At 40.1% G+C, this 144,179-nt stretch overlaps 2 protein-coding genes across 6 annotated transcripts; one reads left to right on the forward strand and one right to left on the reverse strand.

Moving 5' to 3' along the window:
• Window positions 1–16,445: 16,445 nt before the first annotated feature.
• On the reverse strand, window positions 16,446–120,957 carry NETO1 (neuropilin and tolloid like 1). 5 transcript variants are annotated; one of them, XR_008331519.1, is made up of 11 exons: window positions 118,928–120,946; window positions 111,981–112,034; window positions 110,093–110,230; window positions 101,230–101,478; window positions 53,297–53,338; window positions 53,020–53,147; window positions 42,286–42,514; window positions 26,819–26,932; window positions 22,272–22,830; window positions 20,064–20,152; window positions 16,446–17,038 (listed from the first exon to the last, which is right to left on the reverse strand). XR_008331519.1 is itself a non-coding variant. In XM_053396630.1 (11 exons), exons 1-10 carry the CDS (start codon window positions 118,953–118,955, stop codon window positions 20,078–20,080), a joined length of 1,602 nt encoding a protein of 533 aa, XP_053252605.1. In that variant the 5' UTR covers window positions 118,956–120,944; the 3' UTR covers window positions 16,446–18,762; window positions 20,064–20,077. The 5 variants fall into 5 exon arrangements, 3 of the variants coding, with proteins under 3 accessions (XP_053252605.1, XP_053252604.1, XP_053252607.1); XR_008331520.1 differs by having other exon boundaries at window positions 16,446–18,762; XM_053396630.1 differs by having other exon boundaries at window positions 16,446–18,762; window positions 20,064–20,138; window positions 118,928–120,944.
• Window positions 28,585–29,528, forward strand: LOC128417660 (tigger transposable element-derived protein 1-like). Its single transcript, XM_053396633.1, has 2 exons — window positions 28,585–29,139; window positions 29,170–29,528. Exons 1-2 carry the CDS (start codon window positions 28,618–28,620, stop codon window positions 29,413–29,415), a joined length of 768 nt encoding a protein of 255 aa, XP_053252608.1. The 5' UTR covers window positions 28,585–28,617; the 3' UTR covers window positions 29,416–29,528.
• Window positions 120,958–144,179: the final 23,222 nt, after the last annotated feature.

A 144,179-nucleotide genomic window follows, 5' to 3' on the forward strand; every position in this document is an offset into this window, starting at 1 on the left:
CCATGACCTCCCCATTTAGTCTCTGTAAGGCTGCCGGCATGAATTTCACAACCTGATTCCAGCCTCCCTAATCCATTGTTTAATTTGTTCAAAGTCTTGCTTTGAAATGGAAATCATTGGAGCCAATTGCTGTAGAAGAAAGAAGCCATTTTGAAAGCTTCACCTTTCATGGCTCTGCACTTCTGTGGTTGGCTGTTATTTGCTCCAGGTTGAAGGGAGGGAAAACAAGTGTCAAGCATGCCATCTGCTCCTTTTTAGAAAGCAAATGAGCAACATGAACTGTAGTTAATGCTGTTGGTGTAAAAGAGAAGAGGGGTGTTATAAAACTATTCACTGACAGATATAACACACTTTAAAACATGAATGAGCCCAATCAGTACAAGATGTATCTTTTACTCACCATCTGTTCTTGAAAGATGAGACCACAGCAAGTTAATAAAATTCGTGCCAGCAAAATATTGGTTCTGTACACTGAGATAACAGATTGGCATCAGGCTGGGCTGATATTGGAGACAAGCAAATATAGAGGCAGGAGGAGAGGGGAGTTAGAGTAGAACATATGGCCAGTGGTACATCAAGCCAGTGCCCTTGACCACAACTCAGGATGAATTTTGATGCACATTAACGACTCCTCTATGGGTACTGATTTCATGATTGAGAAGCTTGTTCAAGAATGCTGGGTCAGGCATAGGCAAACTCCAGCCCTCCAGATGTTTGGGACAATTCCCATCATCCCTAGCTAACAGGACCAGCAGTCAGGGATGATGGGAATTGTAGTCCCAAACATCTGGAGGGCCAAAGTTTGCCTATGCCTGTCCTTCAATCATAAGAAACAGTCATGGTTTAATTTGTCTGGTGGAAGGTGGGGCGGAGCCAGAGGTGGGTGGGACAAGTTGGTAGGACTGAAGAGAAAAGAATGTAATTGACATCCCAAATAGACAAAATAGGCGGGGGGTTTTCTTGCAGACTATCAAGCCTGAGACGGTAGCATCCTTTGAAAAATCTGTTAAGGTTGCCAATGTGAAATGTCATATGTTCTATCTTTTGCCTCAGTTAGATTGTTAAAGAAAAAGTGTTTTAGATGCATTGTCTATGCATTATAACACTGTGACATCAGATGGTGGTGTGGAGTTTCGGTTTCGCCAACGCGATTTCTCATACAAAGTTACAACGCATTTTCCTGAAATGCTTCTTTGATGTGTCTAGATCCAGCCTTTGTCCCGAAAAGTTCAATGGTAGACCAAGGGGTAGCAAAGGAGAGCCAGCAGTGCAACCCATTTAATCCATAGATGAAAAGCAAATTTAGTGAGCCGTTTAATCAACCAATGCAATGAGTGCTTTTGAAAAGGGTACGTTTAAAGGAAAATCATCTTGCAGTGTAGATGCCAAAATTACCCAGGGTTTGCTATCATTAGCCACAGTAATAGGAATGAGATGTCTCAGCTGACAAAAACCAACTTCCCCACTGTGAAGGTTGGCATAGTTAAGCTCTTCTATATGGGTGTTTGCATTGAAAAATGAAAGCATTCAGCTTTCTCTGCCAATTATTTTAATGTGACATAAGGAATTATACTGGCAACATTTGAAATAAAAATATAAGGAGTGGAAGGGTTATCATTTTAACTGCTGTTACTCTACTCATTACTCTATAAATTAAGCTCATTCCACATTAACAGGTCTTTATTGATTGCCCTCCAAATGCTTCCATAATTTACTGCATACTGTCTATTTAGGTTCTTTGTCACTTGAACACCCAAATATCTAAAATTTACTGTGTGCTGTTGGAACATTAGATACCTTGGAAAACTCTGAATTTTTGGGATCCACACTGTAGAATATCACTTCGTATTTAGAGTAGTTAACTTTTGGCCCTAATAATAAGCAAAAATTACTTAGTTCCTCCCTTAAAGCAATAAAAATGCTAATGGGTTTTGTCGTAAAAGCAGCCTTATCATCCATATAAAGCCTTTTGTCACTGATGTTAATCCTAGCTGACTGCACAGCCAATTCAATTCTTGCTGTTAGGGGTTCCATAACAAGGGTGAATAATAACAGAGAAGGAGGCAGCCCAGCTTCATAACTCATTGGATTTCAATTTGTCTTGATTCCAAATTATTGATGCATATATTAGCCTAAGAACTAGAATACATTTGTTGCAATATTGATACAAATTTAGACCTGAGTCCAAATTTGTTTATTACTCTAGAACTGAGGTGAAAATATTGGAGTCCATGATCAAGAAAAAAATCTGCCTGTAAGTGTTCATTTTTGACAGATCCTTAAAAGGTTTGGGGATAACCACAATCCTAGATTGTCACCATGTTTAGGATAGAGGGATTCCTTCTAAAATATAATTTAACAAGCTTGTTAGATGGGATAGCAAGGATTCCTTGAAAGCTTAAAAAAAAGGGATTAGTATACCCATTGGGTCCATGGTCTTTCCCAGATTTAAGATTTTTAATGGCATCAGCAATGTCTTCTGTAGAGATATGCTTATCCAAAGATGCCCTGTCCACCTTTCCCAGCAAAGGAAGATGCCATTTTGAAATGGTGAATTTGTTCTAGGGAAGGTGAGCAGAATTTTGTGATCAGGTTGCTCACTGGGGCAAGATGGTTTGAGCATTATTGATCCTGGCCCAATTGCACTGACTGCCAGTTAGTTAATGGGCCCAGATTTGGTGCTGTTTTGACCTATAAAGCCTTAAATGGCTCAGGACCACAATACTTCAAGGACCACCACTCTTCCATATGAACCAATCCAGACCTTGCAATCATCATCTGGGGTCCTTCTTCATGTGCCTCCTCCATGAGAGGTCCAGAGGGTGGCAACACAAGAACGAGCCTTTTCTGTGGTGGCCCCCATTTGTGAATTGCTCTCCCTAGGGAGGTTCACCTGGAGCCTTAATTACATATCTTTAGACACCAGGCGAAAACATTTCTCTTCAACCAGGCCCTTGACTGATTAACATGTTATGGCCTTTTAAATGTGTCTGTATGACACTGGGTTGTTGCTTTGCTTTGCTTTGTTTTGCTTTTGCTTTATTATGTATTTTGTGTTTTCATTTAGTATTTTTATGTTGTGAACCATCCTGTGATCTTCGGATGAAGGGCCGTATACAAATGTAATAAATAGTGGTAATAAATGATAATAATAACAGAAGTCATATAGAGAACTACAGAAATCCACAAACCTCTGGCAGATCTGTGATGATGAATAAAGTTTTGTACCAGTTGTCCTATGGTGCCATCCATTCTAGGATGGTCCCCCCCCCAATCTATTAGCCATAAGCTTGGAACCTTTATCCATCTTCAGAAAATTTCTTTCAAAAACAACACTAAAGCTAAAGCTTTCAACTCCTTCCATTTTTTATTTGCTTATGTATATTACATGATCCAGTGACAATATAAATTTGTAATAAAAACTTATGGATTGCTCCAAGAATCTTACTTGTTCATTTGTCTTTTTCTTCATTAGAAACCTTTTTTTGAAGCATGTACCCCATTCTACCACGTTCATAGACTCCCATACCTCTGGTGTATTGTTTTCTATAAAGTGTAGAGTTAGGACTGCTGTATGGACTGATGTGTGATTTGGTCAGTAACCCAAAGCAGATTAAAGGACTCTGTTGGGGTTGACCATTCATGAGGTGTAAGAGAAAATGTAGTTTCCACAGGGGGATATCATATACCAGTTTGGGCAGAGATGACTGTATGAGTTAAAGAGATCAGGAGAAAATCATTGCAGGGCTGTGGCCCACGTTTGAGGGAACTATATGTCAAGTTTGGTCCCAGGGTGCAGCTCACCCCATATGCCACAATCATCCCAGGCCTCCAGAATTTTCAACAACTTCAATTGTCCTCTCCTCTTTTTTCTGTCTTCTGACCTTCTTCCCTTGTGCTGGGCTGCCCTCATCCATGTGAAATTTGGCTGAGACTTTGGGCTGCAGGTTCTTCACCCATGTTTTTAAAGAACAAGGTATACAATGCATTTCTAATTTAATTCAACAGAAACAAAGAAATAGTTGAGGCTTGAATAACCCAGCTAAAAGTTTCCTTTTAAAAATTGCATACCAGTCATACATTGTGCTTGAAGTGCATTGCCTTCAAGAAATATGAAAGCAATCACTGATCACTCAGCAAAATTTATTCTCAATGAAATTCATCAGAATAAACAAACCATGAGAAGTTTTCTCTAAGGAGTGACTAAAAAAATATGTGGACTCTCAAGGTTGGTTACTTCTGCTTACATTCTAAGGACTTGTGGACCACTGCTTTTACTTGCTGCTTTCTAAGTGAGCATAGAAGGAATGGCACAGGGAAAAAACCTTCTGGTCACTACTGTCTGGTCAGCTATGCCTGGCCGCAATAAGGTTTCTCTTCTTCATCAGCAGTTTCCTCAGCTGAACATACTTTACTGTATTAGGTTATTGGGACATAGCCAATAAGAAGACACAATGGGCCATTTGGCTGATCTCCTGTCCTGCAAACTGCCCAGCAAGCAGATATCTGGCTCTTCAGCTACCACCTTGAGAAAATAAATACAATTCATGCCAAATTAAAAAGAAAACATTACATAATTCAACATTTTAACAGTTTGTCATGCCCATTTCAACCCCTTGCTCCAAGTTGTGACTGGGGAAGGAATCTCCTTCCCTTCTGCTACCCCTCCCCCTGCCAAAGTGATGCCACTGTTCCAGAGGACACATTAGGGTGACATTCAGGACATCTGTGAATGAATGTCTCTGTCACAACCTCTTTCCTTTGAAACTAGAAAACAGACAAGAGTGATTATAGTGAATAAATTCCTCTCTCTTTATGCAGAGGGATTTGACAAAAAGCATATGGCATGAAGGATAAAATATTTAAAATGATATCTTTTTGTTCACAGAGAAATATAACAACATGCAGAACAAGTACATGAATCAATTTCATTTTCCACACACAGTCAGGATACCTCACTGAAAAGTTTGCCTTTTAAGAGCTTGCACACAGATCATATAAAATGTTCCTTTTTATATTGAACTCACTTCCCTAAGGCTGCTTTCATACTGTATCCCTTTATATGCCTGATTATACCTTTGATTGTTGTCTCCAGGGAACTTCAATGATAACCATTTCATGTCTGTCTTTCCTCTGGGTTAGTGTTGAGAGCAGTTCCCTCCCGCACTCTGACACTTCCTCTAAAGCCATTGCCTTGTCCTTCAGATGTGTCGAGTCTGACTGTGGGATCATGACAATCCTTCCTCCCACTTTAGAAATGCCATTGTCCCTTCCAATAAAGAGGGAAGTATGAAGGGATCTGAATTTGAAAAAGGTTGCTCTCACATCTATCTTTATATCGGAAGACTGAAGAAGTTCATCTAAAGCAGATGTGGGGACTCTTTGGCCCTCCGGTTGTTGCTGAACTACAACTCACATCAGCCCCAACAAACATGGTCTCCTTCCTCTAAGCCAGTGTGGTGTAGTGGTTAAAAGCAGTGGAGTCGTAATCTGGTGAACTGGGTTTGCTTCCCCGCTCCTGCTTTGAGACTCCTTAGGGTAGTGATAAAGCGGGATATCAAATCCAAACTCTTCTTCTTCTTCTACACCCCCCCCCCCAATTCCACTTCTCTTCCATTGTGTGGCTCACCTTTCTTACCATTGAATCTTAGGACAGAAACTGTGTCTCATTATTTCATTGACATGAGCCACTTTGGGACACAAAATTTTTGACTGCAAAGCAGGATAGAAATAGAAATTAAATGAATATGTTTTCCAACTTGAGAACAAGACAAATGAGCTATAGAATTTTACGTCTTTGTCCTACAGAAGACATACCAGCAGTTCCAGGTAGGTATGCTGTTTGTTAATGAGTAAGGTTGGAATGAAAGGAATTAACTTTTGAGCATGAGCCAAATCAAGAATTGATGCAACTGAGATATTAAACGCATGGTCTGTCAGGATAAAACTAGTAATAAATTGACATAAGGAACCATCCATTCTATTTACTGCTACTTGTTCTTTGTATCTTATTATATCAATCCTTTATGAGTATTAATTTTGGCTGTTTTATATTGAGGATGAGATATTGAAGAAAGTACAGGAGAGAAATAAATCTAAAAACAGAACTGGCAGGGTTATGTGAATCTATCATTGGGATTACTTTACAAGAGTTCCAATGCAGAATTCTCTGAACACTTTTGTTATGCACAAATTAAGTTACCTTGGCTTGTATTCAATGCAGTGCTAAGGCTAAAGTTCCATCAGTGGAGACTAAGGGCAAAACTAGATGTTCCATAAAGGCAAGCAATGTTCATGCTTTGGTTATGTAAATAAGTACAGTATTGCAAGCAGCTGCCTTGCTAATTCGAAATGATCTGGCACCACTGTATCCAGAGACCAAAGAATTTCCCAGAAAAAATCCCCACCCCAAAGCTGCCATATGGATTTAAAGGAAAGCTCTTATTTTCTCCAAGTTCCTATCATAGCAGAGAGTTCCTCAAAAGGCAAATAACAACTTCAGAGAGGAGTTTTCCTTTTTTAAAATTGGGGCCATGTCAGGGAATGAAAGAGTTAATCTTTTCCCTCCCCATCCTTGTGGTCCAGAGGCTGCTCAGGCTTCCCCTTGGTTGCTTTTGGCATAGCATAACCAAAACCATACATGTACATTAGTTGCATTCCATCTCATCAAGCTCAGCCCCAAATTTACCTCTTTGGAATTTTGAAATAGTATCAGCCATGCTGACAAAATTTTCTATATGAAACAGTAGAAGGCAAAGAACTATCACTATAATACACCAGCTCTCTAATTTTGATTTTCATATTAGGGTGCTAACAGAATAGCAATTCTCTTATTTATTGATTTATCATTTATTATATTATTTTAAATCCACACTCTCATAGAAGTGTATCGATGAAAGTATAGGAACATCAGGACCCACAGAACTGGAAAACCGGGACCTATCAGTGTTCTGAGTGAAAAGAATGTGACTGTTATTTTTTTTCCCCTACGCAGTATGAAATCAAAGAACTTCCTTCTAATTGGGTTAGGTACATGCTACAGCCATTTAAATGGAAATGAGACTGGAGTTATTTGTCAGCAGTGAAGAATGGTCTTGCAGGCAACTACCTTGCTAATTAGAAACCATCTGGCTCCACAAGAGAACACCAGCACTTCCAAGGTATCCACAGGCAAAAAGGATGTGTTTTATCTGTTAAGATAATACAAACACCTAACACCATATGTTAGGGCTTAGGTAATTAATATGCTAAATTAGCTGGATCCTAACATATTTCTTCTAGGCTTTCTCAGGAAGTGGTTTCAGTTTATATGATTGAAAACAAAATAATGCCATCCGAAAGAAACAGTAAAAGAATGCCAACATGGCAACATCAAGCTTATACTTTCAAGGTACACCAGGGATATCCTCCATTTGCGAAGCTTCCCAGAGCTAAGAGAAGGGGTCAGCAACCTTTTTCAGCCATGGGCCAGTCCACCGTCCCTCAGACCATGTGGTAGGCAGGACTATATTTTTTTTTGGGGGGGGGATGAACTAATTCCTATGCCCCACAAATAACCCATAGACGCATTTTAAATAAAAGCACACATTCTACTCATGTAAAAACATGCTGATTCCCCAACCTTCCGTGGGCTGGATTGAGAAGGCAATTGGGCCGCACCCAGCCCCCGGGCCTTAGGTTGCCTACCCCTGGCTAAGAGCATTGGGAGGGGAAGGGAAAAGGATTTAGCTTACTAATGATGGGTTAAACCACTTCTGCAAATATATGTTCTAAAGGTAGTTCAAAGTAGACTGAATTATATAGTTTATTGGACCAATACAGGCCACTGCAGACACATGCAAGCTCTAAACTTTCTTTGTTGGGTAGAATGATGAGTTCTGCCATTCTGCCTAATTCAAATGCTAAACTATTTCTGCTCAACCTAAACATCCACAATTAAATATTGCCTGGATCCAAAAAACACATGATTACTTCTGCACACCCAAGGGAGCTTTGACGCTGGGCTTCTCCATGATGCACAGAGGAGGATTTTAAAAATAATTTGGACTATGGAATGTGGGTTTGCAATTATGGGGCACAGAAAATACATTGGATGTCTCCAAGAATTGTATTATATGTTTGTACATCACTGAAAAAGCCAGCTAATATAGGTTATTATACACAATTCTTTTTACTTAGAGGGTGTACTGTATTATTTTAAAAACTTTTACTTTTCCAAATTTTGAATCCTGCACAAATAGGTGGCAAAGCCCCAATGCTTAAACCTGTGCATATGAATTTAATCTATCTACATGCTATGCAAGAATGTAAAAAATAGAGATTTAGATAAGGTGCCAATGTGCCTGTTAGATTTTAAATCAGCAGCTGAACAAACTAGGCAAAATTGATGGTGTCTTGCCTGCTATTTACATGCTGGGTTTTATAGTATTGTATTTGTTCTGTTCAGTAAATTTAAGAAATTGATGTCTTGTTCATTAGTCTGTAAACCTTTATTAACCGCAAAGGATGCAACTCATAGATATAACACTGACATTAGTTATATTTGTTCATAGAAGCAAAAACAAGAAGAGTCTTTTGGTGACTTATGACCAGCACATTTATTGTAACAATGAGGCTTACTTTCACAGCACATATCCTTTCTGAGGTAAGAAAATTGCCTGGAAAATGCTGTGGTTCTAACAATCAAGTTACAAAACAGTTACTGTTAACTACTGAAAGTAAAAATCAAAGCAAAATAAATAGTTATTAATTTCCCAGTCTTCCTATAAGAAACCCAGGGGATGGGATCTCCTCATGATGTATTACCCCATTTTAGCTCCTCCACAACATTTTCTAGTAAGTGGGAGAAGCGCTGAGCAAAGGTCCCCTCTGACATTTGTCAGATATTTTTTTCTCCACGATGGTTGGGAAGGAAATACTAGGTGTTGGGGGGGGGGCTACCAGCTGTTCAGCTGTGAGTGGCAGTAATGCTTACATGTTAAATAATTAGGTGTTCTTAATTCCAACATTTATTTTTCTAATCCACGGGTTTCAAACACAAGGCCCGCGGGCTGAATCCGGCCCGCCAGACCTCGTCATGTGGCCCGTGTAGCCGCCGCCAGCCGCCAGCCTTCACCTTTTATTCTCGCTTTTTTTTGACACAAGAAAGCCACCTCTTCAGCGCATGCGCGGCAGCCTACAAGCCAGAGAACGTCTGCCCTCTAGCGGCGCCGGCCGTTCTACACAGGAAACCTCCACTTTGCATGCGTTCAGGAAACCTCCACTTGTTTTTATATTGAGCGCATGCCATCCTGTGATGTGACAGATCCAATGGCTGCCTGAACCCTTCTCTCCTGTACTGTAAGTCCTACAGATACAACCAGCCCTTTGAGGGTGACCAAACTGATGTGGCCCCCGATGAATTTGAGTTTGACACCCCTGTTCTAATCTATAGAAGTTATGCCACAGCTCATCAGAGCACCTACTTGCCCTTCAGCTTCTGGGGTCTGAAAATGCCTCCAGGAAGATATTCCATGATGACCCTGTGTTGATCCGAGTGTTGAATATGAGGAAAAGATAGCTGTCCCCTGCTCTGTTCTCTGAGCTCAAGGCTCACAGGAGACTCAGCAGTTTCTCATTCAGAGGCAAAGTCAGTAGTTGAAGTCAATGATCTAATGTGAGGCAAGAATCCAAGATACCTCAACAATCAAGGGCCTTTGCTGAAGGAGCTGTATGCATTGTCAGTACAAACACCTAGATTCTTATATATCATGATTTGGCCTACAGTATAGAAAGCCCATTCTCTATCAATGATTGAGAAAAGCATACCCTCCAACATTTCTCCAATGAAAATAGGGGTGTCCCATTCCATAATGATAATTTTACTATTTATACCCCACACATCTTACTGGGTTGCCACAGCCACTCTGGGCAGCTTCCAACATATCTAAAAACATAATAAAACATTATTTTTTTAAAAAAAAACCACACCCAAAAACCTTCCCTATACAGGATCTCATTCAGATAGCTCAGGGGTCGGATAACTCCATATCCTCCAACATTTCTGCAATGAAAATAGAGACATCCTAAGGAAAAGTAGGACATTCTGAGATCAAATCAGAACTGGAATGGCTTCTCTAAATCAGGGATGTCCCTGGAAAATAGGAACACTTGGAGGGTCTGGAAAAGAAATTGGTTTTGAAAAAAATATCAAAGGGAAATGGAAATATTAATTAATATCTAATGCTTACTTTTGAAGCAGTTTATAAGCGTCCTTTTTTCATTCTACAAATGTTCTCATCAGTAATCTATGCTGGGCAGCCTTCCTGGGTGCCCATGATTTTCATTTAAAGCCCAGGCAAAGGCAACATTGTTCCAGTGGGGCTTTTTAAGATCAGGAAGTGGAGGCAGCCAGGGAGGCTACAAAATGCTGGAGCAATGTTCACAGGAAAAGAAATCCTCATGTTCCCTCAGAATGAGGCAGAGAAATGAAAGCCTCTTCATAGAACAAAGCTTTCTAGAAATGAAAGGAGTTGGATGACTGTTAAGAGTCCTCACATAATATTGTAGTCCTTAGCTCTTGGGGAGTGGAGAAGAATGTGAAAGACTCTTACTCCTGAATTGGAGGACCCAGGAGGCTCCTAGCAGCTCTTCCCCCAAGGACAAATCCTTCTCTGAGTCCTCTCTCTTAAGCTCCTTTGGGAAGGTTTTCCCCAGCATAAACACACACTTGTATAGGGAAGAAATCAGGGAGATAAAATCTGATGAGCCCAAGTTTGTAGCTAGTATCTTAGGCATGCCTCTGTTTCACTGGAGGGCTCATCATTTTCCTCACAGATCTATTGAAGATTGCTCCCATATTTCACACAAATGTCTTAATTCTGTATTATATCATTTTAAAAAATGGGGGAGGAGAGATCATTGAAAGCACTTTTGGTGTTTAACTTTCTATGCGAAACTATCACACTTTCATTTACTTTCATATTTGTTCTCGGCACTTTCTTTTTTCTGTTGCAGGTTTTAGGAAAGGTTTTGGCACAGCACTAATTAAAGGACTCTCTCTAAGCTCCCTTACTGCGCACTAATGTACATAAATGCCTTGCTTTAAAAACAGTTGTGGAATTAAAGCACTCTTAAGTCCATTATTGCATGTTAATGAGTATGCTAAATCTCTTCCTTAAAGTGCTGTTGCTGGGCGCTGGTGTGCATAATTGCCTGAGTTGTAACTCAATCTTTTAAAATTGTTTTTAGTGTGTATCACAAAAAAAATAGCCCTGTTTAAAAGTGTGATGATTTTGTAAAGGTCAGCTCACCAGGTTGAAACAGCAGGAGTAGAAAAAAATGCACTTAAGGATTAGAGTGATGCCTGTACATTATGGGTTTTTAAAAATAAGGATATTGGATTATTTCACATAGAATTGGGAAGAAAGAAACCAGGAAATAACTTTGTGTACACCTTCAGTTTTTAAAGCAAGAGGTTAGGAGCAACATGCAGTAGCATTTCTGGGAAAATTAGAATTCTGGAAAGAGGAAAAGAAAGTGGCAAAAACCACAGCTGCCAGTAACAGCAGACTTCTTAGTGGGTTGGTTACTGCTGCTTAGTGGGATGGAGAGTTGGAGGGGCAAAGTTGTGTGGTGTTGTGTTTGCAAACACACTGACAGGAGGGCAACATTCAATTATATATCAGCAAATTCAGAAAAGAAATACACTGGCAAATGTAGGATAATAATTGATTGATGCAACATATACAACCTCTTCACAGACATAGAATCATAGACTCATACAGTTGGAAGGGACCCCAAGGGTCCTGTAGTCCATCCCCCTGCAATGCAGGAACCTCAGTTAAAGCATCCAAGACAGATGACCATCCAACATCTGCTTAAAAACCTGCAAGGAAGGAGTCCATAACCTCCCGAAGGAGTCTGTTCCAGATAAGAATGGGTGTTCAACAAACAAAGGACATTGTGTAGCTTCCTCATAAACTTTATGCAAAAAAAAATCAGGATTAATGCTCAATAAACAAGTCATTTAGAAGTATCCAGGGTCTTAGACTGACTATCTCTTCTACTGCTATATGTCTCCATCTGGATGAAACACAGTTTATTTCCATACTCCAGTCTCTTTCACTCTTCTCTTGAAGGTGTTTGCACTGCACTGTACAGGAAGAACTGATGAGCAGTCTAGACCTGCATTAAAATAGGTGATGAACAAGCCTCTCTCTCTCTCTCTGGACTCTATTAAAGAAAAGTTAAAAGTACATTAGCTCAAATAACCAGGAGCCTCCTCAAAGCTTTGGAAATGTCACTGTTTGAATGCTTGTTTTGAGCAGATACGATGCTGGCAGTGGGATATGCTTGTCAACTGTTCTATAATTTGCAGACAGTTGAATAAAAAGAAATTAAGAACAAAGGAAAATTAATGCTGACTTTTCTTTTTATCATGTGTTTGTATAATAGATGCTTTCTGAACATTGAGTCATGGTAACTGAATGTATTTTCTGTCTGGATAAAACAGGGCTGATAGTTTCAGCAAATGGACCGGAGAATCCTTTTAAGTCATTTTCCTTCATCATGGCAGATGAAACACACTTTGCTATGTGTAGCATGAAATACCTGGAAACAGATGAAAGCTGCCTCTGTTCCAACCTCTCCAGTTAGTAGAAAGCTTCTTGCCAGAAGTCCTGGCACACATAGGCATTTTGAAGATCTGATGAGGGTTCATTGCGTTTTGGAGTAATGCAAATCCATAAGAAATCCAGGTATCCTAGTGCTGTGATCTCTCTCTCTCTCTCTCTCTCTCTCTCTCTCTCTCTCTCTCTCTGTGTGTGTGTGTGTGTGTGTGTTGCTATTCCATATACAATTTGTAGTTTTAAAAACTTTGTAACACATTACATTTGCTGCAACAGTTATGTGTTAGCACATTTGCAGAAGATTTTAAAGTATTTCTAACAAATCACGCTGCCACATTTATAAATCTCCTGGAAAATGGGGACAACAGAAGGTTAGTTATTTTTAGGAGACTTTAAAAATGTCTGTGAAACTCACATTTATTTGACACTTGCCCAGTAATTCAGCAATGTTACCCACAGATGGAGCATACATTTCAAAATGTCATTGAATGGTAAAACAGAGCTGGCGGAAAGTTGGCATTTTATACTTTATAACTTTGAAATGTTTTCAGTCGTGTATCTTATCCAACTGCATGCTTGAAACTTTCAAGTTTCAGTTTTGAAATCTGCTCTGAGAATGCTCAACAAATCTGACTTCAAATCTTCAAATCCGAGGCACCCTCTTTAGCAGATGTACGGTGGGCAGGGCAGGGGGAGGAGAGGAAACAGAAGTCCTGGTGCTCAGGTGAAACCTCACTGGGTAGCTTTAGATACAGCCCTTTGATTTTGTCTGAGCTCTAAGTACCCATCATAATGGATTTTCCTCTGCTTGATGGGACACAAACTCACATGTGGACTTTGAATTCACCCATCAACTGTGACTCTTACATTTAGTAAATATGATTCCACAGTAAAACAAACAAACAAACAAACATCACCTCATTCATATATCTATAACTTTTGAATCTGTTGCCTTCCATGGTTCTAGATTCAGGTAGGTAGCTGTGTTGGTCTGATGCAGTCAAAACATACCATATATATATATATATATATATATATATATATATATATATATATATTGTCCAGCAGCACCTTAGAGACCAACTAAGTTTGTTCTTGGTATAAGCTTTCGTGTGCATGCCCGCTGAGTCAATCACCCATCTCCTACTACCCTCCTGAGAAAAGTCCCTCCCCACCCTCCCACTATATATAAGGGTCTGGTAACTTCTGTTTCAGTGTATCTGAAGAAGTGTGCATGCACACAAAAGCTTATACCAAGAACAAACTTAGTTGGTCTCTAAGGTGCTACTGGACAATTTTTTATTATATATATATATATATATATATATATATATATATAAAATCTGTGATAGTCTTAAATACCCCAATACAAACTTCTGGAGTACTGAAATTTGTCCCATTCCTAGCCTTTCAGAGACAAGCTAGATTGCTGTATATGATTCAGGATATCTCCAACAATGTTTAGCTGAATATTTTGGAGGCTCACGAACATGTGCTATATGTTTGAAACATCAATTGTAACATTTTATAAGACTGTGTGCAAACAGGCATGAGAATGAATTAAACAACTTACCACAATTTGCTATCTTCTTTGGGGTTGACATATCTTCTTTGATTCATGGTCTTCATTAGGCTATGCTGCTGTCTTATCCTGCAGTCCAAGAGAACGTTGGAAATACTTTCTCTGTCTCTAATCAATCAGAGGATAATTTGGTTCCTTTTTAAGAAGTATCCTTACTAGTGTGCCTTCACAGTGTCTTCAATGCTGTTCATGTTCCTCGGGGCTGTTTGAGATGTTAACATTTGTTTTGCAAGTTCTGATCATATGGGTTAGGTTCTTGCTATTATTAGAGTGATAGCTTGGGCTCACCAAATAAAATACAAGGTTCGTGGCCTGTCCTTCATAGCAATCTTTCATCCTGTGTCATGAAGTTGCAAGAACCAGAAATTGTGTCTAGTGAAGCTGTAAAGCTTAAATATTAAAGATGTGCAAGGCTCATGTCATATTAGAAGGTGTGAAGTGGACATTAGTGTTGTACCTTGACTTCCTGTATTGCACTAATTCAAATATTTCCTAAAGAGACACTCTGTGAAATTAAAATGGAGATTACAAAGCTTATGGTTTTCAATATGTTAATGTAGTTGCAGTAAAGGCAACGCTACTGCCCATAACATCCATTATATAACCTCTGTTGAGGATTTCTTCTATTTATCTCAACCCCTTGCCATCACAACTTGTGCTGTGGAAAGAAAGGATAGGAAAGAGAGGTAGACAGCAATAGGGTTTTTATAGCACAATGGCATCTAAATCCTCTGGTTCCTGATGAATTCCAAGTTCTATCTTCCCCAACTATTGCCCATGTTGACAGGTTGTTTATGGGTGTTGGAATCTAACAATGTCTGGAGGGCCACAGTTTCCCCACCTCAGAGATACACAAACTAAAATAGCAGCAAACCGTAAGGGAAGACTTAGGTCAGGCACCCCCAACCTTCAGCCCTCCAGATGTTTTGGACTACAATTCCCACCATCCCTGACCACTGGTCCTGTTAACTAGGAATCATGGGAATTGTAGGCGAAAACATCTGGAGGGCTGCAGGTTGGGGATGCCTGACTTAGGCTTTATAAAACTTGCTGCTTAGAGATTTGACGCACTTTGGGCTCCACTCTTGACTCCCTTTAACAGCAGCAGGACATGCAGAAATGAAAGCAAGCAATGCTTTTACTATCACTTTCATCTTCCTTGCCAGAACCAGTTTCTCTGTAAAAAAAAAAAATTAAATGTTTTTGATGTTGTATCCCACCCTGGAATAATAGGGTGAAGGGTATAATAATAATAATAATAATAATAATAATAATAATAATAATAATAATAATAATATGTTGTTGATGTGTCAAGCTGCTGTTAAAACACAAAAAGCAGGGCTAAATAAAAAGGTGGAAATTATCTAGATATTTAATCTTACCCTTTTCATTTTCCATCGGTGAGCTGAAGAGGAGAGCTATTTGATCAAAGTTAAGACTTAGCCAGCTTCTTTCAAAAAACCCAGCAATAATAAATTAAAAGTGAAAAAGTGTCCTGCTCTATGAGTCCATTATAATAATCACAATTTACTCAACTGATTTATTTATAAAGGCAGACATTAATAATGACTACTAAAATGCAGTTAGAAAGTTAAACAAATATGCCCACCCCCCAAAAAAAAATTCTTAAAACTCTGCTCTTGAATTTTCCATATATTATTTGGATACCACATATTTACAGAATATTCCATAAATATATGATATCTGCATATAGCACCCAATGGATATTTGCTTTCAATATTTTGGTAGATGTTATTTGAGAATAAATAAATAAATGATAATTAACAATGGACTACATTTAGTACCTGACGACATTTTGTAATTATCATGCAGTAGTATGTAGAACATTATAGCTTATCAGAGTTCCTATCTGAAGCCTGTCAAAATCAAACCACCAAGAGTTACCAACAAATCTAAACTTAATTGCTCCAGTATCAAATTTTGAGTTAAAATTACGTGTTCAAAAATTTGATTAATTTTTTTTTTCATTAGCGAGATGGCAAATATCATTTCAGCTCTATATGCTGTTGCCCCAGTTCATTTGGGAGTCTAATGTACACAATGAAGCAGTCTAGTTTGAGGGGGAATCACACCTAATTCCTAGTGCACATAGCCCTGTACACAGCTGACATATCACCAATCAGCTGTTTGAGAGGAGAAGCATGAGGTATATTCAATTGGAAAGCTCACTGGCCATTTTGAATACGTTGCTGAAAGCTTATTTGTTTCAGTAAAAGAAAAGAGTACTACAAAACTCAGTGTAAGAAATTATTATACATTGTTTTATGTATCTTTATATAAAAAGTTACAATTAGCAAGCATATGACACAAAGAAATGGATAGGAACAGCAGTAAGTACGGATGCATGCTTTTTACAATGTATCTCATCAAAGGGATTTTTGTTGTTGTTTGCCAACTCAAATATTCAGCAACATACATGCAAACCAGTTCCTCGTTGTTGAGTTCAGTCATATTGTTAGATTTTTATCCAACAAATATATCTACTGAAGTGATTGTGAATGGATAAATAGTACCTGATTTAATCATTTTATTCCTGAAACTGGGTTATCTTTTCTTTGTAACAAAACAGAACAAAATAAATATAAAGAAATAAAGAAAACAGATGATGACAATAATAAGAATAAATGATAGCAATGATAGTAATTAGAGTCTTATTGCCATCCATTAATTTTACTCATTACTGACTGATGTGTGGGGTTTTTTTCATGAAATTGGAATAGCTGGTCAGAGTCCAGAACATCTCTAGCTTGCAGTTCCACGGTCGATATTTTCACAATTCACTGTAGTATATTCAAAAGCACCCAGGATCGCACTATTCCCAAGCAGTCTACATAATGAAAACAATGTACATATAACAAGTTCAATGTGAATAATTGTCTTTGACAGGACATATAATATACAAGTACACAATGAATGACATTATTTTGGTGCCTTTAATTCCCTTTCTTTTTCTAAAAAACCAATTTGTACTCATGTAAGCCCCTTTCATACAAATGTCTGCATATTCCAAGTATTTGTGGTGGTGGCAGTGAGAGGCTCACTGCACATGTAGAATATCCACACTTGGGCTGTTTGTAAACTGCTCTATATTGCAAAATAAATGTGCTCTTAATTAAGATGAATGACTAGAACCTTGAAGACAGCTAGGCATATAAGTGCTTCATTGACTTCATTGTCCACAAGACTGCAGGCAGCCTGATTGTATGACCTGCTTTTAAATAGACAAAAGGGAAATGTTGTAGACAGAAATGTGGCACCAGGACACAAAGTCATTTAGGGTGTTGTTTTGGTATGCCAGTAATTGGAAAAAGTGTGATCGCAGTAGTACAACGGTAGTCTGACCTCCAAAATCCAAAGCACAGGTAAGTGATTGTGACCAGCAACTCGACTGGCTGGTAGGGCAGTGCAAAAGTTCTTCAGTTTCAGGTCAAAATAGATCTCAGACTAAAGCACATGTAATTCCATCTGAGCCAAATTCCAGAATAAAAAAATAGCTGTCAAATAGAACTATCTATAAGAAGGTAAGAAGAAATATTTGAAATTTTTTGGTGTGAATAAAAATAGTTGACTCAAAGTGAGAATTCTGTCTCTCCACCACCACCACATTCACTCAAGGCCTGAAAATACTGGCTAAGTGTCAAAATGTTTGTATGTATAAAGCAAAGAATGACTTACGACTTCTCCCTTCTCCTGAAAAATCAAAAGCTTGTATATCTTACTAATAGTTATACATTTTGTTTCTATGTGTTTCACTACATAGAATACACATCCATCTGAAAAAACACACCCAAACTGCAGCTCAGATACTTATAGTGACTATTTGGTGCTCTTATGTGTGGGATAACCAGCCTCATATAATCAACATGCTTAAGTCTAATTAATATATGAAGGAGTTAATATCATAGAGTAAACTGTCCTGCCAGACTCAGCTATATCCACTTCCCTTACCTTGGGAGAAAATGGGTAATCAAGCCTATTGTTCAACCCCCAGTCTACCTGAGAAGTTCAGAGTGCAAAGAGGTTTGAGCTGGTGGCTCCAGCTCACACTGGATGGCTTTCATGAGTCACTCTTGAGTTCCTATACCAATAATTTAGGAACTTTCACCACTCTATAACTAAGTCAAGTGTTACTGCCTGTGCAACTTTTTACGAATGCTATATGGAAAAGAATATGAATCTGACCTTTGGAGAGTTTGTAAGTAAACCATTTTTAACTTACCAAACATGGTCATTTTCAATGCTAGGGAAGTGGGAAACTTTGGAACTCACTTTAAAGGGCATATTTTAAAGGTCTAATAGCCTATAATTCCATTCTTCACTTTGCTGTATGTTTTGTGATTTTTAAACCTCTTCTGGGGTTCTCTCACCAAGGAATACTTGCCCAAAGTTGAATCCTGGCATCTAGGAATTATCCTTTTATGCCTATTTTTCTTCCCCATGTACCAACATTATGTTTCCTTTCAATAAGAGGAAAGGTCAGTGTGCTCAACAGGAATAAACATGGGGAGTTTTCCCTAGCATAAAAGTTGTTGTTTTTGTGTCAGTCCACACCTACAACAGAATAATATGAAGCCTTAGGTTGTGGCAGTAATAGTTTTGTATAGAAAACTGTCAACTAGATGCTGACTGTAGGGATGTTAAGGGGGAAATAAAAAAAATAAAATCATGTGTCCAAACCCTCCAGAAAACTGTAATTAGTACTAGCAAAATGAAAGTGCACATCAATATAAAAGGAACAAGTAGATTAAATTCTTACAAGCTGTTAACCAAGCCCTTTTCCAACATCATAAATTCTAAATGACAATACAGTGAGATAGCAGATGTCTTCATATCTTAATTTAACTAAGCATTTAAGTGGCATCAAACAAACAGCCTGATTCACAGCTGTTGGCAGCAGAGTGTGACCTGATACCAGTGCTGCTCTCACAGCAGGGACAAAGCACTGTGCATGATCCCCAGCTGGGAGTTACAAATTTATCCCCTGGCAGTTCCTTTCTGGTTGGTTATTCAAGGTAGAAAATTGTTGTTTAGACTGGAGATCCAGTGAAAATTTTGCTGCTTCCTACATATTCCTAATAGCTGGGGGCCATGCATATAGCACATCCAAAACAGTAATGCAGGGAAGAGACAATTCAGGGCATTAGACAGTTGTTGATCTCACTGCAACAACATTGCAAATATATGCTTTGTCATGGTCAGACAGCCAGTGTGGTGAAATGCATAAAGCACTGAGCTTGAAAAGGAAATACTCTGGTTTAAATCCACACACAGTCCATGAAATTTGCTAGCCAGTCCTGAGTAGGACATCACCGGTCTTATTTCCTTATGGGGCTGCTATGAGGATAAAATTCTCCATACATTCCTCAGGAAGCATTGGGTACAACTATGGTAGATATACTGACAGATCTAAATTCAGAGCTCCCTAAATTTAGTACTCCCACAGCGTGGATCAGGCTGGAAGTTATTACCTATTGAAACACTTTACACAATCATTTTCTTAAATAAAGGGGGATGTTCATGCCAAACACTTGTTTAGAATTCAAGCTTGAGATGCAGATTATACTTAGCAAGGATGGTCTAATGCAACTGAGGGTACCAATTTAATTTATTGTATGCATTGTTTAAGTTATAGCAGCTTCCTGCCTATAATTTTAAATTCTTTGTATGCCGAAAGCTTAGCACCATTTTCAAGCAAAGCAAAAGAAAATGAAGGAAAAAACATCAACCCCACACACAGGCACACACACACAGGCACACACACAGCAAATGATATACAACTACTAGACATTTTCAAAGAAAACAAATGGAATGCAAGAGATGATGAATTGGGAACTATATATTTGTTCACTTACCTTCAGTTTGCCTTTTACACCCTAGTTGTGTTGTACTCAGATTCATGTTTGTTTAGAGACCCAATGAGGCAGAACCTGGAATGTTATGGCTATTTCATTCAACATAATAATGTTTGCATAGAAAAAAAAGAAATATATGCATATACATTCTTAAATGAAGAATACTTTACAAACCCTGATCAAATTGATCCAAGACACTTAAAACTGGCATGCAGATTGACAAAAGTAATGATCTCATAAACAAGGTCAACCCTCAAAGTGCCCCATCAACTCATCCCATTTCAGGTTGGCAGGGCTGAAGTTGACAAGATGCTTTGAGGTTTTCGGATACCCCATGGCCTAGACGTACAAAATGAAACATTGTGGAACACATGAACAGAACATTAAAACACAGAGAAATAAAGCATGCATATGAAACACAAATCTATTTTTTAAAGTTCTGGCTGTTTCCAAATAAGTTGTAACATAAGTATTTTTCTTTTTGCATTTACTTGCAAATTTTTAATCATTCTTATTTACAAGCATTCAAGGTGCAATACACAGTAAAAGAATCTCCGTGCTAGTCATTAAAACAGAAATCATGCCAGACTTGAATCAGAAAACTCTTCTCCACTACATTTTTTTCCATAAGCAAATCTAAAAGAATATCAAGCTGAAGCGATAAAAATTACCCTGTGGTCTAAATGCCAAATAAATATGACAAGCAGTGGTACTATGGTCAGCTACAGAAATCATACTGTATTACTTTGAAATATTGTCATTTATTACATAGAAAACCATGTTTCATGGAAAAGGAGTTTCTCCTCATCAAACTATCCAATTCAGGTTTTCTTGAATATAACTGAAAAACTGTAGTGGTTAGTGTTATACTAGGAACTGAGAGACTAGGGTTCAAATTCCCACACAGCCATGAAACTGACTGGGTGACCTTGTACTAGTCACTAACTTTCATCCTAACCTACCCCACAGGATTATTGTGAGGATAAAATAGGGGGGGGGGAGAGACTTTTGTACACCACCTTGAGCTCCTTGAAGAAAAAATAGGATACAAATGCAATAAGAAATAAACAAAAGTAATCATGTGCATACTGATTTTTAAAAAGAAATCCCAACTAATTTTAGCAAAGGAAAAGTCTTTGGTATGGTCCAAGTACCTGCATTTTCTTCTAGTTTTGTATTTAAATAAAATTAAAACATGAAAAAATATTGACATCAGTATGGAGATTGAGTTATTTATCATGAACTGAAAGAAGGGGTAGAAACAGATGACCAAACTTGTGTGACCTGAGAGATCCATAATTAGGAGAAGGCTTAACCCTTTCCTCCCTTTCCCCCCACTCAAATGGCAGCTTTTAGATCTGGATGTGGAGAGACAGATACAAATGCCCCCCATTCCTGTCATCACAGAGCTCATAGCTGCTTTAGGATAGGAGGGAAAGGTCATCAGGAAAAGATGAAGGAAGGAAAGGAGTAAACTTCCTTTCCTGGATTGCCACTCCCCTGGTTGTCAAACCAGAAGTGTGGGGCTGCTGATTAGGAAAACAAAACAAAACAAAAGCTAAGGGTTGAATCCAGTGCTGAGTACAATGGGACTTCCCCATCCTTTCCTCTCCCTGTGGACCCTCAAAACCTGCTCTGGAGTGTCCCCAATCCATTCGGAGGAGATTTTGAGGGTGTAGCAGACAGGAGAGAAAAGTTTCATAGCAGAAGCCTCATGCGCTAGCAGAACAGCAGCACTAGGTGTGATCCCAAAGCTGCAACTGCATAGGCAATCCTTCACATGGGTTTCTTGTTTCACATCTAATTTGGCCCGGAAGTGAAAACAAGCAGAGCGAGAAAGAGTCCAAGAAGCACATTCACACAGCATGTTTTGATCTGGTTCTCAACTATGGCTGTGAAGGGGTTCCCATGCAAAACTGTCATGGATCAGAGTGACAACCGCTAGTCGGTGTCTGAGGATATAAACGTTTGCCAGGACAGCTTTGAATTCTCTGCCATTGCTGTTTCCATGCAGTGTTTGCATGATAACTCCCAGCACTCCTTTTAGAGCAATTGCTACGGATAAGCTCATCACAAGCTATGTGAATGGATCTTAGAAAGTAAAAGAAAGTAAAGAACCAATATAAATTAGAGAAATAAAGAGGGAAGAGTTAGGCTTGAACCCAGTCCTCATACAATAGTCTTCATCAAAAATCTATTGATACTGACCGCTGGACAGCTTTATCATGTCTGGATAGCCTGTGACTCGTGGTTGGTACCTCTTCGATTTCATCTATCTCGCACGCATCTGCAGCATCTTGTGAGTAGCTATGCTTCATTACGAGGATATTTCTTCTGTTCATGGGCTGTATGAGAGGCTTTACAGGCTGGGGTTGAATTTCTGTCAAGATAGGCGTATCTCTTGTGCTGAGGTTACTACGGCTGCCCTTAGTGCTAGATAACTGTGATCCACAGTGGTGGTCATGAATGCATTTTGAAGATGATCTCCGCAGTTTATGATAATTTTCAAAGTCATCTGCAACGTCTGCAAGGTCCGCTGAAGCTCCTGTCCCTCTAAGAGTGCATAACTCATAGTGAGGAGGCTCAAACACCTCCTGGAATACTGTTTGATCAAAGTCTGCTTTCCTCTGGACATATTTTTTACGAGGCTGCTTGATTTGTACTATAACAGAGATAATGATAAGGAGGACCACAATACAAGAGGTCACCCCAATTATTGTCCCACTGGTATTAGTAAGCTGGTCCAGTATGTTGGCTTTTCTTTTTTCTGTTTGATGGGGAAACATAAAAACAAAGAAAGAAAGAATTAATATTCTTTGTAAATAAACAAATGGTTGCCACATTGCTTTTGGCAATTATCACCATGATTCTTTGTAAGCTAATATAAGAATGGCTAACTGGAACAGAAAGCTGAATAGGCAGGACAGTCCTTTATCTTGATGGTGAGGTGATTCACAGTGCCAAATTCCTTCATGCAGTTGGAAAATTGATCTACCTCTATAGTGGGATTCACATGAAACCGTGCAGTTACAGGAAGGAACCTTTCGATTTTTCTGTCTCAAGTATTTCTGCCCTGCTTTTCTTTACAAAAATGTTCAAAGGACCCAACAAAAATAACTAAGGGTGCTTCCAGACAAGTGTTTTTTGGAGAGTGTGGGTGGATTTGGTGTTTTCCAAGCATGGAAATTTCTTGCAGCGTCCAAATGATGCTGTCATCAAAATTTCAGCAAGGATCCTCCCAATTTAATCCAGATTTACCCTTTCCATTGAGAATCTAAGAAGTTAAAAAAAAAGCCATCTCAGTGATCCATTTACACTATTAAGCCCCTGTCTGGAAGCACCCTAAGTTTGACAATATAATCTGGTTATAGCTGTAACTTTGCTGTCTAGTGTGAGTTGCTTATTAGCAATATTCTTAGATGTATGATGACAACCTTCAGTATGCGAACTAGCAGCAGCTTACGGTGATTTAAATAGGAATGCTTCCTTATCCTTGAAAACCACCTCAGCTACTAACATTGATATATATGAAATCACTGGTATTAGTTAACACTCACCTGTCTCAGGTGGAAAAGCAAGAATTATTACAAATAAGATTTCAAGTAAAGGGGGTGGGGAATCTTTTACTATGAGCCGTTGCATACCTTTTTGTTATATCATACATTCCAAGCTTCATAAATATAGATCTTCATAGCATCACTGCTCTAGACCCAAAGGATAATCTTCACAGGCTTCTTGTCTCAGCCTGTTCATTCTGGTAGCATAAATTGCACTTGCTCTGCTCCACTGGCTATGTGATTATCACTATATGCTGAACTGTCTTCCAAATACTGCCAAGTTTTATTATAAGAAAAACAGAGGTTTTGCCCACAAAACTGAGAAGTCTACTAGACTGAATGACTCATTGACACATTTCTGTTGACACTACCATTGCAGGTGCCTCTCAATGGGAAGAGGAACCACTGGTGTGAAGATATGGGGAGCACTAGAAGTGCAGTCCAAGAGGAATGCTGGCCAGGAAAAAGCAGTGAACTTTCAAGTCTACCTCATAGCTCTATGTGAAAGGTTGAACCCAGAGACTATAACTAGTGTAAGTCCTCCTTAAAAGGGCATTTTTGGAGGGTGGGGAACAGGACCATATAGGGAGGACTTGAGGAGGAGCCTAACTCAGTTCAGCTCAGTCACGTGACCTGGCTGAAAGGGTAGTGCAAGTCAAACTACTGTATATTTTAAAGGCTGGCTCTGCTGTCAATATCCTTGCTCCAGAACAGGGTTTGGATCTGGTTCAACTTTACATTGGCTCAACTTGTGCCAGCTTGCTTTATGCCAGCTTCTTGTGCTCCCTAAGCTACAGTTTCCAATTGATAGCGAAATTTCTTCCCTGAATCAGTGTCATGTATTGACCAATCTTAATCAATGACTGGATTCAAATCAAATGTGAAAAATATAAGTCACATCCCATGAATGACATAACAGCTCTCTCTCTATATTTTTTTTAAAAATTCCCGGCAAAGGAATATATTTTTTGCCCAGAAGGTTGAATGCTATGTTTAAGATCAGTTCTTTGCACAGCAAACTAAAATGGTGAAGGATTTCTATTCATTCAGAGTGATATCATATACCATTAAAAATGACTTCAATTTAAAATAAGTAGCAATGCTTAAAGTGGCAGGATGCTTTCTTCTCCCTGCAGGAAGGAAAAAAATCAATATTTGGCCCTTACTATAATTTATTTATTACTAGAATGCCTAAGGAAAATGAGTCAATGCAACCCTAAGTTCTGTGAACAGAGATAAATCAAGTCTCTTAATGTGCTTAGCATATTAGAAAACAAAACACACAGAAACAAGTAGAAAAGTATGTGGAAATTAAATTACTTCCTTGGGGAAAGTTAAGGCATGTACTGATAGGAGATGCAGAAAGATAGGAGATGAGGGTGCAAAGTTGGTTTACAACTAGCTCTTTAGAAAAATTGTGAAGTACTCCTGAATGGCTTTTAAACAACGGAAACTGAAAGGTTTATCAGGAGCTCTGTGATAATTTGAACATAGGCATTGGTGTGTTTATCTGTGGTCCCTGCCTCTGTTGCATTTTTTTACTTATTTGACTATGCACTTTTATATCCTATTGTGATTTTAAATTGTTGTAAGATGTCCTGAACCGTGCAAAGGCACTATGAAGACAGGACTGAAAAACTTACATACATACACTTTGGCTTAGCAGACAGTAAGAACAGTATGCCATGAAACCCTTTTCATTGAAGGAAGCCATTTTAACAGCCAGGTATGCGATTCCCTGTTTGATCTGTCCTTTATATCCCTTCTCACACTCAGTGAAAATATCAGGCCAGCACATAAGGTTCACGCAGACATTTATCTCCATGTACAGACTAAATGCTTGGAGATGGATAAATGCTTGGAGATGGTTTCCTCAGCCACTCTGGGTGGCTTCCAACAAAAGATTAAAAATACATTAAAACATCATTCATTAAAAACTTCCCTAAACAGGGCTGCCTTCAGATGTTAGATAGTTGTTTGACATCTGATGGGAGGGCGTTCCATGGGAGGGCCATGTTCCTGATGCCAACAACTATGCATGTGGCACCACATCCGAAAAGATGTAGGCTTTCACATGTCCAGGACCTGCACACAATGAGTTCCTAATCACACCTGACTGCTAATTCCTCTTAAACCCAGTCCTAAGAGCTACCAGTTACAGAGCAAATATATCTGAAGGGGAAATAAAAACAGGATACAGAATTCATACGTTCCCTAATGGGGTAGTTAACCTCCCCGCCTCCGTACTATACTTCCTAATTAAAGAAGAAATAAGCTGGTGATGTTTGCCACTTTTCAAGAACAAGGCATGCATTTACACAGCATTTCATGGCATGCTGTGAATATGTTTCAACTTTTAATTCAGCTTGATATCCCTAGGAGACACGTCTCTGAAATGAAATGCATTTTTAGAGCAAATATTGATAGCTGCTGACTTGCTGGCAGGCACCTTTACTTGTGATCAGCATGATATTTGAAAATGTATCTCCATGACACAGTAGGCTGCTGCTGCTATTGCTGCAGCTACAGATTAGTTTCAGGGTCTTAGAACCATTTCATGAAGGTTTGGTAACATCATCAGCACCACTTTTCAAAAGGAGAAGGCAATTTATGCGACAAGTCTGTTTAGTCCATGTCACGTGTGAATTGTGTGGAGGGGTTCTACATGTTGAAAGGGACAGATACCATGGACTCAGCTACATTAGGAAGAAAAAGCATTTTATATGCGTTATTACACTGTGACACCAGATGGTGCTGTGAAGTCCCATCTTTCTCCAACATGATTTCCCACTTTGATGTTTACAACACGCTTTTCTGAAACACTTTTTTTAAGTGTCTAGGTCCAGCCCATGATAGGAAATGTGTATCTGAAATACATGAACTCATTCAGACAGAATGGAAAGAAGATGCATGAAGCATATAATTGTGCATCTTTTCTGTCACTACTGTATTAAAGCTTCCCCGCTGCTCTACATTTATCAAATCCCTGTTCTGGCTTTGTTTTATATAGCTATACAATCTTTATATATCAACTGTTTACCTGCATCCCATCACTATCATGAGTTTGATTGGCAGGACCCATTTAATAGTGGCATACATTCATCACAGTCAACTTCCACTTGATAGCAAAGAAAACATGGCACTAATGAGCATAAAGTAGCATCTTTCTAATTCCATGTCCCTATACTTATGCATTACCTTTGCAGTGGTTTTCATCCCATGGATACACACAGTTCTGGAGTCCATTGCAGACCAATGTATTATTAATACACATGTTACTATGGCAAAAGAATGTGTTGGCTTCACAGGGGGCTAAAAAAAAGGAAGAAAAAGATGCATCAGTAGGACTCATAGAGTACTTCCAGCCTCCCATTCAATACCAATAAAGATATCATATAATCCAATACACCGTATAGCAGAACCTGGATTTTCCAACTCTTTTTTAAAGGTGTTTAGCCCATGTAATTGTAAATAGAGGCTTGAAAGTGTGTAGACAATTCTAGTGTAATCCCACAGAACATAAAGGGTCCCAAATAGAGAGAGAGTTCAAATATAGTGGCTTCACTCTGCCCTCTGTAACTCTTTACAAATCAAGTCCTTTATTATGGTCATAGACCAGCATAAGCAAAGCATCTACATAAAAAACTCTTTACCATGATTAGCAGAAACAGAAAATATGAAAAAACAAGTAATGCAAATTTACTTACTTTGTATCATTTATATAGACTTCAGCATTTCTCAGCACAAAATTCATTTCATAATATATAGTTCATGGCCCTAACAACTCACATTAAATGCCAAAATGAATTGCAAAGGTTCACCACTTCTTAAACTGTAGTTCTTATAATGGCCAGCTGGCATTATGAATATGTGTGTATGGGAGAGAAGGGGTAATAATAAGGCTTTTCTGGAATTCAAAGCAGTAAGTTTCGCCACTGACCTCAGTAGGATGCAATGCTTGTAGGAGAAAATTGGGGTCAATGAACTAACAGAGTTGAATAGCTCGTCATAAGGAGTCCTTTAGTGGCATGTTCAAGCACATATATTTTATAATAAGTACAGCTACAATAAATGTTTGCCCTTCTGATATTGCAGGAACAAAGAGTTTCACAGTCCCTGAGCAGAAGGTAAAGCATAGTTGCCTAAGGCTCACAAACTGGTAGAATCAAGTTGCTAATATTACTAAAGCCCCAAGATGAAAGTGTTACTGGAGGCCATATACTTCATTTCAGTCTTCACAGGGAAATCCAATGTCCTCAATGAGAATTTTACAACCCAGTGGAGATTGTTCAGCAATAGAAAATTCCCAGATCTAAGTTAAGGTTATACCTTCAGAATGACAATCCATTTTTCTCTTCACAGAGTTAGATTGTACAGTAATACTGGCTATCATTTCCACAGACAGCACAAGGACAAATACTTAGAATCTTTTTTTATAAAAAAAATGTAATTGAATGCTTTTATCCAAAATTTGGGATGCAGTTATCTAACCAACCAATGTTTACAAAAATTCCTATATTGGTGGGAAATGTGCATAAGATTAATACAGTGGTACCTTGCAAGACGAATGCCTCGGAAGACGAAAAATTCGCAAGACGAAAGAGTTTTTCGTTTTTTGAGTTGCTTCGCAAGACGAATTTCCCTATGGGCTTGCTTCGCAAGACGAAAACGTCTTGCAAGTTTGTTTCCTTTTTCTTAAAACCGTTAATACCCAGGGTGCATTGCTTGAAGAGGTGCAGTTGTGACTTGACTTCAAGGAGCAACTCATAGCACGTGGTGTGGTAGCCTTTTTTGAGGTTTTTGAAGACTTTGGTGATTTTTGAAGCTTTTCCAAAACTTCTTTTGCAGCCATTTGGTAAGTTAAACTTTTAAAACTTTTTTTGGGGGGGTTGGATTTTGGGTTGGGGTGTTTTCTAGGAGGTTTGGTGCTTTTGAATTTTTTGGATGTGAAGCACTGATTTTTTGGGGGGGGTTGCGAAGGTAGGAGCTGTGCTGCCATGGGGCCCAAGAAGACTGGTGCTGCGGAGGCCGGCGAGAGGAAGAAGGAGAAGGTTACGCTGGAAATGAAGAAGGAGATCATCCGGAAGCACGACGGTGGAATGCGTGTGACAGACCTCGCCAGGGAGTACGGGAGGAATCCATCAACCATCGGGACCATCCTGAAGATGAGGGAGAATATCCTTGTGACTGATGTAGCCAAGGGAGTCACCAGGATCGTGAAGAACCGCCCAGCTGTTCTGGAGGAGGTGGAGAAGTTGCTGCTCATCTGGTTAGAAGAGAAGCAGCGTGCAGGGGACACAGTGACTGAGGCCGTCATTTGTGAGAAGGCCAAGGCCTTGCACGCAGATCTCGTCCGGCAACAGCCAGGAACCTCAGGCGAGCCAGAAGTCTTCAAGGCAAGCAGAGGCTGGTTTGACCGGTTCAAGACGAGATCTGGAATCCACAGCGTGGTCAGGCATGGAGAGGCTGCCAGTTCTGATGTTCCTGCGGCTGAAGACTTTGCAGCGGAGTTCCTGGAGGTTGTGACGACGGAGGTCTACGTTCCACAGCGGCTGTCCTCCAAAGAACTGAGGGACATTTGCCAGAAGTGGAAAGATGTGCAGGCTTTTGCACAGCGGCACCACCCTGACAAGGACCTGACACGTGACCTTGCGAACACTTTTGATACAAGGGTCATGTCGTCTTTCAGGGAGGTGCTGAAAAGGCAGATGAAGCAGCAGACCGTGGACAGGTTCTTCAGCAAGAAGCAAAGAGTGGAAGAGGAACCTTCTTCGAGTTGTCCCCCAGAGTCTTAGAAAATGTATGTACAGTACTGTACACTTTGGTGATTTTTAAACTTTTTTTGACCATAGGAACGCATTAATTGATTTTCAATGCATTCCTATGGGAATCCGTGCTTCGCAAGACAAAAAATTCGCAAGACAAAAAAACTCGCAGAATGAATTAATTTCGTCGTGCGAGGTACCACTGTATATTCATGGCAGGAATAGGGGGGGAAATGCATTATATTAAGAGAAATTGTTTGCAAATATGTGTACACTAGTCAAAACTGCATCTGAAAGGGTTTATTAGAAGAAATTCACATTACAATGCAGAAAATTAATGAAGTTTTTAAAATTCATCATCATCATCATCATCATCATCATCACCACCACAAATTCCTGCAGAAAAGTGGAGAACTGAATTTAAGATTGGAAAAATGAGAAACTGAAATAATTTTTTAAAAGTTTTCCCATTCTCAACTAAGACCAAACCCCTACTTTCACATATTTGCTATTGGGACTAAATTTACTTGTGATGATGTACAACAAAGATATTGCAACCATAATCAGTATCATGTTTTCATGCTTTCATGTTTTGTGAAATCGCTCACATTTTGCACCATTCCTCAATGTTAATTAAATTTATGTACCATGTGATTGTATATAATGTATAGTTCAGGCAAATCATTTTTTTATTGGACAGAGAAAGCCTCTGCAATAAATTATGGCGTGATCATGCAGTTCCTGTGCATAAGTAGCTTCAATTTTGTTTTATCTACTTATAAAATAAATTTGCCATAGTTTACATTGTTCAATTGTGTACTTTAATGTGGTTTGCTTATTTGCTTTGTGAGCTGGCTAGAGAACCTCCGTTATGGAACTTCTATGTAGTTGTAATAAACAAACTAAATAGAAATAAATAATGGGAAGGATGCTGAAAAGGCAATTCCTTTTTTTCTTTTTTTCCCAATCCCTAAATTTTGATTCAGCACTAGGAGTTATTAGGAAAGGAATTTAGGTATCATTATAGAGAATGAACTTTTTTTCTAAATAAAAGCTAAAGAGTGGAAGCTTTTCAATTAGGTGATAAAGGCAAGCAAATGGGAATTAGAGGGTTATGTTCAGAGGCGGGATAGCTTTGATTAGCAGATGTTGGCTACAAACCACAGATGATGGTTTGTGAGTTTCCCAGGGGCTTCTTGCTCAACACTACTAGAGAGAAAAGAGTAGATTAGACATTACTGCGGTTTAATCCAGTACAGTAGTTCTTATTATGTTCTGTTGCAAACATCAGACACAAGGTGGCAAACTTACTCTAGAGGATCCAAAATTGTAATTTAGCCCTTAGGATACGAATTAATCTGATCATCCCGTTGAAAGAAAAACAGCAGTCTTTGCCCACAGCTGTTTCTTTTTAAATCTCTCCCTATGGACAGTGATTAAAAATATGAGTGGTGCTCCAGGTCTGGATCCTGTTAACCACTGCTTAGCCACCTTGATGACCTATTTGTGTTTTTCCCCATCAGTTACAAATACACTGTTGAGATCAGTTTCGCGCGCGCACACGCACACACACACACACACACACACAAATTTTTATTACTGCTAACTTCCACTTTTAAAAATAATACATTTACTTTTCAATTTTTATATTTCCCTCCTCATTTTTTCTCCACAGTATACAATTCAAAAGCCTTATATTTTCACTCAGTTACTATTACTCTGAACCACAGCACTGCATAATAGTGTTACTGTCCCTATTAGACGGTAGCTATGCACAATTACAATTTCACCCCCTAACCAAGTCCTTGCTAATCACCCTATCACTCTCCTTCCCCAGGAAACATACAAGTCACGAAACTAGGAGAACTTGGTATGTATTATTCAACTTCACTCGGAAGTCCTTCAGGCTTCTCTCAAGGTGCAGCCATGATTTTCAAACTGGTCCAGCGACAACTATTGCCTCAGGTTCCCAACAACCAGCTGCACAGAGCCTTGCTCACTACTTGACCATGTCGTTCAGCTCTTTGCGCCAGTTTTATCAGATCCTATGTTGGATCTTCAGCTTCCCTTCAGCTATCAACCTCTACTCTTTCTCCTGATTCCCTTGAGGCTTCTGCCTAAGTCCTTCAGTGTTCCACACTAATAAACTTCAGCTCCAAAGCTGCTACCCTTTTTGACCAGTACTGAAACTGCCCTTATATTTACACCAGATTTAAAAAACCCCACATTTAAAATGTACAATGAAACAAGCCCATTAAAAAGCATAAAAACCAAACACTTAAAAAGTAATTAAAACAGTTGGATCAAGAAGCTGAAGGGAATGCTGTGCCTTTCAAAAGCCAGCAGAATGCCAATATGGACGAACCCTTTAATATCTCAGCAGAGAGGGCATTTCACAACACTGGCACCACCAGCCTGCCTCCATGTTGCCACAAACAGATAACTATCAGGGCACAGCAAAACTAAGTGGGCCTCACTTAATGAAGTGGAAAGGGAAAGGGAAATTTTTCAAGTAACATGTTATGAAGCCAACACTGGAAATGTAGGAGAAGAGTAGGGGAATGGTGGTAGGTGGCAGTGGCAGACCTTGGGGTCTCAAATTTCAGTGATGTCTTGTGCAATGCCAATATACACCTTCCATTGTATATTGTTGAAGCACCCCCTGCAGCATCCCCAGGGCTCTGCACCAAGTGCAACCAAACCAGTTGCACTCTCCTAAATCCACCTCTGTAGGTGGTTGACTATTTAGGGAAATAAAGAGCAGCTACAGGTGAAGAGATGTCTCGTTTCTCCTCCATAACATGAATACCTGTATCTTTTATACTCCCTTGATTGTTATCTACACCACATTCTTTAACAAAGATTCTGGTTTGTTCTTATAATTTGACTTGGAGAGAATAACAATCATCAATAGTATCAAACGGAGTAATGGGAGGTTCAGATTTAGGTCATCCTTATAGGGGTGCTAGGGCTTATACTTTTATACATTTCCTTCCTAGTATGTAGTCATTTATACTTGTCTTCCTTGAATTATTATTTCATTTTCTGCCCAGCCTTCTAATTTATCTAGGTGCTTCTGAATTTCAATCTTGTTCCCTGTGCAGAAGAAATCTTTTCATAGAACGGAATAATGTTATAAAATGTAAGTTAATGCAGTGAAATTCCAATTTAATAAAGGTGTTTCCTGGAACCTATTCAATTCATATAGTACAATACAGCAAACAATGAACCGTAATTCTGTTTTCAGAAGTTATATCGAAGCCTAATCAAAATCAGCATTATATCTGCACGAAGTCACTCTTTGAAGAGCATGCCCTACTGCAACTTTCCCCAAACTGGTGCTCCAGTTGGCTGGGGGCTGATGGAAGCTGTAGTCCAAAATATATGGGAGGGGCACTATACAGGGAAAGGGTGTCCAAATACTGATTTCTGAGTTTCTACCGTATGTCCCCCTCGCTACAATAATTCATTACCAAATATTTTTCAATTAGCATGCATAAAATACATTGTTGTATTTGATCCAAAATTGGATCAAGATACATCTTGCAAGATCAGAACGGCACTTCTACTCCAGTTTCTCTGCTCCAGTGCAGCTCCCCACCACTCACTTTTCCAGCAGTTCCCTTGACCCTTGGGAATGTTTTTTGACAATGCAGGAAAATGAAGTAGACAGAGGAGCCAGGAAAGTCCACTGCACAAGTTCACTGGAGTTTCCCTCTCTTTCTATTTCTGGTTTCAGCCCTATGAGTATGTAATAGCCTTCAAATATTTGCAGGGCTTTATTTCTGACAACATACCAAATACATGAGCAAACAAAGAACTTCCTCCCAAACTGCTGGACCAAGACAGATTGGCAGTAAATCAGACTGCCACAGAAGGTAGTGGTTTTGTTAGAGGCTTTTAAGCACATAGACACCTATCAGGGATACAGTGGTGGTGGATTTCCTGCATCAGCAATTGGTTGGACTAAATGACTTCAAATGTGACCTCATAATTTGAATGGACTTCAAATTTCTTTTTTCTCTTTCTCACAAATAGTTTGTTTGTGTGTGTGTGTGAAAATGGTGATGTCCTTGAGATGGTATTCTTAGAATAAATTAGTGTTAATTGTACTCATGGAGTTGCTGCTTTAGCAATGAATGCTTTGGATGATCCTTTCCACAACATGATCATAACTGAAGAATTTATGCTGCTGAAGAATAAAGGTAAAGGGACCCCTGACCATTAGGTCCAGTCGTGACTGACTCTGGGGTTGCGGCGCTCATCTCGCTTTATTGGCCGAGCGAGCCGGCGTACAGCTTCTGGGTCATGTGGCCAGCATGACTAAGCTGCTTCTAGAGAACCAGAGCAGCGAATGGAAACACCGTTTACCTTCCCACCAGAGCGGTACTATTTATCTACTTGCACTTTGACGTGCTTTTGAACTGCTAGATTGGCAGGAGCAGGGACCGAGCAATGGGAGCTCACCCCGTCGCGGGGATTTGAACTGCCGACCTTCTGATTCGCAAGTCCTAGGCTCTGTGGTTTAACCCACAGCGCCACCCGCTGGAGAATAAAAGGGGTATAAAAGAGTTCTAGAGCCATATAAAACAAGAACCCTCAATAGTTCATAGTAGGAACTTGATCAAATTCCTTCTTGGGATTTCACATTATGCAGATGATGTGCACATGAGTTGTGCTACGCATTTTCCTTCCACACTTCTGTGGTCCCTGTGTGAAGTGGAAGCTCAGGCATCATTCTCCACAGAAGAGATTAACAAGTTCCTCTTCCTATGATATTATGGAAGGATGCAAATAAAGTATACCCAAAGAGGCCCTGAAACATTCTTTGTTCCTGGTAATTATCCAATTTTGATGTGCTCAGCTCAAAAAAGTTCATCATTATTTTGTTTTTCCTTTAACATCAAGAACAAGAATTAACGGCATCCTCTGTTTATGAAGTTGCTTCTTCCAAAATGAATAGTACACTGGAAACAAAGGACACAGAAGCTAACCATGTTCCAAGTTCAGCATGCATTGGATTTTCTTAGTGATAGCAAAACTGTGAGAACTTAAGAGTTACGCTATATATATATATATATATATATATATATATATATATGGCTGAAGAAATTAGGCTTCCAGATAAGAGTGAGCTTAAGGCAATTCTTCTAAGTGGCAAGAAGGTCAAATACTTTTCGAATGATAGGTATCAAGAGACTGACTACTGCTAACCAACTGTCAAAGGTAATAGAATGGATGTCTGTTCTGTGGTGCTAATAAAGGGATTTCCTCTGATCCCCATGCCACCAATGTAATAATTTTCCTTTAGATTTAAGTGTAGGTGTTTGTGCTCAGAAGTTAAGCGCTTTGGGGGAGCTGTGGATGTAGCATGTCTGTCATTAATCAGACTGAAAAACAGACAAAGGGAAGAAGAAAGTGGGGGTGGTGGAAACAACTATAATATTTTTGAGAACAATTTCAAAGTGTCATAATTTAAAGAGGCATGTCACCTCATTCCTTCCCTCTTTACTTCTCATAGGTTTCAATCAGGGATGTGGGTGGTATTGTCGTCTAAACCACTCAGCCTCTTGGGCTTGCTGATCAGAAAGTTGGCTGTTTGAATCCCTGTGACAGGGTGAGCTCGCATTGCTCTGTCCCAGCTTCTATCAACCTAGCAGTTCGAAAGCAGGCCACTGAAAGTTGATAAATAGGTATACCACAGCGGCAGGAAGGTAAATGGTGTTTCCATGCACTCCGGCACTTGTCACAGTCCTCCATGCGCCAGTAGCAGTTTAGTCATGCTGTCCACATGACCTGGAAATCTGTCTGTGTACAAATGCCGGCTCCCTTGGCCTGAAGCAAGATGGGCGTCGCACCCCATAGTTGCCTTTGACTGGACTTAACTGTCCAGGGGTCCTTTACCTTTTTACCTTTTACCATAGGTTTTGATTTCAGGTAGTGGGAACAAATGTTTCAAATAATGCATCAAAGCTTTTCACATGTAGAACTTCCTAAGTGCATGGAAATGGTAAGTTTAGTTAAATGGATTAGATAGTGCTTGGAACATTAAAACTGGGGACAGAAACTGATGTTACGTAGTATCATCAACAGGAGCTATATGAGTGAACTCTGCATCCTCTGGCAATGCTTCCTTTATAATGTATGAAAGGAGAATTCACACTGAACTAGATGGTCTTCTAGGTCCCCTTCCAACTCTACAGTTCTATGATTCAATAATTCTAAGTCTCTTTCCAAACACACATGGAATCCATGCATTTCACCACAAGATAAACAATTTTGCAGTTTGCAGACTGTGTTATTATTTGCACAACATGCAGACCGATGATTTTACCAATCGTCCATATACCCCGCTTCCTCCTCTTGCTTTGTTTACCACCCAGCCTGATGGAGAATTTAAGAGAACTTGTAAGCTTGCACCCTATTTTGTGACATTCTGGTCGACCTAATAAAGATACTGCCCTACTTTGGATTTTGGAATGTTTCTTATGCCTCATCATAGCTATCTTTACATTTTTATGTATTGTGTTAAAGGGTACTGTTGGTTGGAGCCAGATTTTATATAGCCAGTGCTTTTTTTCTAAAAAAGAAATGTTTAGGGGTACTCTCATTTTCCTACTCATATTGAAATACTGCCCCTCAATGAGGCCAAACTTAGATTCACAAAATGTTTAGCGGTATGTGTACCCCCGCGTACCCGCATAAAAAAAACACTGGATATAGCTGGTTATACTTGTGAAATAAGGACTGGTGATGGGGCTCTTGCCCAATTACAAAACCATTTTGTCCTTTAACACTCATTTGCAGACACTTATCAAAGCAGATATTCCTTTTTACCATTCCCATTCACAAATGTCAACAGCAGTTCAAAAATACAGGCATTCATCCATAGACACAGATGTCCATTCAGACAGGAGGATATGAATTCTAAAACCATCTGGGCTGACATGTATCCTTTAGGTTTTAAGCTCCCCCCCCCCTTTTTTTCTTTTTTCTTGAAATATTTATAGCCAACCCTACATTTCTACAGACACCAGAGCGGAGTTCAGAGCATGAGATAAGCATCATATGATGACCAGCTATTAAACAAATAATCAAAGACAAATAAAGGCAGTTAAAGCAGCACCATGAGCTAAACTATCACCAACTTAAAAGCCCTTTGAATGCACAGGAAAACAGATTTTAACTTGGTGTCAAAATGATAACAATATCAGCACCAGTCATACTCCTAAGGGAGCTACTGTGACTGGAGCATTTTTATCCCTTCTCCTCGCATGGCATCCCACCCACAAACAAACCCTGCTGCTAGCAACACTTTAGTGAGTATTTTTGAGTCCTGATTCAACTTTTGGTAAACAGTTCTTCAGGCCATTTGGATAACAAATGTTGCACTGAGCATTAAAGAGTATCTGGGGCTTATTTCTCCAGATGTAACTACAGTTTTGGGGTGTTACTAAAAGAAAGAGTGTTAAATGTGTTTTGAAATAGCAGCTAAGACAGCCTTCCCCTGCCATCCGCTCCCTCTGCGTCTATTTGAGCTCTATCAAACTGCAACAGTTAATGAAGACAATTGATAGAACAGTGAAATGCCATCTGCCACTACTGTTGCTCTCAATGGTCCAAACCTTCTCTCTCTCTTTCCCCCCTGAAGTCCCCTGAAGAATGGTGTGTGCCTACGGAAGCAGAAATTCCCACACTTTTGCTCTCATTAATACAGCAAGCCTCCCTGGTGGCATATCAGTCATCTGCTTTATTTTCTAGCACACATCATTTGCAATTAATATTCAGTACAACTGACACAGAAACAACTAATGGTGTCATTAAGTCCTTCAGACCAGATCTGCCAAAATACACATACAGATTTCACTGTGGTCTGAGGAAACTGAATGCTGTAGGTTTATCACAAAGCACAGCCAAGCAGGTAACAATATGGCTCCATAATACAAGTGACTTGTAAACCTTTGCTAAGATGGTCATATGCCCTGAAAAGAGCATGTGCCTACTGGACTAGTAACCAGCAAAATAATACATAATACATGGTGACAAGTATTTATATAAAGAAAATGTTATTTGTTTCAAAACATACAGCTGAGGTGGGAGCAATCCCTTAGAGGATCTCTCAAGAGCAGAAAACAAGAAGATTCCTGTGCTCTTTTTTTGAAATTGAAAGCCCTGTAAAAATATTCTCACTTACATCCCAAGCATGAACTGGTGACCGTGTGCTTACGCTTCAGTTTTTCATAAGTACTGAATCCCCCAATGCCGTCAGGGTTGTTTCTAAGGTAACAGAATATGATGCCTTTGATTTAAATGAATCAGATTCTGGATATTCAGGACTGCTTCAAACACAGAAATAAACAAACAGCAATGGCGTCAGAGTAATACAGAGTATTATTTCTGAAGCCAGCTTGATTTATGAATAGCAGCTTAAATTACTTTTCAATCTGCACCATACAAGAACAGGAAGAAACACAATTCCTGTGCAACAGGATGCATCAGATTCAAAAATAAATAAATATCCAGTCCAAATCTAGTGAATATGATGCTCTAAAACAGGTGTCTTCAGAGACTTGCTCTCAGTCACATACAAAATGCCAGAGAAGATTTCATGTCAAATGATTATGCATTTATTTAAACACAGGTAGGCTTCATGCTAGTCAGTTTGCTGGTATTTGCACCTTGGGACTACCACTTCTCATTCAGAGAACCCTCAGTTGGATAAATATTGATTCAAAATACTAACATCAATTTGCATGGGACTCCCCTTCCCAAGGAACCAAATCATATTATCTGTTCACAACTGGGTCAATATCTTTTGCTCAATGACTGCATCCTTTCAGTCTCATTTACACTAATTATTTAAAGTTGAATTGCTTCATTCCAGACATGGCAACTCTTTCCCTTTGGTTATTTGACTTCTAACTGCCTGAAGACAGTTTTTCCTAAGTTTGAACAGTATGTGAATTTCCCCACTAGAGGAAAGAATATTTTGGATCATGTGTATTCCAACCTGAAGCAGGCATATAGGACAAATTCCCTCCCCCACTTAGGTTCATCTGACCATTCTTCACTTTTTTATGTCTGAAGTATATCCCCCTTAGGAGAAGAATTCAGCCAGTTATAAAAACAGTTAGAATCTGACCAGCTTAAGGTGGAGAATTGCCTAGCTGATAACAACACGAAACAAGTGTGGCAGGGACTGCAGTATCTAACCAACTACAAGGGCAATATGAGGAACACGGTTAAGGTTGATGATTTGTTGGCAGAGGAGCTGAACATTTTCTTCGCCCACTATGAGGTAAAAAGATCAGGTATCATAGCACCTGCCTGCCAGCCTACAAACTCTCAGCCCCTTATTCTATATGACCATCAAGTGAAAGCTGCATTGAGGGTGGTGAATCCCAGTAAAGCTGCTGGTCCAGATGGGGTGCTGGGGATAGCGGTAAAAAACTGTGCCAATCAACTAGCAGGGGTCCTGACAAGGATTTTTAACATCTCTCTGCAAACGGCTTGTGTTCCATCATGTTTGAAAGCAGCCAAAGAAAACAGCAACTAACTGCCTAAAGGACCACAGACCTGCTGCATTAACATCTGTAGCAATGAAATGCTTCAAGAGATTGGTCCTTCAAAACCTTAGGACATGTTTTCCTCCAGATTTTGATAAACATCAGTTCGCCCATAGGAGAAATAGGTCAACAGATGATGCCATAGCTACAGCCTTTCACCTTGCAGCGAGTCATCTGGAGAGACCGGGGAATTATGTTAGAATGCTGTTTATTGATTATAGCTCGGCTTTTAATACCATTCTTCCGGACATTCTTATCAAAAAGCTGATGGAACTAGACCTTTCTTCTACCATCTGTGAATGGATTAAAGACTTTCTGAGGGATCGGACACAAACAGTTAGGATTGGGCCTGTTACATCTACGTCCCTGAAGCACAGCACTAGCACCCCACAGGGATGTGTGCTGAGTCCCTACCTGTACTCATTGTATATATATGGCTGTATTTCATCTGATCCATCCACTGTAGTTATTAGGTTTGCAGATGATACTACCATAATGGGTCTAATTACAGGTGGAGATGAATCAGCATACAGGGATGAGGTTCAAAAAGTATGTACATTGTGCTTAAAGAATAACTTGCACTTAAATATTAGCAAGACAAAGCATATGGTTTTGGACTTTCAAAGGAAGAGAGGGGAACTAGCCCCGTTGTATATCAGGAGGGGGTTGTGTGGAAAGAGACTCTTCCTTTAAATTCCTGGGAGTTTACCTTAGTGAAGACCTCACTTGGAAAAACAATATAACTCAGGTGGTTAGAAGGCCCAACAGAGACTCCATTTCCTCAGGGTCTTGCGAAAGAACAATATTAAACAACAATTGATGACCTCCTTCTACCTGTCCACAATAGAAAGTGTCCTCTCATATTGTATCACAGGGTGGTATGTTGGCTTGACAGCCACAGACAGAAAGTCTTTACAGAGGGTGGTGAACACAGCACATGATATCATGAGCTGTCCCCTGGGCCCGCTAGATGACATCGCAAGGGGTCGTTGCCTTACGAGAGCAAGAAAAATTCTCAGGAACGATTCACACCCCGGCCAGCACCTCTTTAATCTTCTACCTTCGGGCAGGAGATATAGAAGTATAATCAGTCGTACCAACAGGCTAAAAAACAGTTGCTACCCGTGGGCTGTTAGGCTGCTGAACGGAAAATAATACAGTGCAGCTGACTTTCGGGGTCGGTGTGTTGTGCAACAAGCACACAGAGTGCAATGAGATTGAGTGTTTGGGAGGGAGGGGGCTCGGTTAATTTCATTGTACACAGGTTGTACATTGACAATAAAGGTATTCTATTCTATTAAACATAATATTTTGCTTTAATTGTAACTATCTATATAAATTGCACTAGCACTGAATCTCTACTGGCACAAAACTCACTGGATGACCTTGGGCCACTCACTTTCTCTTGGCCTAACCTGAGCAAAAAGTAAATAAGTCCCAACAGAGACAAGCTAATTACCAACTAGGGCCTACATACCCAGATAATGCAAATTTAAAGAATATAAATCTGGCACTGTGAAATTATTTTATATCACAAATATAAACAATTACAAACATAACTTGAAATTATTCAATAAAATAAACTGAAATGCATTTCATCCTTATTCAGGGCTATTGCATGAACCAATGCATTATGGAAATTTTACAGCCTAACTCCGCCTTAGATCCCACTAGTCTTAAAATAGTCTCTTTAAGTGAATCAGATGGTATAGAAGGATTTTTCCCCCTCCAATCGCTCTTCCTGCTTTGCTCTGGGAGCAGCTTACATTCATCCCAGATTTTAATTATCAAATTCTTTGAAACGTTACCCAGGGATGTTGGGGAAATGAGATTTTATTTTATGTTAAGTTGATCCACAATTAGGTTAGCTTGAAGAAGTTGATTAACAGTGAATCCTGTGCATGTTTACTTTGAAGTAAGTCCCATTGAGTTCAGTGGAGCTCCCTGCACAGTAAATGTGTGCAATTCTGTACTCATTTACCTGGAAGTAAGTCCAATTGAACTCTGTAGGACATACTTCTGTGTAAACATATAGGATTGCACAATAAGGCTACACTCCTATACACACTTACCTGGCTAGGAGTAAGGTAACTGAAAATTAAGATTTACTTCCTAGCAGATATATATATGCTTGCACTATAACATTTGGTACAGCCCAGCTGACTTCAGTAGTCTTGAAGCACATTAAATTTAAGTTTTATGAATTTAAGTATTATGAGCTATAGATGGAACATTAGGGCTGCAGTCCTATATATACTTACCTGGGAATAAGTCCCATTGAACTCCATATGGCTTACTCCTGAATATGTATGAACCAGATTACACTGCATGTCTATAAACCACAAAACATGGCCTACTTCTGTAACATGGCAGCTACTTCTGAAATAGCCTACAAAGTTTGTATTTCTGATTTTAGAAAGAGATAACATTACAGTATTAAGTGCACTTAAGATAACTGATTTCAGGGGATTTAAGTATGTCCAATATCTGTCTGCTTTAAACAATGAAAACAAAACTATAACTTCATTATCTGCAGCATGATTCATTAATGGAAAAGATAACAGTATCAGTGTGAATATCAACAAATAATGCTTAACATCACTATAATTCTACAATATTTGCAAGTTTTATCTTGCACAAGCTCTGTATACCACCCTCAGTATATAAATAATATGGGGAAATATAGAGGAGCCTAGTAGCTTGTTCAAAATTACAAAGGTCACCATAAGTATTAGAAATCTATACTTCATTTTAGCCACCCCACCCAGTGGGTGCAGTTCAGAGGAATGTGACTTCAGAGTAATTCCCACAGTGTCTTTCCCCTATGGCTCATGAACATGGACACCATTGCAGGTGTGGAGAATGGCAGGATAGCACCCATTGCTCATATCCCCATCCTGTCTTCCCCTTCCATTCTGCAAACTCAGAGCAAAGCCAAGGTGCTATGGATGGGGATTTGGATTATATGCCTGGGCTCCTCATCTGCATAGCTGCCAACTTTTCCCTTTTCTTGAGAGGAATCCTATTCGGAATAAGGGAATTTCCCTTAAAAAAAGGGAAACGTTGACAGCTATGCCCATTTGCCATAAGACCTGATGCATGTATCACCAAGTGTGTATATCAAGGGTAGAAAATCCAGGTTCCTTGATGCCATATGGGGGATCCTTTCATGTTCAGGTACTGTACCTGTGGAGAATTGGATATTTAAAAAAATCCTACTTGGTTATTTCATGTTTGGGCGCTCACTCTGTATGAAAGAAACACCATTAAGTTGTTGGTTTGTTTGTTTTTTTAAAAAAGACTTGAATCATTTGACATCCTGATAAAGCCTTACGTTCTTGGAAAGATGTGAAGAGCATCTGGAATCGGCTGCTTCGGCTGCCTTCATCTGCCCACATGCGGATTACTCCAAGACCTGTGCGCAGCATCACATCATTAGCAACAGTGCTGCAAAACTTAGCTTTTAAATCCTCCACTGAGCTACTTCCATCATAGACAGCCACAAAATTCCTTTTGCATTCATTAGAATTCTGCATTTCATAGTCCAAGAACCGTAAATATATCTACAAAACAAAAAAAACCAGTGAATATGGCAGTGTAAACCATCATTGGAACAAGAGGCATTTCAGCAACATTATTTCCCTTTAGAAAAAAAAATCCACAAATCCACTGGTGTGTAATCAAACACTGGTTGTGTTTCTGCTCTGGGGAAAGTGCAGGATTATTAATGGAACTGAGCAATATTTTTTAAAAAGTAATTTCCATTGGGATGACTATTTATTCTCCCTCTAAATATGCATATGGTCAGCACATGCATGATCATCACCTGCTGACACATCAAGTAATTACTTGCATGTGTGAATCAGCCATAATAGCAACAACAAAAATCAAAATGGAAGGCTTTATGTATTACTGAATCTGGAGCAGAAAGCTAAAAAGCCTTTTACTGTACTTTTAAAAAATTTGTGGTTTTTGCACTCTGAGAAAAAGAACCAGGAATACAATTGCAATTTCATCCCTTTATTCATGGGGAAAGTATAAGATCTAATGTTTGAGAACCCAGGAATCCTTTGGAAATAAGACATTGGTTTTCCTTTCATATTTCCTCAAGCAGGGTGGATTCTAAAGGGTTAAAAAAGCACCTTGTTGTTAACATCTCTGTAATTTCTGATGTAGTAAAACATCAAAGCTGTTCCATTGACATAACTTAATTAATTATTTCGTACATTTTATATATTATGAACAGTTTCCAATTCAGTTCACAGAAGAAGAAGAAAATCATTACAAATCAAAACAGAAATAACAAGTAAGCAACCGTAAGACTGAACAGGTGAGCACTTAAAAGCAGCAGGTTAAAACAATTAAAGCTGCAATCTTACATACACTTACCTGGGAGTAAATCCTATTTAATTCAATGGGACTTACTTTAGAATAGATATTGATATGATTGTGCTCCAAAACTGAAAACTTTAAAAGTGTTGGTTGGAAGATTATTATTTTTTAAAGATTAGCATCAAAAATTAGCAAAGAGAAGAGGGCACTACAATAAAAATGTCTTCTCTCCAGTTTCCACTCACCTCACCTCAGAAGGCGGGGCATGTGGAATACAACCTTGTTTGATGACCTGACACAAGCAGTTTGTTTACACAGGCCCAAGCTGCAGTTGCATAGCGTGGGTTGTCAGCACCCGGGGCAAGGCAAGTAATTTGCGCCCCCTAACCTGTGGATTTGCGCCCCCTAACCCGTGGATTTGCGCCCCCTAACCCGTGGATTTGCCCTAACCCCAGATGTTGCGCCCGGTGCGGCCGGCCCCCCCTGCACCCCCCACGCTACGCCACTGCCAAGCTGTAAATGGCTTGAAGGTAAAAACCAAAATTCTTGAGTGTTATTCAAAAATAGACAACCAGTGCAGTAGTTATGCAAACAGGTGCATCTGAATAAAATTTACTGTCTTCTACCATTTTTAAAGCCAAGTTTCAAAGCAATCTGTCAAGCTCCAGCAGAAGGCTATTGAGAAGGGCTGCAGGGCTGCTACATTTATGATAATGATAGTTGAGAGACAAGCAAACTTTGTATCTACTCTCCTTGAACTGTTTCTATCCCAGATCTCATTAGAAGAACCTGTAACAAAGTTCTGGAACCTGAGTTTGCTTATTTCTTCCTCTCTACCAGTCCATTTTATATTTGTGTCATGTTGCTTTGGGTGTGTTTTTGTTGTTGAAGAGCCAGCTTAAAAAAAAACACCCAACTTCAAATAAATAAATAAATTTATAAAATCCTACATACAATGTACATAATTTGTACAAATTAAATATCAGATTTCCTGCATTCAACTGTATCATTTTATAGTAAAATAAACTATATATTATTGTTTTAAAACAATATATTATTGTTTTAGCAAATTTGCTTTATCTGTTATCCAGAGTTGTCACACATCTGTATGGTGTGTGTGTGTTTTTTTTAACATGTAAATGTACATGGAACCAATTGACACACAATAATCAGTAAATTGTATGACCAAAACGAAAGAAATGAAAAGATGGGGGGGGGAGAATGTGATCATTTGCTTCTATGGAGTATAGATCAGGCATAGGCAAACTCAGCCCTCCAGATGTTTTGGGACTACAACTCCCATCATCCCTGACCACTGGTCCTGTTAGCTAGGGATGATTGGAGTTGTAGTCTCAAAACATCTGGAGGGCTGAGTTTGCCTATGCCTGTCTTATATCCTGTGTCTGATTCTGATTATTTAGACGGGTGTGCCAATGAAATGTATGAGACTTCCACATATTTCAGAGAGGATACCAATGTAAGGAAATGTAGAAGCAGGTGCTAGGCAAAGGAGAATGATGAGGGGGTTGAGAGAGAAGGGGACAGAGGAGGTGTCCAAAGGCAAAAAGGCTTTCACTTTTCCTTTGCTCTCAGCATCCTCTAAAGAATTTCATCCACAGTTACCTACTTAGATCTAGCAGAGTAGAGGTTTGTCCAAGAGCCCCACTGCAGTTAGCTATGCAAGAATCAGAACTTACTTTCTCTTGTCTAAGCTTGACACACTCCCTGTGCTGCACTACACTGGGCCCTGCAGAGTGAGCTGGAGTCTTTCCAGCTGACTTCAGTGCAGTATGTTATGTAGCACAGAGCTAAAGGATGAAAACTGCCTTATCACAAAGTCATTTGAACTAAACTAAGCTATGCCCATGCCCAGTTTGTCTTCTACTGGTGACTATCAGATGCAAAATTTAAGACACTTGACCTTCAGCCTATCCATAACTGAACTGTGGCAACTATTTTAGGGGTGGGGGAATCTACTGCATTTATGTTGATGCATCTCTGAGATGATCTGTGTATAAGCAGGAAAAGAGAAAGGTAAGCAAATAGGAATATAGGAACATAGGGAGTTGACCTAGACAGAGTAAGGCCTTTGGTCCATCTAGCTCAGTATGATCTGCATTGATTGGCAGAGGTTTTCCAGGGTATTCAGACAAAAATCTTTCCCAGTCTTCCTAGAGATGTTTGGGTCTGCTACAGCTCTTTCCAAGAAGGGAGGTCTCTCCCTCAATGTCCCTTCTTCAAGGAGCCAGAAGGCCTATGCATAAAAGGAGCTATCATGATAAATTTCTCCCCCTAATTTGCACTTTTCTTTTGGTTAGATTGATTACTTAATTGGGGTCATTGCTCACCAGTCTTCAACTTCTTTTATACTAATTTTTAAAAGCAGTTTAGTAGCTAATTTGATAGCCATGTCACCACCCCAGATGTACACTCTGTTTTTCCTCCTATATTCATCTGAAATCTTCATTAATGTTTGGCCAACTTTGCTCTGTAATGACAATTCCCAAAATGTGTTTCATCTCAGCCTAGGGGGTACGAAATTAAGTCACCAATAGATAGACAACAGCACAGCTATACAGATGAGGTATGTTTTATTACCCAAAGTTCCTGACTTGCAACCTTAGTCTCAAGTCGCTAGACTAAGCTTTTACCCCATGGCTGCTGGAGATAACACTAGTAAGCATGACAGAGAGGATTATGTTGCAAACAAACTGGTGTTAAGGGAATCCTACTCCTGAACAATCTAGCTAGCTTTAGAAAAGCAGCATAAGCTGATCAAACTCTTACTTGTGTTGCTCTGTAAAAATGGAACACTTTGCTTTAATCCACAAGCTCTTTAGCCTCCACAGCATTATAATAGATAGAGCAGTATTTATTCTGCATATCACACATTACTAATCAAGTGCAATTGACTCAAGATTTCAAGCAGTATTATTTGAAAATATTTTCTTTCAAAAAATAGATTATTTTCTAATAAAGCTTGTGCAGTAGAGAAAATCCTAACCACTTTAATCATTTGTCCTTTTCATGCATTTGTGGCAAACACATAGAATCCACAGCAATTGCTTATCTTCCACTAGGTGTGCATAAGCATATGTATGTGCGCGCACCAACCTACCCAGGTATAATGATTTTTTTATTTAAAAAACGTAGAACTGGAAAGGGGTGGGCAGACTAGCCTATGTATCATGTCAGATTTACTGTCTTTTGCTCAACCATAGGCCTGCTCCCTCCCTTTTCGCTCTCTCTCTCCAAAAGAACACATGAAAAAACTATGTGTGAATTGTACACATTTGTACTCATGTATTATGTTTAGATTGTTTCTTTCACAATATTTAATTTATTCTGCTGGTTAAATTATGGTTTGTTTGTTTGTTTTGTCTTACTTGAATTTATTGGTGTGTTGTGAACTACTCTCACACCCTGCAACTTCCACCACAATTCCCACTGGTTTTTTTGTTTTGTTTTTGATAAGCCTGCTTTGGACTAAAAATGGGTGAGAGATTTTATTCAAATTTGAAGCTGAATCTATCAAATTTGCACTGCCTGAAACAATATGAGAACTAAAACACAACCATCCTTCAAAATTCACACTTATCTGAACTTTGTGATGTGGGTCTCCAACTAAACAATGCTTTAAAATACGTGTAAATTAGGAGGAATGTGCATAAAAGGAATATATTGGTGAAAATAGCACACTACACTACATTGTATTTGGATAATTTGCTTTAAAATCAAAACTGCAAACAAAAATTGTTTATTAAGAGGAATTCACACTAAAATTCTGAAGAATTTTCACAGGAATTTTTTTTTTTTTTTACATTGCCAACAGCTTCAGAAATGTGAAGAACTGGATTTAAGACTGGAAGTATTGGAAATGGAGAACCAACTGTGGAAAGGTGGCATGCAAATAATCTAAAGCAATCAGTACCTCAGGTTTATTATTATTAAAATTATATTTTTATGTTCCATTTCAGTGGGTCACACAGCCTCTGCACAAGCAAAGCAGGATTACGAAAGCCCAATAAACAGGTCTTCTGGAGGCACACTTGATTATTCCAAGTGGTGATTTCACAGAGTGAACCTATTGCAGCAGGATATCAAAACATGATGTTTCCTCTTACATGTTACTTCCAGAAGTTAAAGTGCAAATGTACTCTCCCCTCCACCTAAAGTTCCTCCCTGAATCTGCACCCTCACTAGGCTTTTCTTTCTTTTCTTTTTTTTGATAGAAGCCCTAATTCAGAACTGTGTAATTCATGGCAGGATTCAGCCACTTGAGACTACCTACTGTTAACCAAGCTGAAACAATCAGAGAAGAAGCTGTGTTCGTCTGTTGCTGCAACAGCGAATATTTTGTGCTTCTGCTTCAAAAAGAGCACTACTATTTTATAAGCCTGCATTTGTGCATTTGGCATTGCAAGTGCTATCTTATAAAACATAATTGTGTGACAGAAGGGAAAGAAACAACCATCGCATATTATGTTTTCATACTTCTGCTTGAAAATTTCACTGAAAACCTCTCTCCAAACCATCAATTCCATGTTGTTTTGGCTAAAATAAATGAAAAGTTCTGGAGCTGAATGCTGGTACTGCTTGAGCTTTGGTATGTCACTGCTAAATGCCAGTGCCATTAGCAACAAAAGTGATAAAGCATCACTGCAGCTGCAGCACATATAATTTATAGCCCCTGATCACATTATGGTTTAAATTATTGTCTTGTCACGTTTATGATATAGTCTCATCCTAATAATGAAAAAAGCAATGTAGGCTGAATTGGAGTTTTTTGCTTTTTTAAATGAACACAATAAAAAGCCCTGACTGCATACATCAAGAGATAAGAATCACTGCAAAGGGTGAATAACATATAACTTCTGTAACAGTAAGATCATAATTTCTTTATAGCTAATCACTTTTGATGAATTCTCTTTTTTCATCAGTCACTGAAGGTTTGTTCTGACAACAAGATTGATTGGGCAGGTCAAGAAACCATCAGAAGACTCAGCCAATATCCTAGAAAAGCTCATTGAATTTTTTCATTCTTTCATCCAAAGCAGAAAACTACATTTGGGCTGAGAAAAACATATCCACTCATATGGTTATAAATCTTCCCACAAAGAACTTAATAGTTGTACGTTTTGAGAAACAAATAGCTTCATGTCTAATTGGAATAATCAGTGTTTAAATTCCAAAAGAGAGATGGTAAAATTCACATATGCCAAACAGACACGTGTTTCCTGGCTTGGAAGTCTTGTCTGCTAATATAGTCTGTATTTGGACCATCTATATTTGACTAGGAGAGGGCAAGAATGGGAAACGAGTAACAGCGATTAATGCTGAAGACTTACTATCTGTAAAGAGACTTGCTCCTGCTGCATTTTTATCAATACTTTCCCCTGATATATATGAGAACGATGTTGTTGTTGTTGTTGTTGTTGTTGTTGTTGAAGAAGAAGAAGAAGAAGAAGAAGAAGAACCACCGCATCAGAAAACTCAGAGAAGTGTGATTTTCAATGGAAAAGCTGCATTTTAGTTTGCATAGTATTCCAGGAAGGACAAATAATTTTCTCTCCTGTCCCTAATTAAAACTAGCAGAATTGGTGTGGCCAGGTGGGGATTTTAAGCTAAGCTGCCCTGATCAGACTATCTGAAGCATCTTAATGGTGAAGGGTTGTTTATCTGGCTTACTCTCATTGCCAGCTGGTTGGAAGAGATATTGAGAAAGGAGCTATTCTCAGGCCCTGGGGGCTTTATGACATCTACAGATCTATGGTTGTCGAGCCAGGATGAGATGGATCAGTCAGGTGCGTCCTCAGCACACCTTTAACATGAGCAAGTGGGGAAAGATATGGATCGTTTAATTTACTGATTTAGCACTGGAAGCCAGAGTAAAGTTGCCCATATAAGGGAGGTTCTTCCAGCTCCCCCGATAAGTTTGCAGGAAGGTGCACTGCACTGCAGGTTAGATATGGCCAACAGGTTGTTTCTCATTACAAAACCTTAGCGATGTGCATTCCATGAATGAGCCATCTGCCATGAGGTGATAGGGGAAATAGCGGATGCGTCAGATCTACCCATATTAACTTATCATCATCAGCAAGCTTCAGACCACAAAAGCCAGCCAGTAGATCCTGGAGTCTCTTTACCAATAAACCCCAAGTGTTAAGAAGAATTAAAGTAGTATAATGGCATAATGTGCCTTTCAGGGCAGTGTTGACATACATAGCCAAGGTTACTTTAATCAGATGTCAACCAATGAAATCCTGAGAATGTGTCCAAATCAGAAATCCTCACTTGCATTTTGTTCAATTTTATCTTTATTAGGATCTCCTGCAAGGATCGCCCTTGTTGCACCTGAAATTCTCTTCATTTGTTTGCTGTATGTGCACTCTTTTTCCTCTTGTTTATGTGGTATGTTTTTTAAAAAAGAAAAGTGTCATTTTTGAGCAAGTGCAGCTATACATACCAATAATTCTGAGCAAAAAGGACGGACAAAGCTTGAGAGCAGAACTACATGTCTCTCTTCAAAGCTTAGATCAGGCATAGGCAAACTCAGCCCTCCAGATGTTTTGGGACTACAGTTCCCATCATCCCTGACCACTGGTCCTGTTAGCTAGGGATCATGGCAGCTGTAGTCACAAAACATCTGGAGGGCCGAGTTTGCCTATGCCTGGCTTAGATGCAACTTCTCCTTTGCAAAAGAACCAGGAGCCCACAATTCTATTGGAGTTGCAGTGGGCAGGAGCAGTGTGCTTAACTCTTTGTTCATCCTCTGTTTATCATTCCAGTTCTCCACCATCAGTAGGGAGCACAGGCCTAGAATCCATGATGGGAAGAAAGTGGCTGGGAGAGAGTTGAAAGAGAAAAACTCTGGATGAGGGCTTTCCCTCCTGCCTGTTGCTCACCTGATGGAAAGGGCCACCTTTGTGAAGCAGCCACTGCCACAGGGCTTTGAAGACACACCGTAGAGGAATAATGTATAGTTCTGCCCTGAAATATCTCCTCCTGATTGTGGAGACAAACAAAAAGTCCTACACTTCATCCCCAAAGGAGTTAACTGAGGAAGATGCACTAGCAAGTGCTTATTTAATAAAGTACAGACTGCCAGGCAGAGAAACTTGGGCTACACTAACAAGCATTCAGTACAAAAATAAAGAAAAAATTACTTCTATGTGAAGGCAGAGAAGAGGGGAGCTATTTTTATATGAGCAATGTGGAGGGGGGATGTGGGGAGACGACCCATGGTACTATGGCATGGCTCCAAGAAAAGCTTTAGCTCTGTTTTCATTATTTCCAGATAAATAAACAAAAGAAGGCCCCCAGGCCTTGGTGCATCCTGTTTACTAGACCCTCAATTTTATTATAGATATTCAGGGCGGGTTTACCTATTCAGCCTTGTCAGCAGAAGCCCTGTGAAAGGACTTCCACTTGTGCATTGTTGCCTCCCCCCACCCTCCTCTCCACTGCATTCCCTAAATTTGCTGGGTGGGGGAGAAGAAGCCCCAGAACACTGTGAGAAAGGAGGGAGTATTGATCCATTTGGCAAGCTGTAATGCAGATGGACTGATTGGAATGGCTCGATGTTGAATTCCTGTGTGTGTGTGTGTGTGTGTGTGTGTGTGTGTTTCAGCTCCTCCAGCACAATTAAAACAACTTGCATTGTAATCTACAGGTGAAGATTTCCAATCAAAATAACTAGAATCAGGCAAAATAAAAATCCCCAAAGTATATTTAAAATCAGCCTACCATAGAACTATTTATTTTGGACCACCTAGAGAACTTCGGGATATGTGGTGGTATACGAATGTCACAATAAATAAACAAAAACACAACACCTGACTAATTAATCTCCATTTTCCATATAGTATGCCACCACACGACTACATAAGAATTATAACTTACAATAAAATATAAGACTGATAGCAAATAATGTTACTGATTTGAGCTTCCACATTATCAGACATGTGCGTGTCTACTTAAAAGTAAACTAATTAAGGAGAATGTGATTTATTCCTAACTACACATGCATAGGATTGCAGCCTTACAGGGCAATCATATACAAGTCTCCTCAAAAGTAGGTCCTCTTGACTGATACTGCAATCTCATGCCTCTTAGCTCAGAGTAAGCTCTATTAAAATATATGAAATTTACTTTTGTATAGGATTTTTTTGTTAACCTTTTTAAATTTATTACCATTGTTCCAGTTGATTAAATAAAAGCAGAGACAGAACTGAAAAATCAATAAAGTCCAGAATCCTTTTTCTTTTTGCCTTTTATATCAAACTAGACATGTACCAGATTTGAGATTTGAAAGTGGAAAAGCCTGTGATAAAAGTGGAACTGCGTATTTTAAAAGAGGGTTTTCCGTTTAGTATTACATTATACAAAATGGATCTGAGTGGTAGAGACAGACAAAGTGAGATACAGAGATTAGTATCTCAAGCATACTAGTATCTACTACAATCTTTTAAAATGGTAGACACATGTCCTTGGTGCTAGACAATATAAATCTTTTGAATAGTTAAAATAAGGTGGTGGGACATTTAGCTGTGCAACTGTACACATTGGCTGTAAAACAATAACAATTAAAGTTCACAAAAAGATTAGGTACACGTGGTCTGGTCTGCAACATAGCTCAATACTCTGAAGCACATACGTATCTACCACAACACACTCACAGACAAATTTTGCAGCACCAGGGCATATTGTTACTTGAGGTGAACCACCAAATAAATGGCAGTTCCCTATGCTAGGGAAGAAGGAGTGAGTGAAGATCTACATCATGAACAAGGTAGGAATAAATATCTCCATTGGCATCTGCTGCCCCTGTGGATCCTGTCGCCTGAGGCACTTGTCCCCCCCCCCCCGGTCTCATGGATGGGCCAGCCCTGCACAGCACTACCAAGCACAATTAACTGAGCTACCTGCAAATCAGAAAGTTCTTAGTTTGAGTCTCATTTCTCCCTTTAACTTATCAGGTGATCTTGGGCAAACCACTGTATACCATCCTCAGCTCCCCAAGTGTGGTTTGAGAACAACATTAGCAATTTGTCTTGCATAACTGTTGGAAGAGTTACAGGAAACTGATTATGAAGTGCTTTAAATATTTTCTAGTGTTACAGAAACAATAGCTATCAAGGCTAGTAGCCATTGATTATGTTCTGCCTCCACCATCAGAGGCAAGTATCCTACTGGATATCAGCTTCTGGAAACCACAGGAGAGAAGAATGCCCTTGTGGTCAGGTCCCATAGGCATCTGGCTGGGCACTGTGAGAACAGGACTAGAAGGACCATGGGTTTGATCCAGTAGGCTCTTATTATGTTCTAATAATAAGCCATCTTTGTCCCAGTGATAAAATGTTACTCTTTAAGTGCTGGAAAAATGAGGTATAGAAGAATGAATTCCTTGCAAGAAATTGGGGGAAAGGGAAAGGGGAAAAGTGCATTTGCTGTGCTGTGAACAAACTAGAAGGACCCACCTAAATCTAAAACACCCCTTTAGCTCAAAATGACCCATTTATTATATAGCCCAAATCATGGTTTAGAACACGTGACGGTTATTATTCTGTGTGGTGACAAATTGCTTTTCCGTCTTATAAAGGAAAATAACAGTTTACAGGTTCAATAGTGCAAGTCATATTAAGCAAAGCCTGTCTGTACAAAGTAATAAATGCTGTATTAGTAAAGCCACTTCTTTAAATTAAGTCCCCAAATCAGAGAATGGAACAGGACTGACCTTGGATCTTGGTGGTGCTCGGATGTACCATTTACAATCAACTGCCTCGGTGTCCGAAGCTTTCCCTTCTTTCCCAATTTGCACAGATTCCACAATTCCTTCAGATCCTCCCATCTCAAACTCACAAACTGAGTAACAACAATAACAACAACAAAATCAAACCCAATAAAGAAGGTGGAGGGGAAAGGAAATATATATCTATATATAGATATAGATATAGATATCTCAATTAAAATTTGAAGACTTCCAAGTGTTATGAAACACTGAACATACCAACCTGGCAATGGTTTCAAAACCCCAAGGTCCTTGAAATCCGGATCTTAAAATAAAATTAAGGAAGAAACAATTAATTTTTTTCTTCAAAAATTCAGTTGCAAACTAGCTTAGTCTTTATTTAGGGGACCCCCTGTAGAAAAGAGCTACTAATGTGCATTCAATAATGTGACTTGCTTTTAAAGAACAAAGTCACCCACTGAAGGATAATGTAGCACAATAAATTGCTCAAATAAGCTGAATTTGATTTTCTCCCCCCCCACACACACACACATTTATATGAACAACTGGCTGTGATAATAAGTTTTCCCTCCCATGAAAATAACACTTGCTAAAAGAAGACTTAGCATTAAAGGCCAGTTTCACCATTAACAGATTAGGCATTTAAATATGTATTAACACCAACAATACACATACAGTATGCTTCAGGGACAAGAAAGGTTCCTTCAGAATTTTACCCACTTTGTAGACAATGCTTTGTTTAAATGACAACCATATCAGTTACAAGAGTTGCAAAACTTACTTTCAGCTTTCGTTTATATTCAGAGAACAGGTTACAAAAATTAGATGTTTCATCTTGATACAGGATGAATGCAATGATCAAAACAGGCACAGGACTGAAATGTACAAGCTAAGGGATCACCAATTCTGTAGTATTACAAGTGTGTGATTTCTTGGAACTTATGCTTCCACAGGAAGCGTTTGGAACAGGGGCAGCGCTGATATGTAAAAGTCTTTTGAGACCACAAAGCTCTAACCATTTAATTGTCTTCTGATAGGGATCAAATGTTTAATTGATGCCTGCTGGGTCTCCAATTGGTCTCAAGAAAAAGAGTTTATGCCAGGAATGGATCTAGAGCATTCTGGTGATATATGAGATAATGGATGCTGGTGCTGAAATTTGCTAGCAAGGGTATGGGTTAAGAGGTTTTAGTGCATAGTGGAGAATCCTGTTGCCCATTACTTCAAGAAAGCAGGTGCTCAAATTATGTAGCAAGGCATTCTCATCAGTGACTGACTGCTTCAGAGACACAGAAAACCACCCCTTTGCAAAAGCCTGGGTAGCCTCCAGAATACTTTTAGAATGTTGTGAATGCTTTACCACTTAGAACTAATTTTATGCTTGCATTTTGAAATTGTTATAAGCAGCAGCCAGGTTTCAGGATACAGCATGAGGAAAAAAACCAAATCTGAAATATTTATAAATAAATATACATTTATTCACCTTTCTTCTTTGCAGGCATGTCTGATTTTTCACCTTCATAAGCAGCTATTCCTCTCTTCCCCCCCCCCCCCCATCACACACAAAAAATTGCTGGCCTAGAAAACTTGACAGAAATCTACTGGGATTCAGCCTACTAAAATTGATGATTAATACTTTTTAATTGGTTCAATGAGTTTATTAACTTTACATTGTTTGTCACCCGTCAGAATTACACTGCAGTATGTCAGCCTTGGAAATAATGTTTCAAAATGTGCAGATAAAGAAAATGCACATGTGCAATTATAGAAATTAGATACTGGAATCTGTTTAAGTAAGAGCATACAGTACAATGTGTTTATTGCATTTTATGCTTACTCTGCCTCCAAGCAGCTCAGTGTAGCATACATGAGGCCATGCCACAACTGTCCTCACAACAACCTTGTAGTGTAGGTTAGGTTGAAAGACACTGACTTACCGTATTTTTTGCAATATAAGACTCACTTTTCCCCTCCTAAAAAGTAAGGGGAAATGTGTGTGCATCTTATGGAGCGAATGCAGGCTGCGCAGCTATTCCAGAAGCCAGAACAGCAAGAGGGATCGCTGCTTTCACTGCACAGCGAACCCTCTTGCTGTTCTGGCTTCTGGGATTTTTTTTTTTCTTGTTTTCCTCCTCCAAAAACTAGGTGCATCTTATGGTCTTATAGAGCAAAAAATATGGTGCTTTATTTATTTGTTTGTTTGTTTGTTTTCATGCAATCTAGATACCAGTTGATTGTAAAAAACAAAACAAAAAACCTCAAAGCTTGGTTTGTTTGTGTTTTTTTTTAAAAAAAGTCTTAGCTCAAACCTCTCCAGTCAGATTCATAGCTAAAGAGGGACTAGAATCCAGAACTGCCCCAAAACACCACACTGTCTCCTATACCACCATCCGTACAAGTACTGTACTACTGCATCCTCCTTTCCAGAAGCAGTGCTTAGTAATTGTAAAACTGTTTCCAGAGCGATAGCTGTGATGTGCTATCATTTGTGGATTGAAAAAACACAATGGGTTTTGAATCACACTACATGTGTGAATTGGCTTAGCACATGCCTGACAGAATGTCTGGGTTTTTGTTTTGTTTTTTATGAATGGCCACTGTTAATAGCATCTGTACTTTTCTGCATTTTGTATCCTTCTGACCTCACTGTTTATGTCTCCCAGCTATGTGTCTGTGCACCTGCTACTCACTTGATACTGAGTTAGATGGATCAATAAACTGATGCAGTTCTCTGTGCAGCAGCCAAAGCCTAATTCTTTATCACTATAGTGCAATTCCACAATAAGGAAACAAAATAAAAACCTGGTAACATCTGGAATTTGCCAAACACATTTATTGGAAAGATCATATGATATTTTTTAAAAAGTTTTTTTAAAAAATATTTATATGCAGCTTTTGTGGGGGAAACCCAAAAAGTGGCTTACAACAATAAAAACTACCATCCAACATTACTAAAACCAGAATTCATAAAAACTACAATTATAGTATTCCAGCCTCTATTATAACAAAAATTAATCAGAGGACTCAGCTACATTAGTCAATATACAGGGTTATGAATGTTGTAGAGCTGAAATAGCAACTCAATTATATTTTCAATTGTGAGCTTTACAATGGTTTTTTGCAGAGCATATTCAATGCGTTTTTTTATAGCTGTGTAGATCTAGCCAGAAAAGGCCAATTGAAACAAATGAGCATTTAAAGCCTTCCCAAAATCTGAAGTGTAGCTGTTCACTGTCAATGTGCTGGGAGGGAATTCCAAAGGTCTTGTGGTCACCTATCTCACAGATCTGGGAAGTAGATACATAACTAGGGCCTCTGACTTAGATATCAAGGTCCACCCTGCTACCAGAGTAAAGGGGACATTCCACACATCTTCCTTAAAGATAGGTGGTGCAACACCAAAGTGCACTTTTCAATTACACCCATCCTGTGCTAATAAAGTGGGAACTAGGCCATTAATGCCACTAGTGGGAACACTACTATATCCCATTCACTGAGCATGTGGCTATGTGTAAGAGCATGTGGCTATTTTCCATACCTTTAACAGCAGAGCTACTTATGAAATCCTCCTCTGCTGAATTTCTTTCCATATTTGGGATTTCAATATTACTGGGAACATTAATAAGAGGGGAACTGATTAATTTTGGTATCTGGGGTTTTCACTAAAACAAGTGCACATAAAAATTGGCTGATGCTGCTATTTTCAGGGGACTAATCTGCTGCTGTTTTCACATTTTCGCAGGAAATATTATATGCTCCCATGGTGGGGGTAGCCAACGTGTTTCCCTCCAGCTATTATTGGATGACAACTCCCATCAGCCTAAGCCAGAAAATCCAATGATTAAGGATGATAAGAGTTGCATTATGTAATATATGCATTATTCACTAAATTAAAAATCTGGCATTTGGCCCCTTTAAGAGAAACAGCTATGACCCAAGAGGCCAGATCTGAGTCAGAGGTGTATCCTAGTATGAGGAATTAGATTCTATGCAGGCATACTCTTAGGCCTCACTAAGAATAAAGTCTGATTTACCATTCACTCAGTTTTCCGTGAGTTCCTGCATAAGCAGCACAAAACAATACATATCTACAACCACTTCTGCAGGACATTATGTTGGATATTCCTGTCCAGTGCTATTTTTTTAGAAAAAAAGGTGCTGGAATGCACCATGAACACCCTCCCTCTTTCTCTTAGAATGGCAATGGCTCTCACCTGAGAGGTGCTGGAACTGAGTTCTGACAAGTTCTCCCTGTAAAAAAGCCTTGCTCCTGTCCTACAGGAAGAAAAAACTTGCCAAAATTCAAAGGCTGTTGTCAGAATGTTATTTTTTTGTTTATTTATTTACTTGTTTTTAAACCCAGCAGTGGGTCAGGGTTCTAGCTACTGGAAAAGAGTAACAAACAGAGTGAAGAAATGTGTCAATTGCAAGTAAACTGTGGTTGTCCTTTCTTGTAACAGTTGAAGGCCTGTTAAAAAATAAAAAGGCAGGCAGGAGGGTAATCTGGGTTATAACCTGACAAATTTGCCTGCCTGCAGCCCATTAACAGGAATACATCATGGCTGAAGCCAGGGAATCCTGGCCTACAGGAACTGCGTTTCCCCCCTCTAAGTTTCCACTGCATAATTATAACTATTTCAAGCCCTGACAGCTTCCGAGAGACCAGCACAGTAGTCATGCAGTTTGTGAACATCTGCATTGCTGTATCAATGGTGAAATATAAATAGACAGGGAGACATCACTGAGTGCAATAGAAGTCAACTTTTCCACATCAACCACACAGTAAAGGAAAATACCACTGCAGCACATGTGAATATATTGGCCCTCAGCACCACAGCAGGATTTTACTTCATCTAATGAACTGCTTAGCAGTGAGCATAGCACGAGATAGGCAGAAATGAAGGCCCGACTATAGACTGGCTCACAATGCCATCTAGTCCCATCCTGGTGCATCGCAAAAGTCTGCTGCTCTGACTTACGGGCCACCAATGACCTAACATATGCAACAATGACTTCCAGTTAATAATGCCACAGAGTATGTCAAGAAGTGGCCACAATGATGAACTTATCTGACTTGCTGCATAATACATGCCTGAGGAGTTCACCCATCATCAAAAGCAACCAAAGTCAGAGCAAAGGCTCATTTGTCCCAGCAGGGCTTTAATTAAATCTTCCATCTGGAAGCAAGGAAGCTGCTTGGCCTGATTTTCAAAGGCATTTGTGAAGTATGTTCATTATTTTGAGGAAACAAACCATAGCTGCCCAGAACACTTTTTAATTTTTTTGCCATATCAGGACTTGATGTTATTGCAAAAGGCTATTTGTTAAAATCAAGGATGCCTTAAACCCTATAAAAAAACAAATCCAAAACAATGCCTGTAAGCATAGACTGGTAAACTAGGCAAGAAATTACATACAATATAGCTAATTACTTTTGGTTGACTTGCTGTGTGCAATTCAGTTAAGTACTGACCGTAAGTCATTTGATGTGGACACCCCACAAAGAGCCCTGGCCAACTGAGAACTTTCCAGTGTATAAAGCCATATAAAATCTGTATTTGAAAACAGGTGTTTTTAAGCACTACAGCAACAATAATGTACACTTAGGGTTGCCATACTGATTGATTAGCTGGGTTTTATCAAGTTTTGATTGACAGTTCATTTCTAGGCTCAATTCCAGCTGTTGAACCCAAATAGGCCCCAAATATCTGAAATACCACTTCTTTCTATATAGGCCCTTTAGTGTGCTAAGATCAATGGAAAGGGTCTCTTGGTAGTTCCACTGCCCTCAGAAGTTTGGGTGGTGGTGACCCAGGAGAGGGCATTGTTTGCAGCAGCCTCTAATTTGTGGAATTCCTTCCCCACAGAGGTATGTCTGGCACCTTCATTAGAGTTTTTGGTCTATGCTGAAGATAAACCTATTTACACTGGTAAATACATTCTGTTGTACCATTAATAGGTCCCAATTCCCATTGTCCTTTTTTTAAAAAATGGAAGCCTTCACCCCTTGTAGAATCAGAGATATGACGCCAAATATACAGAACCTATTCTGCTCACTCATTTTGTGAGAAATGAGCCTACTCTCTCTTTTTAAAAAAATAATATTTATTAAAGATTTTTTAAAAAATTATAAAAAAGAGAAAAAACAAGAAAAAAGACAAAACAGAAAAATAGGGAAAAAATACATCCATCATTCTCAAATTTTTAACTTTCATTACCTTCTTTCTTTGACCTCCTCCTCCTCCCCTTTCTTGTGTCCTGGTTAATAATTATCACAGCAAATCCTTTCCATATGAGCCTACTCTCACCAAGCATCATTTTTAGCTGATTAGTGAAATCATAGCTATGATTGAAATTTAGGGGAGCGGTGCTAGCTGTGTGGTTTTTAAAAAGTTTAAAAAGGCTGGCAGATCAGGGGTTACTTGAGTCGGGTTACTATGATAGGGTGAGAGAATACAACTCTGCAGACTAATCCAGTAATAATAATAATAATAATAATAATAATAATAATAATAATAATAATTTATTATTTGTACCCCGCCCATCTGGCTGGGTTTCCCCAGCCACTCTGGACGGCTTCCAAAAGACCAAAAATACACTAATATGTCATACATTAAAAACTTCCCTGAACAGGGCTGCCTTAAGATGTCTTCTGAATGTCAGGTAGTTGTTTATCTCTTTGACATCTGATGGGAGGGCATTCCACAGGGCGGGCACCACTACTGAGAAGGCCCTCTGCCTGGTTCCCTGTAGCTTTGCCTCTTGCAATGAGGGAACCGCCAGAAGGCCCTCGGTACTGTTATTTAGTCTGTTTGGTATGCAATAAGATTTACTGGCTGCATACACACCATACAGCATATTTAAATAAAGCATACCCCCCCCAAAGAGTTCTGGGAACTGCAATTTCCCCTCATAGCACTATAATTAATGTTTTATGTTTTATTATGTTTTTATATCTGTTGGAAGCTGCCCAAAGTAGCTGGGGCAACCTAGTTAGATGGGTGTGGTACAAATAATAAAATTATTATTATAAATCCCAGTACCCTTTACAAAATACAGTTCCTGGAAATCTATTGGGGGGTGTGCTTTAAATGTATAGTGTGTATTCAGATATTGTGAATGTATGTCAACCCTGCAGTCCAGACCACTGTTATTACTCTTGGCATGTAAACAACCCAGGGAAACTGGTGTCTGTAGATGCAGTCGTGACCTTGAAGTCTTCCCTAGCATTCCCAAAGTCTCTAAGCCCCCAACCCCAACTTATTGCCCCTTTGCTTATCAGGTGGTGAGAGTTTACTCCCTTGAAAAGTACATAGCTGAAGGAGGAAGTTGGAAGAATGGCTCCATTTTCCTTTCTCTTTCAGCTCTCTGTGATTTTCAAGGCTCAGATTAATTCTACTGGATCTGACGTTTATCCATGTCCCTTGGAAAAGCGAAGTTGGTGTGCATGTGTATTTCCTGTATTTCATTGGAGGAGGGCTGTTCCAAGGAACAGGGGAAAGATGTAACCAGAGGGGGTGATGTCCACGGCACTGACTCAAAAATCCAAATTTGCCGAGGGACCTATGAGGGTTGGCAAACTCTGTCTTAGCCTGGCCTTTGAAGAAGAGCAAGTTCTCTAGTTCTCCATCTTGTCCAAATGGAGAAGTCATGTCTCCCCTCCTATACAGATGCAGAGGAAAGACTGGCAGGGAAGTTGGACAACTTTGAGAATCTTCTTCTTCTTTAGTGATCACTCGTAGCCAAGTAAGATTGTCTTCCATAAACACGGTTTTAACAGTGAGTCCGTAAGTGACTGTGGAGGCCAATTCTTGATCCACACATCCTTCCACAGTGGGGACATTGGTTCCTGGGTGGGAGTTGATCATGGTGTGGATTTGCCAAGCGTGCCTTCCTCTTAGCACATTTCTCTCTTGCGTCCTGAGTTCGAGTGTCCTCACTCAAACTTTGGTAAAAGCTGTTCTCCAATTGGAGCACTCGAAGGCAAGTCTTTCCCAGTTGTTGGTGTTTATACTACATTTTTAAAAATTTGCTGTGAGACAGTCTTTAAACCTCTTTTATTGACCACCAGCATTACGCTTTCCATTTTTAACTTTTGGAATAGAGTAGTTGGACAACTTTGACAATAGTGAACAATGACAGTCCAATCTCCCAGTTTTCCAAAGATGTTAAGCTCAGTCTCCTGAAATAAATGCCTGCCTTGTGATTGGTTAAGCCTAGCAACCTGTCCCTCAAGGCCTCCTGGGCACACAGGATCATAAGTATCAATACGGTTCCTGTGTTCTTTTGTCCCTCATCCACCTACCATTATCAGAGGTGGCCATAAGAATGTGTTTTGCTACACTATGCCTATATAATCAGACCAATATTCTGGTTTGGTGTTTTGTTTTGCTTCTGCATAGGTGTACATAGCTGCTGCTTCTCCTCTTTTTATACTCCCCCTTAAATAAATTGCTTAGTTATATTTCTGGGCACACTCAAGGGTGGTTTGGTTTTCCCTGATGCCAGACTGCTTAACTTGTCTACACTGATGGTATAAATTACCTGGGGGATCAGGAGGGCTGAGGGACTGAAGTGACCAGGTAGTACACCAGGTAGAATTTGGGGGGCAGTCTCCACTACTCCCAAGTAGACCACTGTGGGTCAATGGGACTTCTGCACCCCCTAGACCTAGGTGCAGCTGGCAGTGGGGAGGACAGAGAAGTAGGACAGGTTACACATTGCTAATGAGCTACCCCACTGGGTTGTCACTGGAGTGTGGTGTTGCTGTCCTTCACAATGCCAAGCCATCTGATTTTATTTTATTTTGCTGATAGAACATTTCTGACATAAGTCTGGGTTTACTGCCTACCTACATAACATTTAACAGAAGATTCTGCCATTTTTTAAATTAAACAATCATTCATTTTCAACATGGTATTTAATAAGAAGAACAAAATGCAATACATAATGCTCATTTCTATGATGGAGCTTCTTCCTACCCAAGAGAGATTTAAACTTCCCCAGTTATATAAATCTTTTCTTAGTTCCTGCATTAATTTAGAGTGACTGTATTGAATTAAATTGTCCAGGTCCTGGAACTGGGGGGATTTTACGGGCCGATTATTACCCACTCCCAATGCTACCATTAAAAAGCTTCACAGTCCCCCATCTGCTACATTTCCCTAAAAAAAACCCCCAAAACAACAACAACACACAAGCAGAAACAACCACATGTGGTTTGTCATAATTGCTGAATAGTGCTTTAAAATGCTGCGACAGAAATTTCTACCACTTCTCCCCTTTTGATCATTTTCTAACAGTGCAGGGTTTTTATTTACAGCCAAAAATACCTACCACAAGTACCTAAGATCACAGTAAAGCCCTTTGAAATCAAGCTACCGCTCAGTTGCATGCAGAAGTGTCATGTTCAACTGACCTAAGGCAACCACATACATATCACACTTTTATCCCAGCAAAAGCATACCAACTCTCTCTCACGGTTGTTCCTCAGAGCTAGTATTCAGAGGCAAACAGCTGTCCTGACTAGCACTCATAGATACATTATGAGTTCATGAGTGCATCTCACCCATTCAAAAAAACTTGAAGTGTTTTCAGAGGAAAGTGAAAAAGATGGTGAGGAGCTTGAAGACAAAGCCCGGTGGGAAATGGTTGATGTACTTGCATATGTTTATTCTGGAGAAGAGATGGTTAGAGGTGATGTGGCAGCTATCTTAACATGTTTGAAGAGCTGTCACATAGATGATGGAAGTAATTTGTCTTATGTTGCTTCCGAGAGTGAAACCCAAACCAATAGGTTCAACTAAGAGACAGTCTTTAAACCTCTTTTATTATTTTTTTATAAAGATTTTTATTGGAGTTTTACAGAAAAGAAAGATAAAAATTCACAGAATAAAAAACCCTAGATTACAAAAAAAAAGAAAGAAACACCAAAAATACAAAAGAAAGCACAACTAATTAAGAAAAATTAAATTTAAACATAAAAAAGTTAAAACCAATCCATTTTTCAAATAACCTCAATTTCATATGCTTATGTTCTTGACCTCCTCACGCCTCCCCCCTTTTGTATTCCCATTCAAATATTTAGTTCAGCAAATTCTTACCCTTTTTCAAATGTTAAACTTTATACCATAACATATACTATATCCATATTTTCAAGCATATCAATACCTATTTTTTTTGCATAATCTTATTAACTTTTATCACTAATTACCACTTATTGCCAATCCAAGCACAATTTTAGCATTCATTAATTTTATAATATTTCTGAAGATAGTCTTTGAATTTCTTCCAGTCTTCTTCCACCAACTCTTCTCCCAGGTCTCGGATTCTGCCAGTCATTTCCGCCAGTTCCATATACTCTATCAACTTCATCTGCCACTCTTCCAGGGTGGGTAGCTCTTGTGTCTTCCAATACTTTGCGATGAGAATTCTTGCCGCTGTTGTTGCGTACATAAAGAAATTTCTGTCTTTCTTTGGCACCAATTGGCCCACCATGCCCAAGAGAAAGGCCTCTGGCTTCTTAAGGAATGTATATTTAAATATTTTTTTCATTTCATTATATATCATCTCCCAGAAAGCCTTAATCTTTGGGCATGTCCACCAAAGGTGAAAGAATGTTCCTTCACTTTCTTTACACTTCCAACATTTATTGTCAGGCAAATGGTAGATTTTTGCAAGCTTGACTGGTGTCATGTACCACCTGTATATCATTTTCATAATATTCTCTCTTAGGGCATTACATGCCGTAAATTTCATACCTGTGGTCCACAACCATTCCCAGTCAGCAAACATGATGTTATGACCAACATCTTGTGCCCATTTAATCATAGCAGATTTAACTGTTTCATCCTGTGTATTCCATTTTAGCAGCAAGTTATACATTCTTGAGAGTGTTTTAGTTTTGGATTCTAACAACTCAGTTTCCAATTTAGATTTTTCCACCTGGAAGCCTATTTTTTTATCCAAGTTATAGACTTCTCTTATTTGAAAATAGTGCAGCCAATCTCGCACCTTATCTTTTAATTTCTCAAAACTCTGCAGTTTCAGTTTATCTCCTTCTTGTTCCAATATTTCCCAATATTTCGGCCATTTGGCCTCCATATTGGACTTTTTCAAAGCCTTTGCTTCCATTGGTGACAGCCACCTTGGGGTTTTATTCTCCAGTAAGTCTTTATATCTTAACCAGACATTAAACAATGCTTTCCTGACAATATGATTTTTAAATGCCTTATGAGCTTTAACCTTGTCGTACCACAAGTATGCATGCCACCCAAAAACATTGTTAAAACCTTCTAAGTCCAAAATGTCTGTGTTTTCAAGAAGCAGCCATTCTTTCAGCCAGCAAAATGCGGCCGATTCATAATAAAGTTTCAGGTCTGGCAGGGCAAAACCACCTCTTTCTTTAACATCAGTTAATATTTTAAATTTTATTCTGGGCTTCTTGCCCTGCCAGACAAATCTAGAAATATCTCTCTGCCACTTCTTGAAACAGTCCATCTTGTCCAAAATTTGCAAAGATTGAAACAGAAATAACATCCTTGGCAGTACATTCATCTTTATAGCCGCAATTCTACCCAACAAGGAAAGCTTCAAGTTTGACCATATCTCTAGATCTTTCTTCACTTCTAACCAACATTTCTCATAGTTATCTTTGAATAAGTTTAGGTTCTTAGCTGTCATATTAACCCCCAAATATTTAACTTTCTTTACTATTGTTAGGCCTGTCTCCTTCTGAAACCTATCTTTCTCAATCGGTGTTAAATTTTTCTCAAGAACTTTAGTTTTAGACTTATTCAACTTAAAACCAGCCATCTTCCCAAATTCTTGAATCACTTCCAAAACTCTTTTCGAACTAGATTCTGGCTCCTGTAATGTTAGAACTAAATCATCTGCAAATGCTTTCAGTTTATATTGCTTAGCTCCGACCTGAATACCTTTTATCAAACGGTCCCTTCTAATCATATTCAATAATACCTCCAGGACAGTGATGAATAACAATGGGGAAATTGGGCAGCCTTGTCGTGTGCCTTTCTCTATCTTAAATCCCTCTGTCACCATATTATTCACAATTAATTTAGCCTTTTGTTCTGAGTAAATTGCACTTATACCATTTTCAAACCCTTGGCCCACCCCCATCCCCTGAAGATTTTTCTTCATAAAATTCCAAGAAATATTGTCAAAGGCTTTCTCCGCATCTATAAAAATTAAAACTGCTTTAGTGTTTATATTCACTTGCAGCTTCTCCAAAATGTTAATTATATTCCTCGTATTGTCCGACAAGTGTCTACCCGGGAGAAAGCCAGCTTGGTCCTTATGAATCTCTTCCAATAGTACTTTCTTTAATCTATTTGCCAAAATGTCCGCAAATATTTTGTAATCCACATTAAGAAGGGATATGGGGCGGTAGTTCTTAAGTTGCGTCTTTTCAGACTCAGTTTTTGGTATAAGTGTAATATATGCTTCCTGCCACGACTCCGGCGCCTTTTTCCCCTCTAATATCTCATTGCACACCTCCGTTAGTGGTCGAATTAACCAATCTTTCAAAACTCTGTAGTATTTGGAGGTTAAACCGTCTGGTCCTGGAGATTTGCCCAGCTGCATATTCCGAATGGCGCCCTCCACTTCCTGTTCTGTAATTTTGTCACTCAACATTGTCCTCTTTTCTTGAGAAATTTTTTGTAATCCATTTTTCCTCAGAAATTGGTCTAACTCAGCCTCTTTCTGTGGCCCTTGTGTATAAAGTTGTTTGAAAAATCTCTGGAAGCAGTTTCTAATTTCCAATGGGTTCTGTATAATCTTTCCATTTACCTCCAAACTTGTAATAGTATTTAATTTCTGTCTTTTCTTCATCTGCCATGCAAGCAGTTTCCCACATTTGTTAGCCGATTCGAAAGACTTTTGTCTCATCTGTTTAATTTTCCATTCCACTTCCTGGTTTATCATTCTCATATATTGTACTTGATATAACTTAATTTCCCTCAGAATTTCTTGGGATTTTGGTTTCGCTCTTAATCTCTTCTCTCCTTCTTTTATTTTTTCCAAGATTTTATCTTTTTTCTCATTTTGGATTCTCTTCTTTATTGCATTCTGTTGAATCAGAAACCCTCTCATGACCGCTTTACCTGCGTCCCAGATTGTTCTTTTTTCCACCATAGTGTTTAAATTTATCTCAAAATAATCTTTCAATGTTTTTTGGGCCTTCTTAATCACCTCCTGGTCTCTAAACAGGGCGTCATTCATCCTCCATCTGAAGGAGCCGATTAACGTTAGTTTCATCTCCATCTTTACTGCATTGTGGTCGGAGCAAGTTTTAGGGCAGATTTCCACTTTTCGAATCTTAGGTGCCAGTCCTCTAGTTATCCATATTTGATCAATTCTTGTCCATGTCATGTTGGCTTCAGAGAAGAATGTTCCCTCTCTTCCAAGGGGGTTCTTAGTTCTCCAAGTGTCAATCAGATCCATATTGTCAGTCAATTCAAAAAATGTTTTTGGTAGTCTTCCATCTTTAGTTATCACCTGTCTTTGCGACTTATCCATATTAGTAGATACCACTCCATTCATATCTCCCATCAAAATGATGTTATAGTCCATGTAGTCCAACAATGTCTCATGCAATTTCTTAAAAAATTCAGATTTCCCCTCATTTGGTGCATATACTCCTAGAATCAGATATTTTTCACCTTGTAGTTGAATCTCAATTGCGATAAACCTTCCTTGTTCATCTTTAAAAACAAATTTCGGTGATAGGCTCTCTTTAGCGTATATAACAACTCCTCTCTTTTTAACTTTATCAGATGAAATAAATTCTTGACCCAACCTTTTGTTGATAAGAACTTTCCTATGGAGCCTTACCACATGAGTTTCCTGCAAGCAAATTAAATCCAATTGTTCCTTTTTCAATATATGAAATACTTTCCTCCTCTTCTCCGGAGAATTCAAACCGTGAATGTTCCAACTTAGTAATTGCAGAGACATAATGTATTTATTTTAGTTTCCTCCGGCCGCTCCCAAAAGCTCGTCAAGTTCTTGCGGTGGTATCTTCTTTTTTTTGTCAAATCCCAAAGGTGGTGGTGCTATGTCAACTCCTGGTCTCAAGGCTTTTGGCAAATCTGTCGCTTCCTTTTGTAGATCTTCTTCAAAATCTCTCAGAAATTTTTCCTTGTCTTCCACTGATCTAATCCTGTACTTTTTCCCCTTAAACGTAAAGGACAGTCCCTGGGGGAACTCCCATCTGAAAGCAATAGTGTTCCTTCTTTTAAACCTCTTTTATTGACCACCAGCATTACGCTTTCCATTTTTAACTTTTGGAATAGAGTAGTTGGACAACTTTGACAATAGTGAACAATGACAGTCCAATCTCCCAGTTTTCCAAAGATGTTAAGCTCAGTCTCCTGAAATAAATGCCTGCCTTGTGATTGGTTAAGCCTAGCAACCTGTCCCTCAAGGCCTCCTGGGCACACAGGATCATAAGTATCAATACGGTTCCTGTGTTCTTTTGTCCCTCATCCACCTACCATTATCAGAGGTGGCCATAAGAATGTGTTTTGCTACACTATGCCTATATAATCAGACCAATATTCTGGTTTGGTGTTTTGTTTTGCTTCTGCATAGGTGTACATAGCTGCTGCTTCTCCTCTTTTTATACTCCCCCTTAAATAAATTGCTTAGTTATATTTCTGGGCACACTCAAGGGTGGTTTGGTTTTCCCTGATGCCAGACTGCTTAACTTGTCTACACTGATGGTATAAATTACCTGGGGGATCAGGAGGGCTGAGGGACTGAAGTGACCAGGTAGTACACCAGGTAGAATTTGGGGGGCAGTCTCCACTACTCCCAAGTAGACCACTGTGGGTCAATGGGACTTCTGCACCCCCTAGACCTAGGTGCAGCTGGCAGTGGGGAGGACAGAGAAGTAGGACAGGTTACACATTGCTAATGAGCTACCCCACTGGGTTGTCACTGGAGTGTGGTGTTGCTGTCCTTCACAATGCCAAGCCATCTGATTTTATTTTATTTTGCTGATAGAACATTTCTGACATAAGTCTGGGTTTACTGCCTACCTACATAACATTTAACAGAAGATTCTGCCATTTTTTAAATTAAACAATCATTCATTTTCAACATGGTATTTAATAAGAAGAACAAAATGCAATACATAATGCTCATTTCTATGATGGAGCTTCTTCCTACCCAAGAGAGATTTAAACTTCCCCAGTTATATAAATCTTTTCTTAGTTCCTGCATTAATTTAGAGTGACTGTATTGAATTAAATTGTCCAGGTCCTGGAACTGGGGGGATTTTACGGGCCGATTATTACCCACTCCCAATGCTACCATTAAAAAGCTTCACAGTCCCCCATCTGCTACATTTCCCTAAAAAAAACCCCCAAAACAACAACAACACACAAGCAGAAACAACCACATGTGGTTTGTCATAATTGCTGAATAGTGCTTTAAAATGCTGCGACAGAAATTTCTACCACTTCTCCCCTTTTGATCATTTTCTAACGGTGCAGGGTTTTTATTTACAGCCAAAAATACCTACCACAAGTACCTAAGATCACAGTAAAGCCCTTTGAAATCAAGCTACCGCTCAGTTGCATGCAGAAGTGTCATGTTCAACTGACCTAAGGCAACCACATACATATCACACTTTTATCCCAGCAAAAGCATACCAACTCTCTCTCACTGTTGTTCCTCAGAGCTAGTATTCAGAGGCAAACAGCTGTCCTGACTAGCACTCATAGATACATTATGAGTTCATGAGTGCATCTCACCCATTCAAAAAAACTTGAAGTGTTTTCAGAGGAAAGTGAAAAAGATGGTGAGGAGCTTGAAGACAAAGCCCGGTGGGAAATGGTTGATGTACTTGCATATGTTTATTCTGGAGAAGAGATGGTTAGAGGTGATGTGGCAGCTATCTTAACATGTTTGAAGAGCTGTCACATAGATGATGGAAGTAATTTGTCTTATGTTGCTTCCGAGAGTGAAACCCAAACCAATAGGTTCAACTAACAAGAAAAGGGATGTAGACTAAACAATAGGAAGAACTTGCTGATGGTAGGAGATCTTCAGCAGTGGGAAAGGCGGTCATGGAAGGTGGTAGACTCTTATTTGTTAGCTTAGCAGTTATTAATCAGAAGTTGAATGGCCACCTATCAGGAATGCTGCATTGGCAGGGACTTTAACTAGATGACCTCTTAAAGGTAAAGGGACCCCTGACCATTAGGTCCAGTCGTGACCGACTCTGGAGTTGCGGCGCTCATCTCCTTTATTGGCTGAGGGAGCCGGCGTACAGCTTCCGGGTCATGTGGCCAGCATGACTAAGCCGCTTCTGGCGAACCAGAGCAGCGCACGGAAATGCCGTTTACCTTCCCGCCAGAGCGGTACCTATTTATCTACTTGCACTTTGACGTGCTTTCGAACTGCTAGGTGGGCAGGAGCTGGGACCGAGCAATGGGAGCTCACCCCGTCGTGGGGATTCGAACCGCCGACCTTCTGATCGGCAAGTCCTAAGCTCTGTGGTTTAATCCACAGTCCCTTCTAATTCTATTATAAGAGCTGTTCAACAGTGGAACAGACTCCCTTGGGTAGTGGTGGACTCTCCTTTTTTGGAGCTTTAGTTGAGATTCCTGCATTGCAGGGGGTTGGATCAGATGACCCTTGAGCTCCTCACAACTCTACAATTCTATGATTCTATAAGTTATACTCATAGCATATGCATCCAAATAAATGGACTTTAAATGAGTATGAAGTCCAGCCTTCATACACTGTAAGCATAAGCAATTATGCTGTGTACACATTTAAAGCACCTTCTCTCTCCCCCCACTCCCTGGCAAAAAAGAAGAATTATGGGAACTGTAGTTTGTTAGCTCTATGATGGTTTTTGGCTTAGCTTATTTTCCGAACTAGGACCCATGCCTAAACTCCCTTCTCACTAACCATGAACTCTCAGTAACCAAAAGTCCCAGCTCAGAGGACATTGGCTTAACTCAGTACAGCATAGCATTAAAAAGAATAACAGCTGTGATCTCCTTTCCAGGAGACTTCACCTTTTCAAAGCCTTCGGAAGCCATTGTTTGGCTTCCTGTGCCTTGTGAACCAGTCCAATAGGAAACATAGTGCTGCCATTTACTAATATTGATGTGATGTGCTCCCGTCATGCTGCTGTAGGGACCAAAATAGTTAAATCATTCAGTTAAGTTGTCTTGAAGAGAAACTGCTAGGTGGAAAGAGGGCAAAGCCATGTTTGATGTTATTGGAAGGGAGTAAGCAGGCTAATGTTACATATAAGGAAACATTCAGAGTCATCAGGAGACTTGGAAAATGCAACAAATCATGCTGTAGATGCTTCAAAGAGAAATGCAGATTAAGCACTCTTGCATAGCTGGTGGTGTAAAATATGGTAGCAACAAAAGGGACTAACTGCACATGTCAAAAGGTGTAAATTGCTAATTGGTTAGTGTCACTTAAATAATGCTTTATGGCTGAATAAACTAACATAATGAAGGGAGCCATTTTAGTTAGAAGTAGCTGTTTCTGACCTACATTCAACAGTACTTAGCAGCATCAACGGCTGGTTCAGAGCCGTAGGGACAACTGAGCTTGGCTCTCCCATAGTTTGAAAGAATGAAACTGTGGGCAGAAAAGATTAAGGTCAGGGCTACTAGAGCAATCGAGGTGTGGAATGTTAACCTTTTTCCTTCCTCACTATTTTCCTTGCAGAAAAATGTGATCTGTGTGTCACGCATCAAGGAAAATGCTATCTGTATATCACCTAACAAAGAAAACAGCAGTAGGAGGAGAGACACCTATTTCAACTAAGAAAGCATGCTGGTGTAAGTTAAGCTGTTGTAAAGAAACCCCCAACCCAAACCCTGTTCAGCGGTGGAGCATAAAAATGCACATCCCGTATCAGTGGGGGGAATAACATGTTTAATATTAAGGGACATTGCTTTGCAAAAATGTGTTTAATAAGAGTGTTTTGTTTTTGTTTATAAAAAAATGCAAAACTGATGTGGAAATGTTGAGAACTGAAATTAATTTGAAAAATAAGAAACTGAAAGAAATTGAGATGCAACAGATGGATCAGGGCACTGGGCTCTACTCCCATGCCCCATTTTTATTTATAATGTGTGTGTGTGTGTGTGTGTTTTGTTTTGTTTCTTTGCTGCCACCAACAAAATACATGGCATCTTAGTGGGGCAGAATGCTTGGGGTGCCAGATCAGGGCTTGGCCACCCCTGCCCTAGCACATGTCTAAAAACATAGGAAGCAGCTGCCTTATACCAATCAGACCAGTGGTCCATCTATCTCCTCATTCTTTATACTGACTGGCAGTGGCTCTTCAGAGTTTTAGGCAAGTTTTTTCCAGCCATACCTGGAGATTCTGGAGATTGAACCTACATACAAGGAAGATGCTCTTCCATTGAACTACAGTCCTTCCCCACAGCTCAGATACATTATCTATTAGTTGTGTTGTCTAATGAAGAACTGCAACAAAGCAAATCAATCCCAATTCTACTGGGAAAGAAAGGGGTGAGGAAGAGCAGTGGTTGTTGTAGTATGTCAAAGTTTTAAGTTACTACTGATTTCACTAAAAGCAAATTTCCCAATTTCCAATTACACTGTTAGCGCCTTCCACAAATCAATTAAACTGGCGTATTTGGATTTAAGCTGATTCTACAGGCTACAGTGGAACGAATTCAACTAATTCAAGTATCCAGTTTAATTGGTTCGCGGACCAGGCTGGATATCGATAAAACCCCATCAAAAAAGTTACTAGAGAATCAATTATAATAATTATTTTCCTGCAGGAACATGAAGTCCTTTAAACTGGCAAGGACAGACTATTCTGTTCCTTTTCTCCTTTACTTCAGTGTTGAGGATTGAGGTAGTGAACGTTAACCTGAGAATGAAGGAAGGGTGGAAGGGATTGATGAGCAGCAAATCGTGTCCACTCCAAAGTATGACATACAGATGAGCATGCAAGTGGGTGCAAAAAGAGGGTGAACTGGGCATTTATTCCAACAAAACCACCAATTCTGCATGCTAAGGAGGCAGAAAAATAGTAGATTAAGGAGCAATCCTATGCAGAAGAATATGATGTAAAGTAAACCAGTATCAGTTCAGAGTAGACCAGATCCAAACCCTGTTCAGTAGTAAGACTCCTACTGCTGCTCTGCCTAATCCTGGCTACTGGGTGGGCACAAACCTTTAAAATAGTGGTCTATGCCAGGTCGCCAGACTACATGACTGAGCTGAACTGGCTGGGATCCAGCCGAAGTCCTCCCTTTCTGTCCCACTACACTCCATTTTGGAGATCTACACCAGCCTTGCTCACCCAGCTTTGAACCAGGATGAGCAAATTACACTGGTATACTAGCTAAGATGGGGATGGGGACATAACGCCAGCTGAGCCATGAGTGAGTCAGCTGAGGTAGAGATCCACTGCATCCTAAGCAGCCCATCCCAGTGGGTCTTGCTGTAGGATTGCCTCCTTAGTCAGATGCCAACTCATGGTTGGAACCCAAGCACACCCAAACCACACATTCTCATGTGTGCAAAAGACATCTATTTTTGAGTCAATTCAGCTGAAATACAAACAAAAACTAGACTTCTAACACTCTCATTCCACCACAGTTAAGCTGAAGTATGTACTAGTATATTAGCCAATGTTAGGCTTTTCAAATTCAGTTCAACTGAACAGGCTGCACCAGACTTGGAAGCTGCTATCTCAAAATCAGCTGTTCCAAAAGAGCGCTATTGGGTCAGAAGAGCAAATAATTTCAAGAATGAATCAATCTGAATTAACGCATTGCTATTCCTGTTTCAACAAATAAGACAAAAATCACAACAAAATGTTTTAATTATCACAAAACTATGAGACAGGTTCCTTTTAAGATTGCCTTTCAGGTCCCTGAAAGGTTTCTTTTTTTGTTATTAATGTGATTATAACTCATATCAATCAAAACACTATTAACAGGCCTAAGAATTCAATCCAACATACACTTTCTGTAAATTCTCAATGTTGCTTACTTTCAGGTTTATATAAATAGGATCAGGCTGTACTTCTGCTTTAGAAACCAGAACATCTATGATTTTCAGGGTGCACAGTTAACACTCATGAGCTTGTGACCAAACTCTACTTAAAGATTAATTGCTTTATTGATATTTATCTATTGTCAATATAAGTTCCTGGGGACTTTTTTTTAGTTCATGGAAGCTTTACCTATATATTAATAAATACTATAATAAATAAGTTTTATTAAACTCAATAGAACTTACTTCTGAGTAAGCATGCATAGATTTGCACTCCTTAACATCTTTGAGTAAAGTATTTACGGGGAGATCTACATATTGCCTTGACAAATCCATCCTCCCAAACAGTGATTTGCTAAGATAATTCACAAGATGTTTCCCTTGACACATGGCTGGGATAGTTCATTGGATCTCACCTTGGGGGAGATGAGTAACAACAGCATTGCAGAGGAGAGTCAGTGGGGGGGGGTTAAGATAAGGTTACCAGATTTTTTTCAATGAATCTGGGGACACTTTTCAACTTCAGTAGGAATGATAGGATTTTGTATGGGGACTGATTTGTAAATCCGGAGACTGTCCTCGGGAAACGGGGACATCTGGTAGCCTTAGGTTAAGAACACCATGAAAACACTGCCCCTAAAATGGATGTTGCAAGAGAAACATGGTGTTCAGGATCTTGTGTATCTTCTTATATGAATTTATTTGAAACTTATTTGTATTTCTGTCTTACAAAATCTATATTTTATATAGGTTGATTTAAATTTGCTTAATTTAACAGGGCTTGTTTCCATTAACTGAAAAAAGTTATGGTTTTTCTATGTGTTCAGATAAATTCTGTTTTGCATTACTTACCAAATTATTATTTTGTTGTCTCAGCTGATTGGATGCTACCCTCTTGATGTGCCACCCTGATGGAAGATACCATTGTTTATAAACATTTTTTCCCTTCCCACTTCTGGAGTTTGCTGTCCATCACATTAGCCAATCTAATGCAGTTCACATAAAAACCACATCCTTCTTACCACTCTCCTGTGAAAAATATGCTAGAGCAGGGGACAGGCTTTGCAGGATCAGAACTACTTAAGCTTGGCTTCAAATCACTTATGTTCTGTTTATTTTCTACCATGCACAGAATAAGGGGAATTACAGTAACAGATGTACAATATGCATTTACTTTAGAGGGTCAAAGAACACATTTTTCACAGTTCCACAGCACATCTTCTTAGAAATTCTTCTCTGTCTCTCAAGGGATGGAAACACTTCAGCAATGATGAAATGTCCAAAGCCAAACAACAGGAGAGAAGGAAGGTGCTCAGTTGGTTGTATTGCAGGCCTTAAAATGATAAATCATAATCACACAAACTGTCAGAACAGTCTAGCCTGGCTATCAGAAGTCTTACTTAAGCAAGAAATATACTTTTTTTCTTGAAGCAGAAGAAAATCTGGAGACAGCTAGTTATCTAATCAACCAACAGCCTGCATGCTTGTCACAGATAGCACTAAGATGATGTTACAGGACAGGAAGACATGACAAGATCCACCAGGAAGAAATGCCCATGTAATTGAAAATACTAAAACACACACACACACACATTTCTGTCTAGATGTTTGCAAGCATATCAAACACTAACACAAAGATTCATGAGGAATCATTATCGAGAAGTAGCATATGCTGTATAATGGTGGTTTTTCATATGTCTATACATCATTGTTTTTAATTTCAGTCATAAAGGAAGCATTTGCTCTTCTAAATGAATGAAAAGTCTTCCGTCCTTAGAAATTGAGCATTGTTGTAATTGATTATTTAGGTTATTTGAACTGTGATTTTGTCAGTTTTTTAATGGAATTTATTAACTGTAATGTAATACTGATGTGAACCCACTTTGAGTATAGTTAATTGCAAAGAGGAGGGGGAATAAATAAGCATGATGTGACTTCATAACCTTATTATATTTTATTATATATTGTAATAAATATACAGTGGTACCTCGGGTTAAGTACTTAATTCGTTTCGGAGGTCCATTCTTAACCTGAAGCACCACTTTAGCTAATGGGGCCTCCCGCTGCAGCTGTACCGCCAGAACACGATTTCTGTTCTCATCCTGAAGCAAAGCTCTTAACCCGAGGTACTATTTCTGGGTTAGCGGAGTCTGTAACCTGAAGCATCTGTAACCTGAAGCGTATGTAACCTACCAGCTAACCATGACAAACACAGAAATCTTTCTTGGCTGGCCTATATAAAAAGCCTTCACATATGAAAACTATCTGGAGTGCACAGCAGTTTACCTCTGAATTGCTGGGTATTGTAGGTGGGCAGAGTGCTGTTGCAGTCAAATCCTCTTCAGTTCCAGCTTGCAGGCTTTTCACGGGTTGTCCACTTTGAGAACAGGATGATGGACTAGATCAGGTCTAACTTTTCATGCTAAGTGGGCCGCAAGAGTACTTCAACATGGAACCTGCAGTCCACACACTGCTATGTTATGCAAGGGGCACATGAAGCCAAAATATGATGCCCCCTAACCTTCCTAAAGCTGTATAAGTGAGGTCCTGGGCTTTGGGAAGGAGGTGTGAGGCTCTGGCAGAGTCCTAGAGCCTTCCCACCTTCTTCCCAAAGTTGGGAAAGCACTAACTAGGCTTTAGGAAGGAGGCTGGAAGACTCTAGGATGCTGCCAGGCACACATCTTTCTAGCTGGTTCATTCAGTCCAAGGCAAATATTTCTGTCCCCCTTACAACAGACAACAGCTAGCTTTCTCCCTCAGGTTGCTGGTTGGCAGACGCCTCAGCAAGAACAAGCTTGTAAGTGAATGAATGGTGGAAAATAAGTTTGTGGATGCTTGTAAATTGTTAGTGAGCTCTGTTTTGGGGCAAACCTGCATGCATGGTGGAGCTGATCACCCCAGAAGCTATAGAGTAGAAGGGAAGAAAAACTTTGCTCAAGAAGCTCTGGCTCGTGGCTGAAGGAGGCCTGAATGTCTGTCTTCAGCGCAGAACTTTTTGCAGGTTTTTGTCCCATGACTTATTAGTTTCCAGCACAGAACTGATTTTGTAGAAAGAGAAAGTGGGGAAAGAGAAAGGGACAAATCAAAATGCGCAAAATCGGGAATGTCAAGGGTGATTTTTTTAAAAAAAAAGACAGCATCTTAGTCCGGGAGCTAATTTTCACTTAACTTTTATTTTTCCTAGTTTCAAGTTTTTATAATAGATTTTTGATGGAGTTAATCTGGCATAGCATGGCTGTGCTGGGAACCTGCCAACTCAGCCAGAGATCTGCCGAACCCAGTGCATCTTGCCATAGGATTGCTCCCTAATACATTGGTACCTCTGGATACAAACAGGATCCATTCTGGAGCCCCGTTCGCATCCTGAAGTAAACTTAAGACGTGACTGTGTGTCTGCGCATGTGCGTGTTGCGTTTCGTCGCTTCCACTCATGCGCGTGACGTCATCTTGAGCATCTTTGCATGTGCAAGCAGCGAAACCCAGAAGTAACGCGCTCCGTTACTTCCTGGTCGCCACGGAGCGCAACCCGAAAATATTCATCCCAAAGCTACTTCAACCCAAGGCATGACTGTACCTGATAAATATCTTCATGCAGTTTGACAGTTTAACAGACATTAGACAAGTTGTCACTGCAATATATATTGCAATCAGTGAAAAATTAACATGGAATTAAAAGGTCAATCAGTGCTCAGATGCACCAAAAAGCATGTATGTGAGAGTCTAAAAGATGGGTTTGCTGTTTATATGGTACAGAAGTTAAGACAAGTACTGTAACTTACAACAAGCTACACACATGTAGAATAACATGCAATACTATATCACCATTTCACATGCAACTGAGTGCAGCATGCCATGCACAAAAACATACAGAAAAAAATCACATGCAAACAAACATGTGGCTGGGATGAGATCTGGAGGCACAATCTGACACATCAGGTAAGATGTAAATGTGAAGTAATTCATTTTTATGGGCTGCTTTTATTGATGTTTAATGTGCGTTTTTTGGCAAATGTGTAGCAATCTGGCACATGCAACCGTGAGTCCCAATATATCAACAGGAACATGCACAGTGACAAGTCACACACAAACTGATGAAGCAACACATGCAAACACAGAGAGCAATACAACACACACACACACACACACACAGTCGCCTGGTCAGTGAAATTATTGCTTTTTTTCCTTTGGAGACCAGGTTTCACCAGGCAAAAATGAAGAAAATGCCGTATTCTTATTGTCTTTTGCCCAAATAGTTGTGTGCCTATACCTGAAAAGTGAATTAGAGCTATATTCTTTTCGCTAAAGATAAACCCATCTGTTCATACTCTAACCACATCAAAATCCTGTAGAAATATTATTATCTTAATGTATATCAGAAGAAGCTGTGAAGGAACAGAGCAATACTCTCTGTAGAGATTCAAATTTTCTCCGGTCTATCTCCCAGAAGATTTTATCATATCAGCTGAGTAACTTCAGTGTTTTCCATTTGAAAGCAAAATTTACGTTGAAAGGAGCATGCTGTGCTTTTACCTAATATATTCAGCTTCATCTGTAGGCAAATTCCCCAGGAACGTACCACCAAGAGGCTTCCTACATTTTCTTGTGTGTTCTTCATTTCTCCCAATTGTTGTCAAATAGTTCTGTGCTTTGCTTCTATCCTTGCAGAGAGTTAGGGCAGCTTCACAATGAACCAGTAAATCCAACGGCTGCATGTGCACTAGCATTATATCGGAGTTTCTTTAAGCAACCTTGTAAAATTTGAACAATGTGCACATTTATTAAAAGCATTTTCACACTGCTCTTCAGCCCCAAAGGGTCTCAAAGTGGCTTACAAAGATTAATAATAAGACTGTCCTTGCCCTTAGGCTTACAATGCAAAAGACATGCAGCAAAAAGAAAGGGGATGGGCGGAGGAGGAGAGAAGCTCAGGCACTGATTCTTAGTTACAAAGTTCTTATAATGTCCACCAGCTGAAATGAAAATCGTTCTGGCTGAGAGTGTTCTCAGATGTATGTAAAGGCTAAGGATGGATGAGAAATGCATTTTAAATGTATTTATACATTTCGTTTGGTGGTTCCAACCCAATTGTCCATTGGACTGCCTCTTTCACTGAGCACCTGCTCATGTCTGAGGAGCTCGTAAAAGTACACATTAAGTCCTTTTATACAGACAACACCACAGATATCTGTTTATGTGCTGGTTATTTTAGGAAACCTCTACTGTATATGTGCACAATATGCAAATAATATTATGCATAAAACCAAGGCAGTATGCAGTACTAGTACCCCATGGCAGCCGTGTTGTGCTGGCATCCACAGCACATATCAATATATGAGCACTGGCACCTTAATTCTTTTTACAAAAAAAAGCATTGCTTGTAATAATGTGTATGTTTTGATCATACGCAGGCCTTTGCAAAGCTCATCTGAGGCCTGGGACAGGAGTGTTGTTAGAATAAAGTTACAAACTAAAACAAAAAAGCAGCTGGTCCCTGGCAGCATACCCTGGCCAGTTTAACCTCCAAAGTCTGAGGCAAGTGTACCCAGCTACTCCCCACTCTTGCATGGGCCTGATCATATGTGTCATGGGCCCCTTGTAATGGGCTCCATCAAGATCTGACACGACTTGTCTGTCCCAGATGCAGGAGGAGGAGGAGGAGGAGCAAGGAGGAGGAGTAGAATTGGGGTGGAAGATGAGCATCCAGGGATGCAGGAGAGAGGATGTCGAAGGGGCTCTATTTCTTGCCCCTTCTGTGGATTTCAGAACATCTTCAGGGAGGTTTGGGGACTTTAACTAGCCAAAGGAGGGGTCTAAACGGGAAGAGGTGGCAGTGGAGCTGGAGGCAACAAGGAAGAATACAATAGTGTTTCTAATGGGATAAGACAAATTTGCCTGGGCGGTGTGCATATGTGTGTGAGTCCTACAAGTGAGCTCACCCCACCTTGTATTTAAAAGTTTGGTAGAAAGGGCATATCAACAGTTGGGATATCTTTGTAGCTTCTGTTCAGTTGCCTCGCTCATATACCTTGGATCCTTGACTTCTGGACCTTGTGCTTGCTGCTGAGCCTACACTGCTATCAGCCTGAATAAAGATCTCTTCCTTACTTCCAAGTGAAAGTCGCTGTAGTTGTGTTTTGGGGTGGAAGCCTGACAATAAGCCAATATGTTCAGACATTTGCCCAGAAAAGCAGCATAAAAATATTTTTAATAAACAAACAAATAAATGTAATACTGTACATAATATGCTATGATTACTCCTATTTTTGGTTGACTCAGGGGAAAAAAATCAAGGACTAAGGTGTGAATTAGAAAAACTCAGTGCAGAAAAGCTTGACAATAATATTTTTTTTTAAAAAAAAAATCCATCCCTAGCACACTAATGTATAGAAGATCCACACTTAATTATAATATATTTTGTTGCCTAAAGTGTGGCACTTCCTCACCAGTCTTAGAAATTTAGCTTCACATTGTCTAAAGAATAACTAAACATCAAATTCACAGTCACCATCTTTGATTACTTACATGCACTGATATATATTTCGTTAGCTTTACAGTTGATTGCAACTTGGTGCAAGTCCAAATTAATACTGCTACAAGACTGGAAAAAGAGTAATTATGACCACATAATGTGAAATTAGGGCCACTGCTTGTGCTATATCTACACATTTGATCATAGTTCACTTTTCAATAAGTTCTGCAGGGGCCAATTTCAATTACAAAACAGCAGTGTTTTCTTCTTTTCCTACAATGTGATGTTGAATAATTCCATATTAGTAGCCCAGAAACACCTGGCATATTGTGCTGTTTTCATGCTATAATTTATATTGCACACTGCAGACCATACAAAATAGCTTGTCATTATGCCCTCATTTTTCCATATAAGAGAATGAAAAAAGGTAAAGGCAAAGGACCCCTGGGCGGTTAAGTCCAGTCCAATTAGACCAGGCATAGGCAAACTCAGCCCTCTCTCAGCCCATAGTCTAATTCAGTGGTCAGGGATGATGGGAGTTGTAGTCCCAAAACATCTGGAGGGCCGAGTTTGCCTATGCCTGAATTAGACTATAGGGTGCAGCGCTCATCTCCACTTTCAGTCCAAAGGAGCCAGCATTTTCTGGGTCATGAGGTCAGCATGACTTCTGCTGCAATGGGACACCATGACAGAAACCAGAAACACCAGATCCAAACACTTTTCAGCAGCTTGGCTACTACTGGCTGAGTCAACCTAAGCCTGGCAAAGGCAGAACAAGCCTTTAAAAAATACTGTTTGAGTTACACCACTCGTTTTGCCAGCTTAATTTCTTCTGGGTTGCCAGGTCACATGGCCAAGTTGAATGGGCTTATGATCCAGCATAAGTCCCCCCCCCCCTCTGGTTTTGCTATGCTACATCCCTTTATTCAAGACTTACACCAGCAGTACATGTGTTTTCAGCTTCAATGAAGTGGGAAGATTCAACATGTGATCACAGTAAAGGAACTGGTGCTCCAGTTAAAGCAACACAGAAGTGGTTTGGATAGGTTCTGATCAAAAAAATAATAATACACAGAACTTAAGGGAGGACAGTTTTTCATTTTCAGCATCAGGTTAAGCACATTGGTCAGTGCAAGCATCCAGGATTTTGATGTGTAGGTCAGCAGCTTATCCAGCAGGCAGGCAATAATTAAATTTCACTCAACTGAATAAAAGTTTTGGCTGCCAAATGAGAGGATTTTTCCTAACCTAATCAAAAGGACTCGTTTAAAGCTGCAGTAATAATGGCTCCCATTTAAACAGAATATTTCATTCGAAAGTGTGTCATGAACTGACACAGTGTCATCCCTGTGCCAACCTCTGATCAGATAGCAAATTCAGCCTGCAGAAATCCTATGCATGCTTACTAAAATCAGTTGGTATGTCTTAGTATGAGTACACATACATAGGACTTGGCTGTTATTGTTGCTGTTACTACACTTTAAAACTCTGTGAGAAGTATTGTCGTGTATGGTGGAATATGTGAACACAGAGCTCAGTGGGAACACTTTTAGTATCCCAGAAATGTACCATGTTTAAGTAGGGAATGTGCTTTGAGCCAGAAAGTCATAGATGAAATTTGAGTGCCTTCAGCCTTAAGGCAAGTCACTAGCTCTCATTTCCATATTACTTATGGGCAGCTGGGGCTAATAACACTGCCATCCATTAAAGGCAGTCGCACAGACCACTCAGATGTGATTTTGGCACCCATGAAAAACAGAATATAAATTCTAATGCACTTTTAATCCCCATTGAATTCAGTAGATAGGAGTTAAGCATATACTTAATTCTCCAATGAAATAAAGGGAACTTAAAATCAATGCTTAACTTTGAATTAATTATGCCATTATTATTATTATTATTCCTGGACTGTAGCCAACAAAGTCATTCTCAGAGTAAATTCAGTGAAATGAATGGAACTAAATTAGTCATGTGCATTAATTTCAGTGGGTCTACTTTGAATACTACCAGGATTGGACACAGTCCATTTTTATTATTACTACTATCTGAGTGGAGCATTTCTGAAAACTGAAGTAAATGAAGTAGCCTCTAGCATGATGCATGAGTGAACAGAACCAGCTCCTTATTGGGGTAACTAGAAATGAGACTTGACATATACTAATTGTTTATCCAAACATGGCATTATATGCACAATGTCATTATGAACAGTCACTGCACGAGTCTTGTTAAAATGAATTAAAGTTAGCAAAATCTTATAATACCCTGTACAATTTCAGTTGAACATACAATAGGAACAATTCCTGGTACAGCACAATCTTTTCCCACAATATAGGCTATAATTATTAGATACTATTTAAATCCATGCTAGCACGGCACTGCTGGTAGTCTGTAACCATTAATAACCAAGTTGCCTGATCCCTCTATTAACCTATTGTACAAGACAGTGAAATAATAAAACATTTGCAGGCAAATAGTCATGTACTCTTATTAATTTCCACGATTCCAGTATAAAATTTCTACAGAAAACAGAACAGAAATATCATCATACTTTAAAAACTCTTATTCTGAAACATATTTGATAACATTGTCTCTTGAGCCTCAGCTAGCAGATACCATCTGGCAAATAATGTCTGTAAGTCCTGTTACACAACAACTCTGGCTTCCCGGTGCTATCTAAAGGACTGATGTGTGAGAAGAGTAAGATATGTTAACACTGTTTTCTTCACTAGCCTTTTATAAACAGTGAATGTGACAGTGTGATCAATTTTTCTGGTTCCTGCCCCTGTTCAAATTACATAGCATTGCTATCATCACCATCATCAAGTACTGCAATCCAATTAGGTGCTGGAATCAATGTGACAAAGGTTGCCGTCTTATGCACATTTACTTTGTCCCTGTGAAGCATCAGGCTGTTAATAGTTAAAAAACTGTTGTAATGATCAGTGATTGTAAACAACTAAACTAAATTACAATTGCAGCATTTATGTCGCATTGATTTCATTTGAACTTTAACGTGCCTCAGTTCTTTTGGATTGCATTTACTGCAACAATCATTTCTAAACATCCTCAATTTCTAGCGTGGGGCCAGTTTTTAATCTGAAGACATAAAATGCCAAAGCACACGCAGACATCCACATAAATATGCAAGTACAAATATTTCCTGTGCCTATCTAGCCACTAAAAAGACTGCTTGAATACAAAAGGTGAAACTTAACAACTTGAAGGTGACACTTTCTAATCGCATAAATGCTAAGAGGGAAGTAGATTCAAAACTCTCATCATTTTAAATCGATTACTATTTTATTAATTATTAATGTATATACATTGGTACCTCAGGTTACATACGCTTCAGGTTGCATACACTTCAGGTTACAGACTCCACTAACCCAGAAATATTACCTCGGGTTAAGAACTTTGCTTCAGGATAAGAACAGAAATTGTGCAGCGCCGGTGTAGCGGCAGCGGGAGGCCCCATTAGCTAAAGTGGTGCTTCAGGTTAAGAACAGTTTCAGGTTAAGAACAGATCTCCAGAACGAATTAAGTTCTTAACCCAAGGTACCACTGTATAGCCTAATTGCCTGAAGGTGGCTTCAAAGTGGTTTAAAAATGCATTTAGTTACAAAATACACAGAATTTAAAAAAAACACAATAATTTTGTCAAAACATTCAGAATTAATGTGTACAGTGTAACACATTTGTTAAAAGGAGCACAGCAATTAAAAGAGTAAAAGCAGCAATTAAAAGAGTTACACCAGGAGGTTCAAGTCAGAAGATCAGGGAAATCATGTTTAAACAGGTGGGTCTTCAAGGGCTGCCAGAATGCCAACCCCAGTAGGGCATCTCATATTTCAGCAGGACAGGCATTATGTAAAACTAGTGCCACCAGCGAGAAAGAAAAAATCTCCATGTTGCCACCAGCTGATAAACATCCATCATGGGGGAACTAACAAGGTTAAATATAATGGTCATGGCTCTTATTAGGCAAATGAGGGAAAAACAGGTTTTCAAGTAACCTGGATAAGTATAATTTAGGACTTTGCACATACATAGGAGTATTGTTAGCAAAGTCATATAAGTAATACAGATTCTGGAGGTGGGGGGGGGGATCCTGATAACGCTTTACTGAGGAACCCAAACAAAACAGCATATCATTTGAGGAGAAAGAACAGAGAGGTGTTGTCCTTTTTACTTCCGGCCTTGTACATTTCAAGGAAACATTCAACCAAGCACACAGAAGAAAAAAATCCCTCAGAACTACACAACTAATCAGGGTTAATGCTACCTCAGTAAATTTCTATGATTCCGTACAGCAGGCCTACTGTAGCTTGCTACCTCCTAGTATGAACTCGTATGTATCAGCAGTTATAGACAATATGTATTAAAAATGTCCCCTTTCCAGGCTTCTCTGATAATCACACTGTCTTGGATTGTATTTGTGCCAAGCATCTGCAGTATACTTGTTGTAGAAATGCTTTAACAGTTTTGATACATTAGTGAACTATTTGATGGTGGTTAAGTGTCTTAACATAATTAGACAGTGAATGGCATCCAATATAATATACTGTTTTCATCTTGTGTTACAATCCCCCACTGAAAATGGGTGCAAGAACTAATGATCTACATAACAATTTCCATGTCCTGCCATCATGAAAAGCAATTTAAATGTGAATGCAACTGAGCTCAGCCATCAGAGTCTGAACAATTTTGAAGAACCCAGACTCCAAGCAAGAGCAAATATTTGTTGAAGTGATATCGGTAGGCATTTTAATAGCACGGCAAAAATCTGCTGCCTCTGCTTTCCAAGAGCAAGAATAATTCTGCTGACAGTAATATTACAGGGTTTGTTTGTATGCGTCTGTAATATTTTGAATGAAGCAATATGGATTGTACTGTGTTGTACAGATTGTCAGCCCACATAGAAGTATCTCTGACAGGCAGGGATAGATGAGCATTTAACACATGAATGGGCTTGCAGATAAAGTAAGAAGAAAGAAAGAAAAAGTACTGCAGGGTCTTTTCATTCAGCCTTCTATTCTTTTGTATGCTTTTTGTCTCTTAAAAAAATAATATATCTGAGCCAAATTCATTATTGGAAAACATGGCTGCAATGATACATTTCCCAGGGGAATTTAACCCACTAGTGCTAGCAAGAACTTGCCTATGCTTATCTCGTGTTTTGTACTGTAACAATTTAGGAAACAGTTATAAAATTAAGGCAGCAATGCAATACCTATTTACTTGGGTGCAAATTCCACTGAACTCAGTGGGGCTTGCGCCTCAGTAGTCATGCCCAGGGTTGCACTAAATGAGTTTAACTTACACACTTTACATTCAGCATTATCAAAACACTTGGAAAATGAATGCACTTAAACCCACCATACATAGGAATCAGGGCAGGATTAATGGGAAGCAATGAATGTACTTTCTGATATACACAAACTTTTGGATGCATGTTGGCTGGTCAGACTGTATGATTCCAGAGAGACTGAACAGGGCCATTCCCAAAACCTGAAATGACTCAGTGCTTTGATTCTTGAAAACATCTACAAATCATTCTATTCAAGTTGTAACTCATAAAGCATCACACAAGAGATAATTGCATATGTATGCAAATTAGTCCTATAAATAAACTACCACTAGCCCACAAATATGTTCAGCAGTCTACCTGGGGACATATACAATATACCTGTTATTCATTGTAGTTCCTCTGTGGTCCAGATAACTAAGTAATTCTCTTACAATTTATAAAAGCTTTCCAGCTTGGTCATGTGGAGGTAATTTGTTGACCAGGCTAGTGGCTATTTACAAGTATGTTTTGAGTGTTAAGCAAAATAGCTACTACTGCATGCCCACTTTGAAAACTTGTGCATGAGCAAATATTCAAAAGTACCATGAGCCTGACTAGAAGATGTCATATTTTACTACCCTGTGGAAGTGAGGAAGTTGAAGCCAACATTTGTTGCATTCAAGCTGTATTGCTGCTATACACAAGTGCTAAACAAATAACATGTATTTGTATTTGTATCTACTTTATCAAGGAGCATAAACATATAAATACTATTTAAATTATCTTTTAACAGGAAATATAATAAATGTGGAAGGCAGATTACTATGTAAACAGGATATGTTCATGGTTACTATAAAGTTACTCTGCCTTTTTCCAGTGTTCCTTACTCCTAGTATATTTAGGCCTGCAGTCTAAACTGGGTTTAGATTTCATTTTCATTTCATCAGGAACTATTATTTATTTAAAAATGTATGCATCACCTATAATCATAGATCTCTAAGCACTTTACAACAGCACCTGAGCACACAATCAGAAAGCAGTGAGACCATAATAGAAAGCCCCCAGTAAAAAATGTTTTAAAAGACAAACAGAAAAGGGTAAGGAAGGAACAACAACTAGACCCAACGCAATGGGAAGGAGGGATGAAGCCACCTAAGGAGGAGAAGGAAAGAAGTAGACTTCCTTGTTTTTCCTCTGTGGGATTGGTACTGTGCTTCTCTCAATGTGCATTTGCGTTCCCTGAGAGAGTTTGCCTTCTGTTAAATGGGTATTTTTGTGGCTGGCTACACATCCATCATAGTCATTTTGTGACAGTGTACAGGGTAATCTCTCAAAATTCCAAATAAGCCCCTTTTGGGCATCCCTGGTTTACCACTTTGGTGGAGTTTCAAGTAGAAAGGAAAGAAGTGTGCAGATAAATGGTATTGCTCTCTGAAGCATGACTAGTTTCACAGTAAGCTTGGTTGGCCAAAGTGTGCAGTGGTGTAATGGCTTATTTCCTGCCACCTTAGAACTATTAACATCAACCAAAAGTCCACAGAAGGGGCAAAGATGCTCCTGTCTTGCAAGAACAGACAATCAGCAAAACTGGATCTTCCCAAACAGAAAAGCATTAGGATAGGACTTATCTGAATTTCAAAATGCTTTGAAACATTATTTCCAAAGATGCCTGGAAAACCAAAGAATAATCTAACCTCTCTATAAATTCTGCTGATTTTGTACTAGATGGTTTAGAACAAAATGCAGTACTGCATGCCCCCTAATGTTTTTACCTTTACATTTCCTAAAATCAGTATAATCCACATTTCTAAAAATACTTCTCATCAGAAAATATGGGGCACAATCCACCCAAAGTTCAGCAGTTCTAAAGCTATTGATTTTCTAGCTCCCACTTGACTAGTAAAATTAAGTATGTGCTTATATCTTCCCTGCTGAAATCAATGGCACTTATAAGTGCTTGCTTGGGCTGTGTCACAAAAATAATCAAATAATTGGTCTGCAAAGTTGTCAACTTTAATCATTTTTAGCTTGCTTGCAAAGGATTTAACAATCTGCTTATTCATTTTTTTCTTCCATATGGCAGCCAAATGGTACAAATTAAAACAAAAGAGGACTGCTTGCTTGTCTGCTGGTGTTGGAATCATTATCAGCTTATTATGCCAGTGCTTGAAAGCTGTAATTTCTTTTCCCAGAAGGACAACAATATTCCTGCCACTTCTGTTGAGTTGCTGACCTGCACCATTGGTCTTGGAAGCAGAAAAACAATATAGCCCTCTTCCCCACTTTCAGCCAATTTGATGATAACACTTCATCTGTGCTCATTGGAGGAAGGATGGCTGACAAGAGGAGCAAACTTTTTGTCTCAGCACACTGTGGGGAATGTTCAGTGGGTCCTCCTGAGTAGACATGGCATATGGATTGTCTGTGCTCTTCTCCTGTCACATTGAACCAAGTACACTAAGGGACTAGTTGTTCACCATTCAGGGAAACACTTTTACTACTCAAACATTTTTACTACCCAAACAAAAAATGGACTACAGAAGTTTTCTTTTAAAAAATAGGTCTGAAAGGTGTTATATTTGGCAGGTATTGTGAGGATATCTTTTTTTTAAGGGTTTACAAAAGTGAACAAATTGAGTCATGACGATCATTTGCTTGGGATTTGGTACAGGAACCATTCAGTGCTAATGGGCCAGAGTTCATCAGCTTGGAGATATAGAAGCTGTCTGGTCCTCTGCACTTTTAGTATGTGATAGGCTAGGAGGAAGATGTCTTAGTACTTGCTCTAGGCTTGGGGCCAGGGAGGTAGAATCAAGAACTGATGTGGTGGGGGTAGATGTTATATACATGCCCATCTGTTAACAGGAATCAATGCTTGCCCTGGAGCAGGAATAACAACCGGCTATTGCATATCCATAACATGATACACAAGATCAGCCCTGCTACACTTATTTTTATTGTAATATACAGTTGCTAACTCACACTTGCATCCATGAAAGGGTTAAGGTGAGCCCTGAGCTCAAGTTACAAATGTGGGTGTGGCTTAGAAGGCTTCCTGCAGTCTTTTGTTTCCCATTCTTTTTCCCCCTTCAAGCATCCTGGAACAAGCGAAGAAGGAACTGCATGGCTGACGGCTCCCTGCAAGTGAACTGAACCTCTCTAAAATGAGATTTTAAAGCCTGCATCTTTGCTAACAAAAAGATTGTATGATCCTTTTTGTAATACTTTACAAAAAAATCATTTGGAAAATTTTTTCTGCTTTTTTTTTTTACTGCCAATGGATGGATAGATGGGTGCTGTAATTTCTGGAAACTCTGAGTACACCACGGGGCACGCTGACGTCATGGGGCATGCTGACATCGTGCAGCCCTGGGCCCCATCAATTGTGGGGGCAAGGTGGCACATGTGGAAGCTGGCATGAAACAAGCCAGTGTAAGTTAAGTCAGTATAAAGTTCCACCAGATCCAAGATCTGTTCAGCAGCTGGCTACATCTAAGTCTTTAACACAGTATTTGAGTTACAACACCATTTTTGCTGAGTTAGCTAACAGCTAGGTTTCTGCTGAGCCAGGATGGGGGAGATCTGGTGGTGGATCTCTGGTTCAGCCAAGGATGAGGGAGTTAAACCAGCATAGTTTGGCTGCTCTGGGAAACTCATGTCCTAGCCAAAGAGCCATTGGATCCTAACCCACTCATTTTGGTTGTTGACACAGGATTGCTGCCACAGTGCCTGTAAAGGTTATCTCAGAAGACTACAGTGTTTGGTCACAAGTAGATTCACTATCTGGGATATCTAACCTACTATGAGACAATATTTTGTAGTATATGCCCAAACCTTCCCAGTAATACTGTGAGGGAATTGCTGCTTCATTAACATGGTACTTACTTCTCAGTGACTTGGGACACAGCATGGACTGAATTATCTGTTAGTAGAACATCTAGTAGGAAAAATAAGATCCTCCCTTAAATTCCAAGATGAAATGTCACACAGTTGACCATTTTTTTCTGCAGAGATTTTTCCTTGTTTTGAAATATTCTTGGCTATCTTTGGAATGTCTTCAGAGTATCCTCCTGGATTATTCATACTTTTTTGAAACAATTCTGTATATGGAGGACTCTTTATTCTTAAAAAAACCAAGCATGCCTGCATTGCAGGAGTGGGTAGTGTATAAATATTGACTATTTGGGAATAGGAAAATTTCTCAGAAAGTGCATCTCATTGAGAGCAATGCAATGCAGATGAACACCATCCATGCTTATTTGTTAATTATCCCATTCTGAGCTGCATTGGGGCTTGTGTAAGTGTTGTGCATCAAAACTCTATTCCCCTTCCTCTTTTAACCTGATGTTTATTTCCTGGAAAGGGGACTACATTTTTTTAAATGATACTGATTCCACCAAATGGTCATACATGACATTTGAAAAGTGTAACCATAATCTGTCTTTCCCAAATGGCTTAAGATGTTGCTATACTCTTCTTCTTCTTCTTGTATATTTTTTATTACATTTTCTGTTTTACATTTTAGAATATTTGTTTAAACAACCTTAAAATGTCATTGACTTCCTTTCTTCTCTTTCCATGGTTCATTTTGCATATCATAAATTCCTGCATAATTTACATGAACTAAACTATTCAGTAATCCATTATTACATCAATCAAAATTTGTTTACACTGTTGAATTTAACTTAATGCAGTCAATGTTTTCAAGTGTACACAATTTCCCCCCATATATTCAATAAACATTTTCCAGTCTTCTTTAAACGTATTTTCTTCTGGATTAAAAGCATTATGTGAGAAACATGCATATCACTTCTAAGTCATCAGTACCCTCTAAGCATGAAATAGAAAGATTCCCCAGAGAAATTTGCAATGATGCCAGGAGTCTGTCACTCAGGCAGTTGACTGTTACTGATCTAGGGAAACTCTCATGTTTTGGAGGCCATCATTTTGATTGACTGCTGTTGTTGATTTATATAGAAGTATCTTTAATACTCAAGCAGCAAAAACAAACCTATGCTTTTCTCAAGGGAAATCATAAGGCAAGAGAGCCACATCTTTTTAAAGAGACCTCTACTATCCTGTGTGAAGTTAAAAATTGTCTAAGTACTACAAAAGGAAAAAGGTATCCACTTCCTTAACAAAGTGTCCACAGAGCAACAGCCAAAAGAATACGTAGAGTGTTAAAATTGTGTTAAAGAGAGATGTGCAGGTCAATTAAAATGCTAGAAATGTATCAATGAAAGAAACAGATTTTCCCAGAACAGATGAGTGGAAATATGAACATGTTTATATTCCCCTCTCCAAAACAAATGACAGATTTAGAAGAGCAAATGAAGACAAAAATGCAAACATTTTAATTATGACAGATGCACAATAGCTAGCCTAATTGTGTAAGAACATCAAATAGCTCTGTTTAAGGAACAGTTGCATCCAATCCTTACAGAAGAACTTCAGTATGACACAGTGATCACTGCATTCTCAGAAATATTAACAATTTTCATTATCTGGTGTCATTCACCAAACATCCCAATCATCAAATTATTGGGTTGGATCTCTTGGTCTGCAACAAATCTAAAACTGGCACAGATTTTATTCTTATTTGATTTTATTCTGCAGCTGTTTTGAAAGTCCATTATCAACATTTCTCTTAGATTTTCAGTACATTTGTTTATGCAACAGCAGGATTAGTCTTAATCTCAAGGCAGTGTCCAGTATTATTGGGATATTGTGCATTATTAATCATTATCATGATTGGTGGATTCTCTGTTTTTATTGATGTATTTAATTGTATTGTTGCTTATATGTATTTTTTTTCTTATTGAATGATATTATTGTGCTTTATGTAAATGAATTAGATAGTTTACATCTCAAGCATTATACAAATATTATTAATAAATAAATGAAGTGCATACATTGCAACTTTGGCATGGGTCAAAAGTTGCAATGTATGCACTTCATTTATTTCTTCAAAAGAAATTCATATGCACCAGTTGGAGCCACTTACAATGGCAAGTAAAAGTTCACATGACCTTTGAACCAACCCTATGTAGTATCTCATACATTCCTTGTCATATGAAAGATCAGTTGAAATATGCTCCCCAAAATGGAGAAGAATAGTAGCCCTATAATCCTATGACATTTGAAGGGGGGATGAAGTGGGGGGGGGCACCCAGCTGCAGTAACCAATACCGCAGCCTGGGCAAGCTTGCTTGTAATAGCTCTGTTTATTTCAGTGGAATTTGCTTCCAGTTAACTGTCCACATGACTGCAATCTAAATGCAAGAGTGTCAAAATACAGACTGCAGCATTGCAAATATTCAGATTTAATATAGTTAACACAGAAGTACCTCTGATTTAGGAAACTTGATAGACCCTGCATACAAATACATTAAATGAGAAACAAAAGGGATTAACGGCTCATTTTTATAAGCACCATGGGTGACATTCAGTATTGTGCATTTCTACTCCCGTGTGGTCCTTGGGGCCCTCAAGAGAAGATTTTGGGGCATGGGATGGAGGGCTATAAGGGAAAGAGAAGTCCCACTGTGCAAACAGAAATATGTTGTGCAATTGGATAAGTGTCATTGGCTGTCACCCAATGAGCATTCTCAATGAACTTTCCTGTACATGGATGGGTTCCAGGTACCATTTCAGTGTGCAGAGCAATTCCTGTGGTTCGGTCTGAGCACCTCTGGCATAAAGTCTGACATAAAAGTCCTCTGTTAATGCTAATGCTCACAAATTAAAACAATAAAAACCTGGCCAGAGTGAGAGGACCAGGGGGAGATGAAAACCACTGCTGGGCTGTGTGTGTGTGTGTGTGTGTGTGTGTGTGTGTGTGTCTAGTCACCCAATAAACAACTCAGTAAGGTTTGAAGTTCATTTAGACCCACTAAAGCCATTTCCCCTTCTTTCATGTGAAACCATTTTTTTAAAATCTGAAATTTAGCAAGAACTTCAATGTAATGGAAGAAACGGGGGGGGGGGAGTGTTATTTATTTATTTTTTTAAAAAAAACTCTTAATAAATAAATATGCATCTAAACACAATTTGGTTATCACACAAGCCACATACAGACAATATTAGGAAAATGCAGCAAAAGAAGCAAAAGGCTTCAAATATAGAAATAATCAAGGCACAACATAAACGTGTATGTATGTGTGCACAAATTAAAGGTCCTGATCCTATTACTAGAGCCAATCTGGTCCAGGAGCATCTACAGATGAGAACAAGGATTCTAGTAGAAAAGTACAGTTTGTGGCATTTTGTTAGTGGTAGGCTGCTCTCAGACATTCTACAGCATAAACGGATACCATTTGCCTTTAATACACCACATGGGTGCCCCATCATGCAGCACCCATTGGCCCTATAACATTAAGTCGGGATAATGCAGTGACAGCTTTTCTGTAGCAAGTGCCCAAGTCAGGGGGAAAATGACCTGGCAGAAAGGATAACTGCAGCACGTGTCAAGCACTGGATGTTGTGACATCAGAACAAGCTGCTCCTTACTACATGAACAAATATGAGCTAAATATGTATATGCCTCACCTTCAGAATATCATAATTTAGACACATAGAAATGCAACACACATTTGCAAAGGTAATGAATATTCCATGGATGAATAACAAACCAAAAAATGTCCTATAATCACAGTCTTACTTACTTACTTACTTACTTACTTACTTACTTACTTACTCAGAGGAACATTACCATGAAGGTTCAACTCCAAAAGGGTTTGGATGAGGACAAATGAATTTATTCTGCACTCCCAAAGCTATAAGGCATCTAGAATAGATACTGCAATGCACTCCATGCATGCACAAAAGGTGCACACAATGTCACTGCTCCCCTTGATTCAGCAGAGGCTATGGAGCACCTCAGCAGGGCATGGCAATGTAGACCTTCCTGGGATAGAAGCCTTAGCCTAGGAATGGTGCCAGCCCAGGCACTAGTAAGTGTGTAAACTGCCCCGGTGAGTTCCCTGAATAATGATGCAAATTGGGGTGATTCAAGTCAGACTCCCACTTTCCTGGATCAGATAGTAACATTACCAAGATGCGTTGAGCTGTATCAGGGAGTTCCGCACCTTCTGAGTAGCTCTTTTTATAAAAAGCTAAAAGCACAACCTTTTTTCCCCTCTTCTGTTATGAGAAAAGAAACTAAGATTCAGAAATAAACCTTGTAACAACTTCTCTGTCTTCAAATGCCTGGCTAGAACTTGCTGGTGTTAAAAGTGGGAGGAAATGCAATCACAGGAAAAGGTTGGCTTGCCACAAAATCAACCTTCCTTCCTTCCTTCCTTCCTTCCTTCCTTCCTTAAATATTGCTGTCCAGTCATGTTTGTAATTTCAGATGAGCTCAGCTATTTTCAAAACTACAGTTCAAAATTAATTTGTGCACTTATTTGTTCACATTCTTACAGTTTACATATTATCTCATTGTTGTTCAAACATTACAAGTTTTGGGTTTAGACCCAAAAGGATCACAATACTGACACTGATCCTAAGATGTAAAATTTGAAGGTCCAAAGCTCAAAATCTCTAGAATTTCCTAAATCCTCTGCAAGTCCTCGGGAGCATACATGTTTGCTTATATTCCTATGATTTCCTAGCAGTTAAGCCTGCTGTTGTTCATATGTTCCACATATCTTTTCGTTTCTGATGAGAGGCAATATAGTTGACTATACAGTATGCTGACATTCACATCAATGAAGCCAAACAGAAACACAGATGGTTTCCACCAACTGATGGAATTGAGAATAATAATGTGCCATCTGAGGCCACAGCCTTGCAAATTCCAAGAGGGAGAAACCAAGATAAAAAGAAATCTGATTATTCCAGATGAATAAGAGTGATCAGCTTAGAGCACAGCCTCACTCTGTCTGGATCTCCACTGTCTGCTGCACTACAAAATTGACTCACTGCAGAAAATGGCTCTGAGCAACAGATGCCTTCAAAACATCTGTCTGTGTAGACAGAAGGAAACTGAATTCCATGCCATTTGGGAGGAAATTATTGCAACAAGACAAAATGCCCACACCAGTGGGCCGCCTTCCCAAAGTAGAGGTAACTTCAACAAATATCCCACCAACATCATTTCCTCTAATACTTCCAGTAAAATGCTAAAGTATTAGCAAAATAAAATGCATGCACTGTGCGATGTCTGACATCAAGCTAATCCAGATCAGAATCAGTCTAAAATATCTTTTTTTTAAAAATGATATTTATTCAAAGTTTCAAAAATACATAAGTATGAAAAAAAGAACAGAAAAATACAACAGAAAAATATATCAAAAAGAAAATACAAAAAGAAAAAACAAGAAAAAAGAATACTAATCCCATATTGCATCTTTTCATTTGCTTGTTTCTTGGACCTCCTCACACCTCCCTTTTTGTATTCTAGCTTAATTCGTTGTTTCAACAAATTCTTCCCATATTTCTCAATTTTTGTTTAAATAATTTATCTTAACAGTCTATCTTGTTTATTAACTCAACATATCCTTTCCATCTTTTGCTATATTCTATTGTTCAATTTACATTAATTTCTTTAACCTTATCTTGCCTTAAAAGTCTTAAAATTCAAATTTTAAGCCATATTTCTACATAACTCCTTATATACTTTTTACTAAAGCCAATTGGTTCCATTCCAGCGTAATCCCTGATATTTCATTAGTGTTACACTAATTCCAAAAATAGAAAGATTTTTTCTTTTTATAGACTTTTTCTTTTTCTCTAGTTTTTATCCAACGTCCCTTCTTCCTGGTCTCGGGTTATGTCAGTCCTTTCTAACCATTGCATCCAGTCCATCAATCTGGTGATCTTATGTCCGAGGCCCTTAAGTCTCTTCTATGCCCCTTCTGCAGATTTTCTTGTTCTTGTTTGTGCTTACGCTCTTCTTTGTCTTTTGTTGGTTTCTTTCATAGTTTCTTTCTTTTCTCCTTGGGGAGTGGGTCTCCGGGGAATTCCAGCCGGTAATAATCTCCATTTTCCTTTATCAAACTAGCCCATTCCCCGCAGTCCCACTCCCCGTCATCGTCATTGTAATCCAAAAAGTGGTTATCCAAAAGGTAATTGTCAACCTGTTTCATAGTCCCACCAGAATTAAGAGCTTCCTTGACTCCAGACGCTTCCAACGATTTCTGTCCTGACACCCCATTCCCAGGTTTGGGACAATGGAAACTTATATTCCTTTACTCTCTCTCCTGCAGGCTTAAACAGTCAAATCCCCCCCCCCCTTTTCTCCTGCTTCCAAGGGTGTTTTATTGGTAGTAGATGCAGGAAATTTCAATCTTTAAGACAACTTTCCAGGCTATTAGATTGCAAGGTTTTTGCTTCAGTCTGATTACAAAAAGCGGAAGGCGGACTTCCTGTTTAAACCTTCCCGCTTCAGAGCCTAATTCACAAATTTCTTAATCCAATTTTCCGGTTTTACTCATGGGTACTTTGTTTAGAGTCCAATTGTCATCAGGAAAAAGTCAGTGCTCTCCGGCGATGGCTGTGCGGCTTCCCTCCGTGAAAGTAGCAATCGGTTCGCTGCACCGCACTGCTCACCCCACTTCGCTCCGGAGCCCCAAAGAGGGGGTTTCCCTGCGAGTAGGGGAGGCGCTCTTGGTGCTCTGCCAAACCCCACGTTCCCAGGCTCCTCCACCTGGGATTTCTAGCGGGTCCCTGCCTTCGCCACGGCGGGAAGACCCAATTTCCACGGAGCCCGTTCCTCCGGTCAGAGGAACTCCGCCATTCGTTGATGGCGCTGACCCGGAAGTGCCCCCCAGAATCAGTCTAAAATATCTATCAGCATCATACAAGCCTGGCATCAATGAAAATAAGAAATAATTATCAGTTTCCACACAGGCAGATAGATTATTTCACATATTTACTGGGCCTGTATTACAATGGCATACCCTTCCCCTGTTGCGCTTGGTGGAGCCTGGTGGAGCACTGATTACCTGACCGTCTGTCACCATTGTTGCTGTGGCATACCAGAAGGGTGAAGGGGAAGGCTGAATCAAATGCAAGGATGGTGGAGTGCAAACACACTAGCAGAACTCCTGGATTGTCACCACAGTAACTCACCCTTCCCAGCATGTCACAGGGACAATGCTGACAAGAGATCGGATAAGCAACAGCACCCTGCCAACTGGTACTGTCCACCCTTCTCTCCCCTCCACACAAAATGTGAATTTCATATATGGAGGCCCAAACATTTGGTGATACTATTTGGGCAATTTTTCTCCTACAAAAAGTAGGGCAAAACTGTAGAGATCAGGCCATTGTAAATAAAACTGGTTCGTATACCTGGTTCACTTAGGACACTGTTGCATGGTGGCAATGGAACTATGTGTACATAAAAGGTGAATTGAAAGTAAGAAGGAAAAATTCCTCCAGCTAAACCCAGACTAGACTGTTTTCCTAACCAAGCCAAATACTTATGAATCTGCATCCCTCAGTTTAGCTCCTGCATTCTTTCACCAGCCTTCTGCTGACCTATTGCTTCTGCTTTGCTCCAAACCTCAATTTTAACATCTTCAATCTGTTCCAGCTCTATTTTAGGATACCCTTGTCCAGAACAGCTGTAGCTGGGAAATTAGCCTAAGCTGGGCATAAGCACCCCTAGTCAAAGAAGCCAAGTGGCAACTTGGAATCCAGGACTCCCAGACCATGAACCTATTCTGTCAGGTGGAATACAACCCATCCCAGAACATGTCATCCACCTAATTCCCAGACATAGAAACCACCCACACACACCAATTCAATATTTTCACAGCCTTTCCTGATTCAGACAGAGAGAGATGTGTGTCATCAGCATATTAATGACACCATGCTCCAAATTACTGGATGATAAGTCCCAACAATTTCATGCAGATGGTGACTAGCATACAGACAGAATTGGCCTTGTGGTGTCCCACAGCGTGAAAGCCATGGAACTGAGCAACCATCTCATACTACTTTGTGGTGCTGACCCTGCAAGTTGGAGCAAAATTATTATAATACAGTGCCTGCAATTCCTATGTCCTTGAGTCACTCCAGAATGATACCATGGTTAATGGTGTCAAAACATGCTGAGAGGTCAAGGAGAACCATATACCCTATATCTTCCCCAACAAAGGTCATTAATCAGGGTGACCCAGGCTGCTTCAGTGCTAAAACCAAACCTGAAAGGTGACTGGAATGGGTCCAGATTACTGCTTCCTCTAGGCACACCTGCAGCACCCCTGGGCCATGTTGGCTGTGGCTGACTTGCAGTCCAACAACTGGAGAATCACAGGTTACCCACTCCTGCCTTAGGTGAAGCTCCTTAGTTCTTTCTAGTGATGGAAAACTTCCCCTAATCAAAGACAGAATTTGGCTTAAAAATTAAATGGCTTCATCCAAAATATACCAGTTGTTTCACATCATATCCCAAGTCTATTTCAGAGCCTGTTGTGCCCACAATGATGTAACTAAACACAGTGCGGTGATCCCTACTGCTGAACATCCAGCAGCCCGCTCACCCACCCATTTGCTTGCTTGCCTTCTACCAAGTCCTTTCTCATTTTCACTGACCTTTAATTTGCTTTGGTAGCAATGGTAAGAGGCAGGAGGGAAGTCTCTCCCCCCCCTGCCCCCATTCCCGTGGCTGCATGCCAAATTCAATTAATTCCTGGCAACAAGGTTTTTCGAGTGTTATTGATATGAATAATTTCTCACAGTAGCTCCATAGCCATTGAGCCACATTCCCAACATTGGTGTTCCTGTTGCTTACCTGGACAGGGTAGGTGACAGAAAAGGTGCACCATCTGGGTATACGAGTGGCAATGGTCCCACTGGTGCAACCACATACTCATGACCTTGTCACTCCAATGTCAAGAGGGCAGCTCTGCACCACTGCACACCACTACTGATTTCTCAGCACTCTCTGCATGTGGCACACAGCCATTACAGCATGGCAATGTATTAGAAAGGAGGAGAGAGACTGATTCCCCTTCACTTTCTCTGCTGAGAAAGCAAGAGCAGGGGTTGTGTGTGATTGTATAGGAGGAAGGCAGCGACAGTTTAAATTCCTCTCTGTTTCAGATTTAAATGAGGGCTGAAAAAGAACGCTCAGGGTTTAAATGCTTGCTTCATATTGAAGTGAGCATACAAGTCTACGTATATGCACCTTCTGAGTTGTGCTCCAATAATATTTGGATCAATCACTAGTTCTTTCTTGCAGTTCTTTATCCTTTTTTGTACATAAAGTGCTGGCAAGTAGCTATCGTGGAAGAACTAACTACTTGTATAAAGAGATCATTTACTTGTGCTGTGTAAGCCAAAATAAAGTTCACATCCACAGAGACAATTCAGCAGATAGTCCCTGAAACCATTTTTAAGGACATATAAGCATTTAAATTGTACTTGCAGGCAGATCACTACTATCTGGGGATTTAAGGAGAAACTTATACAGAACCTAGAAATGGAAAAATGCAAAAGACTGAATGAAAACACTCGCCCAAAATGCAGAAGTTTAAGTCATAGGCTGACTTAAAGCATTTACAATTAATCTTCCGCTCTGTGATGGGTCAAACTGCTATTGCTGGGACTCAGGCTGCTTTAATCAAATATTACTGTGTGCATTCATACTACACACCTTTATAAACATGAGGAGTCCCATAATCACGAGGAGTCCCATAATTTTGTTTCTATGCTCCTGCTACTTATAAGTTGACTTTTAGTTTCAACTTCCTCACTTGGAAACAAAGAAAAACAAATGTGTTGTCCCACCTAGTTACTGACTACAGCTGGATCTACTTTCCATCCATACTCAGTGGCTATGGTTCTTGTGCACCATATAAAGAGTTTGATCCACCACAGCTGCTATGCATGCCTTCAAAACAGTGTAGAACTGCTCCTGTTCAACCCAAACTTGGATCCATACCATTATTAGGTATCCCTCCTACTTCAGGCTTCTGCCCCAAGGTGAGTGGGGGAACAGTTGCCCTTGAGAAGGAGAAGGTGGTGGTAACTGAAGGTGTAGGGAGTGTTTGCTAGATATAACAGAGTTCTTCCTGGTGAGAAATAAGTCAGGGAAATGGGATTTGTACTATACAGTCTGATGATCCCTGGAAGGAAAGGATGTTCCTGAGTATGTTGTAAGCATCTTTGCCAGTCAAGGCCTACTATTTTGTCTCTATCAACTCTTCCTTACCACCAATAACCCCTCACCCTTCTCAGTGATAATTCCCCACAGGTTGCCATATGCCCTCTTTTTTCCAAGACATGTCCTCTTTTTCATGAGTATGTAAAATGAGAGTTGCCACAGTGACCCATAGTTAAAAGTAGAAGTCTGCAAATGTGTCCTCTTTTTTGCTTTTCAAAATATGGCAATCCTATGGGGCAGAGTCGGCTAGCAGTGTGGACAAGCCACATTATGAACTGCATCCAATTTCAGAATGATATGGACCCAACTCATAATGTGGGGAAGCTTTCTAGTTCCTCTTATGAATTTCTCGACTCTGAATTCACTTGTGCACAAAAACTGGACACACCTTTTTGATGGAGGCTGCTAGACTGGAGTGCTAAACAGAGTTGTCTTAGATGCAGCTGGATTTGGCAACCTGTAGTGCCAATGCAGAGGCACGTTCAATTGCCACTATTTACTATTGCTATGAGGTCCTTTTCAATCCCTGCTGAGATGCAGGTTGTTGGACTTATTAATAAGAAAGGTACTTGAAAGGTCTAAATGACTGATGCTCAGTCAAGTAATGATACATAATTAAGATTAGGTACCTTTTAACACCCTAATAAATTAGGTACCCTTAAACATCCTAGTCATGTGTGGACAGTTGAAAAATACCTAAGTGCAGACCTGGTATTTGGAGCAGGTGCTATAGATTAAATAACTAAAAGAACTTATAAAATAGCATAAATTATCAAAAGCATATCCCTCTCAGAACAAACAATATTCCTCCATAAATCTACAAAACCGCCATAAATTCCCACTTATTCCTCCATAAATCTACAAAACCTACTGAATGCCATTCAGTCCTTTGAAAGTTGCTGCACTGCAGTCTGATTGCAGTGCACAAATTAATATATATATATATATATATATATATATATATATATATATATATATATAATGAGATGGGGAAATACTTCAATACTAAACTTGACTGCAAATCTCCATTTTAGCCTCACAAATTAAACCAGATGATTTGACAAAAGGCATAATTGGTCCACAGCAATTAAGATTAGGAAAATCTTTCATGGAGGCACTTAATTGAATGCATGCTATTCTTTGGATCTCAGAATCCTTTGGCAAAACATTTTGCTTTAATAGACAGAAAGGGGGGAATTACTCCAGCAGATTCTGCCTTTATAAAAGGCAATGTTCAAAGGAAATAGGAACAGCATAAGTAGCAATCCAAAATATTTTTACTAGTAATGTTCAAATGCTATTCTGTTGAAATCATTTTAAAACAAACTAATGACATATTTCCACTTTTGTTGTATGGAGTGCATTAGTGCACTTATTCTACTATCAACAGCATAAAGGCATTAGGTAAACTCTAATAAGCCTACCAGTAATCTGTTCACCAAGTGACTAAGCTTATTGTGTGCAACTTCCATCCTTCTTGCACACAATAAAGATGCTATAATGGAGAAAGCCAACATGTGGTGAAAAGTTTGAACCAACTTGGCTATTGTGTGATCATAATATTCCCTGCATGAAAAATATAGTTACATTATCCAACATTTTCATCATAAAAGGAAGATGATTACAGCTTTTTCAACCATTATAAGCCACTCTATAGCAATAAACAGAAATAGTGTGTATTAAAAAATGCACTGTAGAAAGCCAAGAATAAATTCAGAAAAAGTGCTGTTTTCTGTTTTTTAAAAAGGAAAGGAGAACACACATATTTCTATTTCCATTAAAACTATCTGATTAAGTTATATCTCTCTACTTTGCCCAATTGGTTGGCCAATACACACACTGTTAGTCCAAGTGTGGTTTGTTTGAAAGTGCACCCAATAAAGTGACCACAGTCTCTTTTTTACCAACAAGCTACAAGTGAGGTCAAGGTTTCTTATTAGTTTATGAATCATCACTTATTTTTAACTATGGTTTGGCATTATGCATAAACACAACAGCCTTTTTCAATCATGGTTTGGCCACCGCACCCCAGACACTTGCCAAGGTACAAAAGTACAAGGCAAGATCAACTGGAAAACTAAGCTTTGGAGAAACAACCCATGGCTTGTTTGCTTGTTTGTGATACAGTTCACAGTTTGCTGAGCAAACCACGGCTTTATGTTAAGTCTGAATACAGCCACTGCCTTAATATTAAAACCATGTTATGCCATTATATCACCAAATTCCACTCAGTATAAATACCAAAATATTTCCTCCAAAATAATTAGAGGTTATACTCACCAGGTGTAAAATTGTATCGTGCAGAAAATCCCAAAGATTCAAGTTCACCATCAGCAAAAAATTTAATCCACAGGAATCTACCACTGGATTTTATTTTGGGTGGGTTTTGTTGTCCACAGAAACGACCAATTATTGGGGAAAATCCAAAAGGTCCATCCCGCACTTCAATATGATCAAATTTACACTCCCACGAAGGCTCTATGGAATATTTTTCATCAAAGTGTAACTCAATACACTGTCTTGGGGCAGCTGAAATTTAAAATTAAAACAAAACCATTAGTTTTATAGTCTATGTTTGCTTTCAAGTGCAGAGTCTGTCTGTCAACTATCTGACACAATATATTCTTAGGGTTTGTTTGGTTTTTAAGGAAAAGTAACTTAGTTTATGTTCAGAAGCTACAATGTTTGGAGTAGACAAAATACATTTCACATTATTAATTTGCAGGATCTGTTGATTTTCCTATGAAACTCTATTTTGTTTTTGTTTGGTTTGTTTTTTTAAACCCTACTGGATTTTATGTTCTGGGACAACACTTAGCATCTTATAATACAACCATCAGGAAACTAAGAACCCAAAGCTTTCTGTTCATGACCCTGTGCTTGCTTGAGCTCTTCTCATAACAGCAGAGCAACTTTTCTAGCGAGCTTTGACAAAGCAGAGGAGAGGCACCTGCTATAGGAAGTGGTCCTCGGAATTCCTGGTAAAGGTGAATGGAACTCTAAGCATAACCCTGGGCAACGATTCTACAGTTGTTGGCATCCACCTGTCTCAAGAGACAATGGAGTATGCCTCCGGGGATGATGTCAAACTGCTGCATTTCCAGCACTGAAGAGACACCCCCAGGACTCAAGTCTGGGCAGTGTGTATGTAGGTCCTGAGCTCCCCAGATGATGAGGCCCACCTCTTGGCCTTGCTGATGTGGTCCAAAGGAAAGCAGAGTAATACAATTGGCACCAGCTTGGCTGCAGAAGTTGTGAAAAGGAGATGTACAAGGCACCATCCAACTGTCTTAGGGACTCCATTCTGGATTTGTGTAGGGTTTACTCCCTAGACTTTCTTCTCTCAAAGATATTCTGCAAGGCAGTGGAGGTTTAGGACCAGAATTTTCTTTCTTCTAGATGGGCTACCATCTCAGGCTGAGTCCCATCTGCCTCTATAGTAGCACTCCTAATAAAGAACAAGGGCAATGCTCATATATGAAGGCCTAGTCCTTCATTCTATTTAGCAACAGACATGCTGATACTTATGAATGAAAGAAAATGCTACCATAAAACAGACATGTACAAACAAAGCAATTTCCAAATCTGTTTTGTAATCTGCCACCCACCTGCCTGCCCAAATCTAGTAGTAACTGCCTCAGAAAGTGGCAAGTTGTACCTGTCTCTGTTGTGGGACATGCATGCAGGGAACAAGGTCTACTTGTTCAACAGGAATACCAGCTCCTTCTACACATACCCTAAACCTGTTCTGGGTTTAGAGGGCACAGGGGAAGGAGAAGGAGGGAAAGTCCCATTGCACAAGCAGATCTCATTCCACACATGCAACAATTTAGCTGTATCTTGCCCTATGTACATGGTCACCAAAGCACAGCACTGCTTTGGTGCAGAAATTTCTGAATCAATTATAATTTTCAGCATCTATTCTGACTTCCTAAATAATGAAGAATTGGAATTTCACTCCAGAAAGTTAAAGACAGATGTAATACAAAAAGAAAAAGCTCCAAGGATGTCTTCTCAGGGTATCTTTCAGGTATTTGCAGCCTGAATCATTTAGGGCTTTAATGTGAGCACATGAATTGGGCCCAGAAATCAACTGGCACCCAGTGCAGCTGTTTTAAAACAGGGGTTATATGAAATCTGAAGGGAACCCCAGACACCAATCTGGCTGCTGAGGTTTGGACCAATAGAAGGTCCTAAGTCATCTCTAAGGGCAGCCCCGTGTAGTATGTATTACACTAATCCATGGGTAGGCAAACAAAGGCCCAGGGGCCGGATCTGACCCAATCGCTTTCTAAATCTGGCCCATGGATGGTTCAGGAATCAGTGTGTTTTTACATGTGTAGAATGTGTCCTTATATTTAAAATGCATCTCTGGGTTATTTGTGGGGCATAGGAATTCATTCATTTTTTCCCCTTCAAAATATAGTCTGGCACCCCACAAGGTCTGAGGGATAGTGGACCAGCCCCCTGCTGAAAAAGTTTGCTGACCCCTGTGACTAATCCAATTTGAAAGTTGCCAGAGCATGGAATACATTCCCCAGGTCATCTCTGTCCAGCAGGGGCCACTGCTGACCAACCTTCTGGAGCTGAAAAAAATTCATTCCTAGCCACTGAGGCTACCTGAGTCTCCAGTGACTGTTGAATCCAAGAACCCTCCAAAACTGTGAATCTGCCCCTTCCAGGTGAATGCAATCCCATCCCAGGCAGGCCTTTGCTCCGCTTCCTAGACATGAGAATTTGGGACACATAACACCTATGTCTTTTCAGGATTCAGTTTATTGGTCTACATCCAACCCATCGCTACTTCCAAGCGCTGGTCCAACACCTCAGCTGGTTCTCCTGATTCATTTGAAGCAGAGAGACAGAGCTGGGGATCATCTGCATATTGATGACACTTCACTCCAAATCTCATAGTGACAGCTCCCAGAGGCTTCCTATAGATGTTAAATAGCATGGGGGACACCACAGGACAACTCCAATGGCACTGAACACTAGCATTCTATAGCTACTTTATGGAAACAGCCCTGGAGGTAGGAGGGGAACCACTGACCTACAACCCCCTGAGATGCTCCAAAAGGATACCATGGTCAACAGTATCAAAAATCAATGAGGAGAATGAGCAGGGTCACACTCCCCCCTCCCAAATCTCCAAGGCAGTTTCAGTGCCATGATTGAAGCTAAACTTGTCTGAAGCTGGACTGCTACCTTGTCCACTGGGCAATAGATGTTTAACACTTCTGGATCCAGGGAGGTCTTCCTGATCAGGGGGCATACCACCAACTCCTTCGTGGTGAATGGTACTGACAATAGCAAAATGAATTAAGATACTGAAGCACTAATTAATTATACACATTATGTAAATGTTTCACTTTAACTCCTAGAGCTGTTCAGGTTTCATCTTCTTCTATCTGTAACAACTACATTAACACCAGAACCCTACACATGTCCTCTCAGAAGTAAGCCCTGTTAAGTGAATCCAAAGTTAGTGTGAGTTGGACTACAGCCCACGAGGCTTTAAAAAAAAATAGATTAATATTGTTAAAAAATTAATATATTACAGATTTTAACCCCTGCATTTTATGGTTTACCCTGTAGGAATGTTTAAACTATACAGCCATTCACCTCATAGCCATGCTTTGGATTAACAAAATAGATTGAGCTCTGGAGAAGCACTATGTGATGGCTCAAAGGATTATTTAAGAGCTTCCTATGCCCTTTGCCAGAGAATGGGGTCACATGACAAATTAAAAACAAGAAACAGAATTAAATTCCCTGTTTTAGAAAACTTTATCTCTTCATCGCCTAAATCTAAAATAAAAGTTATCTTGCCAGAAAATCCAGCCAAAGTCTCTTTTCCAACAAAATGTGATTGAGCTAAGTATCCTTTTCTTTTCAGATGATTTTTGACTGTTTGTTTCCTGGTCTTCATTTTTACTTCCATTTCAATCTTCTGGTGTGCATGCAGGTGCATCCACAAGACAATACTTCAGATTTTGTTGTTCAGGCTCGGAAGCAGACTTATTTGAGGTCCCATCAGGAAAATTCTAACACAGCATGGATTTTGCACAGATGATCTGTAAGTTGTCATATGCCAAAAAGTGGTCACTTTTTAAAGATCTTGGAGTGCAAAATACATGTGTGGTATTCTACAGTAGACAAAAATACAAAAATCACAGTTGATTCTAATCCTGTTGCCATCAGTGCAATGGACTAGAATTATGTTGCATTGATAGCAACAGCATTAGAATTCTAGCACTTCACCTTCACTGAATTGGAGACCCTGGGCACAAAATACACAAACAATTTACAGTGGTACCTCGGGATGCGAACGGGATCCGTTCCAAAGCCCCGTTTGCATCCTGAACAGAACGTAAGACGCGACAGTGCGACTGTGCATGCGCAGGTTGCGTTTCGCCGCTTCTGCTCATGACGTCATTTTGACCACCTGCGCATGCACGAGCGGCGAAACCCGGAAGTAATGTGCTCCGTTACTTCCGGGTCACCGCAGAGCGCAACCCAAAAGCGCTCAACCTGAAGCATATTTATCCCGAGGTATGACTGTATTTATTTTTTACTCCATTTAAAGTGAGCAGGTACAGCATGAAAGATTGCATTTCGCCTTGACAATACAACACAACTCAGTGGATGGCTACTCAAGATGTCTAAAACATTAACTTCAAGTTTACAGTGGCAGCTTATTTAATAAAACAGAAAATACCACAGTGTATACACCCTCAGATGTGAGAGGACTACCAACATATGAACCAACTTGGACCCTGCATTCGTCATCTGAGGTCTTTCTTCGTGTGCCCCCTTCCATGAGAATTCTGGACAGTGGCAACACAAGAATGAGCCATTTTCTGTTGTGACTCCCTTTGCAGAATGCTTTTCCCAAAGAGGCTCACCAGTGCCATCATTCTATATCTTTAGGGGCAAAAACTTTCCTCTCTAATCAGGCTTTTGGCCTTTAACTATCTGTAGCTTTTATAAGTGGGGGTGGCACTTCGTCTTGGACCTCTGATGCTTCTCTCCTGGCCTTACAAAACCCACCAGACTCTGCTGCCTGATCTGTCACAGATCAAGCACTTTCTAACTCTGGCCATGGCTGGAATCAGAGACCAGGCACAAGTTTTAAATCACAAGTTGGCTGCTCTAGCTGAAAGCTTAAGCAAGCAGTTTTCTTTTCTTTATTTAAGCAGTAGTTGAAAGAGCTGTCCAACTTTCCCTAGCTTGTCTCTCATAGGATCCTGCAGTTCCTACTGCAGTGGATTGTCTCTGCTTGTAATACAACACTTGCAGTTCAGGATGATATTAAGCTGTTCGTGTGCTAACAACCACAGAGGTTACAAAAGAACCAATTGTAATTGCACCTTACTTGCATTGTACCTTATTGTTGTTTCTCCATAACTTTAGTGAGAGAAAAGGAAGAAAGTAAGAGCTGCATGGCCTCAAACAGACATATTATTGGCTGATATAGTTTGCTGTGGCTGAGAAAGTCTATTTAAGTTCCATTATTTTTTTTAGGGGTCGGGGGCTGAGTTCTGTACCAAAAGTAAAAGCCTAAGGTGCAAGGAAATGTTGCTACAAAATTTAAAGGCTATATAGTGCAGCCATTCTGTGATGAGCTTTTACTACTTGAACTCTTAGCAATCTTTTTAATTTAGGTTCTAATTACCTTTCTTCAAAGACTCCTAATAACATGGGAAAGACTGCTTAATGCTTGCATGTCTTGTCATCTTTTTCATCTAATTATCTTATACAAGTGCCATCTTGAGGTTTTACATCTGCTTAAAAAGGCTTTGGGTTCTAACTAGAAGCAGAGGAACAGTTGCAGTGAAATAGCCCCATACAATTAAGGCTTTAATTCTTACCAGCCTGTAATTTCATGTAGCTGACAGCTGAAGCTAAGCAAAAAATCTGTTTCAGTTTAACAGAATGTCTGGAAAGGAGAGATTGATCTAAAAATCTCCCCTTCATAAATGTGAGCTGGTTCCCTACTAATGGAGTGGAATAATCCTTGATATCTCCAGTTGCTCAGCAATTGAACAGAGGAAGCTAGGGTCATTTTTCTTTCAAACGGATATTCTCTGCTGGCTTTGAAGAATGCATTATGAATACAAGGAATGTGAATGGAATTAGTGAATATTATTACTCAAGCAGATAATTATATAGATGTGCTTTGGAACAGCAAAATATCATTGCTCTTCAACACAGATAGTGTTACAAAGGAAGAAGAAAAATGTTATTAGCTTTACAAAAATGGAGATGGTCTTCAATGGAATGCTGCTGCTAATTTTGCATGGCTTATAGTACATCAAGCCCAATACATCAAGTTCATCCACATTATAGAAATGTGCAGAGTGGAAGGTTTAATTTGTGGCTGCTACTGCAGTTTTAAAGCATTCACTGTTTATGATAACAAACAAGAATTTAAGTGGAAAAGAATGACCAAGCATACATAAAATATTCTGAATGATACAACCCTACATTTCTTTCCCCTTTTTTTGTAGGGAAAAGGTCCACTACACATGTTACATATTTTTCCTAGTATAACTAAGATGCTTTCTATCTAGAAACATCAAAGGCCTGTATCACACAGACACATGTGGCTGCAGCTCCCAGTTGGTACACTTGGTGGCAAACCTGAATATGCTGCCAAGAACTGTGTAAAATTGCCCTGAATCTAGGCATATTATGTCTTTTACAACATAAAAACCCAGCCACATTCAGCATTCAGTATTGGCCTTAATACCACACTATTTATGGGAAATGATAACTTCCATTCAATTACCATCTTGCAATTTTGTGTATTGCACAGTTTTTCTTTCAGGAATATTTCTAAACACACACACTCACACACACACACACACACACACACACAGCCCACCAGACCGTCATCTAATAAGATCAATGCAATGCTGTCCATTGGGCTTTATATAAGATGAATATGAAATTATATATCCTAATTTACCCTAATCATCTGAGGAATGTTCAAAACATGGTGTACTCAAAAATCTGCATTAAAAGAAGTAAAATGTCAAGTGCACTATTTAACCAAAGGAAGGGGTAAATAATGATAATAATGATGATAATTACTAGAGTTGAAGCAGGGGTATGAGATATGGTTTCTAAATTGTTCATCCTCTCTAGTCTGTCTATTATAGATTCAAGTTCTATAGTGTGTGAATGGTAACTTTCGGAATGAAAAAAACGGTCCTTGATTATTGGGCTTGACAAAGTCAAAGGGTAAAATAAGGTACTCATCATATCATGGTACTTGGACTTTAGATATGGAAACTGATGTCTCCCAATCAGAGCTCAAGGGTGACTGGAGATGCTGTGAATGCAAAAATTTTGGAATTTTGGAATGTCATGGTGGACAAGTCTGTCAGTGCCTTTTGGCCACAGAAGCTAAAACTGCAACCTCTTATGTTTAGAACAACAGCCTACCCCTAACTACAGATTAACACCAAATCTTAGATAGAACTGTTAGTCCCTTCATGTGACCTGAAATCTTTTTCAGGCCACTGTGGTTAAACAAAATTGGGTGCCAGATGGACCACTGGTCTTATGCAGCACTGCAATTATTGTACTGTATACAATTTCTCACCCTTGATCTAAGTATTTCCCTATTCCCCAGACTCCCATTGCAGAAGAAATGTAGATTAATCACTACTTGGGGGTGTGTGTTTTTTTTTGTGTGTGTGTGTTTATAAAACTTTACTTCCTCCAGGCATAAATATCTAGGTAATCATATGATCTTCATCTCCACTGAAGCAAGCTGGAGCCTTTCAGACTCTTCTTTTAAAACAGTCTCAGCCTGAGGGCCTACTGATTAGTTTCTTGTATTCTGAAACTTAAAACCCTGGCAGTCACTCATGTTTATTATATAGAAATATATTACAACTAACATATTGCCTCAGCTTTCCTGATGACGTGTAAAGCATACAAATCTTACATCATATCTCATGCAGACATTTTATTACTGATCTATTCATGATGCATTTTCTTAGATTTAAGTTTAAATACATGTTATTAATTTAATGATGATTGACTTATTTATGTTGTTTGATTTGAACTGTATGGCTTCTTTTTTGGAAGCCAGCTTATGAGGGCCCTAAATGGTGGCTTACCTTAAAGAAAGAATTATAATATAGAAAAACTGAATTATCAGTTGCTTCATTTACTCTACAGGATTTTTAAATTTTTTGAACTATGTGGGGACTTGGACAATAGGCACCAGGAATGATCCGTGTTCTCAGAATTCATTCTAACATTTGTTGATACTTCTGTTTTCCCAATACGCCTAGTTCTGTTCATCTATTTGTAGATCACTATAATCAGTCATTTCCAGACTGGCCCCAGGAAATAAGAGATACTCTTCTTACAAACAGTGATACTCTTTCTTTTCTTTTTAAAAAGCAATTTATATTGATAAACTAGCATTTTAGACTCAATATTTTTTTTATCTGTCAATAAGGCAACAAGAGAGATGAGAAAGACTAGTAAGTATATTGCCATGCCATGTATCACCTACTGGAAATGAAGTATAGCAGCTGTTACTCTCAGTGTTTAATCTTTTTATTTTAGCAGTACTCTCTGTTGGCCAAAAGAGAGTGAGTAACAGATTGGAAGCTGCCATTGCATGGTACTATATGTCCTTGACTGTGTAAATTGTTTGAATATGGCAGTTTCCAGTGCTCTCTTACTATCTTCAGGCAGAGAAAGAAAGACGAGGCTGAGACAAAGCCAACAGTTGCCATAATATAGCTTTTCTTTTCTTTTATAATTGGCTGTGAAAGCATAGTAATGACCGAGGCCCAAGAAGATGGCTATTTTCCTCTACCAATAAACCCCCTTCCACTTTATTAAGTCTTTAATTAAAAATAAATACAACCAAAGCACTGCTCTTTTTGCAACACAGGCCTGTGTGTATCTCAGAAGCGTGTGTGTACTCAGAGTACTGTGTGTGTGTGTACTCAGAAGTAAACCTAATTGCATTGAATGGGACCTGCTCCTGGGTATGTATAGGATTGCAGCCACATTTGACCAAACTGTCATTATCCAAAGGTAGATATTACAGAAGAAGATACATTAATTATGAAAAAAGGGTAATTTAAGAATGAAGGACTTGGGTAATCACCTTCTATAATGTAGACACACTCTCTCTCAGGAGGATATTTGTTGGGGTAATTGGGAGAAGTGAAGATGCCTCCTTCTGGGTATTTTGTCCACGTTCCACACTGTACTGTCTTTTGTCCTTCTGACGTGGTTTGCTTTTCTGGTGGGGAAAAGATTACAATAATGATAGCAGATGTAGCTTACACCTTAGTTCTGATTTTTTATATATATATATAAATACCATGGGTCCTATTACCATCTTGTTCATTTTTTAGTCTATGGCAGTTTTCCACCACAGCCGCAGATGCATATGCTTAGAAACTCAGCTGTCAAATATATGTGCCATAGGATCTCCCTTCACAAGAATTACACAAGCAGGTGGGAGAGGAAGCATTCTAGAACCCAAGGCTCTGGTGAAGATTACAATGGGCACAATATTGTTGCATGCCACCCCAATCTCCGAGCAGTGCAAGATTCCAGGGGTTCCAGGTGCTTACCCAGAATTTGTGTTTCCTTCAGAATGAGTCACAGTGGAGACTGTGGTGTCTTTATAATATATGGTTTATATACATATATACAATCTGAACCTATGATGTAGGGCTTCACAGCATTAACACCCCAAAAGTGTCTTGTTTCTCCCATAGCCACAGCCTTGGATTCAAACAATTCTCTGACTCTTTATTGATTCCCACTCAGACAAGAAACTCATTTGGGTGACTATGGGCCAGTCAGTGCCTCTCAGCCTATCCTACCTCACAGAAGCTTTGTGAGGATAAAATGGGGAAAGGGAGACCCACACATACCACCATTGTTTTTTCAAGTGAAGTGGGATACAAATGAATAAAATGGGAGAGTGGAGGTGAAAGGGTAGTGTTTTAGTTTGAAAATTTTAAGATAACATTTTAATTTCCTGTTGATTATGTTGCTTTGAATGTATACTTTATATTTAACTTTCCTCAGTAATGTTTTGTTCTGGATTGTTTTATTTGATGTTTTAATGTGTTGTAAACTGCTTTGAGATTTTTCTTCTTCTTCTTAAAAGTATAAAGCACTATAAAAATGAAACAAATAACAACAGTAATAATTTAAGAATAGATCACTAATTACAAGTATTTTTAGAGAGCTCTCAGAAAAATCTCCCGCATTCCCTACCATCACCTGAAAATTCTAAATGGGCAAACAGTGTTGGATACACTATATTAGATTGATATAAGATTGGACTGCAATGGACTGCTTTGTTTTTTATTATACTTGACTATGAATAGATTTAAATTTAAAGAACACTCTCTGTTCTTGTGGAGATGCTGAATTTGTATTTCCAAGTCAGACAAGAACTCTCATGGATGTAATACTCACTTTATATTTGAGGTGGACAATACAAGCCTTCCAGGTTACAAGCCAGGAAACATGAATTTTAGTGACATAAGTTGTACCTTGTACTTGGGGACAGGGCTACATTGCTTTCTGCATTTTCCAGATCTGTGATTCACTGATTTTATAAATGTAGCCACCACAGATTTACTTTGCCCAGGTGTTTTATGGCTATCAGCTAATCATTTCCTTTTCCTTTCCTTTCTTAAAAGGTGCTCTTGTTTCTTCCTGTGTCCTGGACTTTCCTTACTTCAGACCAGCATTAAATAATCTGATCAGTATGGCCACTATCCATACTATCTGTAAATAAGGAATCTTGTTTACTATGTTTTTAATTATTATTTAAGCCTTAAGTAGGCCTAAGTTTTTTTGTTTTTGTTTTGAAGTTCCATAATCATTTTTAGTTGTCAAGGATGCAAACATTAAAAGAAAATCACTAAGCTGAATAAAAACATAAACATAAACCCAGTTTATGCCTTAAAGGCTTGAATAATTTAAAACACTCTAGATAATGGAAATATTCTCCATAAAAAACATACCTGCTCCTTTTTTTGTTGCCCCAGCCCAATGTAGGATGATAAAACTTGCTACAACTGAAAAAAATAAAGAAATATATTAGTTATAATAATAGATTTGTAACAGCAATCAAAAGAGCTACAGCATTTCACAAATAATAAACAAAGAAGGAGCAATTATTGTATATCTATCTTGTAGTTGCGCTTGGCTATGTGATCTGATTTTTGGATATGAACAGTGTTGAAGATCAAAAGGCACATTGGTGACAGGAACACAATTTAATACTCTTTGATTGAACTGGGTATTAATTTAGATAGAAGTTCCTCATAGTTGTATGCACACTAGAAACCATTACTATTGGTGTTACTTAGATCTGACATTCCACTTGCTCCAAGGACACATTAATTGACTGAATTATCTTATTTGGTCTACTTAAGCCAAACCAAGTTATTAGCATCTGTTTGGTTCACAAACAGGCGAACTGGTGAACTGGTGTACTACAGTAAATTCTCCAGTGACCTCTGTCTTTCAGTATAATTTTAATAAATATTATGGTTTTGTCAACATGGTCTATTCTTGGTCTATTTTTGTAATTGGCCTGTCCACAGGGGATGCTTCTCTGTTGGGCAAAGTGGTGCATAACCCTTCCAAGAGCCCCCCAAAATCTCCAGAGCCATAGTCCAGTCTTTCTCTTGTCACCCACAGTCATTATTAATACATTTCCACTGACTGAGGGGCTTCTTAAATGCTTCTGCCCATCTCTGCTTAGACAATCAAAATAATCACTACTAGCTTGTCACACCCCTGTAACAAGCAATTCTGTCCCAAAGAAATGGCTTGGGTAGGATGGTGAATTGCATTCCTGCCTTATTTCCTATGAGTGCTCAGGCCCTGTCCCTCCCAGCCCACTCCTTTCTTTCAGTCTTTCCTCCCCACAGCCTTTTCACTCCCATCCCGACTCAAAAATCAGTTAAAGCTGAAAAGCGCATTTCAGACTCTTTTCATGTTGTCCTGTGTTATGTATAGTGTCTGTATGTTGACATGTATATTCTTGGGAAAGTATTAACTTAACTTTTAACAATGTTTTAAATTGCACATTAATGATGTTTTGATTTTAATGCACTTTTTTAGCTGTTGTGTTTTGCTTGTGAGAAATCCAGAGAACTCCTGTTTGGGGAGGTGATGTAAACACAGTCAATAAATCAACTCTGTTTACCTTGGAGTAAACTCCATTGAATGTAACAGGACTTATTTCAGAGTAAACATGGTTAGGATTGCACCCTAAGGCAGCCACCAAAACCCATAGAATTGACTTTTTCATGTTGCAACCTGCCCATGACCAACTTTTCTGGGTTGAACCAATTCATTATTCTCCTCTTACATATTCTATCCTCACAAACCTGAGACATAGGCTGACAGTGAATAGCCCAAGTTCACCCAGGGAGATTCATAGATGAGGAATGACTTTAACCCTGGTCTCCTGCACCCTTAGTCCATTTAAAAGCCCTCCATAATCTGGAAAGAAGGCATAGAAGTGAAAAAAATTGGAGTAGGGGGGAACCTTTTTCCATAATGCTGAAAATTTAGAAAGGTGTTCTATGTGGCACCTTTAAGACTAACCTGAGGATTCAGTCCTATCTGGTAGCCATCCCCATAGAATTTAGTGCTGCTGACTTCTGAGTAGTGTGTGGTTATTGTGACATTAACCCACACTAGAAATTGTGACAGCAGGAACCCCTTCTAAAACCAGTGTTAAACATTTTTCAGTTTAGTTAGGTATTAAGGACTTATACAACTGCAATCCTTTTATGTCTACACCTTTGCAAGGTAGGAAGATGGGAAGAAAACCAGAACAACTTGTCTCTTCCCATGTGACCTCCTTTGTCTCGCTCATGTGACCATATTGGCCCCACCTACATGACCTCCTTGGCCACAGCATGCTCCACCAGGTTCAGTAGCTAACTCTACTACTGCTCAGTTCTCAAAAAGTTTGTTGTGTTGCGTCTGGTGCTTTGTAAGTGCCGTTGGAACTATTTTGGTAGCTCGCCTTGTACCTCAGCTAATAAGTGAGAGATCATTTGTGGAGTGTGCCAGTAATATAACTGACTAGACTAAAACATGGACCACAGGAAATCAGTTGTTTTCTGTTAATTAAATATTGTTAGAAGCCTGCTTAACTTGCGGTATTGTGAGCTTAGACGTGTGAATAAGGCCAAGCTGGTTTCCAGCCAGTCCTCGAAGCATGCCTCCAGCAGAAATCCTGTTTAGTGGGGTTTGTACTGGCAGAGCACTTTGGGATCAGAAGCTGACTCAGCAGAGAAAATACTTTGAGATAATGAGGACTTAATAAGAAGGAAGAGCATAACCACCATTTCTGTAAGCCGCAGCATCTGCTGCTGTTACTCCATACATTCAGTTTACTGAATATCATTTGCATGAGCAATTTGCAAATGATACTTGGAAGTTTTTGTTTCTTATATAAATCCTGCATGATTGTCAACATACTTTTTCTTCAGAGATGGATTGCTGCAATGCATGAGGCTCAGTAAGCCTTCAGAGCTGTTACCATTTGAAACATGAGCACAATGAAGTTACCCATTTACTCATGTGTATTTTATGTGCAAAGAAATAAGAAATTGATTCTGTGCTTATTGAAGGCACTACATAGTATGTCTTTTCTAGATAAGGGTTCACATATTTGTGAATCAGTGCAGCTGCAGTTTGAGGGCTTGAAAAATTGGTCACTCTATGGTGCATTTAGCACATTTAGTTCTCCACAATCCCTATTACAAGCAAGGTGGTAATCATGTGATGGCGTAGTTAATTGTTGTTATATTTGATGAACAAAGACTAGGAGATGTACTTGTTTCTTCAAGGTCATCCAATGAGCAAATTTAACAAAGCCTCCATCAGTCAGGCCATATCAATTCTACTGCCTCCAAGCTAGTGGACATTTGGATAAAATGAGAAGAAACTACTGAAGATACACATTATCCTGAGCACTCATTCATCCTTTGTGGGTACCAAGAAACATTGCTAGACATGCTTTAGGAAGACTCAAACTTGGGTTTAAATAAATCAGATAAAATATTAATTGTACCTGCCCTGATCATACAGACACACTAGTTTCTAGAGTCTTGAAGTGCTGAGTCTTGATGGAGCACCTTTCCATCCTTTCTTCCATCTCTGCACTGTTCCAGTCAAGATGCATGTGTGCCCATACCCTGCTAGAGCCCAAAACCTTTATCTTAAGATACACATATCTTAGACCAGAGAAACTATATTTCACATTTGTCACATGGATGCCACTAACAATGATGGCTTCGATCTTAAGATAAATTAACTTACTGAACATCACAGAAAGAAAGTTTTTCGTTGCCTCTTCTCCCCTGCAGCCACCTACAATCCACTCCCCATAAAAAACCCCTCTCTGCAGGGTTGGGGGCCCTTTCTGAATAATATTGGGGCATCAGCTATATTAGCAGTTCAAAATATAGTCACACCTCATTTTACGCAGTGTGGGGTTGTCCTACGGGTGCCAATTTAAAAGCAGTACTGTGACTTTCATAACGATTCAGCAGAAACAAGAGAACTTATATATATTCTCTGTCTGTCTGTCTGTCTGTCTCTCACACACATACACAGATGAGCATGTCCGTCCCTGTCCCCCCGCCCCCCCCAAAAAAAATACTTAGATGAATAGTGTTTGACAGAGGAATGCTCAGCCTGGAAAAGTCTCACACAGGAGTTGAAACCTTAAACATAGTTTCAAGACAACATTTGGAGATGTCACACTAAAGAAACAGTCAGTGCACTGGCTACAAGGAGACCTGAACTCAGGCCTCTGTTCATTCACAAAGCTCACTTGGTGATCTTGGACCTGAGTTCCTTGGAGGCAGGGCAGGATAAAAAATGTAATTAATAAATATTAACAACTTGGCAGTTTCACATACCTCGTCCAACCAACTTCAGACTATGCCTTGAAACTGCATCCTAAATGGCTGCAGAAGTGAGAAGGATGTCAGGGGACTATGTAGCCAATAAGTGTCCATGATGTCACTCCGAATTGCAGTGGTCCTGCTAGATGGCGAAGACTGTGTTCATTTAGTAGCGCTCTCTCTCTCTCTCTCTCTCTCTCTCTCTCTCTCTCTATATATATATATATATATAGTTTGCCTTTTGATATAATGTGTGGCATCCTTGAAAGAGAAGCACTGCCTTCAGGTGGCATAGCTGGATTCTATGCCACAAAGGTTAGTTAGCACTCTAGGACAACCTAGCAGCAAGGCCAATTCATAACTCTGTAAGACATGGGCAAAACTCTTCATTTAGCCGATGTGTAATTTCAAGCACATATCTTTTGCTGCCTTGGAGTCCCAAAACACTTTTTAGAAATTCTGTGGCATAGGAATTGCTTCATGTCATTTTAGAAATGCAGAGACCGGGACTCATAAAACTTATGTGACCTGCTGGAGGCCACAGAACAAGGGGAGGGGTAAAATAGGGACTATATTCCAGTTGCATTGTTCTAATAGCTGAAAACATTTGTTCCAGCATGCCTGACATAACTCCAAAGAGGTCAGACTGGAATGCATATGCCAAGTTACTCAAAAAGTTTTACATGATTTCTAATAATATAGGAAAATGAAGGCATAATTCTTAGCAGTGTGCAAAACATTTTCATTTCCCTAAGCAACACTTTTTGGTCATGTACAGCCAGTGATGTTTCAAAAATTCCAGAAAAGTAAGGAACAGTGCTGTTCTTGGAAGAAGATATTTTGAAGAATGCATTGTGAATTGGTGGCTTTAAAGTCAATGTTAACAGAGAGTGTGTGTGTGCAAAGCCATATAATAAAATGCATTATGTCATGTGCCCTCTCATGCATGCTTAACACCATTCATTAACATGAATTGGGATGGATACCTCAATTCTAATTGCAGTTAGTCACCATTCATTTTAATAGACTTCCACATAAAATACCAATGACTGAGTCCTGAGTTTAACTACATCAGATGTTGTGGCCTTGCACCCTGATCCAAAAACTCATGAACTTGGTCATTAAGTCTGCATGGAATCACAACCTCAGTTAGTTCTGGAAGTCAACTCCTGAAAATTATAAAACTGAAGGGTATCATACAGTTATTTCCACCCACATCTGAAAAATGGGCATAATGGTGATTTACTGTTGCAGGTACAATAAAAGGAACACTCACATCCTATTAAATTGAATGGCAGAATTTTCTTTCATTCTAATCAAATGGAGCTAGATAGCACAAACCCATTTGCACATTAAAAAGTACTGTAGATGTTATGCATTCCTATTAGCTACTAGGCAACTGAACGCTAACAACTTGGCTGTGGTTATACATAACTGATTTTTTAAATTAATTCCATTCACATGATTAGAAATGTACTAATACAAAATCTATCTTCCCTTATTTTGATTACTTTTTCTATGGCCTCCATCAAAAAGGCAAGCTGTGCAGCAAATGGGGAAAGGGACAGTCTGCTATCTTGACACAGAAGTCCCATTCACTGAGCTTTAAAAGAGGTAAAACAAGAGTTGTTCTCATTGGGTCATCCTTGTCACTATTTCCCCACATTCCACACTGCTCAGGAAGCTTAGATTTTGTGTGTGCAGTTTGTGTAGACTCCGTGCCTTCCTGCTCATTATTTAGATACAACTTAAGTCAATTTAAGACACGAACAGGGCAAATAAGCAGAAGACAAAGGAAAGTTCCCTGGCCATTACTAATGTTCCAAACTATTTTGATACTTCACAAAGAAAACAGATATCAGAGGCATTTTACACAATGTTTGTGGGCACACTCACATAAGATTAAATTGGCTTAAATCCTAGTAGTTGGTCTCAACTGCGTGCCCTCTGTATGTCAATACGTGCATGCCCTCCACTTTTGTACTATTCTCTCTTTAAAAAAAACAACCAAAACTGTCCACTATTAATGAATTGTGTGTATGTGTGTGGAACCACTCATCTCCCTTCCATTACTGTAACTTTTGCTTAACTGCAATGTGCTTAACACAATGTGCACACAATAACAACTTTTTAAAAAAATTTAAAAATCCAGTTAGTGAAATAAGTCCAAGAAAGATTGCTGCTCCAAAACTGGGTGAATCAACAATCACCAACTTGAGTCCAAATACTTGGATTTCATCCTTCCGTGATGATGACTACAACAACTACTGTCCGAATTCAGTACTGGCACTAATCCCTAGTAATTACAGCAATCAATGAGTTTATACTTCGGATTAATGCTGATGTCCTAGAACTGGCACAGAAGATGGATGTGTCATTTTGGTTTGGTCAAAATCGCAGCATCAAACCTGAAATGGGGCTGAAGAGTTAGAAAATGTAGAGGGCTCTGGACCCATTTACATGGAAGTAAGCTCCACTGGTTTCAATGAGACTTATTTCCAAGTTAATGATTTAGGACTGCAGCCAGACTGGTAAACGTCTAATCTCTGCCCCTACACAATTACGTGGTTAAGTCCCATCGATTCCAGTGCTGCTGACTTCTACCGTAAGGGAGCTTACCGCGGCCTGAAACCTCAATAGCTCAAGGAGGGGTGGGGGCAGGTAAAGAGAGTTTTGCAGGGCATCCTTCTTTCTCTCTCCCCCCCCCCACCTCTTTCTTTTACGCATGACTTTGAAAGCTACAAGCTCTAGGATTGGAACCTCCTGAACTCCATCCTAGTCAAAACAAACAAATCTTCAGTAGCTACATTTTAAAAATTTATTTATATTTTTTTAATGCGGGGGGGGGGGCGGAGGAGGAAAAGGAGGGGAGTATTTACACCTACGCCATTAAGGTTTCCGCACCTGATTCCTCTACTAGTTGGGTCACACACAATGCTCTCTGCCCAAGAAGGTGGTGGCGGCGGCCAATGTGGGCAGCGGGCAGCACAGGGCACGGTTGGCCCTGAGGGATCCGGCGGAGATCTACTTACTGTGAAACAAGCTGCGCCCATGGATCATGTCTGTTCCTTACACAAGGGGCTTCGATCTCCACTAATTCCATTTAGAGACGAGAGGGCTTCCTGCGGTGGGAAGAGGAGGGAGACCCGAGCAGCAGCCTGAAGCCCACGCGCGCTTCGCGCTGAACCCAAGTGGATCAGCGCCCCCGTCTCTCCAGCTCTTTCTCTCCTTTCCCCTCTCACCGTCGTCTGGCGATGATCAGCCCCCCATCTCCATCCCCTGGCTCCGGAGCGGCCAGCATCGCATCCTAGCAGCAGCAGCAGCAGCAGGAGCAGCAACAACCACCACAGGGAGTCTGCATAACTGGCCGAGAAGGGCAAGGCGGGGAAGGGAGAGCAAGAGCCCTCGACGCACAAGCTCCACTTCCAGAGATCGCAGTCCACCACCGGCAGGAGCCACTAGGCTCGAGAAAGTGAAGGTGGGGGGGGGGAGAGGGTTCGTCTCCTCTCCTCCTTTCCAGGCTCCCCCCCTTTAATCACCAGTTTCATACAACACCAAAAGCAGCCCCAAGTATTTCCTGGAGAATTTCGAGGCCAACCTTTCCCGGCCCTGGAGGTTCTTTTGATGCATCGAGGGGGGGGTGAGCGATGGGTCCGTCATCAGTTCCTTGATCTCGCTTCTCGGACGGGCAAGGTGGTGGGAGAGACACCCAAAGAGGGGAGAGGCTAGAGCTGAGGGGAAGGCAGCAAAAGGGGGTAGAGGGTGGAGGGGGGTGGAGGAGAAAGAGTCACCCAAGGAGGGGCTTAAGGATCTCTGCGCGCCATTCAGTTACAGCCGAAGTCTTTCCAAACCGGCCAAGTCCATTTTGCCTCCCTTGCGACACAGGATCAAGCCGGAGCGGAGGGTTGGAAGAAGCCCATCGCTCAGCAGCAGCAGGGCAGGAAGAGAGGAAGAAGGAAAGGAAAGCCGGCCCGGGGGGGGGGGTGTCCTCTTCAACAGTCCAGGACAATAATCTGGGTGTGTGTTGTTTCCCCCTAGAGATCCTCCTAAGTGGCGAAGGGCGAAGAGAAGCCAGGAGAGTCGCGGAGATTAAAAAGAAAAGATTAAAAAGAAAAAAGAGGGGCCGCCTCCTCTCTGGTCGCCCTTTAACTTGTGCCTTGCTCTTCACCACCACCTCCTCCTGCTGCTTCCCCCTTTGCCAATTTAGACCAGGAATCTTCCTGCGAGCCGCAGTCCCTCCATTTGCAAGCGCGCAGGATGCTGTCCGGGGGTGAGGATGGCTGGGGGATGGGTGGGTGGGTGGAAGCTGCAATAAAAGTTTCGCTGTGGATCCTCTGGCGGCTGATCGCACGCTTGCCTCTTCCCCTCACTCCAGAGATAGGCGAGGAAGGGGGGGAGGGGTCCTCTCTCCTACCCGCTTAGGTAGGCGCCTTTCTCCGCCGCCGCCGCCTCTTCCCCATCAAGGCAGCACCATCCCAAAGACGGCGAGCGCGCTCCGGCAGCAGCAGGAGGAGATGCTGGTCAAGGGTGAGAAAGGAGGCGGCGAGGAAAAGGGGGCATCTAGAGACCTAGTGCGGGAGCTGGAAGGGGACAGAGATGCCCTCCCCCCCGGCAGGGCCCAACTTCCTTCTTTCTGGCTCCTGCCAGCGGCTCCCACAGCTGCTGCCAAGGGCAAAGTCCGCAGTACCAGCTTCTTTCACACACAAGGATTTCCCAGCCGGCAGACGCCGCCGCCGCCGCTGCTTCCTTCTCGATCTCCCTCTCCCACTGGCAAAGGCATCCACCCAGGAAGAAGAGGGAGGCGGGAGAAGAGAGAGGTGACTGAAAATAAAATCGTTTGATAGTTAAGGAGCAGAAGGGAGGGGGAACCATGCACCCCTTTTCGACCTCATCCTCCTCCTCCGGCTGCTGCAGCTCCTCCTCCTCCAACACCTGCTGCTTCCAAAGCTGATGCAGAGAAGGGGAAGAGTCTCTCTTCTGTTCTAGATGCCACTAAGAGAGGATGGGGGTCCTAAGCGCAGGAGACAACCTGCAAAGCAAGCCCTGTTTGAGCGCGGGAGGGATGGACTTGAGGCAGACAAACCAGGGGGCCTTTCCAAGCCCTCTTTCCCCTCCCGTAAATGCTTCCGACTGCACTTCTGGTTGCAAAGGGCTCCGCGGCTCTTGAAACCTAAATCTTCCTGCTGAAGTAGTAAGCCCTGCGGATTTCCATGGGCGCTTACGCCCAAGTAGGGGGATCTCAGCCGAAATCGGGCAGCTTGCTTTGGAAGAGGACTTGATGCCAAGAAAGACCCAGGTTCAGATGACTGCTGTTTCTTTTTAATTTAAACTGGTTCCCAACTGGTGTCAGTTTCCCAAAACAACATGGATTTCTTGCAAGCGACTTTTCTGAGCAAAAAGAACGGTTGTCTGCTACTCCAAGAAGCCCAGGGAGTGGTGTGTGGTCCCTCGAGAACAGAAAGGGCGTTCTCAGCTGGGAGAAAGAGACAGTCGGCTGCAAAATATAGAGATCCTTTCCCTTGTCCCTTGCGCCATTGAAAAGACGTCGATTTGGACAGTCACATCTCATGCATGCTTTGACTCAAAAGTCAGACTCCAAAGCCCGATCCATAATAACCAGTAGCCTTGAAAGAAGACGTGACAGCGGCCCCATCCACTCTAAACGTTCCTGATCTTATAGACACGTATATTCAGAAGCCCCTGTTAACTTATATGCATGCTAGGATTGGACCGTGCAGGTACACTCGGAAATAAGTTCCACTGGCTTCAATTATGGGGCTTACTTCCACTCAAAGGTAGCAGCCAAAATCGGATGTCACTTCCGTTAGACAGTTGTATATACACAAAGAAGTCGAGAAGTGTTTTTTTTTAAAAAAAAAAATGGTGCTCACTCCAGAGTAGATTGAGATCCGGCTTGCTTTTGTTTCCCGCCCTACACTTTCCAAGTACCAGGTGGACTCATCCCATATGTAGCCATGAGCCATACACTTACAAGCCGCAGAGATTTAAGGATCCACGCTGTCAGCAATAAAGTTCCAGGTACATGAGGACTGTGAAGTCATCTTGGCAGATGGTATCATTTTTCCTTCCTTTTCCTTCCTGAATTAGAGGTCTCAAGCCGGCTCTGCAGCAAATGTCTCCTTCCACGATACTTTCTTTTCTTTTTTGATCGCGTTCAGCTTGCCTCCTGTGATTTGCCGTATTAATCTTATAGCTATCAATTAAACCAGGAGTAAAAGTGCTGCCTTAATCTTTCGCCCCCCACCCCCAAATTTAGGGTATGCCTGAGTGACAGTTCACTCATTCCGGAAGATCAACTGTCTCCCCCCACAGTTGTGCAGCATCTCTCTCTCCTCCCCACCCGCTTCAGCAGCCCCCGCAAAAGACACAAGCAACAACACGGATCAAGCAGAGGAGCCAGAAGGCTCAGGTTGTAGCAAACGCTGTGGAGCGGGGAGGGAGAGGGATTGACAACACCTTCTGCAGGGCAATGCAGACAACCTATGGCTAAGTTTCAAGTTATAGTTTGCTTACAAAAGATTACAGTTTTTTCTTTTTTTAAAAAAAGTAGAAAGGAAAACAGCTGAATAGGCTGTTCTGAAGGGAAATGTGCTGCGTTGCCTTTTCTAACAGCAAGAAATCCACACAGCCTCCTCTTGCCAGATGGATGCTGTACATTGAGAAAGGGGAGGGATGTGTAGATGCACAGTGCAGTGTTATCTGGGGTGGGTGGTTGTGTATGGCGTGCCATCTGGTGCACCAAAAAAGTAATAGAGGGCTACTGTGTGGTCTAGGAGCTGTAGCATTAGGCCTGGAAGGCAAGGTTTCAAATCCCTGCTCAAGTGGCCTTGAAACAAGTCATTTTCTTTCACGCGACCTCAGTTTTGTGGGATGTGATACATAGGTAGCAGTCAAATACAACATTCCTCGTTTTCCTAGCGTGGACATGAAAGGGGATGTTTGGTCCAGCCAGTCAGAACTACCTGTTTCCTCCTGGACTGGGACATACTTCCTCTTGCATGTGACTAGACGTGGGCGTGACCTTACCTGCGCAGGTAACAAAAGCACAAGGCATGCAGCATCCTCCCTCTCTTTTTGACTTCCTCACTTTGTTGGAGTGGCTCTTTTTAGCTAGAGATGCCCTGTTGGCTTTCAGCCAACAAAGAGACTATCTCCATATGGGATAGACTCACATGTATATCTGTCACTAAGTCTGTCTTCAGGGATCCAACTGTGAACTGATGATGCTGTGAGTAAACTTCTTTTATACACTTTAAAGAAGATTGTGGCATGATGATTCTTTCAAGAGGGAAATAAGGGATCTTACCAGGAATTTATATTGAGAAGCTTAAAAAAGCTTGCAACCAGCTACCCACTGTGTGTTTAAAAGGGGAATGTTAAAACTCTGCTAAGTTATAGAACTTGCTAGTGCAAGTTAGGAAGGATATTAATAAACAATATATCCTCTCCTGCCTCCCTAAACATTCCCACAAGTTTCCCATCTGTAAAAGGGAAATTGTGTTCACATGCTCAGTTGATTTCTTTATTAATCTGTAAGGTGTGTTTCCAACTTGCTGAAATGGATGTGAGCATTTCAGGTCGCAAACATACTAGCCCAATCCAGTTCAGTAAATGGTCAAAAGTACTTAAATATGGTTTGATTCTGCCCATTAAGTTCAGCTACATATGGAGATGCCAGCATGCCATAAATCGAAGACCTAATTGATAACTGAGAAACTTCTTTCACATTTAGATTCAATTACAGGGTGATTATAATTACACAAGACCAAGTGTATTATAGTCAACTTCCACACTGTTACATCACCAGTGGCGTAGCGTGGGGGGTGCAGGGGGGGCCGGCCGCACCGGGCGCAACATCTGGGGTTAGGGCAAATCCACGGGTTGGGGGCGCAAATCTATGGGTTAGGGGGCGCAAATTACTTGCCTTGCCCCTGGTGCTGACAACCCACGCTACGCCACTGTACATCACCCAATATTCTTCTTAGCACCGTAACTTTCTGTCAACAGATTAAGATTTTTGGATAACTCAGGTAAGAACCATACTGATATTAGTGCTGTTTCCTGTTCTCAATTTCACTTACAGTCACCCTAAAGAATGTTACTGTGGTTACTGTGGAGAACAGAGAGAAGACAATTTCCTGTAGAGAAAATATAAACTTAACAAGAAGTGTCTGCTAGAATAGCAGTCTACCTGGAGCTAGAAAAAATATGAAAAGGGCAGTCAAAATCATCAGGAGGCTGGAGCTATGAGAAAAGGTTACAATATTCAGGCCATTTTGTTTAGGGAAAAGGTGAATATGTAGAGTTTGGAGAAAGTGAATAAAGCTTTTCTTCTATCATAATATTAGAACCTGGGCTATCCAATGAAACTCAATCATGGGAGAATTAGGACATCAAAAGGATATAGTTCTTTACAGAGTGCATATTTAAAATATAGAATACCACAACTTGGTATGCTTTCAAAAGGGATTTGTTCGATTCTTGGAGGATAATATTACCAATAGCTACCAGTCATGATGGCTATCTACTGCAACCAATATCAGAGGCAATATGCAACACCAGTGGCTAGGGATCATGAGTGCACTCATGTCCTGTTTGTGAGCGTTCAATAGTTGGCCACAGTGAGGACAAAGTGCTGAACTAGGGCTTCGCACATACACCCAATCTAATTTGGGGTCCAGTTCTGGGCTTTGGAGTGACTCTGATGATCCAGGGCCCAAACTACCGGTAATTTGGGGACTTTGCAGTGTGGTCAGAGAGGAGGAGGAGATGTATGTGGACTATCTGCTCACTTCCTTTTCTTTCCACTGCTCCTGCTTTTGACAGCCCTGGATTGCTCCAGGTGGACCCCATTTGACCCAGGGTGATTCAAGGCTTCGTCAATCCAATCCATCTAATCATAGGCTGACCTGAATTGGTTCAGCTTTTAGCATTCATCTGAATACAATCCCAAACCCTATGATGAGCCATATAGGTCTTTTGTCTGATCCAGCAGAACTGTTCTTAGCATTTGTAAAAGCAGAGTTGAATAGGTGTAGGATCTATACAATGCATATGTTGAAAGTATAAAATGCATATAGCCTGATCCAGCAGGCCAAAAGCAAAAAATATTTGGATTGCCATTACAAAAAAAGGCTGTAAGCTGGTCAAGAGGAATATCAAAATCAATATACAAAGCAGCATTTCTCATGTTCTACTTGCAAAAATGTCCATACAGTATTGACAAAAATGCAACAGGTGAATTTGCTTATGACAACTCATTTTACCAGATCATGTGAAGGCAAAAACAAAAAAGATTGCAAAATGCTTAGCAACTTAAAAGTGCTTTGAAAAGCTTGACACTCCCAAACTGAAAGACTTTTTGAGAGAAAACATCAGTGTGCATAACAGGAAAATTGTGGAAATGGACAAGGAGAAGGGATTGAAAGTGTGGAATCCCTAGAAAATGCAATACATTGAACAATGTATTACCATCTTACGGAAAGCAATGCATTCAGAAATGAGGGATTCTGTAAGTAGTGCAAAACAGTATATTAGCATTATCTTTTAATGAAATGTCTCTGGTGGGAGGGGGGACACATTTTATAAAATTAACCAGTACAAAAATGAACAATTTCATGGTGAATAAATTTTTGCGAATGCTCAGTGACATATGTTTTATGAATGCTGTCTCTACCAAATAAATACATGTGTGCTTTCTAGCCCTTTAACTAAAGTGTCCTTAACCAAGTCTCTCTCATCTGAATGCTGCTAAGGCACCAAAAAAGAGCCGCTGTCCTGCACCTGCTACCATACCAGTCCAATGTATTTAAATAGCCAAACCTTTTTTCTTTGTGTGGGAAGTGATTTTCCCTTCTGTGAAGATAAAACAAGCCATGATTTGTTTTTGTTTTGAAACATAGGCCATCTCAATTATGCTGGAACAATATGAGCATAAGCCAGGCCAGCCATCTTTCCAAAGGAGCAGACCTCTGTCCCTTTTTAAGATCTCTGAGGAAGCTGGAAGTGGCACAGCTGCCACCTCTCCCGTCACAGTTTGACAATGATGGGAAAAACAGCACCTGGCAACATCTAGTGGCTATAATTCCCCCCGCCCCATCGCTGCAATGCTACAAGGACCAAAAATACATTTGTAGGACTGTCTTCTTCAGGGATTAGCTCTGTCCCTTTAATAGTACTTAATAAAATAGTTACATAAGCATTTTTATACAACCAAAATGTAGCTCCACAACTGTAAAACAAACAAAAAGAAATCGCAACTGTGAGAGCCTGAAGGATAGAAGAAACTGAACCTTCATGCTCAGTAATGATGGTTGTACATTGGCCACATTTGTATGAACAAATCTCAGCTTAATAAAATGGGATATACAAGAGCTTTGCACACCTGCCCACAGCTCCTTTGTTCTTGCTTGTTTGCATGAGCAAACAAGCCAGGAAGATGCAGCTCATTATAGCTTCCTGTTACATCTTGATACCAACAGCAAATTATGGTTAATGGCTGTCAAACTAGCCAGGATCTGGAAGCCAGCTTTCAATCATTGTTTAGTATTGGGGATTGTTGGGAAGCTGTTAACCATAGTTTCCTGGTTTGGCCAGAATGGGAAACTATGGTTAACTGTGGCTCTTGGCTTGTTTTACACAAAGTGACAAGTGAACTGTAAGCCATGGGTCTGGGTGTGATACTTGCGTGTATCTCAGCTAATTCAAAATTTGATTGTGTCAATGTGCCCAGTATATTCTGGGCATGTAGTGCGAAGACAAAATAATAATCTCATGTATACAGAAATGCACAGGGCTGATGTGGGTTCCCACAGCATTTAAGAGCATGGCTCCATTGACAGCTAAAAGCAGCCATGGTTTGTATAAGAACGCCACTATTTTGATTAACCTTTCTCTTGTGCCTTTAACAGTACTATCAGTTATTTTAATTTATTACATTTCCATCTTCCAAGATGGTCTACATAGATCTCCTCCTTTTTTCCACATAACAACAATCTTGTAAGAAAGGTGAGTCTGAGAGACTGTGAGTGGCCCAAGGTCATCCACTGAGTTTTATGGCTGATAAGGGATATGATCTCTGGACCTAGTCCAATCATTCTGACACACCTCTACTAACCAGGGCTTTTTTTTTAATTCCCCGGCCAGAGCTCACATGAGCTCATCTCTGGCACCTTTCAGGTGGGCACCACTGCCATTCTAAGAGAACAAGCGGAAAATTTGTGGTGAACTCCGGCACCTCTTTTTCTAGAAAAATAGTACTGCTAATAACTACACCACACACTCTATTATCTGGCACACAGAAATTAAGCAGCTGTAGCTTTTCCTGGTGTTGAAATAAACGGTAGGAAAAGGCTCACCTGTATAATTGTATATCAGATTTCTGTTACAGGCACATAAGCAGAGCCAATTTTAAAGGTTCCCATCCCAGTATGCTGAAATACATAGGAATTCAGCTAAAAATAGATGTGGCACCTGTTTCCCTGCCTTTTGATGTACACCTCTTTGTGGTGGACAGCAGCATGCTCAAAACTGGCACAAAGATGATCTCTCTCTTTTAAGACACATCACGTTGGTATGAATCATGGAACTGCTTGAGACTTTCAATGGGAAAGCCAGACCAATAGATCATCAGCAAAACATTATGGAGTTGTGGGGAAATATACAATTAACATTCTTCATTAAATTTAAGAGTATCGGTTTAGAACAGAACACTTTTGTTGCTGATGGACACACAATTTGTCTGCTATTGTTGTTTTAAGGAGCATCCCAGGTTCAGTATAATGACTGGACTCATCAGTTACAAGTAAGTAAGTTTATACTACAATGGACCCTGTTATCTAGTCAGAGCACTGTGTTCATTTTTATTTTTTTTAGCTCCAGGATATTCAAGCTTCAAACTCTTTAAAGTGCTTAAAAAGACAAAGGTACTTCCAAAACAGAATGAAGACAGGAAACAGTTTAAATGGTGTTGCAGCTATTAAAGCCTCAAGATGTGTCACCAACTCTACAAAGACCACTATATAGACATGCCCTAGAACAAAACATGTATTTCCTGAATCAGTATCTACAGACACATTCTTCCATTTTCTCCCAAAACAGATGGATGCCAACCAACCAAGAGGCTTGACAATCTTCACTGCTATTTGAGGATGTGAAAAACTCCTCTTGCCACCAACTAATTTCGGGCAGGGAGGGAGGGGACTTCAGTTTTTGCCTTTATGTTGGATCAGAAGCAGCTGGTACTGACTGGCTGATACAGTTGCCAACGGACCAGAAAAAGGCAGACTGTTCTTCTTCTCCACCTTTAGCAATAGCTTGATCTACAGAACTCAGCAGATGAGGCTTTTTATTGCACAGATGGAGATAAATGTTATCTCATCCTACTGTATGGATCAAGTGGCTGCAGAGGTATGGGAGCAGAGCTGATCACGTGGCCGCCAACCCTAATATTCTTCTGCTGTTTCAAAACCAATTTTAATTTTTAAATAGATATGCTACCTTTCCACAGAGTGGTGTGAAAAGCAGCTAGCAGCAAATAAAATACAGCATAAAAACAATCCTATATCTATAAAGTACAATGTATAAAACAATAAAGGAAAACATTAGTAAAAAGAAGCAGCAGAATGTAAAAGCTTTCAGTTTGAGTTCCAAAGTCCTGTTTAAATAAAAAGGTTTTTACTTGACACTAGAAGATTGCTAGAGAAGAGGCTATACAGACCTCTCCAGGAAGAGACTACCAGAAATGGGCAAATACATGTCACTGAAAAAGACATTGATAGGAGAGAGAGAAAGGTCTTCCCCCCAAAAAAGTTAAACCTGGTCAGGTTATTTTCTTTCTGATCTTACCTTATATTTTCTTAGATGAAGATCTGAGGTTAAACCCCTTAAGTCAGCATGAGACCTTTTTAATGGGAAATGGAGAAAAATAATTGCCCATTTTATTTCCATCTCTCACCACATTGTGGCCAACTGGTTATCTGTATTGGCAGATAAGGCCCAATGAGATACCCAAGTCATCTGACCATTGACATTGGCCCCATTTGTGATTCTGAGTATAAGAAGGAAAAGATGAGGAGATGGAATGCCCCAAGAAAAGAAACAAAGCAAAGGCATGGTCAGCTTTCACAATAGCAGATCCATCACCGCCATGTTCTAAAGCAGCTGCAGGGAACCAATGGAGTCCAGCAACATCCTCAGGCCTGACCCCCATCAGCCCCCAGCTAGCATGACCAATTGTCTCGGATGATGGGAGTTCTAGCCCAGGAACATCCAGAGGATCACAGACTCTTCATCCTTTCTTTAAAGAGTGGATTGTCTGAAAACAAACTGAAATTAAAAGCATAACATTTATGCTTTGTTGAAAATAAATAGAAAAATTGCTGTGAACATACACAGAAAGAAATGGAGCGACAAAGCGGCAAATTATGTTAAGTGGTGATAAACACCAGGAAGTATGGCCTGCAAGAAACAGTGAAATAAATCCCACCTCAGTGAGAGGGAGGTTGCTGTTTTTCAGCTCAGTTCCCCATCTGTGAAAAAATAGTGGCCCACCTTCTGAAGAATGCTGAAGCTACAGAAGTGATAAAAATAAAGAAGCAATCAATCTAAGATGGGAACGATGCTGAGGAGTGAAAGGATCTTTTATCAACTTGTCCCAACTCCTCTTAGTGAGCTACAAAGAAAAACAAAATACAGGAACACCAGGCAGGACAAAGCCCATTTTCATTCTCAAAACAGTCTAGACAGTGCTGTTTTTCTAGAAAAAAAAGGTGCTGGAACTCACCTGAGCACTTTCCTTGTTCTCTTATACTGGCAGTGGCCCCCACCTGAGAGGTGCTGGAACTGAGTTCCGGTGATTTCCAGCTGAAAAAAAAGCATTGAGTCTAGAAAATGTGGTACGCCATCATCATGCACACATAATCTCTCAAGAGGATTCCAACCAGGGTTTGGATATATAAAGCTGTCTCCAAAAGCCAGTAATAGATTGAGGGAATTGGTCATTAGGAAGCAATTCCAACTGTCCATGACCTACAGGGATCCCCAGTTGACAAAGCATTATGGTGAGTTCAGTGGGAGACCTTGGGGTCTCAAATTTCAGCAGTGCCCTGTCCGACACAAAAATTCAGTACCAGCCCATGTCTTGCCTTCTATTCTACATCCTAGCTGTGGCACCCTCTGTGGCTCCCTTGAGGCTCCATGCCCAGTATGACCAAACCAGTTGAGTTCCCCTAAATCTACCTCTGGCAAGTTCAGCAGCAGGACAAAGAGAGCAACTCTTTTCCTTGACCTAAAGAAAAACCAAACTCTCACTAAAATAATATTTAACTTTGAAGACAATTCTGCAGGTAGAATGTCAGCAAGAGCATGGGGGCTTCCCAGTGCTTTAGGGGAAAGACACTTATGTTATCTGTTCCTCTATCTCCTACATATCAGACTCCCAAATTTTTTTTATATAACTCAAAGCCCTTTAGGAAAAAGTGGCTTATTTCAGGAGTATTTGAACTGCTTGATTTTGAGATACAGTGGTACCTCGGGTTACATACGCTTCAGGTTACAGACACTTCAGGTTACAGAGTCCGCTAACCCAGAAATAGTACCTCAGGTTAAGAACTTTGCTTTAGGATGAGAACAGAAATCGTGCTCTGGTGGCACGGCGGCAGCGGGAGGCCCCATTAGCTAAAGTGGTGCTTCAGGTTAAGAACAGTTTCAGGTTAAGAACAGACCTCTGGAACGAATTAAGTACTTAACCCGAGGTACCACTGTACTGAGCTGTGCATGCTATTATTAATTCAGCATTGTATATATTATTTAAGATTTCAAATATTAGTAGGTGTTGAAATGCTGCACATTATTGTTAATGAGTTTTTGTAAACTAAGTACAGAGTTGTTTAGTTTGTCTCTCTGTATTCCTTGGATGTGGTATTATGCCTGAGACCGTCACGTGCTATTTGAATCAAGATGACAGACTGAACAGATCTGGACATATCCAAAGATCACCTCTCCCAATTTGGCACAACAGTTTGTGAAATGGAGCACTGGGTTTTTGTTTTTGTTTTTGTTTTGATACCATTGGACACCAGTTTGAATCAAGGTGGTGGCCCGAACCTTTCAAAACTGCAATGATTTGAACCAAATTTGGAATGAAACTAGCTGGGCTGTGCACCAGATTTGGCCAAAGCCTAAAACAAATCCTGTTGATTTAGGCTTTGGCCAAATCTGCTGCACAGCCCAGCTAGCTTCATTCCAAATTTGGAATGGAACTGCAGGAATTGTGTGCTTGCTGCAGGGGTGTGCTTTGCCAGCATGTTTCCTACAGACAACACACTGGCAAAGCAGCATCCATCAAGATTGGACCATCTAACTTCTGGAAGTAAACTCAGGAAGAGTAAAGGAGATGTAGCGTCTCCTGCCCCTTCCCACCCTTGAGTGTATAAGACTTTTAAGCCCCACCACCAGATTGATTCAGGGCCAGATCTGGGACTGGTGTTCCCCTGGTCAGGTCAGGGCCCTGGGTCAGTGCTGTGTACAGCCCTAAAACTGACAAATTACACTTTCCATTTATAAATCTCATTTTGTGTGTGTGTGTTTCTTAGATTTCCCAGGCAACACCAGGTAATGTCAGCTAGTCTGTTCACAAATTTTAAAAACTGATCAATAAGTAAACATTTATAAACAAATATTATCTTTTTTATTATTTAAAGCTAATACATGCTGTACCTCTGTGACTGCTGTCGTACTGAAGAAAATGGCATCATTACCACCACTCTGCAATACAAATTACTTGGCTCCACAAGCTAGGCCCTTGGAGGGGTAATTAAATTATTGTTATATCAACATTTCCTCATTATCTTGGAGATGTTAAACCTGGCTTAGGATTTCTCTCTTTTGGACTACCTTTTGTTGAATGCTCACATATGCTCATTTCCACAGAGGCCTCCATGTTTAAGTGAACAGCATGCACTTCATCCCACTCAATGCATTTCTGTTTCAGCTTCCTAAAAATGAGCAGCCACAAGTTTAGCTGCTTGACACATTCAAAAGTGCCAAGCAGGGTGTTAGCAAAACTGTTCAAAGACTCTTTAACTGTGTGGTTCACAGCAAACCATCGTGCTAATTCCATGAACTGTAAAAACTAAAAGGTCCTGCTACAAAGGTGGGATGGCATAATCAAGATGCATTTTGAATAGTAGTTCAAGGTATGTATTTGGAAAACAAACCCCAATATACTATATATATTCCTATAAGATGTCCCAAAAGCCTAGATTATCTAATTTTACTGAATAAATTAAAGACATGCAATTTCTTTGCAGGCACTGCCATTCCTTATAACCCAGTTCCTTCAATGTAACACTTTTTCCTGTGAAATTATTATGGAGTTTTTGTTTTTGTAGCCCATTCTGGTGCACATTGACATCAAGTTTCCAGTGGGTTAACTGCTCATACTGACAAGTATGTCTGCCTAGGACTAGATTCATGCAAGACAACACTATATTATTATTATTATTATTATTATTATTATTATTATTATTATTATTGAAGTAAGTACTAATGTATTCTGCTTACATTTGATAGTTCAAGTTCATAACAATCTCTGCAACAAAAAAATGCTAGCCATTTAGTAGATGGACCAGAGTGCTTTTCAGCATTCCAGGTCTCAGCTACCAATGTCTTTCAGTTGTGACAAATCAGAGCAGAACTGCTACTTTGAGAAACAATTCAACCTGGGAAAGACATGATTACAGACCATGAATAGGAAATCATTTTGTAGAGCAGAGTCTGGTTAAGATTGCTGATTTTGGTTAAGACATATATTTGTTCTTGCATATAAATGTCCCTGTGCACCTAGTGCCATAGATTCCAATGGTTGACAAGAGCTAGAAAATGTGCAATAATTCACTTCAAGAGATGGAGTGAAATACAATATTAACACAAGCTATGAACTTCTGCAGAACAGTGCTATATCATGACATAAGAGCAGGTGAGTGTCAAGTCCCCTCTTAAACTTTCCTTGCTCTGAAAAATGTTGCTGAAACATTAAGATCTACAAATGGAAAGTATTCACTCAGCCCTGCCTTGTCCCTCACAGCTCATGCATGTCACAAAGGTGAGACTTCCATGGGATCTTTTATCCATGAGGCAACAAGCCCAGTTTAGAGAGAAAAAACTTCATCCTGAAGCATTAAGGGATGCTTAGCAACACATCTTGCTGAAGATCACAACACCTTTTAACCCACATGGAACCTGCAAACTGTGACTTATTTTAAAGGGCATTTCAACTGAGTAAAAATATAATAAAACCCAAAGGACAGATGGCTCCTAGTATACAGAGTTGGCCAACCCCACCTTATTCTCATGACGAGTTTGGACCAAAAGCGAAAATATATTCCCTACTCAGCCCGGACTCTCACAGCACAATAAGTGTGAAGACTGAGTGAGTAGATGTCAAGCTAGCAGTTCAAGGAAGCAAGACATACAGCCTTAAATAGCTGGCCAATATCCACTTGGCTCACCTACATGACTCCCGCAACATGGCAAATTTAGAGCATATCTTTTTGTCTCTCCCATGCTTGAATAGGCATCCACAGAGCTGTGGCAGGGATGTTAAGCCAAAACAGCATCTAAACCTTTGCAGATCTTCATAGTTTTGTTTTATTGGATCTATTGAAGGGAGTATTGTGTTATGAACACTAGAAGCTTCTAATAGGTTTGGCACAGAGCAGTGCAATGTGTTCAGTTCTGAAGCTCCAATGGTATAATACGATTACTGTGTTTTTGGTTTCATCTGGTTTTCATTTGCTTTTCCTCTGCTCTTTTAGTTATTTTGCATGATTGTTATTATATTGGGGTTGTGTGTTTTTATATGTACTTTATATTCTTTAGTTATCCCCTTAGAATGCAGTCGTACCTTGGAAGTTGAACGGAATCCGTTCCAGCAGTCCGTTCGACTTCCAAAATGTTCAGAAACCAAAGCGCAGCTTCTGATTGGCTGCAGGAAGCTCCTGCAGCCAATCAGAAGCCGTGCTGGATGTTCAGCTTCTGAAAATCGTTCAAAAACTGGAACACTTACTTCTGGGTTTTGATCGTTTGGGAGCCGATTTGTTTGGGAGCCAAGGCGTGCAAGATCCAAGGTATGACTGTATTGTAGAAACAGTAGACCAACTTTTATTTAAAGTTGGACCTGTGGCACTGTCACCATGAATACTGTTACACACAAAAGAGAAAACCTGTGTAGAAGTATTGGATCAGTTATGCTCCCTCCAAACTCTTGACCCTTCATAGCTTCCTTGCAGAAGATCTGCAGTTCCAATACTGCTTTCTGGCACAATGCTGGTATAGGAGACAGGTCCAACAGATTATAACCATGCAATTTCTCTGAAAATTAAAAGATTCTAGCATTATGCCAGGGTAACTAAGAGAATTACTTATGCTATAGCTAAGAATTAAGACTGTAATCCTAAACTCACCTACCCAGGAGTAAACCCCACTAAGCGGGCAATCCTATAGCAAGATCCACCAGGATGTTGTTTTTTTTATAATAATAATATTTATTAACATTTCAAGAATTACAAACATAAGAAAAGAAAAATAATAAAACAAAAAATTACAAAAAAATGGAAAATAAAAAATTAAAAACAAATCAATTTTTCCACAGCTTATCTTTCAATTACTTGTTTCCTTGACTTCCTCACACCTCCCTTTTTTGTATTCTAGTTCAATTAGTTAATTCAGCAAATCCTTTCCTTTGTTTTTATCTTAATCAGTTATCTTAATATGTTGTGACTTTACATTCTCACCTGTTGACAACCCATTTTTACATACTCCTTTATAACATTACTGCTAAAACCACATAACTTCAATCCAGCATCCTTCTAACATTCCTTAATTTTGCAATGTTTCTATAGATAGTCTTTAAACTTCTTCCAACCTTCTTCTACCGATTCTTCTCCCTGGTCTCGGATTCTGCCAGTCATTTCCGCCAATTCCATGTAATCCATCACCTTCATCTGCCATTCTTCCTTGGTGGGTAAATCATGTGTCTTCCAATACTTTGCGATGAGTATTCTTGCTTCTGCTGTAGCGTACATAAAGAAAGTTCTGTCCTTCTTTAACACCAATTGGCCGACCATGCCCAGGAGAAAGGCCTCTGGTTTCTTCAAAAAGGTATATTTAAATACCTTCTTCATTTCATTATAGATCATCTCCCAGAAAGCCTTAATCCTTGGGCTAAGACAAAGTGCGAGATTGGCTTCATTATTACCAAATAATGGAGGCTTACAATTTGGACAAGAAAATTGGCTTCCAGGTGGAAAAATCAAAATTGGAAACAGAACTGTTAGATCCCAAAACTAAGATTTTATCAAGAATGTATAACTTGCTGTTGAAATGGAACACTCAGGATGAAACGGTGAAATCTGCTATGATTAAATGGGCACAAGATATTGGACATAACATTATGTTGGCTGACTGGGAACAGTTATGGACCACAGGTATGAAATTTACGGCATGTAATGCCTTAAGAGAGAATATTATGAAAATGATATACAGGTGGTACATGACACCAGTCAAGCTTGCAAAAATATATCATTTGCCTGATAATAAATGTTGGAAATGTAAAGAGATTGATGGTACATTCTTTCACCTTTGGTGGACGTGCGCAAGATCCACCAGGATGAGTGGCTTAGGAGCCAGCAGATCTCTGACTGAGCTGGGAGGTTATTGGTGCAGATGAGCTATGCTAGTTTATCTTACTTATCTTCAGCTCAGCCAGAGATATGCCAGCATACCTCCTCTATAGCTCAGCCAGGACCCAGCTGGCTGAGCCAAGCCCGGTGTATCTTAAGTCATCATACCTCTTGAAAAGGGGTGGTGGTGATGGGACCAGAGAGGTGGGGTTGGGGACTCAACACCAGCTGAGAAGGAGATCTGCTGCATCCTAAGCTGCGCATTCCGGTGGACCTTACCATAGCATTACACCTTTAGTGCAAGTCCATCTTTGAGCTCAGGGAAAGTGGACAAATATTCAAACATGCATCGATAAGTCCTAGATTTTGTGACTGACCTGTTTGGGATGTTAGAATGCAAGGGCAGAGAGGCAACTGTGCTAAAACAGAGAGGTTAGTATATTCCTGTGGAAATCTGATAGTCCAGACTGAAAAATAATTATAAGCAACTTCAAAACAAAATTTCTTCAGCAGATTTCATGTATGTTTAATGGGAAGAGCAAAGATAGGCATTTGCACTAAATTCTCTTTGTCTGCTGTCCTTGAAAGCAAATCAAGTGAGAAGTAAAATGAGTGTCACATTGAAATAACTAATTGTTAAGACAGTGTGTGTTGCAAAACCTGGGAATGTGAATAAATAATGAGGTTAATCAAGATTTTATTACAACAGATGCATTTGTCATTCCAACCTGTTTAAATGTGCAAAGGTGGAATCAGAAAAATCAGGAAAGCCAAGTCATTACATTGTGGTTCTTCTTGAAGCTGTTATGGAGAAACTGGCAAGATTAAATGGACGATTCATGATTAATTCAATGTAAGTTTTTTTTATATAGCTTCTATTTGTACCTAATAAAGACTTGCGCCTGACTTGGCTCCATCCTGTGACTCATGAATCGTCAGAAGTATTAAGCTTGGAGGTTACATCAGCATACATGCAGTGGTATAATATCTTGTTACCAGCCCAGAGCATACCCTATTTCCTTACAGCAGCCCCTTCCAGCTGGCTCTCGTTCTTTGGCACATATATGGAAGAACACATCAGCAGAGTGGTTAGATGCTATTTATTTGCAGTCACAGCTCCAGTTAAGACCTTCCCAAGCCACCAATGCAACTGTGCTTTATTTTTTTAAAAAAACTGCATTGAAGCAGAATACTCTATTTTTTCCTAACACTGGACAGTCTCTAGATTTTTAATAATAGATAACATTTTTTGATGACTTTAATTTGACATGAAGTTACTGAAATGGCCCATTTGGGGACCAACAACAGTGGGGCAATAATGGAGAGGTGGGAGAATATCCTCCTATGTGGGTAAAAACAGAAGATCTTCCAAGGTGAGAATTTTTCCAAAGCCAAAATGCTGCAGAACAAAGTTTTAAGGCTCATGTCTTTCATTGAATGATGTTATTTAACATAGATAATGTTCTGCACTGAGTTTCTTTGTAGAGAGGGTAGGGAAGCAATTAAAGTATTCTAGAATCTATGAGGTTGGGCTTGGGCAATCCAATCTTGTTTTATCCCTGATTGTGTCAGGGTATCCTTTTTATTATCACTGTTGTCATATGTTTTGGGGAGCTGTGAATTTTTAGAATGAAAAGTTTTGGAAATAAGCCTGTCTGGGCAATTTCCAGTGGGAAAATGGTAGTGGAAGAATTAATGCCCCCTTCTCACATGTCTCAGTAAGGATCAAAGACCTGTACAAATGCTTTTTGTGAAGTTATAATGTGGCCTGTATTGAACCTGGTTCTTCCTGTTCAGAGTATGCTTAATGGTGATGTTCAGCTTGACCCGATTGCCTGGTTCACATTCCATGTTCCAACAAAGAAGTAGAATGCTTGTGGACAGTCAGGACAGCGTGGTATGAAAGAATATGCAAGGTGTTAATCCTGACCCATCTCACTGACATTATCCAAAAAAACAAAAACAAAAAAAACCCACTCACACACATCCAGGACAGAAACTGAATATAAATTTAGCTAACACAATTTTCAGTTCATTCTAATGTCAGACACAGGTAATGCATATATTTTCTTGTAAAAATATTCTGAAAGAGCACAGGAGAAATGTTCAGGTCTGGCTGAGCAGCTTCAGTAGTCGATTAAAAAATAAAGAATATAGACGTGCAAACCAAAGCCCTTGCACATCATAGTTTTCCTTTCTTCCACTTATCTTTATAATCACCAAAAATGTCTGGAGACTCATAGCTAAGGAAAGAAACACAGAGACCAAACTATGCTTATGTTCATGCATTACTATGACTGATGTCATTTATTCATAGCTCAAGCAGACAGTCTTACAGCTGATCTCACAGTGAATATTACTCTAGCCCTGAGGAACATCACCTCGCAAAATGTAATTCTTGCTCTTCGTGCTAGATTAATTCTGGTGTTTGCTTGGAGGCATGTTCCAATGGGTAGCAACGCCATTAAGGCATATCTCAATGGAGAGTACTAAATATATGGGGAAGTTTTAAGATGCTCGATGAACTTCTTTAGCAAAAGGTAATTTGTTTTAGTGCACTGAGGAGCATTTCCTGTTCCTACCCTCTCTCCTTCCCCTCCCTTCCTCTCACATGAACATCCCTGTTGTTCAAGATTTTGATAGTATGTGAGTTCAGTATGGGAAAGGGATTCGGGGGGAGACGGGGACCAAGCAATGGCAGGAGCTTAAAGTTTTGTAAAATATACCTGCTCTCTTTTCTTGCCATAGGAAATGCCAGTGACCTGGCGTTGGAGATTCGGTTAACTTTTGTTGCTCCAGAAATGTTGAAGCAAAAGAAAAACAGAAGCCCAAGGGCTGCTGTTTGTGTTAGCTATGGAAAAGCATGCTTCTCTTCTATTCAAGTAAATCTTGCTTTGTGTGGGCAAGTGTACCTGTAATGGCTTTAGGGGTTGCTTGTGCGTAAGTTACCGCCACTCTGGGCTAGGTTGCCGGGTTAAACCGTTTCTCGCTGGACAGCCATCCACTCCGTGGCTGTTCAGTCACTGGCAGAATCCGTCAATGGGCGTTTCTTGAACCTCTTCCAGCAAAGAAGTTCTTTGACGCCAAGTCGCCGCCTACTTTCCCTGCGCGGAAGTCTTCTGCGCAGGGTGGGTGTGGGCAGCGGAGGACCTGTGCTCTCCTCGCTGGTCTCCTGCGAAGAGTCCTGGAGCCTCCTCTCTGCTTCCCCCATCGGCCCCCCTCTATCCCTGGTGTTGCGCTGATTTTCTTCCCCAGCTGGAGACCTGCCTCTCTCCCTGCTTGGCCCCTCTCCAGCATCGCTGTGGAGCCTCGCCTCCTCCGCTAGTTCCCATGGCAGTTCCCTGACAGTACCCATTAAGAGGACTGAAATGCCCTCATTTCCATGCACAGAAGTGTGTCCCATTAAAGCTACAACTTTATCTGCTTCATGGCTGTCAAAGTAAATCCTAAGCAGACACACATTCAGGCAACATAGTTAGTGCACTAGGAGGAATACTACAGGGATTTCTAATTTGTAAAGCCAAGATAACAACTTTTTTCTAGTAACCATCAATAGCCTTTACCAGCATTTACTTCGTATTGTTTGCTATTCTGGGCCTGGTGGCATGTTGAATGCTGTGTAAATATCAGCAGCGATTTGTACAAAAGAGTTGGCCATTTCAGGACAAAACTGTGTCAAATGGCTGGAATAATCTGGTGGCGCTGTCCATAGCTCATCTTATGTAACCTGCATTAGACTTTTGAGTTTAGAAAGCCTTACTGGAAGATTGCCAAGCTTCAAGAATTCAGTGTTATTTTAAAACCCATATTATCTTAGCAGCTAACTGATGATTTTTTTCTTCTTCAAAAGATAGAACCCCATTCCACTGCTTTTTCAAATGTGAAGGAAAAGTTATCTTATGAGATTTCTCCTGATTCCAAAGATTAGGTTGCAAAAACCAGTGCATCTACTTCACACCCTGATGAATTTGTTAGAGCAGCAAGTACTGGAACAATGTCCATCACCTGAATTCTTGAGAATATAGGATGACACAAGATGTACAATAAGCTTTACATTCTACTTTTTTTATCTCATGATGATTTCTACTTTGGCACCAGATAAACAGTTGTAGATTTTTCACCTTTTACTGACAAAGCTGGTGTGTTTGCAGTGACTGCTGGCCAACAACCAAGAAGTCAAATCTATTTTAATAAGAAATAGAAGTCCTGGCAAAATTCTATCTAGTGACCAAAGTATGAAAAAAAGTGATTTTTAATATTCTAACATACTGTGTTGTTCCAAGATTTGTTTCAAAACCTAGTGGATTTTTAAAGCAGTTTATTACTATGACTGTTGAAAATCATAGACTAGAATTGTACAAGAGTTAGAAGAGACCACAAGGATCATTCCTGCAATGCAGGAATCTTTTGTCCAATGTGGGAATCAAACCCATGACCCTGATCTTAAGAGTCTCATGCTCTACCGACTGAGCTATAATTTGTAATTACAGTCGTACCTTGGAAGCCGAATGGAATCCATTCCGGAAGTCTGTTCAACTTCCAAAATGTTTGGAAACCAAAGCATGGCTTCCAACTGGCTGCAGGAAGCTCCTGCAGCCAATCGGAAGCCGCAGAAGCCCCACCAGATGTTTGGCTTTCACAAATAGTTTGCAAACTGGAACAGTCACTTCCAGGTTTGTGGCATTCAGCAGCCAAAACATTTGGGAACTAAGCTGTTTGAAAACCAAGGTCCGACTGTATATGGCAAGAAAAACTGGCTCTGTTCTTCTGCTAAGCCAGTGGGGAAAGTAGTGCCCTTAAAAGAAAAGAAAAAATACCCTGTGAATCTTTCTTATCTGACTCATTTCATTGCAATGTGTGAAAAATAATGATCAACAGATGACCAGCTTAGACTGCTATTCTATACACAGCTCCCAAGTGCAAGTCCCACTGAACTTTATGATTTTGCTCTGTTCCATTCTTCACTTGTTCTCTTGCATAAAAGACACAGAAAGAACAAAATCTTGGAAAGAAGCACCTTGCCTTAAGACTTTTTGACAGTTTGATTTACCTACTGTCACTTGGCATAGCAGCAGGTATTGTTCCTTCTGTTTTTACCATCTGACCAATAAAGTCAGTTTGAGAAGGGAGGGGGGCATCTTGGCTCATACTACCGGTCCATTTCCAATCTCTAAGTGTCCTTGAAAGTATTGGCCTAATTACAAAATTATTCTATGAATATTTCCAATCTGCTGCTTTGGTTCTCAAAGTCTTTCATGCATCTCTAAGAGAGGCGTTTGCTGGGAGTACTTAAGCAGAGGCTGAATGACCATCTGTCAGGGATACTGTACTGATTCAGTGTAGCTGCAACCTGTATTGTAAATCCTGCACTGAACTTGGGTTTGGTGGTCTCCAAGGTCCCTTCCAAATGAATGATTTTATGAGGCGGGGTTGCAGACTTGCCAGTCTTTATTTTCTCAGTTAATATCACTAATTGTATAATGTGTTCTAATCCATGATGGTAAACTATCAGCAATCAACTGGCCCAGTTCAGGCATAACACTAAACAATAATTTAGCATTATGGAAAACAATGTGGTTAAGACTCAGGCATGAGCATCTGTTCTTTCTGTCTCCTTCTGCTATGTGTCCAGGAACTATCATTAGCTTAAACCTATGCAAGGAGTCATGGGACGCAGGTGGCGCTGTGGGTTAAACCACAGAGCCTAGGACTTGCCGATCAGAAGGTCGGCGGTTTGAATCCCTGCGACAGGGTGGGCTCTCGTTGCTCAGTCCCTGCTCCTGCCAACCTAGCAGTTCGAAAGCACATAAAAGTGCAAGTAGATAAATAGGTACCGCTCTGGCGGGAAGGTAAACGGTGTTTCTGTGCACTGTTCTGGTTCACTAGAAGCGGCTTAGTCATGCTGGCCACATGTGTACACTGTACACATGGAAGCTGTACACCGGCTCCCTCGGCCAATAAAGCAATATGAGAGCCGCAACCCCCGAGTCGGCCACGACTGGACCTAATGGTCAGGGGTCCCTTTACCTTTACCTATGCAAGGAGTCAAAGGGATACATTGCACCCTGGGCAACTTTCCAGGGCTGCACACCAGTGATGGACAGAGCCAGAAGCAAAAGTGGGTAGGGCCAGATGCAAAAGTAGACATGGCAATGAAGATACTCTTATCTTCAGTGTGGGTGGCTGCATTCCAGCCATGCAAAAGTCAGTTTTCTACACAGACCTCTCTATCCTGCAGCCAGGTATGCAACATGCATTATCACAGTTTAAGGACAAGCTGCAGCTAGACACAAGGCCTTTGAGGAAGGAGTGAAGGAGGGTAGTGAATGGCATAGGGAGAGGCCTGAGGACCATAGAGAGAGGCCTGGAAGCCCACATTCAGCCCCTGGGCCACCACCCCAATAAACTACCATTTATAAAAACCAACCGATATCAGAAACCACAGTCTGATCTCAATGTGTTTGCATAAACCATAATTTAAACTAAGCACAGTTTGGCCTGTTGCAGACTGTGCTTAATTTATACCAGGAAGCTAATAGTTCCAATATCCTGCCTTGCTTGAGGAGAGAGATAGGAAGAGCTCCTCCTTGAGGCTTGACCAAAATGATTTGCTTTAGTGTTACGTCAGAGCCAGGCAGCAGAGTTAATTGTGCTTAAACCCATAGATGTCAAAGGACATTAGTGTGCCTAACTCCATGTTGGAATGCATCTCCAGGTAAAATATGACAGAACTATAGGCATGTGCAGGACGCATCCTGGGTGTGCCCAAGGAACACCCCCCCTTTTTTAAAAAAGTGGGTCAAGGGAAGCAGACAGGGAGAGATGCAGGAAGAATTAATAATGCTTGGATGGGTCTGCAGCTTCTGCCCAGGTTTATCTATGGAAGCAGCAGCCGTGGGGTGGTTGGTTCCAGTTGGGGTAGTAAGGGTGGATGAATTACTCTCTCCTTTGCAAGCAGAAGCTACAGCTACATTCCAGCTTTTTTCTTCTGCCTGTGTCTGTGTCTGTCTCACTGCTCTATCTCCAACTGAGCTCCACTAATCAGCTTTTGTGGAGAGATAACTGTTGAGGTAAGGGGTTGTTTTGTGGCACACAAACAGGGAGGATCCATCCTGCCCTTAACTCATACCATGAGTCTTTCTTCTTGACCACTCTTACTGTGGTGATTTTGTTAGCTTTTTACCTCTTTACATCTTTCATGTGCTTGCTTGTTTGTCTTGTCATTTCCCCCCTCTCCTGTCTTCCTTTGTTGAAATAAATATATAAAAATTCCTGGCTGCACACCCTAAGAAAATGCGCTACACATGGTTGTGGGTGGAACATAACCAAAATCAATGACCTACGATTGAAGTTATTGTTCATACTTATCTATGAAACCTTGTGACCAGTGTTCAGATACGTAATGATGATTTAAGGAAAATACTTTTCAGCAGATGGTGTCATTTAATGAATAAGTAAATTGTCATAAAGCTACTAATGAAGCTTGACATCCTCCTACAAGGTTAAACAATGTTACATTGCTGATTAGCCACTTCCATGCAGGTAAACCTATTAATTCTTTGCTGAATGTTAGAAGCCATTTAGCTGTGATGGTTCAGAATGTGACCTGTGATCTTGATAGCCCCTCCAGAGCTCCTAAAAAAAAAAAAAGACCATTCACTCAAGATTGAAAATGCTGTAATCCTTCAAAACTGTATCGCACTGGGACCTTCATAATGGCACATGCCATTCAAACTATGTTTCAGGGTGTAAGTATGGTTTGGGCCCATTAAAAAGGGGGGCAGACAGAAGTACTGTTTTGGGGGGACAGGGAGCGGGTGGGTGTGGGGGATTCCCTGGTCTTGAATGGGGTAACTGTGCCCCTGAAGGACCAGGTGCGCAGCCTGGGAGTCATTTTGGACTCACAGCTGTCCATGGAGGCGCAGGTTAACTCTGTGTCCAGGGCAGCTGTCTACCAGCTCCACCTGGTACGCAGGCTAAGAACCTACCTGCCCGCAAACTGTATCACCAGAGTGGCGCATGCTCTAGTTATCTCACGTTTGGACTACTGCAACGCACTCTACGTGGGGCTACCTTTGAAGGTGACCCGGAAACTGCAATTAATCCAGAATGCGGCAGCTAGACTGGTGACTGGGAGTGGCCGCCGGGACCACATAATACCGGTTCTGAGAGATCTGCATTGGCTCTCAGTACGTTTCCGAGCACAATTCAAAGTGTTGGTGCTGACCTTTAAAGCCCTAAACGGCCTCGGTCCTGTATACCTGAAGGAGCGTCTCCACCCCCATCGTTCAGCCTGGACACTGAGATCCAGCACCGAGGGCCTTCTGGCGGTTCCCTCATTGCGAGAAGTGAGGCTACAGGGAACCAGGCAGAGGGCCTTCTCGGTAGTGGTGCCCGCCCTGTGGAACGCCCTCCCATCAGATGTCAAAGAGATAAACAATTACCTGACATTCAGAAGACATCTTAAGGCAGCCCTGTTCAGGGAAGTTTTTAATATGTAACGCTGTACTGTTTTTAACACTTGATTGGGAGCCGCCCAGAGTGGCTGGGGAAACTCAGCCAGATGGGCGGGGTATAAATA

The sequence above is a fragment of the Podarcis raffonei genome, chromosome 7 (assembly GCF_027172205.1).
Source record: "Podarcis raffonei isolate rPodRaf1 chromosome 7, rPodRaf1.pri, whole genome shotgun sequence".
NCBI classification, from domain to species: domain Eukaryota; kingdom Metazoa; phylum Chordata; class Lepidosauria; order Squamata; family Lacertidae; genus Podarcis; species Podarcis raffonei.

Coding starts and splice junctions, on each gene's coding strand:
- NETO1 (XM_053396630.1), bottom strand. CDS start 118,955: ATGATCCATGGGCGCAGCTTGTTTCACA. Junction 101,479..110,092: donor GTGTGTCTACATTATAGAAG/GTGATTACCCAA, acceptor TTTAAATTTCAG/CTGCCCCAAGACAGTGTATT. Junction 26,933..42,285: donor CTTCACATCTTTCCAAGAAC/GTAAGGCTTTAT, acceptor CCTTTTTTTTAG/CCCCCTGTGAAGCCAACACA.
- LOC128417660 (XM_053396633.1), top strand. CDS start 28,618: ATGGGGCCCAAGAAGACTGGTGCTGCGGAGGCCGGCGAGAGGAAGAAG. Junction 29,140..29,169: donor TTGCAGCGGAGTTCCTGGAG/GTTGTGACGACG, acceptor TACGTTCCACAG/CGGCTGTCCTCCAAAGAACT.